The sequence below is a fragment of the Peromyscus eremicus genome, chromosome 15 (assembly GCF_949786415.1).
Source record: "Peromyscus eremicus chromosome 15, PerEre_H2_v1, whole genome shotgun sequence".
Classification (NCBI taxonomy): domain Eukaryota; kingdom Metazoa; phylum Chordata; class Mammalia; order Rodentia; family Cricetidae; genus Peromyscus; species Peromyscus eremicus.
Window position 1 is genome coordinate 11,561,541 of NC_081431.1, and position 144,179 is coordinate 11,705,719.

Genomic DNA, 144,179 nt, shown 5'->3' on the forward strand with positions numbered 1-144,179 from the left:
GAGGAAAAAAGAGAAGTAGCCAGAGAAGATGGAGAATTCCAGGGGCCAGCCACCCAGCTACACACACAGCAAGCTATGGCATAAGAGTAAGATTTACAGAAGTAAGAGAATGGGAAAAGCCAGATGCAAAAGGTAGATGGGATAGTTTAAGTTATTTAAAGCTGGCTTGAAACTGAGTCAAGCTAAGGCCAGGCATTCATAATTAAGAGTAAGCCTCTGTGTGTGAATTTATTTGGGAGCTGGGTGGCACCCCCTCCCGCAAAAAAGTAAAAAACAAAATACAACAATTCTTTCCAGACAAGAGACTGGCCTGAGCACAGATTCTCCCTAGAGTTTCCTTCTCTCAAGAAGAAAATTAGAGCATGATGTGAAAGGAGGTCAGTTTGGTGGGACTTTGTGTGCCTCCAGTGCAAGAATGTGCCTCTCATTGCTGTCCTCATCATCACTTGAGGCATGAGGACCCTGGGCAGCAGAAGGACGGAACAAAGTAGAAAGCAACAGATCCGAACTCAGGTCTTTCTCCAAACTCACCTGTATATACCCTCTGCTGCTCTTCTGCTGAAACTGGAAGAGCGGGCACGGGCCACACATTCCAGGAACGGGTGAAGTTTGGGCTGTGCTTCTAGGAATAGCACATAACTCACCTCTCAAGGCATTTCTCTGGGCAGGCAATTCTTTACCTATTCGATTCAGAGGACATTGGGAAATTTGATGAGACGTGTAGACATCCTCGTTGTAATGAACACATGTGCAGATTTGCACATGGTTTCTGGGGCTTCAATGAAACCCTGAAGCTGGATTGTAACCTCTGGGATTCAAAAACTTTAGGGGAACAGCCCCCATGGTTGCAGCTTCCCATGCTGCTGTGTTTCTCTTGACGATTGTGAACATCCTGTCTCTGGTGAGGGGGTGATCCTCACCCTCTGTCTGCCATCTTACTAGGTGTCTTTTAGCTTCTCTTGTTATTGGTATAACAAGAGATTTGTCTTTTATTGGTGTCCCCGGGCCATGTCATTTAAAATACCTCTTCCAAGGGTGTTGGACTAGATGAAGAGCTGGTGATTTCCATTAGCCTGAGCCCTGACAATTTTGTCCCCTGCGGTCTCTAGCCACCACGTGATACTCCATTAACACCTATTTTTAGTGCTCCCCTTGAAGACCCGTGCCCTTGGACACCCTTTGTTAAAAATGTGTCATTAAAATATCCCCGAGTCTTTCGGCAGCTCAATTTCCAATAAAACCACTTTACATGGACTAAATTATACTCATGAGTAAATTTCTTTTTTTTTTCTAATGTACTAAATTTGATGAGTAAAATTCCAATGTAGTTGCTCTTCTTTCTTCACAATTCAATTTAAAGGAGATATTTGTAAAAGTGTTACTAACCCTTTGAAAATAAAGAGCCATTAAAACATAGAGCTTACAATTCCGACTATAATTATTTTGCTTCAGTTCTAGTACTGTGCCCCATCTCACTTCCAACCCTTCCTTCTAGAATAAGGAAGAATAGGTTTAAGTTAAAGATGAAGTTCTATCTGCTCCCACAGCCTCATAAGTTTTATGATCTCTCCTCTATTCGGCCACACACAAATACATCGGCCCATGAAAGCTCATAGAGCTCCTGAGAGTTAATAGTTAAAATAGTCTGGAATTTTGTGAGCCATCAACTGTTTCAGATGAGAGACACTAATGGGGAAAAGATGCTCTCATCAGCCAGTAATAAAATAATGAGCAATATGGCCATCAAGGAACAGTACTGGAGGTGATGAGCAGACCATGTCCTGTGGAATCGTGCAGTCTAATACACTGTTTGGGATTCTGTGGGCTCCTCTCAAGGGTGTAGCCTGGCTATGCATTGGGCCACAGCTCCATAAAATGAAGTAAGTATTTGTTGAATAGATAAATGCTAAGGCAAATCACCTTAAAAAAATCACCCCAGGAAAATTCCAGTCACTCACATCCAGATTAAGAAAAATTATGCATTTCAGAAGATTTTCATATATATATATATATATATATATATATATATATATATATATATATATACACACACACACACACACACACACACACACACACACATACATATGTATATATTGAACTTCTGTTAACTTATGGATGGAGCCTAATGTTCTTTCCTCTGAGCCTTCACCTTGTCTCTATTTAGATGACTGGCCACTTGAACTTCCGCCCAGTGGCCCACCCATGAGTCAGAAGTATCTGTGAGGGTTGATGATTGTCTCACTAAGTTTCATCTTGGAGAAGTGACATTTGTCCGACTCCTCGTTCTGCATTAGTCACTTGCTACACACTTTGCTCATATGAGCTCATTAGCTCACTTCATCCTCCAAAAATGTGATGTAGGCAAATAAGACTCAGAGGAGCGAAATGACTTGGCAAATGATACATAGCATTCATGACTTGAGTTTCTATTATTCAAGAGGAACTCATAAGAAAAAAAAAGTATGATATTGAATCTTCCAGGATACTTCAGAGGGCACTTACCCAGAGGCAATACCCTGCCTATCATAGGATGAGTGTAATAATGAAGAAAAGATCATTGTCTCGAGTTTTCATGCCTCACTTTGAACTTCAGATTTATCTACTCTTGAGTCAGGAGGAAATAATTATAATTTAATCATTCTCTGAAGTAATCATCATTCTAATATGTATGCCCATGGAGTGCTCAGCAGCCTCATGATCAAAATTTCATTTTTAGTTTAGTACCAAACCTAAGTGGCTTCTGAGGAATTCTTTCTAAGCACATCTCCCCTTTTAGTAACAACAAACACACATCTAAGTTGCTGAAAGCACACTGACCAGGTGACGGGTACAGATGCGGGATGAGCTAGAAACTGAAGAATCCGAGGGCCTAGGGTATGGATGTAGGAAGCCAATCATCAGGCACTAGAGACTTTTTGGAAGTAGATTGGGCTTCAGAAAGTTTAACTCTTTCAATAATAATAATAAATCAAGAGGGAAAAAAATGAAAGGAAAAAGAATTCAGAGTGCTGTTAGTAAGAAATAATGTCCATGAGTTGAACAAGAGGGGAGATGAGCAGACATGATGAGTCACCTACACAATGCAGGAACGCCTCCCTTTAACCTTTGCTGAATTTTCACTGGGACTGTGAAGGGTGGAGGGTTTTGGTGAACTCTACCAGCTGCAAGTCCTGTGCAGCCCATAGGATCGTGTTCAGTCCATTTTTGTATCACTTAGCATTTCTGAGACAATGAAGTGTGTTTTCTAAGTGGTAGAATCTGATTCCCTGAGGACATTCTCTGGCCATTGCGCCTTCCCTCTAATAAGAGTGGAAGTATAGGGGATTGACATGCCCTCACCTACTCAAGGAAACTTGATCTCATGACTAATGAGAGTTGATGAACAAATGCGCTAGCTCCCGTCCCTACTAGGACAATTCTTTCATGTTCTACATTGGAAACAAGATCTTGTTTTTTAATTTGTTTATCCATTCATTTCCCTAAATCTTGGCCTTAGTCCTCCTCTCCATTGCCAGTTTTATTGGATCATTTTGTCCACTGCTTCTTTTAAAATCTCTGCCTTGATTTCTGCTTCAGAAAAAGAAAGACAGACAGAAAGAAAGAAAAAAAGAAAAGAAAGAAAAATTGAAGTTTACTTTGACCGTCACAGAGTGGGCTAATAAGGAATGAGCCACCCTGTAGAAGATGTTATTTAAACGTTCCTGCTGTGAGGCACATGGGACAACCATCCCCCGATGACGGCAAGGGACCAGTTCAAATGACAACGGCAGACCTACATTTTGGTCCCCACATCTTCAGGCATGACATAATGTATAGAGATCGGACAGATTCATAGAATGATCTTTGGTTTTTGTCTTCAGGTGCATTCAGGCTTCTGTTTGAAATACAGCAAGCCAAAGGGAGAAAAGATGCCCAGATGCTTGGCCATGAGTTATGGAGCATCAAATGCCTCTCAGATCAGTAACTTTACATCTAGTACATTGTTGAAGTATGATTTAGGTGAGCCAAGAGAGTGGGTGGTGTGGTCCTGAGAGCTGGCACCCCATCAGAAGCAGGAGGGCAGCAATCATCAGCAGATGCAACTCTCCCCTTGTGACCTTTACCCTTATCCTCGGGGCGTGGTTTGGGGCAAAAAGAGTAGTTCAACTTTAGCCTTGAATTACAACACTATTTGAAGCAATATTTGGAGGAAGCTGATGTCATTGCCTGACTTGCTGTCATTCCAACAGCCCTGTCTCCTGTAAACGATTTTCTACACACTGGTTTGGTTGTGCAAAAAGAGCTAGAGTAGATTAAAAATGTTTGCAAGTTTCTGGCTGTTCTTGCTGTGGAGAGGCGGAACCCAATTGCCCTCCCCTGGAATTTGTGCTTGAGTTTGTGATTTCTTTAATGACAGAACTTTGAAGAAGTGATCTGAGACATCTGTGTGTATGTGATTTTAGAAGCCTTGCCACTTGCATCTCCATTACTTGGAAAGTAACTACCGTGTCTTGAGAAAGCCCCAGCACCTTTGAGGAGAGGAGCCAAGGTATTCAGTGGACAACTCTGGCTGAATTTCCAGTCAGTTAAAGCAGCACTTGCAAGACCTTGATAATATATCCTCCAGCACCCCTAAAGCTGCCTTAGTTCTCATCCTGATGAGTTTACGGCCTGTAAGGACCTGTCTGTTGTACATGCTTGAAACAAATGCATGAACAAACCCAACAATTTGAATTCTTTTAAGTCACTAGGTTTTGACATGGTTTGTTATGAAGCCACCAGTAGCAAAGGTGGTAAACACAAGAGCAATACTGAACTCCTGAAGGATTGTAGGGATTAGGGACAGCAACAGAAACTGAAACAAAATGCAAAGATTTGATGCCTTCCATGTTTCCCTTTTATTTCAGCCATTTGTCCTATGCAGAAAAGAGATGAATTTTGAAGGAAAGTGGGACTTTTAAAATTTCTTTCAGTTATTGGCTCCTGTTACAGATGCTACAGCAGATGTGTTTTGATTAATGGAGCCACTCCACATGGCTCTTGTAACCTGTGAGTACCTGTTGATATGGCAAATGCTTATTTTTCTATAGTTGTTATAAATCTCTTAAGAAATAATAGGAATTAGCAAATTATAGCACACAGACCAAATCCAGATGGCTGTATTGTTAAAATAAAGTTCTTTTAGACTAATTAGTCCGTTCTTCTATGTATTATGTCTCTCGAGTATTTTGATAGCCACCCTATAGCCTTCAAATCCTAAATTGCTTATTATCTCATTACACAAAAAATTTTTGGAGGACTAGTTAAGGCCATCAGAAGCATTGTACTTTCACAGTATTATAATTACCATTACTGTCCTACCTTAGGGCTATTTCAACTTGATAGCCCTATGTCAAAATCCAGTGCATAGGGACCTTAGTTGTATATCCATCCCCTTAGACACCACACAGGGGGTAACAGTAGTGACTGCATCTGGTGAGAAGGATGAAATAACGGATATAGATTGTCACAGACCATGGGTACCTGAGTCACCTCTTATTCTATGAGCTTAGCTTGCTTCTCTCCTATTTATCTTCTATATGATAATGAAAAGGTTGGGAAATACACCCTAAAACATTTATGGGCCTCCAAGCAGAGAACTTCAGAAGTCTAGTGAGTTTAAGAACAAAGCAACATGTTTCTACCATTTATACCTCCTACCACAGAGAAGGGGACATAAGTGGCCTTTTTAGATTTAGGAGAGAGCATCCACTTACTGAGATGAAAGGTCATTAGTTCTGAGTAAAATCCAGAAAATGGAGTCTCTACTATGGCTCAAGGTTACCATGTTAGATGTTTTACACTCTGATCCTGCAGAACTGATGACACTAAAAATCTCTATATGAGATAGCAATCCTATATGGAGCCTTTCCCCGTTAAGTAAATCACAGAATAGATACCAGAATAGATATTCAGAATTCAGGAGCAACACCATGTGGATTGTTTCGGAAAATCTATCCTTCCTTTAGATAGCAGTTTGAAACTGGAGGCTTGATCAGGTACCCTAAAGTTACAAGGCAACCTAAATTTCCCATTATGAACTAAGCATGGTTGAGCCCTGCATGTATCTACATAAAGCATGAATAATAGCATTTCATCATCAATGGGCATGGAATACATACTCTCAAGCATAAGCAAATGAATAAGCACTGACCCACAGAGCCATGGTTCTGCTCCAGTAAATCTTGGAACCTATGTCTATAGAGTCATGGAAAGTTCTTGGTAAGGAGTCCTTAAAAAACAAGCTGACCTTGTTTAAAGAAAGCTTTGTATAATAGCTTGTCATCAGAGTGAAGGGGCTACATCATTGTGTCTCTACTCTACGGTGATCCAGAATGATAGATAAAGGAAAAATACCCCAGTATGTATAATTTCCATCAGTGAATCTCACTGTTGATTTTTTTGTTTTTCTAAAAGGAGAGAGAAGCAAAGGTATGAAGTTACATTGCTTCATGGGCAGTAGTTGACAGTTTTAGTAGCTTATTAGAGACTCTGAAGAAACATGGTGAGGTAAACAAAATTGAAAAAGGGACATGTAGATGAATTGCTAAATGGCCTTATTAAATAAAAAAATGTGGAAATTGGGGTTAAAGCCTGAGAAATCAGAGGAACAGGAAAAGCCACAGCTGTCCTCACCTCACCAACTCTGTAACTTCCAAAGAGAGCTACTTCCTGTCTACCCACGCCTATATGCCTTTCTGTTCTACTATCTCATTTGCTCTCTCTGCATCGCTTCCTGTTCCTGCCTAGCTCTGTCACTTCCTGTCTGTCTGCCCAGACCTCCAAACCTTTATGGTTAACTAGTGTTGGAATTTAAGGTGTGTACTACCATGCCTGGCTCTGTTCCCAGTGTGGCCTTGAACTCACAGAGATCCAGAGAGATCCCTGCCTCCTGAATGATAGGACTAAAGGCGTGTGCTACCACTGCCTGACTTCTGTGTTTACTATAGTGGCTGGCTTTTTCCTCTGATCCTCAGATAAGCTTTATTGGGATGCACAAATAAAATATCACCATAGGGACAAGTTAAAGGGATCAACTTTTCCTAGTGGGGGCAGGTTGTCCCCTACCCACAAAGACTAAATGTTAGGACAGAGTATCTTAAGACTGATCAAGTTTACCAATTCTGAGGATTCTGAGTATCTCTGTTCAGTCTGCCTTCTCTATCAATGAGCTCCTGGTCAAAGTCGCCATGGTGGTCAACATGGAGTGCGAATTTGCAATCAGGCACATGATCATCTACTCACCCAAATCTAGTCTGACTATAGCAACTAATACGTGTCCAACCAACTCCAAACAAAGCCAACACTGATTTCCTGAACCAGCAAACCACCCTCGGGGGAATTACTCAGCTATCTGATGACCAAACCATGTTTATCCTGGAAGGCAATAGTATCTTTCTACTCCATAGAAACGTACTTTTTATATGGATTTGACTTTCCTACTTACAATAGCTTGCCAAATACAGCAACTGGACACTTAGAGAATTATTCTTACCCATCACCATGATATTTCATGCTTTGCGTCTGACTGAGGAACTTACTTAGTGGTGAATTGTGCATGGAAACAGGTTCCTGCTCACAGAATTCATGAGTCCCACCGTGTTGTCTAGCACTCTGAAGCAGCAGAAAGAAGAGCGGTTCTTCTCATAAATCTGTTGCTATGCTAATGAGTGGAAATATTTTACAGGACTAGAGTAATGTCCAGTAAGATGCAGTCAAGTCTGAGTTATCAACCAGTATATGTTGTTTCTCCTTTATCCAAGATTCCTAAATCCAGGAATCAAAGGATAGAAATAGGACAAGCTTCTCTAGCTGCTGTCATTGAAGAACAAAACTTGTTCTTTCTAGCCTTAAATTTATAAGTTTTCCTTCCTATGGTAGAAACACTTCTACTGGAAGATGCAATATGGATCCATTATGCTAGAAGTTGACATTGATGGCTACCTTGGGTACCTTATATTTGGAATCAAAAGTAGGGCTGGACAAGCACTGGACTGAGCTCCAGGAGTCTTGCTGAAGAAAGGGAGGAGGGATTGGATGAGCCAGGGGAGTCATGATGGGGGAACCCACAGAGACAGCCAACCTAAGCTGGTGGGAGCTCATGGTCTCTGGACCAACAGTTAGGGAGCCTCCATGGAACTGACCTAGGCCCTCTGCATGCATGTGACAATTATGTAGCTTGGTCTTTTTGTAAGGCTTCTAGCAGTGAGATCTGGACCTGTCTCTGGCATTTAGCTGGCTTTTGGGAACCTGTTCCCCATGCTGAATTACCTCACCCAGTCTTGATGCAAGGGGAGGAGCTCCATCCTGCCTCAACTTGATGTGCCATGCTTTGTTCAAGTCAATGGGAGGCCTGCCCCTTTCTGAATGGAGATGGAGGAGGAGTGGGAGGGTGAGTTAGGTCAGCATGTAAAATAAATGGAAAAAAAAGGTATTTAAATAAAATAAATTTTAAAAAATGATTTTTTGATAGATGTAGAAACAATAAGCAAGCAAACAAACAAGACAGAAAAAACAAAGGTAGGGCTGGAGAGATTGCTCATCTGTTAAAAGCACATGCTGATCTTACAGAGGTCCTAAGTTCAAGTACCAACACCCATGTTGAGCAGCTCATACCTGCCTGTAACTCGAGCTCCACGGAATCCAATACACAATTCTAACCTCAGAAGATACCTGCACTTACATGCACATACTCAACACACACACACACACACACACACACACACACACACCACAATTAAAAAGGAAATACGCATTTTTTAAAAGAATCAAAAATAAAGTAGATTTGCTCTCCTGGCTGACATGATTGTGACTGTCGCAATAACTCGGGCTGGAACTGGACTATAAGGCTAAGTAGAAGTACATCTGGAATGCTGGAGTGTCTCTTGGACTGCTATGCCTTGTAATTAATTGCTTTTGTTGCTCTAACACAATAAATGGAAAATCATCTCAGTTGGCAAGGTCTTGGCCCTTCGGAAGGAAGGATGCTCTTGCTGAGGACAAGGGATGCTATGAGCAATGAAAGAGGGAGTTTTATAAATACTATGACAACAAGATCAGCCCCGACAGGAACTACCTTTCCTGGAATCCCCTTGCCAGTGTCTGCCAGGGTAACAGTGCGTCAAGAAGTCTTAGAAGAAACATGCATCGAGTTGGGAAAGAATCGAAGATAAGTAGTCACCACACTGCAGAGGGGGCACCTGGGAGAATCTCAGTGAGCATGCATTTGCCTTGACCCTGTGACTTCCCTGGACTTAGCAGAAGCCATAATTTCAGCTCCTATGCTCTCTCCAGGTCCCCTCCTTTACCATCTTCAAGTCATATGCTAAGTGTACACATTGAGCAAAGGGTGCTAGGTCCTTCAAGCGTCCCACATCAAGGTGGACAGAGTGCTGATGTGGATCCTAGCTTGCTTTTGTAATTTCATCTTTGCACCCCTCTATTTCAAGTCCAGTTTTTCTCTCTCATGGCATTACTGACAGAGACTTCAGGTCACATCGCAGAGAAGCAATACTCTGTCATGAGTCTTCCAATGTTTCTGCTTTTGATCAAATCCTGATTATTTCACACCATTGATGAAAGTAACCAGAGACAGAAATCAGGAGCCAAGGACACTATTGCTGTCATACCACCTTCAAAGGGCAGCTCTTCTACAGGTGGGTAAAGCTATGGCTCCTAAGTATTTTATTACTCATCCTTTTGATACTTCTACATTTTCTACTGTGCCCTGTCCCAGTATCCACCTACAACAAATGATGGGTCAGAGGGTAGAACATCTGAGACTTAAGATTAAAAATATGATCACGTATGTCTATATAGTTCAGGCCCAAGTTCCAGTTCACAAATCAGATGAAGGTTAAGACTGCTTAATCTGCCATTTGACTTACCAGGCTTGCCCCTCAGAAGACCCAGAGAAATTAGAACTCTTTCAACTTTTGGAATATGATTTAGATCCTAATTTCACATTAGTGCTCTACCTTCCCATTTTCCCCTGTTTCTGGTCTCTTTAGCTTTTCAGGGGTCATCTCTCACTTGCTGCCAGTATGTGATCACTGAGTCCTACAAACTTTTTTTTCTCTATGCCGTTTTGCAAACACCTTCTTGTCAGCTTCCTTCCTCACTCTCCATCCCGCCTACCTCAGCCCAAAGTTAGCTAGCAGGAGCACTCTGGGAACTGAGCTGTCTATCCTGATTGGTACTTGCTGACTGGAAAAGCACCTGTCAGCAACTGAAATCCATGTGGGGGATCTGGAGCTGCTCTGTTCATAGCAAAATAACGAGGCCTACTCAACCTTTCTACGTCATTAGGTATATTACAGATTCATTCTATTAAATCATCATATTCTTTCAGCATGGACCATGGACCCTGAGAATGACACATGAAGAGGATGGAGACCGCTTTCTCAGAAGACACAATCATTTCCCAACTCCATCCTGAAAGTCCCAGGCAGCTAGTGAGACCTGGAATGCTGGGGAAGCTGCTCTCCAGAGCAAGGGCAGGGCTGCTCCAGTGAAGCGATTAACATTCCTCATGAAGAAATGGAGGCTAAGTGACTCAGAGCAGATTAGGAGAAAAGACCTGAGTCCTTCTCAGAATTCTTGGTATGCTGGTTGGCAGGATTCCTGTCTGCCTGGAGGAGGCAGACCGCCTCTTAAGCCCCTAAACTTCCAAACACACAAATCATGTCCACGTGGCTATTGATTCTTTCCCTTCCTTTGCAGAAGAAATGATTTTTTAAAAAGGCAAAGAGAAAGAAGAGAAAGAGAGACAGACAGACAGACAGACAGACAGACAGACAGACAGACAGACAGGGAAATTTTTCTACCCTATCACAACTTGAACATTTAAACCTTGGGAATGAGCCTGCCACACTACTGTTTCTAAGTCACTGTGGATCAGAAGCAGACTCTTCCAGTATGCTCTGGTTGACAGTAAAAAACAAAAATAAATCAACAACAACAACAAAAAACTGTTGACAGTACAGAAACACTAAATAGAAATTTACTTTTTGCCCACTTCATACTTTATATTAGACCAAAATAATTCCCACTAGCTCTCAGTTAATTCCAGTTATGTTCAATTTCCACTTTTCTAATGACAGAAAAATTTAAATGACTCTTGGCAGACAAGCTATTTGAAAACAGAAATCAATGTCAAAATATTTCTGGTGTAACATTTGTAAGCAAATGTTCACAAAAATATTTATGTCAAATGTAGTCACATAGAGCCAGCCAGCCACGCTGGAATTCTTAGTGCTTACTCACACCAAGCAGACGTTGGAGTACTGCAGATCTTCCTGGGGGCTGAGTCCCTCTAGACATGCACTCTAACAAAATGTGGAAAACACTGGGGTTATACTTCTCTCCCATCGCGCTTCGAACTGTCTGTGGGTCAAATACCCAGCACTGTCACCACCAAGGTGTACATCAAGAGCCGAGTTCTATGGACTGGGGAAAAACTGGGAAAAGCACATTTTGCAACTTGTACTATAGGGTGAATGTCCCTAAAATTGTTAGGTGAGCTAGTGTCAATAGTGGGACTGGGAAAACCATAAATAACAGATTGTCCCTGATACTTACATATAGCTACCAGGGAGATGACTGGATTCTAAATCCTTAGTTTGGCAATGATTTTGCTTTCATGTCTGATGGCAGCCCCTCAAAATCCCAAGTCCATTGTCCCGTGGAAGAGGATGGGAGGGAGAGGAAAGGGATGTGGTTCTGGGATGCTCAGCCTCCCTGAGCATCCTCCCGGCCTTACACCCTCATCCCCATCTCCCCAGATAAAAACCCATGCTTTATTTCTAACTATGTTGTGTGTACAATACCAGAGGCAAGAGAAGCCTGATTCTAACCAGATGAAAGAGGAGTGTGTGCAAAGAACGACACATCCCCAAACGAGCTTCATTTATATAATGAAAATAAGTCTTCACACCACCATCAAAAACACACCAAGAATTTTTTTTTTTGCGAAAAATATTTTTAAATAAAGTTTTGTCTTTTGTTTTTTTACATTCTGATATACATATATAACAAGGTTTATGGCACTGTAACCAGACTCAAATCAAAAAAGAGTAACAAAAAAAGAAAGAGGAAAGAAAGAAAGAGAGAGAGAGGAGAGAGAGAGAGAGAGAGAAAGAAAGAAAGAAAGAAAGAAAGAAAGAAAGAAAGAAAGAAAGAAAGAAAGAAAGAAGAAAAAAAAAAAACAGAGGGAGAGCAGGGGGAGGGGAAGCCACTGGTATTGTTGAATTCCTATCTCCAAGCTGGTTCTATCTGTCACTCCAGTGCCAGCTCTAACTCACCCGCACACACCAAACACCATTTTTATTGCACACGTGCCAGCGAAGGCACATGGAATAACGGCCAGTTTCTATTAAAAAGAAAAAAGAAGAAGAAGAAAAGAAAATTCTTGCAAACCCACAGAAAGGGGGAAACTATCCAGAGCATGAAACACAAAAAAATCAACGATACCCTCTGTCTCTCCAGAGCACATGAGGTCATCTATGACCACTGAGGCTGCCCGCCCTTCTCTTCACACCTGTGAGCACAACAGGGCCTGGTTTGGTGGGGTTTGTTTGCTACGCGGTTGGCCAGGTAGGTTCCAGGTCTTCGAAAGGCGATGTCTTTTCCACCTCCTCTGGCTTCCTTGTCACTGAAGTGTGGTATCTTCGGTCTATGAGCCCGCACAGACAACTTAGTCAGAAACTTTACAACAGCTAACAAGGAAAACTGGGGAGAAGCAAGTTTCATAATCTTTTTATTTGTTGGCTTAAAAAAAAAAATGACCTCTTTAACCTCTTTGCAATACCAGATAAAGAGAAGTGGTTCTCAGTGGCATCAGAAGTTATAGTCTCCTCACACTTATTAAAAATAGAGTCTCTAGACAAGTTTGTTTCCTTTCACAAACATTTCCCCAACTTTAAAAAAAAAAAAAACTGAAAAAAGAAAATCAGAAACAAAAACAAAACCAGAACCCTCTTCACGCTTGTTCATCTCCTGACGGAGCCATGGCCCTTCCATCCTGCCTGCCATCACACAACCGTCTCCATGCCCATCAACTTTGGTGTAAGGATCCGTGGTGTCACACCATTGTTCAGGTCTTCCTCAAATTCCAGCAACTGCCCCATGAAGTTGAGGTTCGGGGAGATAATTGGTCGTTTGCCTTTGACGAATTTGTAAGCATCAGTCATGGTCATCCGCGTGTGCTTCATCAGGTAGGCGATGACGATGGTGGCGGAGCGGGAGACGCCAGCCTGGCAGTGGATGAGAAGGCCCTTTCCACACTGATGAGCTTCCTCTGTGGGACAGAGAGACAGGTGGTCAGGGGGCAGGGGAGAAGATGGGGAGTGGGAATGGGGGGGGCAGAGGGAGGTGAGCGCGTGCTTGGTGCGGCAGGGTTTCCTTCTGCACAGGAAGAATAGACTCAGGTGGCTTTGAAGCAGAATGCACCAGTGGATTCTACATGTTCAAGTCACAAGCTACAGAGTTGGCTACAAGCTACAGAAATTGGCTACAAGCAGGAGCTGCTAGTCTGCATCCTATTAAATTATTAAAAAAAAAATTGGGGGGAGATACACATGCCACAGTGTGCATGGGGAGGTCAAAGGACAACTTGGAGGAGTCCGTTCTCTCTTTCCACAACGTGAGTTTGTGGGGATTGAACTCAGGTTGTCACTCTTGGCAGCAAGCACCTTTTACCCACTGAACCATCTTATTGACATTCATTTTTTTGAGGTGTGTGTGTGTGGGTGGGTGGGGGGGTACATGTTCCCATGTGTCTGTGGAAGACCATGGTTGATATCATGCGTCTTCCAGTTTACTCTCCATGTTATATGACACAGCATCACTTGGTGAACCCAGGGCTTGCTATCTCTGCTGGTCCAGATAGGCAGCTTGCTCTGGGGTGCCCCATCTCAGTCCCTTGTGCCATGGGATTCCAGGCAGGCTGCTGCAGCTGCATGGCCTTTGTGTGGGTTCTGGTGATCTGAGCCCCCATCCTCACGCTTGCGTGAGAAGTGCAATACCTGCTGAGCCATCTTCCCAGCCCCCTACAGTTCTACATTTAGAGACAAGACAGAGAAAGGGAGTCATCTGTGGGAACAGCACATGTCACTGGAGATGGGGGAAGACACACGGACACATTCATGACAAGCAAGCTACTAAGCTCGCCATAAATGTTACCGGACCTCTCTTTCTCAACTATATTGTTCTTTTTCTGTTTTCTCTAAAATCATACCAGTGACAGAAAGGAAAGGAAAAGTAAGAAAAGGACAACAGAGGAAATGGAAATTATATTACATACACAAATGTTCGTGTATGATACAATTCTTCTGATAACAATGTTAATTCTACTTTCTAGGTTATATGATTATATGACTGAAAAACTAGTGTTATTAGTAATGTATCTTCTACATGCAGACACACACACACACACCCCTACCTTTCTTTATCCTATAGAAAATTGTTCTCTATAAGAGCTAACATTTAATGCACAAGATTTACTAAATCTCCATGGCAGAGAAGGAATAAAGCTCACCTAGAAAGTTCCTACACTCAGCTTCTCACCAGAGACGCCAACTGTTGTCAAAGTTAGGCTTGTAGAGTACTGACCTACTGCATGGCCGGCCCTCTCCCGCGCACTGAACCCCTCACCCCCACAGACACTGTTCCTACATGGCAACCATTTGGAAGGCAGGAGTCCCAAGTAGCTTAGAACCAAGAGCGACAGAAACTGGCATGTTTAATATTAAAAGCGTTGGCTGCCTGTTTGCACTGGGCATTTTTTGACACTTCTAGATTAAAACCAAGGAAGGGTTGCTGGAGGAATGCAGGCCAGTGATAAGGTAGACAAGAACTGGGGAAAGAGATTTATTCCTTAGCTTAAATCTGCACCGGCTGCTCACCACTAGACTAAGTGACAAACAGGATGTAAATCTCTTTCTTACCAACCCATAGACAAACTTGTATCAAGAGACCCCAATCTCCCTTTGCCAGCTTCTCTTCGGCACACACTAAATGGCCTCCCAAACCAAGAACATCAAACACGGTAGTAAGAGAAAGATCAAGGTGCACCATGGCTTTGACCACCTGTTCCATTAACACACTAGCTGAGTGACCCCCAGGACCTCAGTCTTCCTGCCTGGATAATACAAAGGACACTAGCTCACCAGCCTCTGGAACTGTGGAAACAAAGTCATTTGATTCAGGGGTTAAACTGGCATTGTTACACCCTAAACCTGGCCATTGCGTAGTTTATATTAAACTCGGGTGAGTGTTATTATGCTGTGAACCCCCTGAAGCCATACTATAAAATTTCAGTGTGTCCAATCAGAGGGCAAGGAGAATGAAGTTGAGCCCAAACACGTGATCCTGAATTGCTCTGTGGGCTAAATGTTGCTTGTTATTAGTTTTGTTTTCTTCTAAAAGAACAGGTAAGCCTGAATAATCCAGAAGGAATGTGAGCACCATGGCTGTAATCTTAGAGCAAGCCCATCCCAGGCTGCTCGCTAAATGGAAAACAATTTCCCAACTTCCTCCACCTGGAATTAAGTCAGGTGGACTCTCCTTTATAACAGCCTCTATTGATCAGGAACTTCCTTGTCTATCTGGTGACAGGCATTTCTTATTCACGATTCAAGGCTTAGCTCTGATTTTATGAATAAAGGATCCAGGGTATCTTTACCCAGTGTTAGGAACTAATTAATGGGGCATGGTAAACATGGGCCCAGAGTGTTGGATACAGAGTCCTGGCTAGGAGTCTAGAACACTGGGATGCTAGGCCCTTTGTTTTTATTTTTTAATTCTCATTTTCTCCTCTCTCCCTCTCCCTCTCCCCCTCCTCCTCTCCCTCCCTCTCTCTCTCTTTGTGTGTGTGTGTGTGTGTGTGTGTGTGTGTGTGTGTGTGTGTGTATACAGGTATAGGCATACCACAGCACACAGGTGGAGGTCAATGTGGGTCCTTGCCTACCACCTTCGAGACAGGATTTCTTGTGCGCTGCAGACACCAAGCTAGCTCTCCTGTAAGTGTCTAGGGGTTGTCCACCTCTCATCGTGCTATAGGAGAGAAGGCATTACAGATGTGTATGCCTGCACCTGACTTGCCTTGGGTTCTGGGGGTTCAAACTCAGCTCTTCACTCTTATGCAGCCAACACTTTCCCCATTGTGCCTTTCCCTCAACCCCCAGTTCCCTCTTAACACTAGAATTCCTGACATGGAAAGGTCACCTTACTTCTGAGTTTAGAGAACACTCTGGCTATCCTTCCAGAGTGTCCATGGTAGGGCCCAGCATTGAAGGACAAACTGGAAAGGTAAACATACAAGCATGTGTTCAGAACTGCCAGCTTGCCAGGAAATCCATCACCCTGGTGGCTGCTAAACTTGAGACTATTTTTTTCTGTCAAAACAGCAACAATCATGAGTGTTCTTGAGACAGATACCAGTGGCAACCAGAGGCAATAATGTGAAGCACTGGGCTGCCTCTTTGTGCTGATGAAAGTTGGGATCCCTTGGAAACAATGTTGAGAATCTGTCATCTGCTTCTACTGTCCTAGTCACCCTCTGAGTCTCGACACAATGCTACAAGAGCTACAAAAGCTAAGGTCATCATCGATCTGGTGGTGGCTTCCTTCTGAGGGTAGAGCCTAGTGTTGCTAGAATTTTCCTTTGGGGTCCTACAGGGGCCTGATCTCTCTTGTTTCCCTGAGCCTGAGACAAAGCGTCAACGAGAACATGTACACTAACATGAGCACTAACATCAGTCTTCGTCACTCAGCGTTTATGACCTGAGATCACTCAGGTGGAAGAAAACCATTCTTCCTTCCCTTGTCTGCAAAGATGCAATGCGTGAAGGGACTCAGCACAGCATGGGCTGCTTTCTGAAGAAGTTTCTCCAGAACCAACCCTTTCACAAAGGCTGCCTCTGCCTCGGCCTCCAGTGAAGAGGCCACGCACACTGGAACTCATGGTGCTAAATGGAAATCACTTTCCCTGTGCTGGATGAAGAAAGCTGAGCGAGGTGGTCCGGAGGTTTAGGGACAGTTAGAGGTCATGTCACAGTCTCTACTTGGAGCCTCCTTCAGAGCGGGCGGGTTGGGGGGTGCTGCACAGACTAGGCAGCAGGACCAGCTCTGACCAGTTCCTCATGTTCCCCTTCATTCTTCTGGTCTTACAATATCTAACTGCTAACCCTCCACCATCCCTTCTTGGTAACCTGGAGGATAGATAGGAACTTCTGGTTGAATAGACGTTGGATAGAGAGTGATAATTTCTTTAGTCTGAATAGGAAATGGCTCCACAGACTTGTATCAAATGCTTGGTCTCCAGCAGGTGGTACCACTTCCAAAGGTCTTTAAAACTTTAGAAGGGGACCCTTGCCTTGGGAAGTAGGTCACCCATTGCGTATCACTGAAGGCAATATGTTGTCCTTGTCCCTCCCCTCCTAGTCACCATGAATTCAGCAGTCTTCATTATACATTCCCACTGCCATGCTCTGTCTCAGCACAGGCCCAGACTCAACAGAGCCAAGGACTGAAGCCTCTCAGATGATAAGCTAAGAGAATTCCCCCCTTCAGGACAGCCTCTCAGGTAGTTTAGCCAAGGAAATGGAAAGCTCACTAACTCAACTATTCTTTTATGTCCATCCAGATAGTTCCAGGACTTAAAGAAAGGGCTATGGTTTAGGTAGTTTATTTGTTTGTTTTCCTCTAACATAGGAATAAACCTTGGACCTTTTAGCAACCCCAGAGCTGGAGGGAAGGGAGAGCTCCCCCGACACCCTGGGAGATAATTACCAATGAATTCAAATGCCTCTTCAAAGTACTGCCGTAGATTCTGCTTGTTGCTGTCAGTGGCTGGCAGCCTCTTGTAGTTGAAGAGGCCTTTCTCATAGTGGTACAGGGGAAGGTGAGTGGTGACATTGATGACGTAGCCGATGTTGAGCCTCTGCATGGTGTCCAGGTCCTGAGCATCTTGCTCGTTGCCGAGGAACAGGAAGGGCAGGATGGGCGTCAGCTCTGCGTTCTCGATGTCAGGGGTGGTGGGGACAGACTGAGGTAGCATGCTCGAGGCCGCAGACGCGCCGCCCCCCACCTCCCGGCACTCTTGGAGCTGGAGGGAGTTGTCACAGAGGTTTTCATGGTTCTGTTTAAAACTACTGAGTCCCCCTGGAAGGAAAACGCAGAAAGGACGTGTAAATAGAATGACAGAGCCCACAGAAAATGTCAGCTTCCCCACAGAGATGGCTGTCATTGTGGCTATGTACATGTTTAACATTTCTAAAATAAAAACAAAAACCAGAAGTCTGTTTGGACACGCAGAGCCAGCTTCAGATGGCTTGTGCTCCTTATTGCACAAACTGGGCCAAGGTGCCTGGGAACAAGTTCCACACAACACCCAGTCATTTCATCAACTGCAAATTTGATTTGCTTCTAACAGACATATGGTCCCTGGCCTATATAGAGCCTTGTGCTTTGGGAGCTGAGAACAGCGGGGATGATACTGTCCTACAGAGAACTTCTGCGTGTATCCTGGCATTGTGCACATGTGTCTGCACCACTTATAACTCACCTCACAGAAAGCCAAGTTCCCTCCTTATGCAGCGGAACAGTTACAAGCAGGCGCTGTGGGAAAGCAGGCTATGCTGGCTGCGCCCTGCCTGCCAAGTCACACAGGCTCATTCCTCTGTGTGCCTCAGTAACCCCACAAGCATATACTGTGTCTCTCTGCATGTGAGTCTGAGATGGGGGATAAAAACAGGTCACGCGTCCAGTCTACCCTCCACCCCCAGGCTTGCATGGTCACTCTGCATGGACAAGCTATTTCTATTCCTGTTATTTCTTTTTTTTTTTTTTTTTTTTTTTTTTTTTTTTTTTTTTTTTTTTTTTTTGGTTTTTCGAGACAGGGTTTCTCTGTGTAGCTTTGCGCCTTTCCTGGAACTCACTTGGTAGTCCAGGCTGGCCTCGAACTCACAGAGATCCGCCTGGCTCTGCCTCCCGAGTGCTGGGATTAAAGGCGTGCGCCACCATTATTCCTGTTATTTCTATGGCTGTCCAAAGGTAGGAAGAGCAGAGGTAAGCTGGGACAAGGTAAGTTACCCCTGGGAGAATGACTCAGAATCTACAGGACTTTCCACACAGGTCCTTGACATCTGCAGATCTTGACTTCCAGGAGAGTGGCATCTGAGAGTGGCCCAATTTCCTGCACTTAGCTTTTCGAGGACTGTGAGTACGCTAACCCGCTAATGGTGACCTCTGACGGATCTTCTAATGCACACCCTGAGCTTGAGGCTCTGCTCTAACTCCAAGAGCCGAGTCTGAAACACTTCAGAGGTCTACCCTGCACCTGCTTCCCCACTTTCAGCATGCAAACATGGCCTCCTGTTAGTACAGAGTCACTTATGGAAATCACACAGCCACAGGGGTGTGATTAGACATACAACGATATTCACATAGCACCATCTGCTTAAGGGTGGGAGCAGAGACCTGGCTCCACAAATTCTCCTCTGACTTACACCTTACACACACACACACACACACACACACTAAGTTTAAAAAAGAAAAGGCTAAGTAAATACCAAAACAAAACTTAATAAGTATGTTCATCCATGGAATATTATGTAGCCATTAAAAGAATAACTCTGTAAAGAATATAAAAATCAAAGAAAATGTTTCCATTTAATGTTAAATGAGAAACAGCTCATTTAAAACATTTTGAAAAAAAGCCTAAAGCCTACACACAAAAAGAAGAATTAAGGAAATTTATGGATCACAGTTTGTCACTTAACTTTCCCTTTCTTATGTTACACGCAATTACACATGGACAAGCCTGAAGGATTAGGAAACTCAAATTCTACAAGGTGCATGAGACACATTAAGAGACATCCAGGTGGAGTCACCAGATGAGCATAAATCCCAGGAGAGCAGGATGGAACATTTGAGGCCTTCTGGGGAAGGGGGAGACACTTGGAAGTTCCTAGAAGTAATGTCTTGCCAGTCACATAGGTCTTGATAGTCCCCAGGCATGAGGCCAAAAGCACAAAACCTGAAGAAGATATATGACTGTGCTAACAGAAGGGCAGCACGTCTATTTGTCTACCAGCTTCTGAATGGACACCACATTCCTCCCCATCTCAGTTCTGACCACTAGAGCAGGGGACTGAGCAGAGCATGTCCCCAACCAATGGGCATAGCCAGCTGTAGAACAGAAGACAAGTCATAGTTTCCGTAGGAAATGGTAACGATCCACAGACAACTTAGGAGGGCCATCCTGTGCTCAGACTATGTCAAAAAGGAGAAAAGTAAAGAAAAAAACTGTTTTTAGGAGAGCACATAGGAGCTTTAAATTCATTTGGCTTCATTTCTGTGATTAAACTCTGCCCTTGTTGTTATCATCTGTTGTGAAATCATTATACCCGGGTGAGTAGCATAGAGGGAGCCTTCCAACTACAAAGAAAAATGCAAGACACTAGAAAAACATAACCAGTGAATGCGTAAAAACTGCCCACTGCCACTGTCCCCAAACTCCACAGAGGACACTGGAAGGAGCTGTGTGGAAATCTGCTGGGCTCCACAAAACCCTCAGTAAACAGCGCCATGCTGATCCTGCTAGGGGAACCTAATTCACTTTTTCCTTAAGAAAAAGACGCTTGCAGCATTTTTTCCATATAAGTTGAGAAGAAGAACTGGGCAACTAAACTCAAAAGAAGAGGCTAGAAGGTGGGAAAGGAGGATTCTCATTCTTCTTTAGTGTACTCAAGCTGTAATTTGTCTTAAAAGCAGCTAGTTAGAAAAGAGAATCAAAATAAAAGCATGCCAAGCCCCCTTCCACCCCCATACACAAAAAATAACCAGCATAGAGCTTTTTAAAATTCAGTCTCTGCCCCTCCTTTCCCAGTGACATCAGCCGGAGGCTCCCCACCTGCCCAGTTGCCATAGCAGTCACACAAAGACACACAATGACATCAGTTGGCATGATATCAGCTCTTTGAATGCAAACAATACAAGAAGAACTACTTTGTTTAAGGCCTCGGGTACAACTGTGTTCTGGGGAGCCAATGACGTAATGCTAACAGGTGGCAAGGGGCCTTCCATTTGCCTAATGGGGGAAAAAACATGGGGGAGGGGCAGGTCAGAAGGAGTCTGAGACTTCTACCACAGGGTGTTATGTGCCAGTGTGAAATGGTGTGTGTTGTATGTCTGAGACATGTGGGAAGGACGCTTGTGCACTATCTGCAGGCAGAGGAGAAGGGAAAGGCCACGTGACTCAAACATGGACAAGGAAGTTCTCACCCAGGGTCTGAAGAGAGCCTCCGGTTAAGTCTGCTCATGCCAAGCATCTGTCCTCACACACGGGTGGTGTGCAGTGACTCCCTGTCTTTCCTGGATGGCCTTTAAGGCATCGTGAAACAGTAGTATCTCACAGGAGGTTTCAGGGAACTCTGCATGGAGGTTGTTCATGCCTCTTAGGGGTGAGAAAGGGATGAGGTGGGGCTGGGATTGGTAGCAGCAGGGGAAGAGTAGAGCTATGGAGGTCATTTTTGGCCCTCTGACCCTATCAAAGGATTACTTAATGAGGGGCTTTTAATTATGTTTGGCATGACTACGTAAGAGCTACAAGGGGCTGGGAAGATGGCTGAGTCAGTAAAGGGCCTGCAGCAGAAGCATTACAATCTGTGTTTGGATCCCCAACACTCCTGTGAAGGCAAGAAACAACATGTCTGTAAACCCCCCTGTCCTGGGGAGGAGAAGACAGGGAGATCCCTTGTACTACACACACACACACACACACACACACACACACACACACACACACACGCACGCACGCACTCCACAAGAATCAAAGCATCACTAACAGACTGTCAGAGTGGAGGGAGTACAGTATGGTGGTTGAGGACACATGGGCCCAGCCTACAGTGAGGACTCAGTCTCCTAGGTACTTGCATGAATCCCTTTCCCTTAGGAAGGCTCAGTTTACTGTACATCAGGAATATGAGAGCCTATGCCTAGTGCTGGGGTAGAGGACACCTATGTGAAGGCTTATAGATACATCACATGGCATTCAATACATCGCATCTCATTATGCTCACATCATCACCATGGCCCTCACCTACACTCAATTTAGTAATGAGAAAAAGCTGCTGGAATCAGAGCCTGCCCTGCCAAACCCTTGCTATGAGATCCTAGGCAGGTTTCTCATCTGTCTCTTCCTCAGTTTCCCCCTACCAAAGACAGAGATAACAATAGTGCCTACCTCAATACTATCCTAAGAACAAAATAAGTTAACAAATATAGTTTGGCGAAATCATATTGGGTATGTGATGAACACTTTGTTCATTACTAGAAATAAAAGCCAATGTCATACAAAAACTCTGACAAGTGAACGTTCTAGAATTTTCACATTTTAATATTTATTCATTTGATATTTCTTTGTAGATCTGGCTAGCTTGGTACTGTGTCAACCAAGGTAGCCTCAAACTCATGTCATCCTCCTGCCTCAGGCTCTACCCTGAGTACTGCACCATCTTGCTCAGCTCAATTTTTATTTACAAAATAACTAGGAGCCAACTTATCTAAGAAGTTTCAAAATCTGAATAACATAATTCTATCTTAAAGTAAACCACATGCTCCGTCTCTCCTGAACAACGGATCTGACTTTCTTTCTTTACCCTGGATTAGCTTTCCCAATAAAAATTTGGGATTCCTGTTTTTGCCAGGAACTGGGCTTTTAAAAAATGAAATGGCTTTTATCCTTTTCCCCAGTCCCTGACTCCAAACTGGGTAGGCTTTGCACAAACAGCTTGTGGTTATCAATGCAAATATTTTTGGGATATACACAACAATGCGGAGAACAAGCATTTTCAAACCTTGTCTCAAAATCGCATTTCCTCGGCTTTGAGTCCATGAGTTTGAAAGGTGATTAGAAAATATCCAGCACCTCAAAAGAAAAACACATCTGTGCTACCTGCTATGACCAGGTGAGTTCAGGGGCAGCCCAGGATGGTGACACATTCTCACTGTGGTGAAAAACCCTCTTTTGTAGCCACACTTCTGCTCCTGTCCTTAGCTACTGCAGTGACTTCTGTGGCATGATTCCCTGACTACCGGGCGAAAGACCTGATGTTCACATGCAGAATCTATAAGCAGGAGACAGCCATGCTCTACAGAGGACAGCCAGAGTGAGGCTTAGCCAGAAATGTAAGAACACTGGCTGAAGTTCAACAAATAGAATTAGTGTCTACAGAAGGGTGCGGGCTGCTATTCGAAAACTGGACTCCTACTGTTTGAGGCAAGAATATTGTTTTCCTTACTGTGTTCCCAGTCAGGACACTGGTAGCAGTGAAGATCAGGGATTGGATGGAGCAAGTCTGAATTAAAACCCAACCCCAGCCCTAACCATCTGCATTGCCTCCAGTGGGTTTTTTAACGCACCTGCACCTCAGTCCCCACATCAGTCATTTGGACATATCCATCCCCCAGATCTCAACGCAGACACAATACTACACAATAGATCTTACATATGACAGGATTATTGGCATATAATAAATAGTATTTTATAGACCCCCAGTGGAAACAATAATACACCAGGTGTAGTCTCCTAAAGTTCTGTAGGCACAAAGAGAAGATGAAAGAATACAGCTCAAGTGTTTAGGGCGAAAATGTCCAGAGATGGGGTCGGAGCACTTCACACCCACCTTAATATGGGAACTACACGGAGTTCCAGCCACAGCCATCAAAAGGCTTTCTACCTTTCATTTTCTTTGAACTTATTCATATACCCCACAGACGTGATTGGCTATTTGACAGCACCAGTGATACTAAGTTCAATACCAGGAGGCATCCGTTAGGTTGTCTGAGGATCCTGTGGAAAGCTCTATGTCTTTCCCAAGGAGCGGGAAAGGAAGCCATACTGAAGAGAGAGGAGGGGAGCGAAGGTGCTGTCTCCTAGCACAGAAGGGATGAAACAAAGACAACGAGAAACAGGAAAGGAGAGACGAGAAGGGTGAGTCCAGCCGCTCTGTGGGTGAGTGCTGGGGAAAAACTCTTCTTACACATAGACCATTTGGTGGCTTCTTCAAACCAGCGTGGCTGCCTTCACTGTGAAATGCCCAGTGTATGAAAAGACATAATCAAGGAGGCATCTTTAAACTTTAAAACCAGTTTATAAGCCGAGTGGGGGCCGTGTCTTGTGGGTGGGGGTCCTCCCTGGAAACGTGTCTGCAGTTAGCCCTTTACATTTGAGTGTTTCAGAGGAACTGAGGAGGTGCAAAGCCAGCTGAGGTGAGCAAGCAGCAAAAACTGCATTTCTGAAAAACTTGAATATATGAAAAAAGCATATATTTGTAGAAATGATATGTAAGAATACGATACATGGTCTTAGAAATTATAGAAATGAAATTATGATGGGCTGGGGATATGGCTCAGTTGGTAGAGGGCTTACCTAGTATACACACAGCCCTGGGTTCAATACTCAACACCACATAAACTGGGTATAGTGGCATATACTTGTAATCCCAGCACTTGAAAGGCAGAAACAGGAAGATCAGAAGTTCAAAGTCATCCTTTGTTACAAAGTGAGTTCAAGGTCAGCCTGGGCCATGTGAAACCTTGTCACAAGCAAACATCTTGAATTATGAAACAAACACACACACACACACACACACACACACACACACACACACTTCTGCAAGCAACTCAATCCATTAAGGACATGGTAACCTAGAGAAAAGGTACACAAAACACACTATGTACATACACAAAATATTTATATAAAGGACATGCATACCTCTAGATCCTCAACAGTTGGGGTTCACAACTTTTCTCAGAGCTGTTCTCGTAAAGCTTCAGCAACCAGACGTATGTGTGCAAAATGATGCTAGAATATTCTATTTTTGTATTTGTCTCTTGTTTATGTTTCCAGATTAATTGCTTTGGTGGAAGCTAGCTTCTTGGGGAGAAGGCTTAATTCCCTTTGCACATAGGACCTATCCATCTCCTACAGGGGGACATGTATATTCCTGTGATGCTGGGTACAATGGGGCTATAGGAGAAGTAGGGAGGTATGGGTCTGATCTCATGAAAATCGTTTATGAACACTAAAACACAAAATAAATGTCTGTCCCTGGTGTCTACTTTAGTGACAAATCCTAGGTAGAGATCACTTCAAAAATACCACATGTGACCAGGCATGGTGATACACTTGTGGTCCTAGCACTAGGGAGAGGCTAGAGGTAGGAGGATCAAGAGTTCAAAGCCAGCCTCAGCTATATAGGAAGTTCAAGGCCAGCCTGGCTTACATGAAATCCTGTTTCAAAACCAAAACCCCTCACCAACTATCTTCTTACCTCAGTCTAAAGGTCATTTTAGTTCCTCGCATTAGTTACTCTAACTCAGCTGGATTTCACAACATTTTGAGAGAAGAAAGGGAGAAAAATTGGCAAATCTATACCAGAATTTGCTCGAATTTGGAATTCATTGAATTATTTCTTTGGATTTTGGCCTAGACCATTGATGCTTACAGGAAGTAGACACTGTTCCTCAGGCTTCTGAACCTGTTCATTTCTGCTTCCCTCCGAGCGTCTGCCACTCTTCTGCCTCAACTGTGTGCAGTGAAAAAAAAAACAAGAACAAAAACAAAAACAAAAACAAACAAAGAAAACTAGCCACTGGAGAGAAACTATACTGGACCATGACTGCACTGAGACTCCATATCCTTCCTGATGTCCGTGTGTGCTTAGCAAGAGGCGTGCTTCTGAATCTGTGGTCCTATAGACCCATCCATTGGCAGTTGGGGGGATGACTGCTTACATTTTGTTCATGATGTTTCATGTTTCTTTTGGTATCATCTTTACAAAAACCTCAACAGGAATATGCTTTTAAAAAGTCGTGCCCAGGGTGCTGAGTGGTAGCTCAGTCAGTAAAAAGTGCGTGCTTGGCAAGCAGGAGGACCTGAGTTTGGATTCCCAGAACCCACATAAGGAACATGGCTGGGTGGCATGAATCCCAGCCCCGGGAAGGCAGAGACAGGAGGGTCCCCAGAGTTCCCTGGACGCCAAGCGTAGCTGAGTTGGTGAAGCCTCAGGTTCGACAAGAGATGCTGTTTCAAATAACAAGGTGGAGAGTGAGGAAGACACAAAATGTCAACCTTTGACCTCCATATACATAAACACAAAGAGAGAGAGAGAGAGAGAGGGAGGGGGAGATAGAGGGAGAGAGAGAGAGAGAGAGAGAGAGAGAGAGAGAGAGAGAGAGAGAGAGAGAGAGAGAGAGCGCACGAGCGAGCTGCACATACACACAAACACCACCCTTCCCCCCACCCCCCCAAAAAAAACCTTTGCCTAAATTAAGTAGAACTGAGTCAGAAGGATCCTATGATTTATAAAAATTGAAAATCTAGGTTTTTTGGGGAGCCTTCCAAGACATGCTGACCCTGGAATGCTTTCAGAGTTTACATGATTCCTCTCTGCCCGCCACCTCCCGCTCCCAGCTCTGAAGCAGTTCAGGGCTCTTCCAAGGGCACTCCTTACAGAACTGCTGGGGATTAAGTCTGCTTGCAGAGGAGAACCAATCCTCACCAAAAAGGTGGTCTTCGATCAAAACCCCATGAAGGGAGGTGTCCTTCGGCTACCCTCCACAGCCCACAGCCCTCAGGCTTTAACAAGTAACCTGCATTCAGGAAGCTACACATTTCATGTGTGTGTTTGAATAACACAGGCGGATCAAGGCTGCTTCACAAGTATGTAAACACAGCCTGCTCCTTTAAACCTGTGACCTCATTTATTTACATTAGTACAGAAAGCACAGCCAGAAGCGACAGCTGATGACAGTCATGTAACTTTCCACAACGACAACAATTAAAACGCTCCAGGCCTGCTTTCACGCACATAGGACTTTTATGTGAACCGGTTTCAAACTGTAAGATCTCCGAGTCTCTGTGCCAAGAACCGACTCAGGCTTAGCACAAATCAGTGTGATTCAGAGGTGGAGCAGCCCTGGGCTCTTTCCATCCACCTGCAGCTGGCCTCTGCCTCCTGTTCCTCCCCTTTCCCCACTTCTGACCTCCATAGTACACTGTTAAATGTACACACCTGACACACACACACACACACACACACACACACTCACACACTCACACACTCACTCACACCACCACTATCACTACCAACAACAACAAATAGGTTGGGTGAAGGCTTGGGTATGAGAAAATAACCAAAGGACAGTCAAGTCCTGTTTTCTCCAATCTTGCATGTTTTACAATTCTGCCTCTTGAGCTAGGAAAGAACTATTTCCTGTTGCTTAAGTTACACAGCCCATGGGGTTTTGTTAGAGCAACCTGCTGTGGTCTGGATGTGCTTTGAGCAAGTACTCAAAGTCCAAACACTAGGAGCTTTGTCTGTAGGGTGATGTCCGCAGGAGGTAGAGCCTTTAACAGGCAGGGCACAATGGGAGGGATTAGGGTCAACAGGCCCTGGGCTTGGAAGGGATGAACATATTTCTCGTATGAACCAAGTTAGTACCAGTGAGAGCAGGCCTAGGCCCTGAGTGTCTCTAGCTTCCATTCTTGGCATATTATCTCTTTTGCACATATTTCCACAATGGAAATGTTATCCACAATGAAGTCCTCATTAAAGGCCCAACAGACAGAGCCACCTGATCTTGAACTCCCGGCTTCTAAAACCATGAAATCAATAAAAATGCTCTTTGTTAAGTATCCGGCACTGAGCATTTTGTTATTGCAACAGAAAATTGACTAATACATAACCCGAGCAGACTAATACAGTACCACTTTTCACTTTAGTTCCCAGTTGTACTGGCTGGTTTTGTGTGTCAACTTGACACAAGCTAGAGTTATCAGAGAGGAAGGAGCCTCAGTTGAGGAAATGCTTCCAGGAGATTCAGCTGTAAGGCGTTTTCTCAATTAGTGATCAATGGGGGAGGGTTTAGCCCATGATGGCTGGTGTCTTCCCTGGGTTGGTGGTCCTGGGTTCTATAAGAAAGCAGACTGAGCATGCCATGTAAAGCAAGCCAGTAAGCAGCCACCCACCCCACCCCGCAACAGCCTCTGTACCAGCTCCTGCCTCCAGGATCCTGCCCTGTTTGAGTTCCTGTTCTGACTTCCTTCAATGATAAACAGCAATGCTGAAGTGTAAGCCAAATAAACCCTTTCCTCCCCAACTTGCTTTTTGGTCATGGTGTTTAGTCGAAGCAATAGAAACCCTAAGACACCAGTATCTCTCTTCTCTCTCTCTCTCTCTCTCTCTCTCTCTCTCTCTCTCTCTCTCTCTCTCTCTCTCATTCATATATATATATATATAATAGTACCTACTTTTCAAGAGTCACACCAGAACTTGTGTGCTACCTAAGAACAAGGCTCCTGGGAGCCAATCCAAGTTGATACCATACCTTATAGTCAAGCCATAAATGCTTCAAGACCAGTATGGCGGGTAGCAGTGGGTGGGGTAGGGAGAAGAGGAAGGATATGCCTTAACCACCTGTCAAGCCCATAAGAAGCAAGCTCACAGAACCTTCTAGAACTTTAGTTCCACTTGCTGGCAGCAATCACAGAAGCCATCCTTTCTCAAAGACATTCCTTAACTTCTGGACCAGCCCTGGCTCAAGCCTGCCCTGAGACATCTTTCTGAGCCAAGAATAGGCCTCGATGGAGACTTTGTGTGTGTTTGGGAGAGAGTTCTGTACTGTGTCAAAACTCCACCTTCCCTGGTTAATCAAGAGGGAAAGGGGGCATGCCAGGGGCCGTGTGCAAGGCTGACGAAGAGGAATGTTGGTAAAGATGGTGCTGGAAAACAAAGCCATGTTTTTCTCAAGAGCTGAACACGCTGCTCATTTAATTCTCTGAAGAGGGGGTAAACATTCTTTGCTTTTCAGGGAAGAAGAAGCTTAAATAATAAAGCATTGCTAACTAAACAAACAGACAGAGCTACTCATTAAACCAGCCTTCGGCACAAAAGGAAAACTTGCTTCACCATCTATACAAACCCCACCCAGGACCACATTTATCTTAGACCCCAAATTAAACACATCACAACTTCACAGTGAAAATATGTTTCCCAACAGGATTAAAGTAAAGTCTAATTAAATAAATTCCTAGAAATGTCAAGAGCAAGCCTCAAGAGACTACATTCTTCTACCGTGAAATATTCCCGCTGGAAATTACATGCAGAGAAGGTCATCGAAAATCATGGTAGGAGGAGAAGCAGGACACAAGACAAGGTTTCTAAGTGAGTTCTAGATTGGGACCCAGGGCTATGGTGATGTACGGAATTGGCCAGTCAAATGCATAAGCCACTCAAACTTGTTTTGAAGGACATCCTACACTCAAACAATGGCTTTTACAAGCAAGGATTCTGGAATGCTCTCAAGGTCAAAGGGTTTTAGCTTGGAGAATTCAGAAGTGACCAGGGAGAGTCAAATGCTCCTATCACAATTTCGAGTGCTTTCTTGGGCCAGTGTTTTCAGTCCACAAAAAGTATAGCAACAGCTTCCTTAAGTCAGGGCTGAAGTCTATATTTGGCAAGGCTAGTTAGCAAGGGTAAGTATTAACCATCAACGACCAGAAGGCAAGGCAGAAGCTGTCTATGTGACCACATGCCACAGTCAGATCACCCCACGGTGGCTGAGCTTTGCAAGGCCAGAATGAAGCCAGGCACCTTCTCCTTCACGCCAAGAGATAGGAGGGAGGGTCTAGAAACCTCTGATGGTGGGCATTGTAGTGCCAGGCTGCAGTACCAGGTAAAAAGCTAGAATGTCTTCATAGGGTACACCACATTATGGCCCAACCATAAAAGCCTGCCTATGTCTGAGGAGCTGAGCTGGGATCATATATTATCAACATGGGCTCAAGGTTCCTGGAGGACCATAAAAGTAACAGTCATTACAGCCTGGGAGACAAGAGAACTGACCCTGTGTGCACTCCACATCGGGCACCATAGGACATCACAGGCACATCCCCTGGAGGCCACACCCAACACAGCACCGGGTGGAAGACTTCCTGAGGGCAAGGACTCAGAACAGTTCTGCTTTGCACACTGAAGGGATTATGGGTTCTATCTTACGGCATGTATTGCCAACCTCTGTGGAATCAAGCCCATAGGTAATCCTTAAGTTTCTTCCTTCTGAGCATCCTGTATGCAAAACAATGCCTTGCCACAACACAAACCAGGTAGAGGTGAGCCACAGCAAGAACACAGTTGGGGAGGTGTGAGGCCTGCATGATCTAACTGTTCCAGGGCCCTCTGTGTTCCTTGGTTGCTCTTCCAGGATTCCCTCAATGTTATACTGTGATACACACCTCAGCCCTGTCTAACTCCTGGTACCCAGCTTCTACAACCCTGCAATCTCCAAAGAAATAAGAGTAACTATTTATATGCTAATGGGGTGACTGGTGGTCTGGGAGCCCTTAACACCTCTGTATGGAACTGGTATCAGAAAGTACAAAGCCTGGTTAGAGGCTAGGGAATTTCAGCTCCAGCCCTCCATCTTGATCTAAAGATGAAGATGAAATTGAATTGCTCACCTATGGCCAAAAATTTAATCAATCGTTCCTTCTTAATGAGAACTCAATAAAAACTCCAAAGAACAAGGTTTGGAGAGCTTCCAGAAGGTTGGGCAGGCAGCGTGGAAGTGTGTGGAGAGATGGCTTGCCCACATAGGATACAAGAGCTGCAACATACGCTTTCCCTCACTTTGTCTTATACATCTCTGCTGTCTGCTTGTTCACGTGCATGATCTATCATATCCTTTATAACAAGCAAGGTCATAGAAATGTCTCCCCAATCATGTCAAACTAATCAAATCCAGAGAAGGAGTTGCAAGAACTTTGACTCACAGCTAGTTGGTCAGAAGTGCAAGCCACACCCTTGGGACTTGCAACTGGTACCAGGAGTTGGGGAGTTCTTGTGGTTTGGGGCCTTTGTCCTGTGAGATCTGACACTATCTCCTGGGACACAGTGTCAGAATTATGTTAAGTAACGTTGGGGCATCTTGCTGCTGTCGGATGAGGAACTATTTGGGGGGTAGAGGAAGCCTCTACAGAAGTATTCCAGATAGGGAGGGCAGAGAAGTCTGTTTTCTATTCCCATAACAAAATAACTGAGGCTGAGTATAAAGAAAGGGGCGTTGAGTTCCCAGTTTCAGAGACTAAAATTTTGAACAGTCCAACACTAACTCTGGTGAAGGTCACCTTGGCTGTGTCACGCTGTGACAGGTGGCATCACAGGTGGGCTAGTGACTAAGGGGGACAGAAAACCAGTCTAACAGAGGGGCTGGGCTTGCCACTTCCTCCTCCTCTTCCTCCTCCTCCTCTTCTGCTATTTTTATTTTATTTATTTTTTTATAAGTCCATAAAACCAATCTCATGTTCTTCCAAGAACAATGCCCCAAGCTGACTTCCTATGAGATGCCACAACTTTGCAACCTCAGCATGCTGGGGAAGCCGTTTCCAACACATGGACCTTTGAGGGCCACCCTCCACCATATCCTAACCTTAGCAGAGCAGACAGCATGAGGACACTGATTTCCTCTGTGACCACGCAGATGATGCAGGGCTCAGCAAATGTGGTCTTCTAGAAGGTTCTTCCCTGATATTTGATTTACAACTATTCCCTCAGCTCACTCCTTGACCACATCATGGCATTTTATTGTCTTCAGAACACCTGCCACTATCTGAAATTATTGATGTCACCCTTTACTTTTTATTATTACTAAGAAGTGGAGCCCAGGAAAGCCCAGGTGTTATTAGTCTCAGAGGAGGCAGGGCACGTCTGTCCAGTGTGCTGGTGGCAGGCTGCCCCACACCTCTTCAGTCCAGCCTTGGGAAGGTTGTTCAGCATCTTCACATCCTAGTTTCCTTCTGGGTAAAGTAGAGCATCAGCGGCAAACAGAGTTGACGCAATAATTAAATGAACTACTACTAAATGAGTTATTCAGAGAAATTGTGAGTATTCACTCTGTACCGTCTGCTCTGAATAGCAAGTGCTCATTAAATATTTTTAGATGAAATGAACATCGGAATGAGCCAGAAAGGGCCATTAATTATGTGTTGTTCCGCATTATGCTAGAGATCCAGGAGATTAAAAATAGTCCCCAAAGATAAATCTAATTGGAGAGAAAAGAAGGGATGAGAATGAGGGAACATTAGATGAAACTGTAGTGAAGTGGCAATGCCAGAATGTTCTGAGAACACCGAGGAGCCTGGCCTGGATGATGCCACGGGCCATGACTCATGCAAGCAGCTGTGGGACAGGTGAGTCTTGCTGATCCTAGGCTGAGAAAGAGGCAGAGAGCCAGTGTCAAGCCGTAGTGTGACAAACGGGCCCCCAGGAGGGGTTAGATCTACATGCTCCACACTTAGCGGTTTCCAACCCCTTCCTCCTCTCCCGTGCCTCTCATCTTCAGACATTCTTCATGAGCACTGGGTGACAGAGATGGAGGGAGAGAAGTTGTGAGGAAGAAGGCTTATGAGGGACACACAGGCTGAGAGAAGTCAGGAAACAGGCCAGGTGGCCCTGGGTTCAGTTCAGCATGCATTCATGAAGTGTTCCCTGGGGGCTTAGGGACACGGAGCTCTGCTGCAGGCATATGTCTAAGAAAGGTCTGGTTTCACCCTCAGACCTGGCACCTCTCCCACCTAAACAGGGTCAACAGTCACAGGTGCTTTGGACACTCTCCACTGACTCAGTGAGGTACCACAATACCACATCTGCCATTAGGCATTTTCCAGGGTCCCTCTCATTTGCCTTATTAACTCTAAACTTGTGGGCTGGTTATTTACGTTTGAGGTCACCTAAAATCACATTATCAAAGATACGGAGGGACGGCTCAGTGGGTAAAATGCTTACTGGGCAAGTATGAGGATGTGAGTTCAGATCCCAGCACCCACAGAAAAATCCAAGCATTGCTGGGAGGCAGTGACAGGAGAATCCCAGGGGCTCATTAGACACGTCCAGGCAAGGGTGCACTCTTGCACATGTGCATGCACATACACGTGCACATAAAGATAAATAATATACTAGGATTGTATCCTGAGCTTTTACTTTAATGATGAGATTTTCTCTCCCCTATCAGGGGTTCTCACAGCCCTAGTTATCTCTCAGGGCTGTAGCATATACTTGTGCCTTGAAAGGCGCACCATGAAGCCTGTGGCCCACAGGAAGCAAGCATTTGGAGGTGCCATGGGGAAGGGAACATTCAATCTTGGTGCCTTTAGTCAGTTCTGACTATCTGTTCTATGTCTTTTAGAAACTGAGTGACGCCCTCACCTTCACCAAAGGTGAGGGGAGAGATACTGACACCCTCACCTTTCCTGAGGGAGGGGGAGATGCTGACACCCTCACCTTCACTGAGGGAGGGGGAGATGCTGACACCCTCACCTTCACTGAGGGAGGGGGTCAGTCATTTGGCCGGACTTCAGCCACCGTTAAACCTCTAATGAGCAAGCCTGCATGGATGGTAGAGCGCAAAGTGCCCAGGGCCAGTGCAAGTGAAACAGATTCTAGGTCACTGTGGGTGTTTCAGGACACTTCACGACTCCGAGGCCTGTTTGTTGCATCCCTGTTACTTGCAGAAAGGAACCCTCCCTCCAATTAATGACAGAGTTTTTCTTTTCATTTCTAAGACAACCCACCTTCCAGGGTGGCCCCATCACATGCCCAGAGGGAGTTTGCAGGACAAGACTAGTCTGAGCATGGCTGAAAAGTAATGGCTAGCAGGACCACGAAGGCAGACCGTGTCTATTTTAAGTCAAGAAGGAGAAAGCAAAACAAAACAAAACAAAAAATAAAAACAAACATACAGGGTCATGGCTAAAATATCCGAACAGGGATGTCTAAAGAAAAGGCACTGTTGGATTTGACGCTGTATGTATGAAACATAGTAAGATATACCACACAACTATGAATCCTAACAGCGCAAATGATCAAACAATAAAAATCCCTTACTCAGGGTATTCCTGAACATCAGTTTCCTTAAAGGAACAAAATCTCAACATCAATATTCAAGAATTTCTGCTAACGAGGAGAGGCCAACATGTACAGATCACCCCATCCAGGTGGTGACACCTGGGAGTTGAAATAGAGGGGTCTCCAAAGGTTGCAGCCTGGAAGGTCCTGGGCCTGGAAGTATCCTAGGTCTCCTTGCTGTCAGGAAAGCCTTGTAGTCTGAAGCAGTTGTCCAAGACTGTGTCATTTCATAGGAGTAGAATTAAGCTGGCTGTGGTCACCAAGGAAATGAAGTTGGGGAGACAAGCAAGTTTTAGATACCTCACCAAATGCTATGGCGTTCTCTCAACACCAGGGCCTTCAAGCCGATGCCAAGAGGCAGTTTATTCTCAAAATACTGCAATGCAGCTCTGACAACAGATACTCCAAGGTTGACTCTGGTTGAAGGCCACAGTCCCCAGGACAATGGCCCTCACTTCCAAATAAACGCCAGTAGCAAGTACAGGGCTTCCCAGACCACTGACGCGAGTCACAAATTCTCTGCTTCCCTTAACACCTTGGGTTCAAGAATTCGCTAGAATGATTCACTGAGCACAGGAAAGCACTTAATGCTGTGCTTATGGTTCTATTACGAAGGATCCAAACCAGGACCAGCAAAATGAAGAAGCACGCAGTGTAGGTCTGAGACTATCCCAAACAGGGCACTTCTGTGTTCAGTGCCGTGAAATCAAGACGCTCCATCCTGCGGGTGTGTCCCTGTGTGCAAGGAGGGGACACAACCAAGCTCAAGAGGCCACAGTTTGTGTTAGTGTTTTCATTGGGTGCAATTGGAATGGATTCATCACTAGCCCGTGACTGAACTTAATCCTCAGTCCAGCTCGTCTCTTCTGCAGAGGTTGGATACGTTCCAAGCCTCAAGCCTCCAGGCACAAGGCTGGCCCTTCTGATAGATGACTAGCTCATCCCCTGAGTCATCTCATTAACATGAACTCAGGTGTGAGCCAAGGGACTCTGCAAGAGCAAGGAAGGCACCCTTATCTCTCGGAGGATTCCAGAGAGTGAGAGGTCATCTCCCAGAGATCAGGGGCAAAGGGCAGAAAAATAAACTTACAACAATTCCATAGTGATAAGTCTGTGGACCTGAGAGTCAGCCTAGGCTTCATGTGACTCTGAGTAACTCCTTTAACTGTTCTCAGCCGCTGAACAGTAGTGGTAACAGTTACACAAAGATCGCTCTCACTGGATAGACATGCAAGCAGGCTACTACATAGCAAGACTATTTTTTTAGTCACTGTACTATGAAAAATGTAAAAGGAAACAGGCCCAAATTAACGGTAATAATGTATTTTACCAAACTATTACCATTTCAACACCCAACTGAGTCTCTTACATTGCAACCCACAGAGGGTCTTTGAAATCCAATATGCATGACTTAGATCAGCTTCCACTAGCTCTGTTGACTACCCTGTCGACCAGCCCACTCTCAACAGTCCACAGTCAGGTAGGGCACAGCCACCAGGAGAGGACAGCTCAGGCAGAGGTGTCCCTATTAAATGAGTCCCTGCTGAGTGCCAAAGTCATTACTATCTGCCCTGGTTAACAGAAAGGAGCATGTGTATATGTGTACATGTGTTCACATGAGTTAATGACCAATAGAAAAACTCAATACTTCATGACCAATTGCAAAAATTAGAAGTTCTATAAGCTACATGGTACCAGAGAGTCAGCTGTCTCCCCCAAGGCATGAAATAGCCACTCTTTTCTCTGGAAAACAACACTCCAATCCATTATCTATAGTGTGTTCTGTTCCCAGGCCCTCATACCTCCTCAGCACATATTTTAACCCTTGCAAAATCAAGTAGCCAGGGAAAACAGCTTTTGATGGGCAAAGGCCCCTGGAAGACACCGTGTGGCCAGATGGGGAAGGTTCAAGAGCTCCAAATGGCTGAAGAGAAGGAATGAAGCAAAGATGTCGGAAGCACCTGGGGCTGACTGAGTCACAAAACGATGCTCATGGTCCTCTTGGGCTACTTTCAGAGCCACAGCCATTTACATCCAGCCGAGCACCCTACTCCACTGTGTGGAAAAGCTGTACACTGAGAATAAAAAAGACGGTCACTCCTAGAAGACGGATGCCAAGGTCATTATTTGGACAGCCTTGGAGCATCTGATTTTCAGGCTTTGAGTGGTTTTCAAAAATTTAGCTAAAAGTGTGAGCTGCAAGGGGACCTGAGCTTGCAGTCCTCAGCAACCATGTAAAAGCCAGGTACAATGGTACACATCTCAGGGTTGGGGGGGACAAAGAACTTAGAGGGGGTTCACTAGCCAAGCAATCTAGGCCAAGTGTGAGTCTCAGGTTCAGTGGGAGAGCAAGTCTCAAAAAATAAGGCAGAAATTAGGTGAGATGGCTCAGTAGGTAAAGAGCATGCTGCATACACCTGAGTGCCTGAGTTCGGTTCCCGGGCCCTGCTGTGAAGGGAGAGAACAGACCCCTGAAAGTTATCCTCTGACCATCACATGTATAGTGCACACCCAAGCGCGCACACACATACACTCACACACAGTCTCCATCAATCTGGAAGCCCAATGCCTGTTGATGGTAGTACTTCAGCCCCTATTTGTGGGGAGGCTGCTAGGCACCATCATCCCTGCATCCATCTAATTCCATTGACTCTCACCACAGAGGGCTGGGCTTTTAGCTATTCTTCAGGTAAAAATGAAGAGATCCACCACCTAGTAAGGGCAGGTAAGTGGACTTTTACATGCAAAATCAATTACAATAAGTTCAACCCGACTTGTACTTTGTCAAGGAAGACAAGCTAATTATCTGTTAGAGAATTAGCTCCTATTTAAAGGGTATTTTACCTATGCAAAAAAGAACTGATGGGATTTTTTCTCCATTCTGATTATGTCCATATTCTTGTGTTTCTGCATTTGCTTAAGGACTTCAGGGACTTTTGTGGTGTACCCAAAAATGGGGCATGGGGGAAATAAATGTATATACTTAGCATCTCACAGAGCCTAGTTCTTTCTGTTCTCACTGACATCTTAATGTGTTTTATCAAGGTCAATCTCAGAGGGTCAAGGTATTTGCTGCCAAGCTTGATAACCTGAGATCCTGGGACCCACATAGTGGGAAGGAAGAACAGACTCTCATAGGTTGTCTTCGGACCTCCACAGTTGTGCTGTGACATGTACACACACACACACACACACACACACACACAAAGTGCAATAATGTATTTTATCAACAGTGTAAAACTATGAGTGATTCAGATAGTGTTTGTGGCCCTGGCTGACCTTTTCTTTCCATAGAATATCTGGCTGCTTAGGGCATCCAAACTGCCTCACTGTGCCCCACCCAAAGGACAGACTCAGGAGCACAGCCCATGCATCAGAGGATATGTGCCATACACACACAATTGTGGCCCAAAGGGCAGTGGGTCAACGATGGGGACTTCCCTTAAAGCTGAGGACTTGGGCTGGAGGCTAGATCTTGCGTTATGAGGGGGAAAGCAGGAACTAAAAAGTGAAAGCGAGTTAGGACAACAGAAAAGACAACTCCCAGCAGGCTGAAGGCTGGCATGCATTCCTCTAAAAGGGTCTGGAGTAACATGGAGAAGCTTCTGAAGCAACAGATTCCCTCCAGAACTTCCTCCACCAGAAAACCTGGCTCCAAGTGTCACGTCCATCAAGAGGCAAACTGGTTAAGCAGAGTGTGGCCATAAGACAGATGCCGACCCTGGAGAAGACAGTCTATGATGACCATGCAGGAAGTAAGGCAGCCTGCAACAGAGTGAGAATCAACTGGGGTTTCTATATGAGAATCTGCAAAACATGTACATATATGGGTAAGGAATGAAGAGAATATGTAAAAATGAAACCAGGGTGGTCAGGGCAGGATTAGTATCTCTTTTTTTTTTTTCCATTCTAAAGTGTTCTTAATGTTCTAACAGTAAGTGTGTATCGAGGGCTTTTACTAGCACTGAATTTTCTGCAGTTTTCTTAAAGAGAAACTGCATGTACTTCTCCACCATAGCACCAATTCAGAAAAACAAAAGGACCTGTGTGGTCATCTGTCTATCTCACCAAAATACCGAGTTATCCCCCAAACATTGAAACAAGACGCCGTAAGCAGCCAAGTCTTTCCAGGTTGCTTTAGTAGTGATGCCAGATCGTTTTCTGGGACGATGCTACTTAATATTCCTCATTTTAAAAAAGAGTGCATGGCTTATTACTATAGATATTTTATACTATAATTACGGTGCAGTTTTAATCAATATCAACTTCTCCAGGCAGACATTGTTTACAGCACTTAAATAAACAACTACCTAAGTTGTCCTCCTGACCTCCATCCCATGAAAACAGCATCATTACCATCTCTATTTTCACAGACATGGTAACTGAGGAATAGAAAAGTTCACTTGTCCAAGTGTGAAATGACATGATCAGAATTCCAAGCCAGCAATCTGCTCCAGAATCTTGACTCCTAACCATAAACCTCCACTACTTCCCCTGAAGAAAATAAATACACTTATAATAGGGAGGTTGAATGTGTTTGTGAGGCAAGGCAGAATCACGGGTTCACTCAATAGCCCATGAATGAGGGCCGGGTATCAGGTATGGTGATGCATGATTGTAGCCTCATCAGTTGCGAGATAGACGCACCAGGATTAGGGGTTCAAGGTCATCCTCAGCAACACATAGCCTGGACTATGTGAAACCTTGTTAGAGAAAGAGAAGAAGTCCAAGAGTGGGGAAGTAGAGGTGGGGTGGGGAGGGTGGGGAGTTGAGGGAGGAAGGAGGAGGGGGAAAGGGGGGAGGGAGGGAGAAGGAGAAAGGACAGAGGAAAATAGAGCTAAGAAACAAAAAAGTAAAGAAATCACAGAGTGACCTGCCTAACAGGACTTGCCTAGTTAATATAACTTAGAAACACACAAGAGGATGATATGTTCAAAGGGGCTTTAAAAAAAACTCTGGACTATAAGCTTTCTGTGTCTTCTTGGGGAAATACTCAGTTTCCAGATCTATAAAGTGGCAGAGTTGGACCAAGATCTCAATAAGAACTTTCTAATTGTATCCTAACATGCTTCATGAAAATACCTTTTTTTTTTTTTTTCAACGTAGCTCACAGTGATCAAATGCTTGATGAGGCAGGATTGTAAGCAACATGCTCCTTAAAGATTTCACATGTTATACTGAGGCTGCAGGGTCCAGAAAGACATCACGTAGATGTGAAAACTTACCAACCCCACATCTATTGAAAACGTTAACGAAGTTGTGAGTTTTATTTTTCTGACCGAAGATGCTTTATAGTTTTAGATTTTCTTCCTTGTCCCACTATCCCCATGATGCCTTGCACATACCTCTCTCTACCCTACCTCTGCAGGACCTGAGGTGTTTGGGGTAAGATGATAACACAGTTAGCTTTTGAGTTTCCATGTTTCCAATATATGAAGCTGGGTGCCTGATCCAGAGACAGGAGCCTGCCTAAGAGCATGCTACTCTCAACACGGGTTCCTGGGGCCATTTATCTACCCGCTCCCTCCAACCCCTCACGGTATCTCAGCCTTGGACAGCAGAAGTGGGGAGAACAGAGGTGAGAAAGGACAAGAAAGGAGACATCAAAACCCAGCAACCAGGCAAGAGTTTGATGGTGTGTCTCTCGGGGCTTATCTCAGAGAATTCACAAACCTGATAAGATAGCCAGGCCTCATACACAGGATGGAAAACTTATAATTAATGCCCCAATCTCTGCTAACTAGAGAGCACAAGCCATAGATCTGGGCACTCAGGGATGACATCAGAGGGACCAACCAACCACATGCTCTGCTCACCCATTCTAGCTTTACACCTGCCTTTCTTTTCCTTTGTCTGGTGCCCACTAAGGAGAGTGGGATATATTCATATTTAGCATCCTTATAGATCTATATTATTAAAATTCTGAACATTTAAAAATTAGAAATCCTATCATAAAATGCTCAGTTTCCACCATGTACCAGGTCAAGGGCCTGAACCTCTGAGTCTCAGACACTGGTGTTTTCATGGCACAGGACACTGACAGTACAGAAATGCTTCATAAATACGAGAAATAACATCGCCATTTCAGTTTCTAACTGAGTTACTACTAAGAAACCAAATCAAAACAAACAAAAAAAGCAAAACCTTCTGACACATTACAAGTTAATGTTTCCAGAGTCTGGTGTATAACCTGGGTTAAGACCGCTTGCAAAGTTAGCTGTAAAGACAGAGCAGGCCATTTTCACCTGAGGATAGCTAAGGAAATGGGGGGAGGGGAGGGGCATTTAACTGAAGGCACCTCTGAGATAAAACAACAAAGAGACCCACAGGCCACTTTTAAATAGGAAGATGATAGGCCTGGAAGGTACTCAGACCTAAAATCCAAAGAACAGCTATGTCTTTGTCCATCTTCCAGTGCTGGGGATACCAAGGTCCTTCCCATGCTTGCCAAATGCTCTACCACCAAATGCATGTCCCACCCTGTTCTTTCTTGCTCACCCCCATCCCCCTGCCCTGGGGATTGAACTCAAAACCTGGTAAAAGCCAGTCAACAACTGGGATGGTACATTAAAATATCACGTTTAGAGAATCATATGACTCATTCTTTTCAAAATTTCACCATTTAAAAAAAATGTAATGTCCAAGAAAATAGTCCCCTTTTCTTCGTAATGATCCCCTAGGAAGTTTCGTCTAGTCTTATCATTTCAAGAGGGAAACAGTGGCAACTCAGTCTTGAACCCTGGGGCCCAGAACTCAAGCCTGGCAGCTGAGGTCTGTGGCTATCACCTCTCATCTTCAGGTTATGGCTTTTTCCCACCACTCCTCTTGCCCCGCCCCCTTTCCATCCGATTTCTTTTTCTTTTTCTCTCTTTCCAGTAGCAACATCTGGTACTATTTAGTGCAGCAGTAGTGGACCTCAGGGCCATGACTCAAAGGGTGTGAGATTATTCCTTCCATGGAATAAATAGAGGGTATGGAGCTGGGCAGCAATGTCCTGCTTCTTACTTCAGGCACAAGATAAAGTCGGCGAAGTGCCTACCGCAATCTGTGAGATACATTAAAGGTTCTCACAAGCAAAGGGGGCCTGACACTACCCCTGGACCAGGCATGTTTCTTCAGACTTGATATTAGAAGTGGGCAACAGATGCCCAATGGGGTCCTACTCATTTTGTAAGACAAGAAGGCAAAACCCTCCTGGAAATACAAAGAACAGTTGGACTTTGTTTTGCTTTCCATGAAATTCAGGCCTGGGGTGGGGCTGTGAGGAGGCTTTTCACATGAATAAAACATTAAAGAAGTGAGATAATGTGTTGAATCTACACCCATTCTCCTCTGTAAGACACCTCTACTTTGTCAGGGAAGAACACGGATTTATGGCTTGCTAGTGATGTATTGGATGCCAAGTTGACAAGGGACAGACTTGTGTCTCACCTGCGCTGTCAACTTGACTGGATTGAGAATCACCTTGGAGACACACCTCTGATGTGTCCCTAAGGATGGTTCAGAAAGATGTAACTACAGAGGGATGGCCTCATCTCGTAGTCTGGAGGTCTAGACCATGTGAAAGGGGATAAAGTCTAGAGAGCCCAGCAAGAGCAAATAGCTTCATGTTCCCGCCACCTGGCCTCCTCACCACGATGGCCTTTACCCACTCAAAATATAGGCCACAGGAGAGCCTGCCTCCCTTACACTGCTTTCTGTAGGGTGTTTCATCACAGCAGTGAGAAGTGTAACAGATATTTATGATGTAATTTCCTTTATCTCCTGTGAAAGCTCCAAGAGGGCACAGCTTATTTCCTATGCAAAGTAAATTCAATCTTCCCTTTCTGTAAGCCACATAGAATATGGGAGGGGATACTGATTTACTAACTTTTAGGTAATGATATCTGATACAGATATATTCTCAAAACGAAAATGATGCTAATATTTTGTTTTTAGGTTCTAGATGAAAACATCTAGAGAAAAGATATCATGATCAGAAAGCATTAGCAAGCTGAATGTAAAACATGCCTTTTATTTATTGTACAATAAAAGGGTTTTTTTGAGACGGGATTTCAACTACCTACAATAAAATTTGAGAATAAATGCAGGCCTGGAGAGATGGCTCAGAGGTTAAGAGCACTGGCTGTTCTTCCAGAGGACCTGGGTTCAATTCCCAGCACCCATATGGTAGCTTACAACTGCCTGTCACTCCATCTCCAGTGGATCTGATACTCACACAAACATACCTGCCAGCAAAATACAAATGCCCCTAAAATAAAAATAAATAAATCATTTCAAAAAGAAATGCAGACTCGTTGTTTGTTCTTTTCTTTAATTTTTCTGAATTAGTAAGATCAGAATCTAAGTCAGTAAGTAACACATATGGTATGTGGAAACGAAGCCAATGAAAATTTACCAAAGAGAGAGTATGACGGTTAATCTCAACCGCCACTTTGAAGGGACCTAGAGTCACCAAAAGGCAAGCCTCTGGGCATGCCTGTGGAGGGCCACTTGATTAGGTTAAATATACTGGGAAGACCCATTCTAACTGTGGATGTCAACACGCCTGTGGGGTGTGGTGGGGGTCCCGGACTGGAGAAAAAGGAGGAGGCAAGCTGCTTGCAAGCATTCGAGCTCTCTGCTTCTGGGCTGCAGCTGTGACATGACCAGCTGCCTCAGGCTCCTGCCACCATGCCTCCCCCACCATGATAAACAGTATGTACCTTCAAGCTGTGGGTTACAACGAACCTTTCCTGGCTTCAGGCTAGAGCACCTTCTCATGGCAACAGGAAAACTAACACAGGGACCTTCACCATTTAGGGGACCAAGGAAGGCTCAGGAGCCAAAGAGAACTGTGTTTGCATCCTGGCCTCCTACCTCAGAATGGCACTTGAAAACATAACACAGGCTAAAACCCTGACCCTGAAGCACTGTTTAGCTCGCCTGTTTACCTCGTGTGTCCTTTTCCTCCGAGAGGACACATGGTGAAATTAAACACAGGTCTTGTTCCTATCAGAAACACATCCCAAGCAGTGCGGCTCAAATGACAAAGTTCCACTCTGGTGCACAGAGGAGCCCTGTCTGCCCCGTACTGTGAAGGCACAAGGAGCATGCAATAGTTCCCTTTCCATTAAAACACAGCAAATTGTTTCTTTTTGGGCCACGGCCTTGGAAAGAAATTCTGTAGGCCCGTAGTGTACTCAGAGAAAGTTAGAATCATTCTGGAAAAAGAAAGCTGAGAAAAACACAAAGGTACTTAGCAGACCATTTCCTAAAGATAAACTACTCCCTAAACAAGCTGGGGGATAAAGAACACACACACACACACACACACACACACACACACACACACACACTCCCCAACTTCACATAGTACCTCACACAAGAAGGGACTGCTAGCATTATGAGACCTATAACCGAACATTTCTACTCACCAGGTTGTACCACCATAACGCCACCTGCCTAAGAGCTGTTAGCATCTGAGATGTTGGCTGTATTCTTGTTTGTTTGTTTGTTTTTGTTTTTTGCTTGAAACTCTGGGGATCAAACCCAGGGCCTTAGACCTGCTGAGCAAGTACTCTAAGCTTAGATATCCCTTTCCCAGCCCTTTACATGGATGCATCTTGACGTATTTCTTTTAATCTCTTCTTTAAACATTAAGTTCCTTAGAAAATGGGATTGGATCAATGCTAATAGCTGGCCCATATTTCCACGACCCAGGTAAAATCTGAACCATGAGGTACTGGTTTCCAAAATCCTTTGACTTAAGTCTTTTATTGTTGTTGTTGTTGTTCTGAATGAAAACTTGAAAACAAGAAAGGTTAGGTACTAGTATTCAAAACCACTAATTATTTTATTTCATGCCATGCCCTATACACTGGATGTTGCTACAATGTGATAATCATGTACACATATATATATCAGGACCTGGCAAGACCTATTTTAGCAGCAAAGACCAAGGCTGTGGAATTAATCATGCACGTGACCTTGGATTAGTCATAAACCTTTCCCGGCTTCATTTCCATAACTGCATAACAAGCTTGAACTAGATCGACAGTTTTCCAATTTCCCTATGCAATAGATTCATTTGGTGAGCTTTTCAAAATCTTGGCGTGTGCAGGCTGCACCCTAGACCAACTGAATCAAAATCTTCGGGAGGGGGCACCTGACAGACGGTCATGTGTCAGCATGAGCAGCCCTGGGGAGCAGCCACAGAATCAACGACCTTCCGATTAGATGACCATCCTAAGGATCAAAATTTCTATCCCTAAGCTGGATGTGTGGCACATGTCCATAATCCCAGCACTTGGGAGAGGAGTCAAGAAGATAAGGCTAGCCTGAGCTCCACTGTGACCCAGTCTCACAACAAAAACAAACAGAATACCTTTAGTGTGGAGTTAGCCTTTGGTATCAAAGTGGATGAGGTTGCCTAAGCATTGCCATATGGATCTTGGAGGATGGAGGTGACTGCTGACCACAGCAGCAGATCTAAGGAAACATGTTCGGCTACAAAAGCCTCCCTGGCCTCTGAGGGTCTCTGCCCGGGGACCTCTTCTGCCCTTGTGATCTTGTCAGACCTCCTGATGGGCTGTCCCAAATCGACTAAGCAAGGAAGCACACCTTTTCACCCTTTCCCTGCGCGTGCCTCCTAGGGAAACATGCTTCAGAGCTGGGTGGGCTGTTTTCCTGTCAGCTTCCTGCCCCTGTGCTCATGTTTGTAACCGGCACCCACCACTACCAAGAGTTTCCTGAACTCATCTTTAACAACCCAGGTGGCCGAACCCAGGTCAGTTCACAGATCTGAACTGGTGAAGACCCAGGGTCCTGGGTTGAGACCAACTTGCCCCTTCCCTCTGTTGGAGTTACAAGAACATCTCAAAGGCCATGGGGCCTGGCGTAGAGAGAACTGGATGGACCACTCTTTATATACCTCCTCTCCATTATCCTATACCATCAGGAGCTATCACCTAAGCCTCTGAGAGATCACCCTGGAGGGGTCACACAAGCTCTTTAGATAGATGCACTTTAGTCTCATGGGAAAAAAAAAAAAACCAACTATAAAGAGCGAAGGGAATAAGATAGGTGTGGGAGGGAGGAGCCTCGAGTCCATTTATCTTTCACTTGCATTGCAATGAGGCAGAGGAGGGCAGGCAAGTCTGGGGTCCTTCAGGGGGAGCATTCAGGACCCGCTCAGAAAATGAGCAACATCAACTCCTCTTCTCCTTCCCTCACACTCCAGCTCCTCTACGCCACTCAGGGCTGCGGCAGCCCACACCCCCTCCTTCCATCTACCCTTTTATAGTCAGACTACAATCCTCTTTCCAAAAATAAATCAAGGAGAGGCCAGAGAAAACAAAGTTGAAAAGTTTTATACTTTCACTATTCTATCCAGGACATGAGCTGGGCAGATTTACCCGTCTCATTTTCCTAAACTCCCTACAAATAAATAATTCTAGGGTATGCCCAAATTACTCAGCCTCTTGACCTAACATGTTTGTGCAATTACTTGGCACAACTGTATGCTACTTAAATTAGGTAACAGTCACCAGGTTATTTTTAGGCCCTAGCAACACATACACACACATACACACACACACACACACACACACACACACACACACACAGAGCTATACCTAGGTTGTTATACTCCCTGGAGAGAAGAGCACAAACTATCTTTTGATGGACACATTTCAATCCATGGAAATAATGTCGAGCTACATGTAGGGACACACACTGAGCTCTGCTGAACACTTTACAAGCCATAGCTTGTTGAGTTCCTAAGTGCTGTTGTGTGCCCCCCTTTTACAAATGAGGAAGCCAGGGAGCTAAAGGCTTAAGCAACCTGCCCAAGGACACTGAACGGAGGAACCAGGAAACCTCAGGCCTGCTGATTCGCTGTTCTCCCGACATTTGTCCACTTTTACCGATCTAGTGTGTGGCCTTTAATCAGGAATTCAGAAAAACAAGAACAAAATAAGTTTGAGATATAGATATGTCTTAAAAGAGCATTATCACATCCCGGACAAAGAAAGGGGGATATAGTTCTTCCCGAAAAGAGAGCAGAGTAAGAATATTTCACAGGTCTCTAATTAAAGCACAGCCATCCAGTGCCCTGCAACTCTGCACTGCTTTCTAACACGTATTTCAGAATCAGCTTTGACCAAGGGAAAATGTTAGGCCAACTTTGCTCTTTGTTCAGGAGTTAAGTGGAAGGTTTGGGGGCTTGTTTTTTTTTTTTTTTTTTTTTTTGGAGGGGGTGTATACGTAATATGAACTTACATATTTTTACATGACTAGGTTTTTATGTACATGCCATTTTTACATTGAAAAATAGTTCAACCATGTTTGTATATTTTAATAGAAAATATTTCTAATATGAAAATGCATAGTGGAGAGTAGGAGGAAGTTTTTCATATGGATCTAACTCCCTGTGTCTCCCCTCGTTCTACAACCATCTTTTAAGTGACTTCTCAGTCAGTCATCTGCAGTCACCACCACCCCACACCCCCCCTCAACCCCTCTGGTACAGAGCAGAGCCGTAAAAATCCACAGCAGACAGTCTACCGTTGCTTTGTAATGGCATGAAGCGTGTGCAGGCCTGGCCTCTGACATACCACGACACAGGCAGAGACAGAGGCCCTGAGGGGTCTCCCGGACTGGGAGGGAAGCTTTTCCTCAGACTCAAGAGCCAGTCATTAACAGTGGCATTCCACATTTGAAGAATACTCATGGGCAGGTATATGACTCTAAGTATTTAGCAGGCAAAATGTCTATACCACCCTGTAAAATACTCCCAGCTCCATTAAATGTATAATGCTAACTCTAAACATTAGACGACTGTCTATGATGTAGAATATTTCAAAACAAAGGAAGGGAAGGCGAACAGGGAAACGCATGTTTAATCTGGCTGGTAGGTATGGAGGTGTTTGTTGTATACTCGAATACTTCCCTAAATGTTTGAAATTTTTGATCATTAAATTGTAAAGGCCTAGATTGCTCTGAGGGAGGGGGTGGTAGGAGACTTGCCCTTCCCACATACATAAAGGACAAATTTTCCTGAACCCAGTGTTGTTGAAATGGAAGATAGCCTTACAAACACAACAGCAAAAACAGCCGCTCTCATTTTAGAAGGTCAAGGATTGTCAAGCCTTCGTTCTTAGGCCAGAAACCAAACTGCAGTTGATTAAAACAACCAACACTAGGTGGGAAAGGATGCAGCTCTTTCAAAGGCTGAATCCCTAAAGAGCTATTCATTTGGATCACTCAGATGAAGTCGATGAGAAGCAAGGGTCTGAGGCCCCCCTCAGTGGGTAAGAATGAGACATAGACTCGGACCTAGGTCACAGCAGGGCGGAGACTATAAATTAGAACAGTAACTTAATCCAGGGGCTTCTGTGCCTCCGATCAGTTTCACCCCAACCTGACACTGCTTGACTAAAATGGCAACCCAGCCGCCACTGGACTCACACAGGCAGCTCCAAAAACGGAGAAGAGGGCACTGGAACTGAGGGACATAAAAGTTGGACCCGGAGGGTAGCAACCAGTGTTTACAAACACGAATCAGAGTCTCAGAAGGATCAGGCATCTCTGAAAATAAATCAACAAGGCCTGGGGACTTCCGACCATATATTCTAACCATCTACTCCCACCCCACCAGCCACATGCTCCCTACAAAATTCACTCACTCCAAAATGGTACCATTCCCAAACTAGCTGAAATACAATCTTAGATCACCAACAAGGGGAGTCCTAAAATAAACCTCAGAAGACAAGCCAGACCAGGATGTTCTGCCTTATCCACTCAAGAACCTAGGAGAAGCTACACACCATGCTTGGTGAGAGAAGCTCACCTCATCCTTCACCTCCAGGACACTCCAAAATTAACCTCTGGTTTGACCAGACAAGAGGGTAACAGAGAAACTCAACAGACCATCTCCTTTTCCTCTTCCCTAACTTGGTCCTGAATTTAGACCATTCCTCCCAAAGGTACCAAACTAATAATGATACCAAAGAAGACAACGGACCCTAAACTACATATTTTCAATAAAATTCCAAGATATTTGAAGGAAAATCCCCCCCAAAACTACAAATAACCCAACCTCTACCACCAGAGCGTCTTCCAAGCTGGCCGCCACGGTGTCGCACCAATCCGAAATGATGAGCCCTCAGTGCGGCTGCCCAGGGCGCCTGGTGGTGAGGTCAGCAGCGTGTCCAGCCCCGCCCCACTGAGGCAGTCTTAACTCTGACACTGATGAGCAAGCCCAAGCTGCAGGGATCCTCAGATGTCTCTACAGGAAATGGGGAGAGGAACCCCTTCTTCCTCACTGGTCCCCAGAAGAGACATTTCTCAGCAACTGATGGGCCACCCCTTTACCCACCAAGCTCCATAGCAAGAGAGAGGATAGGCTCCACTACACCTCACAATCAGCCCCATGTGCGAGTTCAGAATCATCTTAAAGTGAGGTACTTGCTAACTCTTCTTAGATTACCTATACAAAAAGGGCTGATTTTTACCAAACCTATCCCAACTACAGGAGAGAAAAAGAAGCCTGGAAGCTGTTTGTCTTGGTTTAGCCAAGACAAACTGTTAAGAGTTGGGGAATTTGTAGATGCTGTTTTCTCATCTGCAAGAAAAGACAAGTCAAGATCATGCTGGGAGAAGACCAGTGGGGTTAAAGCCACTCGGGGATTCTAAAAGTCAACCAATCAAGAATTCCGAAGTAAAGACCAGAGCTACACCACAGAACCCTGACATACTTGTGACTCTAAGAAAACTTACTGCCACCATCGTAACAGTGCCCTAGAATGGAGAACCCACATGCCCCCAAGGAAAGCTGTGTCTTTGTGACAATTGTCTGCCAAGACAGCAAAGGAGCAGAGAGTGGAAAGGAACACCGCAAAGCAAAAGGTGACTAAACCATGCTTCTAAGAGCACTGCCCACCACGTCACTTGGGAGAAAAGAAGCATGGGTAGAGCTGTCCCACAAAGACAAATCCTAGCTTGCTTACCTAAGCAGCCTGTTCCAACTTCAACAGGAAAAGCGCTCAACGGAACCCAGCAACACTGATGATCAACACCACTTTAGGACATTGGCTGAAGATGTGACACGCCCCACTCCCCAATGGCTCAAAACACAAAGGTAGTTTCCATCATGAGCAGGTAGACATTATCAGAGGGTAATGCTTAGAGCCCAGAAGGACGGTGTTGGAAGACAAAGATGAGCAAGCGGGACGTGCACAAGGTCAGGGCAACACTGTGTGGAGGATCAGAGAAGAGTGGGTCGTTCAATCCTTTTGGGGGTTCCAATCATCACGTTAGGGGAAACTGATGCGTGACTCCTTCTTGGGAAGAACCAGAAGCCAACTGTTGCCAGGTAACACCAGAAAGAACAAAGGGTTGTAGGGCAGTTCATATCTCCATCCCCTCGGAGCTTTCCTCAAGGAATGGATGTATTTGGAGAAATCACAATTTCAATGTGGCTTTAAAACAAAATTTTCTGCCTTCATTGACGATAACTTTATAAACAATGTAAAAGTCAAGACAATCAGACAGGTGAGAAACAGTGAGAGTTTCTCACACAAACAACTGGCACCTGCAGATTTATTTGCTATGTGCCATAGATATACTGCCTCCTTTGGGCCATCAACATTAGTTAGTTCTTGAGAAACAAAGACTTTCCAACCACTCACAGACTGAAATAGAGCTCCCAGAGAAGCTCTGACTGAGATATACCACCTTGGCTGTACAAAGCATCTTTTGAAAACCCTATCAGGTGGAATGTCTTAGGCAACACAGAAGTCAGATCCAGGCTGGGAATTCAGCTCTGGATATCAACTCATTGCTACTTGGATTTTCTTACTATACTAAAATAAAAAGAAAAGGGTAGAAAAAAAGAAGACTGACTATTTTGGTTCATGGTGTCTGGGAGGGGGAAAGAGAAGGCTGCCACTTCTAAGAGAACCTCAGGAGGGAAGCTAACTGATCAGGATGGTATTTGGGAAAGGAGTTGGGGGGGGTCATTACCTTTCAACACCACGGGCTCTTTGCCTTCTCTCTTCAGGGACTCGAGGACTACGTGAAGTGGCTGGGACGGCATCACTCGGCTCGGCTCATTCGTATTCTCATCATAAACTATAATTTCTTTGGAAAAGATCCTCTTGAAAGAGTCTTTGCCTTCCCTACAGGAAATCAAGTCTAAGACAGTGATCTTGCCCTGCTGCAGCCTCCGCCGGCTGATCTTATCGGCACAGTTAATGTGGACAGCTCCTTGGATATGACTCTTGTTGTATTCCATGAAAGGCCTGCAGTCAATGATGACAGGACCCTGGCTGGACAGGTGACTCTTGCTGCATTTGGTCATCTTCTTCGCCAGGTCATTGGGGTAGATGATTTTGATGCTGGCTAGCTGCTTGGGAGTCCCTGACACAGGGCTGCCCACCCCACCCACTGGACTTAAAGAGCCTGTGTTATCACTGTTGTTGACCATCTGGTTCGCAGGGCAGGTGGTCGAGGTTCCTATGGCGGTGGTGGCTGTGCCTGCGGCAATGGCTTGAGTCTGGGTCTGGTGATCCTTGTCGTAGGTTGCCACAGTGCAGCAGCTAGTACTGCTGCATCCACAATTCAGGGAGCGGGCAGAGCCGCTGGATGAGGGCATATACGTCAGATTCGCAGCCTTGAGGGTCACAACGGCGGTGGCAATGGCAGGAGGGGGGCTAGGACTGCCTGGGGTGGCAGAGCCAAGGTAGCTAGAGTCTAAACAAAGGTTGAGATCCTGAGGTCGGACAGGCCTAGACAGTGTCACTACTACCCTGTCGTCTAAAGGAGATGGAGGCATGAGGAGGCTGAAAACTGGCAATTCAAGAAGAACTCAAGAGTCTGCAAAGAAGGGGAAGAAGGAAAGAAAGAATAAAGTCATGTGACACAAAAGGCAGTCTCATCCAATCCCTGGGAAAGACTTCTGCATATCTCTGAGCAAAGTCAATGTCCTCCTCTAGGTGCCCTTGGTCATGATACTATCAAAGCCTGAAGTTCACTTTGATGCATTCAGAAAGGATGCATCCTTGAGGGACCCCATCCATTCTGATGCTAAGTGGAAGGTTAAAATTGGAAGTGATGTTAGAAATGGTAATGGGCATCCTTTCATAGACCGAATCAAAGTTCAGCCTTAGCAAAGGTAAAGGCACAGGGAACTGGGGACAATGAAGACAGGCAGGGAGGCTCTTAGATTTATTCTGAGCCTCCTCTCCTGGGCAGAAGTATATTTCACCTGTGATGGATGCATTTGTCCTCCCTTGCATGCATTCTATTTCACTTCTTTACCCATTGCCAAGGCAAAGAGATAAGCAAGAGCCCTGTCAGAGCTCACAGAGATCCACAGAAATGAACGGCAGCTAAATTTACATGGGGCAGATGTCAACTTTCTGCGAATCAGGAATGTATCTTCTTAAGTCAATCTCCAGGGCTAGGAGCTAATCTTGCTTTCCGTTCCGATGGCTCCTTTGAAAAGCTCAACACAGTCCTATTCAAAGCTTCCATGTCTTCTGTGAGCCTCTTCCAAATCAAGCCGTATGTCCCCTTTTCACTATGAATAACTGTCCTAAAACCAAGTCTCCAAAGGAATCAGGTCTGGGACCCCAACCCAGGCTGACCCATAACCCATTCTTCCCTGGCCCCACTTACCCTTACCCCTACTTGAGCTGTGCCCCTAAGCAAAGAAGGGTTTGGATTTCATCCGGGTAGTACAGACTCTGCATCTCCATTGGAGTGGCAACTCTCAAAGATTTTTTTTTTCAGTCCTATACTGATATTCCTCTTGGAGACAGTATGGATTTCATGAGGGCAACTTCACTTGTCCCTTCACCACAGACAGGCTAATTAGGAAGCTGAGATGTGGTGCCCACAGGGGTTACTTCTGCCTCCCCTAGGGTGCCTGCAATGGGTCACTTCCCTCCTCTACCGAGGCACAAGGCCACCCTACAACACAGCTAGAAATCCTCTACTAGCCATGTACACAGCAAAGAAATCAAAGCCCAAGCAAGAGCCACTCACCTAAACGAACTTTAAGATTTGTCTGGAAAAACATCATAGATCATCGGTCTACTCATGACCGTCACCGTTCTCTGACACTGAGCCAAAGTGTCACCGGCGGAATCCACACAAGCACACACAGGAGCACGTACCCACCCGGGTCGGCATATCCCCGCTGACTCAGGTTTCTCTCACCCACCTTTGGATGGGAGCAAAGGATCCAACCTCCTGCCTTCCTCCCTCCCTCCCCATCTCACTCCCTGCCTCCCTTGCGTAGTATTTTTTTTTTTTTTCCAGAGCGAGTACTATTCCAGAAGCTTAACTGTGTCCCAGCTAGACCACGAATGCAGTCAAAGTCTTTGCTATTGTGTTACCTGGTAGGGGATGTCCGGGATCAGTAGCCCATTCCTTAGGAGCAGGACCCAAGAACGTGTTCCCAGAGACAGGCTGGGACCCGCACCTCCACACAGAGTGCGCGGCTCGCTCACAGACACAGAATGTGCACCGAGATCTGCATCCTTGCAGCAGATAGCTCCAGAGCCATCCAGCCTGGCCCCGGGGAAACCTCCCACAAAAATAGCGCTTTCCCTCTACCCTGTTCCTCACTAGGTTCCCTTCTACCACTAAACAGGGACTGGAGGGAAAAAACCAAGTGGTTAGAGAGTGCTCCTTCCCCACTCCTGGGGCACTTAGCATCCCCTTTCCTCGCCACCGCTGAGCATCAGCAAAGCCTTGGGCTTTGAAAACTGCCACAAAGCATCTTAACGGAACCCAAACTCATTTTCCCCCTTCATCCCAGGGGAAACAGACCCAAGAGCCTAAACCTTAGGACCTTCCTTACCTGATGTGGATCTCTCTCTGTCTCTGTCTCTGTCTCTGTCTCTGTCTCTCTCTGTCTCTCTCTGTCTCTCTCTCTCTCTCTCTCTCTCTCACACACACACACACACACACACACACACACACACACACACACACACACACAAACCACACGGGACCCTCCAGCCTCGGGCTCTGAGTGGCCGCGATGACTTCCACTTACTTCATCAATAAGCGCAGCCCTCCACCATCTGGCGCCCGCTCTAGCTATGCGCTCGCGCAGTGCGCCCCCATTCACTCAGCTTCATTGATCCCCAGCAGCAACACAGAGTTACTTTCTCTTTTGCTACAGCGTAAATGTAAGCTTCGGAGGGGGCGGGGCTGCCGCCGAGCGACGTCGCACTGCGCCAATGAGGATCCAGAGACCGCCGCCCGCTACCTCACAGTGGCCTGTGGCCAATGGGCGGTCGAGGGGGCGGAGAAAGAGGCGTGGCCTCACCGCGGGACGGAGGCCCGCTCAGTTGCGCTTGTGGGTTTGGTGTGTTAGAACGCGGGCGGTGATGTCATTGGCAACCAATCAAAAACTTAAAAGAGCCAGCCCGGGCCCGCGCGGAGCAGCAGCTCTCTATTTACATGTAAACCTAGGCGGCAGGACGGACGCGGTTAACCCTTCCCCGGACTGAAGTGTCAATGGCTTGCGCTGGCCGCTCCGGCTGAAACTGGTTCTTCCGGCGCCCCGGACCCTCCCACGCCACCTGGTGCGGACACAGGCCTCGCGGGGTCTCCATTCCACCTCGTGACTCCGGGTGGGGGCTCAGAAGTGTCCGGCCAACTTTCCCGAGGCCGGAGGCGACTCGAAGCCGGGTCCCTCCATGGCCGTGACTGCGCCGCGCGGGACGTGAGCGCGCACAGGGCTGGCCTCCCCGCAGCCCCGCTCGGCCCGGCCCGCAGATGTCGCTGCCTCTTCGGCTGCCCTACTGCTCTCCCGCGCGGCGGCTGCGCGCCGTGCTCCTGTTCCCCTACTTCCGTGCCCCGATCACTCCCCCGCCGTCCCCGGCCTGTGCGCAGGAGCCCGACTCGGAACCCGAAGGTGGCACCCAGGAGAGCTACGCGGAGGAGGAGGCTTGGCTCTACTCCGGCGGCCACTGGGGGCGCGTGCTGAGAGGCAGCGTGGGCGCCATCCCTCAAGGCTGGGCGTGGCCGGGCACGCCGAGCATCCAGCAAGCGCCACAGCCCCGGCACTTGCCCCCACCCCCGCCCACCGCGGCCCTGGCGCCTTCCCCTGACACCTCCCCGATCGCCGTGTCTTGGCGCTCGCAGTCCATCCGCCCCACGGTGCTGGGCCGTCGGCCCTCGCTAACGCAGGGTACTCGGCGAGCCAAGGAGCGCCAGCCCGGAACTGCAAGCGCGGGAGGGAAGGAGCCCGAGCCTAGGGTGAACAGCCAGAATGAGTGGCGTTTGAGGAACGTGGAGGAGCCGACACCTGCTCTCCCGGTTCCCCGAACTTTGGCCTTTAGAGGGGTCGCTGGTCGCAGCCTGTGTTCGGGGAAGAGAAGTGGGAAGCTGAGCAAGCCTGCCAGCACCTCGCCAGAAAAATATCAGGGAAGCTGCCGAAGAGTGACCCTGGAGTTCAAAGGAGTGGAAAAGCCTAGATGAACTATGACGAAAATGCATCAAAGAATCCTAAAGCAATAGAGCTTTTTATACCTCCCCACCCCCTCCTAGCTCAGAGAGGAAGACCATACTGTGAAATAATTGAAATGGAATAAAACATTATCTGCTCTGTGGAAGGTTCAGCTGTCCTTACTAATGGGAAGTGTTTGAAGGCATGCTTTAGACCCCAGGCATTCTCTGGCCATTGAATTAAGTGTCCATCTAGGAGCAGAAGGTTTCCAGCCATCACCTTCGCTGGCCCACTATCAATTGACAGTGATCTCCCTTGAGTTCTTTCACACAAGTGCACATTGGTGTTGCAAAAAGATTATTGTGTAGCCCTTTTCTAACCCAAATACACAAATACCATCCCCCCCCCACACACACACACAGAGTCCTGAATGCCAGCTCATCAGTGTCCAGAACACACCATTTGGTCCTTAGACTTTTGAGGACCAGCAAGGTCAGCCTATCAAGTTAAGCTGTATGTACTTTCCATAGAGACCAGAAAAGGTCCCAGACAAACTCAGTCGCCTTGTAGACGAAATGTCACAAACTATCCCATTACAGTTACTGGAGGGAAGGAGGGTCCCTATTTACGGTTTGAATCCTAGGTATTGAGTCTGACTTTTGTCTGTCCAACCAGATGCCCTGTGTTTATCTGTGTATCTATAAAACATAAATTCCCCCACCCAGGAAAAAAAAGGGGATGAAAAGATACTTGTGGGAGTGACCAGGGATGGTGAGGTAGGTTCTCTGTTGGTTAAAGAGATTAGAAGGGGGGTGTTTGCTTTATAAGGAAGGAGCCTCCGCATAAAGGTACTTATAACCTGTAAATTGTGATTCACAAAACCCCGAGGGGGTTAATGTGAGAAAGTAATTCATTTAATGAGATGATTATTTTATTATAGTTTCAAACTAATAAATGATTGCAATTTGGTTAACTAAAAATCTAAGTCATCCAGGCTGAAAAAAAAAATGGGAAAACTGACCAAGCTACTCATCATCAATCAAACCTGAAGCGTGGAATAATTACCAGATTACTAACATATGCAAAGACATGGAGTCTGTTTAAATTAGGCAGCACATTTGCATAGCTTATACTCAAGGAAGAAGTCAGAGTTCAGATTTTTGCACCCTCTGTTCTACAATGCTTTTATAAGAGAGGTGATTTTGTTCCTGATTTGGAGTCATAATGTGAAAACACTTTCTGAGATGTAGCCTTTAAGTTTAAATGCATGGAATCAGTCAGCCTAGTCCATGAACACAGCCTGTATCAAACACACAGCAAAGCCTTGCTGTTCGACGTTCTTCCCAGAGAAAGAGTGAAGAATCTTCATCACCGTTGGGATTTGTAACAAGCTTGTGTTGGTTTGTAGCTTTATTCCTACAAACTCTAAGGAGCATATGGTTTGTACCAGAGCTTTGTGCTGTGTGTTGGAGCGGAAGGATGAAGCTAACAGAAAACATGTCTTTTAGGCAGACATGGTCTACAGGTTAAGCCAGGTGTCTAAAGGCAGAATAATGAGGTCTACAAAATAATCCTGAAGGAAAAGGTAGATTCCTGGAGATTCTGAAATTAAGTTGGGGAGAGGCTTACAGGAAATTTGGCAAGATTGAATCTCAAACCAGGTGGTGGTGGTGCACGCCTTTAATCCCAGCACTCAGGAGGCAGAGACAGGCAGATCTCTGTGAGTTCAAGGCCATCCTGGGCTACAGAGTGAGTTCCAGGAAAGGCCCGAAGCTACACAGAGAAACCCTGTCTCAAAAACAACAACAAAAAAAGATTGAATCCCAAGATAAAGGTGATATTCAATCAGCAAGAAGTAGGGAATGTACTGAGGAACAGAAAATGAGGAGGTAGGAGGATAAGGTCATGGAAGTCAGCCTAGGGCAAGGCGAGGAGGAGCCCCTGGAGGAAATGGCACTGAAGATCTATTCACCTGTTGAGTTTAAATGCCTTAATGAGATAGTATCAAGGGGTAGACACCTTTCTGAACTGATGATGTAATGAGGGCACAGCTTTTGTGAATGATTGCGAATTCTTGCTTCTGTCCTTTCTGCCACGTGCACACATAGTGTTTATTTCCTCCCGATTACATAGTAACAAGCACCATCTTGGAAACAGGCCAGACCCTCACCAGAGGCTCTCTTAGTCTTGATTTCTCAGACTGGGGGACAGTGGGAAGTCCAGTTGTTTTTAACTGCAGAGGCAGGATTAGTCTGAGACCTTGTGCATTAGAGCAAGTTCTAGCCCCGGAGGCCCAAATATATGTCTTCACTACTGTGAGTAGCAAACATTTGTAACTCAGAAAAAGACCCTGTGTTTCATTGTGGTGGCCACTTACACATGACTTGGCACATTTGAAAAGTGGTCAGTTGGAACTGAGACACGTTGAGAAAGACACACTTTGGATTTTGAAAACTTGTGAAACATATAAAGGATGTCACAGTATGTGTGGATTGCTTACGTTTTGGATGTGCTGCGTTAAATAACATGTCATTAAAATAAATTCCACAGCTGGGTGGTGGTGGTGCACGCCTTTAATCCCAGCACTCCAGAGGCAGAGCCAGGCCGATCTCTGTGAGTTCAAGGCCAGCCTGGTCTACAGAGCAAGATCCAGGACAGAAAAACCCTGTCTTGAAAAACCAAAATAAACAAATAAATAAATAAATTTCACTCATCTTTTAGTTCAAATGTGACTAGTGGATCACTTAAAATGACTTACTTACTCTGCCTAGTTCTGCTGGATGACACCATTCTAGAACCTGCTTTAATCTGAAGCCATGTGGATGCCAAAGATCACTACACCAGGACTTCAGAGCCTCTCTGCGCCATCACTTAGGATGATCTAAGGGGGTGAGACCTGCTGTGGGTCTCTGTGACCTGACCTCACCCCATCCCACCCTTGACACAGGTGGATAGATCTACAGATCTGGAGGGGGACTGTTTTACTCAAGAGACCACAAAACAGTCTTTCTTTTAAAGACAGTCTGACATCTCTGTCTCTGTTGTTTTTGAACCTCTGAAATCAGGTTACCTGTAAGGTGATTAGAGACCCAAAGAATAGAGAAGACATAGCCCAAACCATGTTTGATATTGGAACTTGGCCCCAGACATCTTTTCAAAACTCAAGCCTGGCCTCCGCTGGCCACACAGAGGTGACTAGCTGGACAGGGGAGTCCTAAGCTCCCTGTCTTCACTTAGGCGGCAAGACCTCCTTCTCTAAAGCTGCCTTTGCTTCTGCTCCACAGACTGCCCCTGACTTGTGATGTCACAAATATCTCCTCTTCATCAGAAGAGTATTCTGACTAGGCCCAAGGGTCATGATCATATACCCAATGTACTAGCCATGGGCTGCTGGCAGTACCTCAGCTGTAACTGACGGCTTCTAATTATTATCATGTGTCGCCACACCAAAGCCTGTCCACATTTCCCCCATCACCAAACTGAGCAATTACGTTTCATCCTTGGAAATCACTGCCAGGACTAGTCTCAGTACTGAGTGTGACTTCACTGAGGACCGAGGGAGGACACTGGAAGGGAAACATGTGCTGTGGGCATTGCTAACCACCCTGGGACTCGATCCAGCTCTAACACAGGTTGAGCATTCTTAATCTGAAAATCCAAAATGCTCCCAAATTAAACACATTTTGATCACCAATATGATGTCACAAGTGCGAATTTCAAAATACAGGTGTGTTAAAAATGTTTATACTATCACCTCTGGGCCTGTGTATAAAGGTTTATATAAGACATAAATGACGGAACTGGAGAGATGACTCAGTAGCTAAAGAATACTTGCTGCTCCCACAGAGGACCTGAGTTCAGTCCCCAGCACTTATGACAGCATGTGACCAAATTGAACTCTAGTTCCAGAGGCTTGTCTGGCCTCCACAGACACCTTCACTCGTGTACACACACACACACACACACACACACACACACACACACACACACACACACATTTAAAAATAAAATCTTTCCGAACCATAAATGAGGGCCGGGAAAATGGCCCAGTGGGTAAAGTGCTTCACTGTGCAAGCATGAGTTCCGAGGCGCTTCTCCTAACCCTAGAGCTTCACAGTCAGGGCAGCTGATGCTTGGCTTGTAAAGACAACAGAGCACATTAGAGCACACTGGGACATCTAAAGAAAATGCTACACCTGCAGGCAAGCAAGAGTTGCTAAGATTAAGTTCGTAAACAGAGCAGGCTCAATATCCCAACCTCAAAGTGCTTGAGAACAGGGGTTGCAAGGTTTTCTTTTCGGCTTGTGAAATACTTATGTACACTGAGCTATTTCGGGGCTGGTTTAAATGAGACGTGTCCCTCACAGGCTCAAACATTTGGAGGCTTGGTCTCCAGTTGGTGGCTCTGCTTGGAGACTTTATGGGGAGGTGCAGCCTTGCCAGAGGAAGTGCATCACTAGGGTAGGCTTTGAGAGTTTTTAAAGCCTTGCTCCACTTCCTGTCTCCTCTGTTGTATATTTGTGGTTAAATATGTGAGCTCTCAACTTCCTGTTCCTGCCAAGCTTGCGGCTTGCTGTCGTGTCTCTGCCTGTCATGATGGACGTCTATCCCTTTGGAAGCGTGAACCCAAATAAACTCTCCTGTAAGTTACCTTAGTTATGGAGCCAAATCTAATACCACAAAATTTCTCTATTGTGTGTGCATGCCTGCTCATATAAGGGTGTGTTCATCTGAGGGCATGTGTGGAGGTCAGAAGTGAACATTTGGGTATTTTTTTTATTTTGTGTGTGTGGATATTTTGTCTGGATGTACATATATATGCATCATGTGCATGCCTGGAGCCCATGGAAGCCAGAGAAGGGCATTGGATTCCCTGGACTGGAGTTGTGACGGTTGTGAATTGGGCTGTGTAGGTGCTAGGAATGGAATCCAGGTTCTCTGGAAGAGCAGCAAGTGCTCTTACTGCTGAGCCATCCATCCCTCCAACCCCTGGGATATTTTCGTATCTCACTTCTCAACCTTGCTTTTGCAGGTTAGGATTTCTTAGTGACCCTGGAGGAGCTCAGGGCTTCAGACAGACAAGCTGGCCAGTGAGCCTCCAGGATCTGCCTGTCTCTGTCCGTCAGCATGGGTTACAGGCACAGGCTTCCCTGCCTGTCCTTTTACCCGATCTAAACTCAGTCCCCATGCCAAGGGACCACATTCATGGGGGTTGAGCAGCGTTGTGATTATTTACAAACATGGACTCCTTTAAATCTCCACGTTAGTGTCAGTGTTAAAGTGGCTTTCATTTGAAGATGAGGATGTGGCAAGAGCAAAGGCTAAGTGATTTACCCAGACTCATCCAGCCAGAAAGCGGCAGAACTAGCCTGTGAGACCAGAGATACAGGGCAGCTGTGTGCAAGCCCCCTGAGCTATTTAACCCGTCCTCTTCTTGCTTTTGTGGATGTCTTCCTTAACCCTTAGCCTCCAGACTGCCAGGGTACCTTGAGTCAACTCTTAAAAAGTTGTCTGTCTGTTTGTTTGTTTGTTTCTTTTCCACTGGTCTTCTGGAAGTCCTAAGAGCTTTGCTTAGGTGATTGGAACATGAAGGTTCTGACCTCTTATTCAGATTAACTCTCTTACTGGAGTAACTTGGAGGTAGTAGAGACTTTAGGGGGTGGAGCCCAGTTGTAGTGTATAGATTATTAGGAGTGGGCCACTAAAGGGTATATTTTGTGTCCATTCCTTTCGTCTTCTTGTCTTTGCCTCCTGGCCACTGTGCAGTGAGCAGCTTCCCTCCCCACTGTGATGTAATCTACCACAGGTCCAGAAACAATGTGTAGTCAAGTCAATTGACTATGATGCCCTGAAACCCCTGAGACCAGGGGCCAGACAGCCCCTCACCTTCAAACTGATTCTCACAGGAAGTTTGTCACAGCAGCAGAAGGCTGGCTCACACGGAGCTTTGATTGGAGGTTTTCATTTTCTTAACATCGGTGGTGGCGTTAGGAAGGGTATGCTTGAGAACAGAGAAGGCAAGGAGTGTGCAAGCAGAAGGAAATGGTGTCAACCCCAGAACCGCTGGTTTCCTAAGCCAAACTGACTAGAATGGGGTCTGGTGACAGGTCTGTTGAGTCCTTGGCAATTAAGCATTCTTGTTCCTGAAGCTCAGTGTGACCATTCTCAGCAGACAGTGGGACTCCGCTGTAGGGGAGGGAGGAGGGCTTTTTAGGGAGAGTGTCCTGATTCAGATGGCAGTCACCACTTTTAGACCCAGGACTTCTAGATGAAAGAGGCCAAAAATAGGCCTCTAGGAAAGTTGAGGGGGTTAATGCCGAGAGACATTCAAGGACATGCTCAGAGTCACTCTCCCCTAACCTAGAAGTCCAAAGATGAAACCCTGTGCCTAACCTTTGTAAGGATGCAGAGGTTTTCCCTCCACAAGTTCAAGCCAGTGCCAATTTCCCCTAGATCATTGGTTCTCAACCTGTGAGTCCCAACTGTTTTGGATCAATTTGTAACAATGAAAATACATCCTGCATATCAGATATTTACATTACGAATCGTAACAGTAGCAAAATTACATTTATGAAGTAGCAATGAGAACAATTTTATGGTTGGGGGTCAGCACACCATGAGGAACTGTATGAAAGGGTCACAGCATTAGGAAAGTTGAAAACCACTACTCTAGGTGTTTAAACACATGTGTTAACTTGACAGGCCCCCAGAGCCCAGATATGTGAGCAGATGTGACTCAGCTTGTTTCTGTGAGGATGTTTGGGGACAAGATTAACATTTGAATTGATGGACTTTGAGTAAAGAGAACATTCTCAAGAATGTGGGTGAGCCTTATCCAATAAGACCAGTGTCCGCCTGAGTCAAAAGACTGATCTCCCTCTGCAAGGGGGGTTCTGCCAGAAGGCATTTGAGTTCAATCCCAACCTTGACTTTCCTAGGCTGCGAGCCTGGTGGCTGACCTCCCTACCCTACGGATTCCTTTGAGTTTTGCCATCCTTCATATGGCAAAAGCCAATCCATGGAAGAGGAGAGAAAAGGAGGGAGGGAGAGAGGGAGAGAGGGAGAGAGAGAGAGAGAGAGAGAGAGAGAGAGAGAGAGAGAGGTCTATCATCTTTCTTTCTTTCTTTCTTTCTTCCTTTCTTTCTTTCTTTTCAAGCGTTCCACTGACTGTTTCATCCCAACTCCTCCTTTGTCCCCTTTGGCGGCACAATAAACCCTAAAATATAAACATTGTATTCTGTCCTTCATTCCTGCCCTGCCCTACTAAAGAGTACTTAACTGAGTTCCTTAACCATTTTTTATTTTCAGGAGTTTAAAACTACCCTGAAGGGATGATAAAGATACATTTACCAAACTTAGGACTGATACAGAAAACAAACACTTCTCTCTACCATTTGTTAAGGGAAAGTAGGAAATCCAGGGGAGCTTTCTGGCTGTGGGATTCTGAGGCAATCTGAAGAGCAGACAGATAAGTACAGATAGATTTCGCAGTCTCTGGTTTGTGCCTATTCTGCCTGAGGGAAGGAAGATAGAAATATTTTCCTTTCCCCAAGTGCACATCTGATCTGTACCTAAGCATTCTGAGTTTTGAACCTGTTAGGAGTTCCCACAGTTAAGTACAGATTGCTTTCCCAATTTTATAGCATGCATTAAGGAAAGCCACTTTAAGTCCTGGTATTACTATTGACATCTTATTGTTGCTAGTTCTCATTACTTCTGCTTCCCCAGGTTAATTGGCATGCTGTGGAGTCTTTGTAATTCTCAGCATAGGGGCCCACACACTGGATTACTCTGGCGGGGATCAGGGTTCAGGAAGGCAAACAGCCAAGCAGAACTCCCTCTATTTTCAAAGCCTCTTAATGTCCCTGTTTCCCCAGCTCTCTCGTGGGGGTGTGCAGTGTGTGTGGCTATGAATACAGTATTCGTCTACATCCTCCTTGGGTTCTGCTCCACTGGAAGCTACTGGTCCACTATCTGGGCCTGTGTCTCTCCAACCCTAAATGAACCTAGTGTTGGTTTTTGCACAGCTCTTACCCTGCAAGGAAAAGTCACAAAACACAACAGAATCCACTAAGAAGAGTTTTATTAAGATAAGGGAGGACAGATGTGCACAGGCCTGCGGAAAGACATGTGGGTGAAGTGGGACGGGGAATCATGGCGGCAAAGGCTGGGCCGCGCCTACGCACACAGGCCCATGTGACTATTCCACGCATGCGCGTAGATCACATGGTTGTACTGCATGCATTACGCAATCACGCAAAGCCACAGTGTCCTGGTCACACGAGATGTTTTGACTGGGAAGTGACTAGGTCCCACCGGGCATGTGCGACCATGCCCAACCATGAGGGTGTGTTGTGAATCCATATCACCTAGATCATCAGGGGACCCTATATAAGTCAGGAGTGACACCAGAGGTTCTACATTTTTCCATCTAATATTACAGTAATTAAAAAAAATTTTTTTTCAGTACTAGGAATCAAACCTAGGGCTTTGCACAAGATATGCAAACACCTCACCCCTGAGACACTTTCCAGACCTCTTGATGGTGACCTTGATGTTGCTGGTCCACATACTATATGGGTTTTATCTAAATCCACACTATTGGATAGGAAGCCAGTAGCCAGCTTAAGTGGTTAACCACTTAAACCGTAACTAGTCTTAATTAAGAAATAATAAAGTACAAAATATGTCTGCTAGATGGCTCAATATAAAACAGCCCATCATATTTATTTGCTTAAATATATACTGTACCGCTCTACAAAGTGTTGGCAGTAGCTGGTTGGGATACTGTCTGGTTGACCCCTGTTATAGTTCACGTCTCTTGAGTGCCTTTTCCATGCCTATTCTTAGCATGTACAAAGCGTGCAGTAAAGCTTTCTTTGAGAAGACTGAAATTACTTACAGGGAACATACTTGAAATAACAGTTCTGGAAAAAAATCACAGTGGTCATGGCTTCCAGGCACTTGTGGAAGGGGAGACCTTATGTATGGAAAATTGGGAAGAAGTCTTTAGAGACAATGGGGAGAGGACTCTATAAAGTGCTTGTCATGCAAGCATGAGGACCTGGATTCAAATCCTCAGAACCAGAGTAGCATAAGAGTGAGCTCCAAGTTCACTGAGAGACCCCCACACACACGCAATGCATTATGTATGTGCATGAAAACATATGGAACCCATTGTTTTGTATAGTTAATATGTGCTAATAATCCTTAAATCACAAAGTGGAGAAGTGATTTAAGGAGATACTGGTCATCAACCTTTGGTCTACACACACACACACACACACACACACACATACACACACACACACACACACACACACACACAGGAGGAGGGAGGCACTGGTGCACTTGGCTAAGGGCTGCTAAGAAGCATACGTGCAAGGGGAGGGATTCTCCAAGAGAACAGCTCTAGAGCGGCAGAGAAGTGAGGACATGAAGAGCAGCAAGGACTCTTCAAGAAACTCTAGTGAGACAGAGGAGGTCACTGAAGAGCTAGCTCCATGGAGGCAGAGGAGTCCCTGCAGGCCCTTTCCTCTGTCTTCTTTCGGAATGGAGGACTTGAGCACGCAGGAGGATGGGATGAGGAGTGTGTTGATGGAGAATGCATGAAATAGAAGTGAGGAGGAGGCCATTACCAGCATCAAGGACTACATGGAAGCAGAATGGGTGGATGGCAAAGCAGGCCTGGGGGTTCCTTAGCCTTTGAGAGGGAGGGGCCCTGTTTGATGAGAAGAAAAGGTGGGGAAAATGTAGCCAAATGTTAAGGGGAGAAAATGGCCATTGAGAAAATAAAGACTCTAACATCATTGGGCCAGTAAGAGAAGGATGCCATGTGCTGACGGCTCTCTTGACTCTTCACCTGGACCCTGGCTTCTTCAAGTCGAGACATCAGAGAAGGAGCTAGTGTCTGACTGCAAAGAAGCATCATGACTGTTACAGTTCATGTGCGACACACATCCCAGAGACACATGGGTTTGGAGATTTGGACTCTAGCTGGTGGTGTTGTTTGGAGGGTTTGGAAAAACTTGTGGTGTGTGGGGGGGATTACCTAGATGAAATGACTGGTCACTGTGGGGGGTTTAGGAGGGAAAGGGGTCCAGGCAGTGAAAATAGTCTGAACATGCTAGAGAACATCCCAGCCACAATGTATTCCATCACAAAACTGGGAGTTGATAAAAGTCTATCCTTCCCTAAGACGCTTCTTGTCAGATACACAGTCACAGTGATGACAGAGGAATGAATACAATCACTAAGCAGACCTATAGCTCAGCTGAGGTGGTTTCCTCCCTCTCAGACTCACAGCAGGTCACCTCACCTTCCGGCAGGGCTCTGTATTCTGTTAGAGTGTGCAGAACGGGCTCTTCAGAGGAACACCGATCCATACAATTGCCTACTACCACATGCACTGCAGTACCCAGGAGACATCATCAGCTGGAGTCCAGCCTCAGACTTGCTTCCCTTCTTCACTCTGATGTGGGTGGCTTTGCTGTCCCTTTCCACCAGGGCACGGAGGCAGAAATATGGAGGAGGGAAGTCTGTCCTCTTCTCTTTGACCTCCCTGACCAGCGGCTCAGCCAAGTTCATGTCCTCCTGTATCATCCACTTCTCTCCACCCTCGTTATCACCAATTCAGTTTCGTCACTTTAGGATTTTCTTTAGCTCTTACTGTCTGACACAGACACACGCTGTATTACAGTTATCCCCCAGAGGGCTGTCTACCCAAATCTGAGCACTCTATTCCCCTGAACACTCCCTCGGTGATTCCTAATATTCCATGTAAATATCTGGAGCAGCTCAGAAGCCACCTCCCACCCTCCAGGGAACCACTGGCCTTTACCCTTTCTTTGATCTCTGAGTTTTCATGGGTGTTGCTCCCTTCACAGGTGAGCCAGTGTTCTTGTCAATCACCTCAATTCCTTACGCCTTGGTTAAAAATTGTGGGACTGGAGGGTTAGCACAGCAGTTAAGAGCACTTGCTGTTCCTATAGAGGACCTAGGTTCAGTTCCCAGCACATATAGTCACCTGTAACTCCAGTTCCAAGGGACCTAAGCCCCTCTTCTGGCCTCTGAGAGCAACAGACAAGCATACCCACATACGTGCAGACATTCATTTATTCACATATGATAAAAATAAATACATTTTTTTAGAAAAAAAAAGGTAATTCTAACTCTAACACCAGGCCCAGAGATTTGAAAATAGCAGACACCCATTACATGTTTGTTGGATGAATAAACAATGACAAGACAGACAGAGTCAGTCTGGTTGACCTCATGTTGACCAGGGCCAATGGAAGGAGGGCCAGTAAAATACTGCCTGACTATAGTCAAGGTGGTCTTGCATCTTAAGGCTGTGCTGTGTGAATGGATGGAGGCAAGTTCCAGTAAAGAGGTGGGAGATCGTGGCAACTAGAAGACTGGCAGGCCTTTATTGAAATGGATTTACCATTCTTTAACCCAGTCTTGTGTGTTCATCAGTGTTCTCCTAGAGCACATTCAAAACAGTAGTGCTATCTTAGGGTTTCTGTTGCTGTGAGAGACACCAGGACCACGGCAAGTCTTACGTGGAAAAACATTTAACTGGGGTGTCTTGCTTACAGTTCAGAGGTTTAGCCCACTATCTCATGGTGGGAAGCAAGGCAGCACGCAGGCAGACATGTTGGTGAAGCTGATAACCCTTACATCTTGATCCAAAGGCAACAGGAAGTAAATTGTCTCACTGGGCGTGGCCCAAGCACATGAGAGACCTCAAAGCCCGCCTCCACAGTGACACACTTCCTCCAACAAGACCACACCTACTCCAACAAGACCACACCTCCTAAGAGTGCCCACTCCCTTTGTGGGCTAAGAACATCTTTCAAATTAAGAATCCTGCCACCATCTAAGCTCTCTGTCAGCTGTTCTTTGTGAAGTTTCCCTGGTTTCTCTCTCTTCCAGCTTCACCATTACCTTCCTCGTGGGGGCCCCGGCAAAGCCACTGCCATTTTGAGTTCTGCCCTTGACTTAACCCTGATTTATTTACCATTTCTTTGTTGTCTGAGTTCACCTCGGACATAATTTACAGACTCTGCCCACCCTAGAGGAGAAGACAGACCCACCTGCTACTTCACCGCTGTAGGGCAGAGAGAGGGGAGCAGGTGTGGAGAAAGTGGCACAACCGTTTGGAGCTAAAAAATGGATGATGGCTGGAAACTCCCGTCTTGATGTGGCCCAGGGGCCACAGGTATATTTGGCTGGCCCCTGACTGACATAATTATTATTGCCAGAAATTAATTTTAGAAAGAACTTGAAAGGAGGACATGGGTGATTAAAGTTCTAATAATAACATTTTGAGAAAGTCTGGGTTAATGAATCTGTAACTCAGGTAAGGGAAAAGAGGCTGCCTGTGTTCAGGGACTGGCACCTGGCACGGAGCTTGGACAAACAGAAAGGTACTTGACTAGGGAGTCAAGTAGGGCATGGCTGGACCACAGGGCCCTAAGAAAGCTTTGGGAAAAGAGGTAACAGCTTCTTGTACAATGGAATTGCCCCTGAAAATGTGTATGAAGTAAAGCTTCACAACTTAGAGAGTGTGAATGTGTGTGTGTGTGTGTGTGTGTGCCTGTGTATGTGCAACCAGAGAAAGAACTCAAGCATCAGTCCTTGCCTTCCACCTTGACACAGTGTCTCTTCGTTCTTTTTGTTTTTTTGTTTTTTGTTTTTTTGTCACTGAGAAGCACATGCCAGGCTACACAGCCGGGGAACTTCCGGGGATTCTCCTGTCTCTACCTCCCATCTCTCTACGGGAGAGTTTGAATTATAGATGCCCAGTCTTACATGGGTTCTTAGGATTCAAACTCAGGTCCTCACATTTGTCCTTTTCTCAGTCAGGCATCTCCCTAGTTCACTAAACAACGTTTTAAATCCACTCTCTGAGTATCTCCGCATGACAGACAGTCCACTAGTCCCTTTGGAAGAGTGCTGTGGGCATGAGCAGAGCTGCTGGGAGCATTTTGTCTCTTCATAGCTTTCGCTTTGATTAGGTCAAGGTGCAGTGTGATTGGTGGATGCCTCGGCAGTTGTTAAATATTGTATCCTCCGTGGGATAGAACTTCCTGCCTTGAGCTGGCTTGGGGTTTAGAAGATGGGAAGCTTACCGATAGCTCTGGCGGATGCTGTCACTGCTCTTTCTGTAAAATGCTTTCTACGCATTCTCTCTCTGGATCTTCACAACGATGTTTGTGTATATGCTTATTCTGCAGATCAGAAAGGAAGACGTTCAGGGAAAGGGTGAGCTTTCTCCTTCCCCAGAGCAAGAGCCCTTCCTGGTGTGTCTACATCTGATTTCTCCCTCAGAACGAACCCTCGGTTACCCACAGTCTCCCAGTTGGAAAGGAAAAGTGAGTTGCAGCTAGCCACTCCTCATTTTAAGAGTTCTTGACTTCTAAGTCCAGGTTTTCATATCTTAAAACTCTGTGAAGCTTCTCCTACAAAACTACCACTACAATAGGAAAGTTTAAAAAGATTCATCCTGAGACAGGAACTCCTGTTGCACAAATCCTAAATGGTCTTATAATAAAGACCCGGAGCCAGATATCAGGGTGAAAGCTGAAAGATCAGAGGGAACAAGCCACAGCCACTTCTCACCTCGCTAACTCCTCAGCCAAAAAGAGAAGCTCCTGCCTCCTCAAGCCCTCAGACTGAATGCCTCCCAGTCCTCAGCTGAAAGGGTCTCTAGTTCCTGTCTCCCCACTCCTTATATGCCGTTCTCTGCCCAGCCATTTCTGGTGCTGGGATTAATGGCATGTGTGCTTCTTTTTTTTTTTTTTTTTTTTTTTTTTTCCCCCAAGACAGGGTTTCTCTGTGTAGTTTTGCGCCTTTCCTGGAACTCACTTGGTAGTCCAGGCTGGCCTCAAACTCACAGAGATCCACCTGGCTCTGCCTCCCGAGTGCTGGGATTAAAGGCGTGCGCCGCCGCCGCCGCCGCCGCCGCCGCCGCCGCCGCCGCCACCACCGCCCGGCTGGCATGTGTGCTTCTTAAATACTGGGGTTAAAGGTGTGTGTCACCACTGCCTGGCTCTGTTTCTCTCGTAGACTGAGTCAATCTCATGTATCCCAGGGTGACCTTGAACTCACAGAGATTCAGATGGATCTCTGCCTCCCAAGCACTAGGATTAAAGGTGTGTGCCACTACTGCCTGACCTCTATGTTTAACTCTGTGGCTAGCTCTGTCCTCTGATCTTCAGGCAAGCTTTATTTCTTAGATTACGAATATCACCACAAATCCCCCAAAGCTAGGTAATATACACCCAAGTCATGGAGGCATCTTCCAGCCTTCTCCTAGGGAGTGATGTGTCAGATCATACAGAGAGAAAAAAAGCAAAAAGCATGGGCAACGAGAGAGCAGGTCACAGAGGGAAGAGTATGCACACGAGCAAGCAGAGGACAAATGGAAGCATCCGGTTATCCGGGGTCCTATCTGCATTTCAAAATAAGACACAGAAGGAGTGGGAAGAGTTGCCGACTCTAGTGAAAACCAGGTTCAATGCTGAAACACCGAAGGTTGCTGTAGATGTGAAACACGTCCAGGTTGCTGATGTAAATTTGAGTTGTACGTGTGGCTCCCAATGTACAACATGCTGAGAGGCCACCATGTCCGTCACGAGATCATGGGAACTGGACAAATGAGCTCTCAAGTGACTGGCCCGAGAGTCTGAGTACCCGGGCTCCACGAGAGACAAGAAACCAGAATACTTTAGCAGCTTTGCCTCTGCATGTGCCCTGCACGTAGCCACCTTCCGATCTCTGTTCCAACCTCTCCACGTAATTTCTTCATGGGACCTAACAGAATGAGGATGTCCCAAGGGAAAGGGAGCTTGGACATTGCCTTCGGCAGCCTGCTCTTTTCCCAAGAAAGGCAAAGGAAACTTAAGGAAACGAGACATACCACTCAAGAGGACAAGAGAGGCTAGTGACATGTCAATACCAGAGAGGCCCATTTCTGGCTCATGTCTCTTGCTTATACTGTGTGATTTCTGTGTTTGAAATAAACTCACTATCAAAATGCCTGTGGAAGCAGGCGATCCACTAAGTACTGTAATGTCAGTTACAGAATGAGGCCACTTTATTAGTACTGCTCACTCGAACATCCTGCTCTCTGTGAGACACTCGATTATTGAGATCCCAGGTTGCATGGGCTGGAGAGTCCCAGGTGTGTATTTGAATGGACTCTAGAACAAATACTTTGTACTGTGAGGCAGAGGCACATTCCAATTTGGCTTCCTGAGTAATTCTTAAGAAAACTCTGTGTTTACCCTCAGAGTGGCATCATCTGGCTTTTTTTTTTTGTTTTTTGGTTTTTTTTTGTTTTGCTTGCTCAGTGATTCTCTTTGCACAGATTAAACTTCCACAAGGGGAAGGTTATATGTTCAACCCTGACTGCCTGACGCAATACTTACAGGGGAGTCTGGAACCAAGGGGGTGCACAATGAGTATTTGATGGCTACAAAAATTAATTTTTGCCGTGCATCATGGTCCATGCTTTGAATCTCAGCACTCAGGAAGCAAAGGCAGGCAGATGTCTGTGAGTTTGAGGCCAGCCTGATAGACATGGTAAGTTCCAAGCTAGCCAGGGCTACATAGTGAGACCCTGTGTCAAAAAACTGTTTTCTGTTATTGTTTCTGGAGGGGAACTCCTGGCCCTGCCTCATCTCTGCCACAGTGTTCAGCTACAGAGATGCTTGCCTGTGGCTGTTCTCTTGAGGACTATGGATACATAGCTACCAACTATACCTTCCTGACTTGACTGGTAGAAGCAGCCACTGCCCCCCACCCCCAGGCAGCTGGGGTTTGCTAATCTCCTTCTGATGAACTCCAAGCGCTCAGCTCACAACCAGGAAGTTCCTCCCTACCAGGGCTCTGTGTCTTTTATGCATCATATAAGGCCATTTAGTCAATAAGGGACCACATACATCATGTTGGTCCCAAAGACTGACATTAGTTATTTTTCTCATGGCTATGATGAAATACCCAACAAAAGTAACTTCCTGAAAGAAGGGATTGGCTTGTATAATTTGAGGGTACAGTCCATCACAGCGGGGAAGTCACAGCAGTGTCAGCATGGGGCAGCTTGCTCGTCACACTAAGTCTGCAGGCAAGAAGAGGAGAGAGATGAATGTTGGTGCTCAGTTAACTTCCCTTTTTGTTCACCCAGGATCCTAGCCAATGATAAGATGCTGCCCACATCTAAGGAGGGTTAAAATAGTCTGGAAACTTCCTCACAGACACGCCCAGAGTTGTGTCTCCTAGGTGATCTTAGAGTCTGTTAGGTTTACATCATGAGATTATATTGCATGTGTGCGTGCGTGCACATGCGCGCACACACACATACACACACAATTGTTTTATTTATATATATATATATGTATATATACATATATATATATATATAAAACAATCATGAGATTATATCGCCTAATGTTCTAAGCACCTGTCTTTTGATGTTTACATGATAACACAATGGCCTAACAAGATGCATGTCTCAGAACCTGTCCCCACAACTAAGCCTCTCAGAACTGTAGTTTTCTCCTTCCCCTTAATGTTAAAAACACAACAGCAAAAAATAAATGAATGACTGAGCTGGGTGTACTGGCACACTTCAATCCCAGCACTTGGGAGGCAGAGGCAGGCTGATCTCTGAGTTCAAGGCCAGCCTGGTCTACAGAGTGAGTTCCAGGACAGCCAGAGCTTCAACGTGAGATGCCATCCTGAAAAACAAACAAACAACAATGAATATAAATGAGTGATGTTTATTCTTATTACTTCATTTAAAATTTAGACATTTATGTGTTCACTTAGTGTGACTGCTGTCTAGGTGATGGCTGGGAGCCCCTGACCTGCTTGACAAGTTTTAGTCTTTCTTTTGTACTCTAAAATGGTTCAAATCTCATCAGGAGCCCATGGGGCAGAAGAACGGCAGGATGGGCTCTTGCCTACTCCCACTCAGTTCCTTGATCATTGGCTACTCTGCTCTGTCCTGACGTCACAGTGTAATGCCATCCTGACTGTGCGGGGAGAGAAATGGCATGCTTGTGCACCTACCCCAGACTTCTGCGCTGTTCACAGGGTGGAGCTGGGTCTTACTCTCACCCTTTAGTCCTCTGCTTTCTTATAATTTCACATCAGCCTTGGCCCCTTACTTCGCAGCACCTGATGCTTTGGGAACCAAGAGTAGCCACAGCAATAAGAGCCCACAGTTTCCTGTCATCTTTGGTGGTCAGGCACGGTGTTAAACACTTTATTTGCATGGCCTCGTTCAGCCATCGTAATCCTGTGTCATATCGTAGGATTGCTGGTTGACAAGTCAGACACGGTGGCACACCCTTGTCACTCAGCACACAGGAGGCTGAGGTAGAGGATCCTGAGCTCAGGACCAGGCTGAGCTGCATAACGAGACCCTGTCTCAGATAAAACGAAGCCAACAAGAATAAAAACAAACAGAAAAGATTGTATAGAAATTAAAACCAGGGCAGGGGAATCGGGGTGGGGGTGAGGAGACTCGGGAGATCAAATCCAACCCAAGGCCACAGAGTCCAGTGGGTGGTCTTCTTGCTTTGTTTTATTTCACTCCAATCCAAGATTTTACACAATCTTTAAAAAGAGGGATTGGCCGTGCGGTGGTGGTGCACACCTTTAATCCCAGCACTCGGGAGGCAGAGCCAGGTGGATCTCTGTGAGTTCGAGGCCAGCCTGGACTACCAAGTGAGTTCCAGGAAAGGCGCAAAGCTACACAGAGAAACCCTGTCTCGAAAAACCAAAAAAAAAAAAAAAAAAAAAAGATAAAAAAAAAAAAAGAGGGATTGGTTACTCCCTTGCTTAAGATTCGTAACTGCTATCCCACTGTCTTTGATTAAAACTCAGTCTTTACTAGGAGGCCCTGAAGGGTCGGCCTCCTGTCCTCATGCTCAGTCTTGTCTGTAGCTCTTTTCTTTCCCTCGCTAAGTTTCAACCCACCCGTTTCTGGAGGAGATGACCTCCTTCTGGAGCTACCTCATTTGGGCTGCCTTGTGCACTCAGAGAATGAGGGCTCTTTGCTAGCTCATCGCCCAGCTGGCTCCTTGTCTCCTTTAACTATGAGCTTTAATGCCACCTTCCTAAGGGCCTTTTTAAAAACTTCTCACACTTATTTTATTTTCTTCGTAAAAAATACCATCTTGAAACCACTTGTTTGTAGAAAATCTGCATTTTTCTCTCTGTTAGAAAGGGCAGAGTTTGTCTCATTTTTCACTTAACATCTTTTTTCACGTTATTTACATGGTCAATGAATAGTTTCTGAATGAACAAAGGTGGGATCTGAATGATTCATGAACAGGTGCCCACAAAGCCAATAAATTAAACTTTGGGTCCAGTATGTGCTAAGAGTGCTAGCAATGTGTCTACATTGTCACAGAGTTTCAAAAACGAAACTCCTGAAATGTGAGATGTTTAAGCTATGGATGGTTAGAACTAATGAGATATTTGAAGTGGTTCTTATAGGTAGGTTGAAAGCCAGACAGGTTTTAAGAATACTGCCCCTCTCTGTTGTGTGGACCCACTTGTAGTTGTGACACAAAGGTTGAGGGCCACAGCACCAGACATGCATGGGCTCTGGAGAAGGGACAAGGTTTGGAATGCATGACACCAGATTCTACAGTTTCAAGTTCTTCGGATCCTACAGTTCACTTATAAAATCTCAGTAGAATTTGGCTTAAGAAATGTGTTTGGCATTATCAAGCTTTCTGTCTCTAGAATACAGCTAGGCTACTGTACTGGGTTTGGATATGTAATGCTGCCCACCCCAACAGACTCCTGGGTTTGAACCCTTTGCTCCCCACTGGTGGTACAGTTTGGGAAGACTGAGGAACACTTAAGAGGTGGAGCCTTACTGGAGGAAGTGGGTCACTAGGGACCAGAGCCTTGCAGTTTCATGACTGGGCGTCACTTCCTGTCGGCTCTCTGCTTCCTGGCTGCTGATGCAATGTGACAAGCTGGCTTCCAGCTTCCCTGCCATGGTGGACTATACCTCCCTGGAATGGTAAACTAAAATAATTCCTTACTCTCTTAAAATGTTTTGTATTTGAGTTTTTGTTATAGCAACAAAAAAAGTAACTGATAAGTACCACAGATATAAACCCTGCTTGTCTGGGAAGGAATTTCATAGTGTGTTTAGCAGCTTTATCCTGGAACCAAAGACAGAGTCCTAAAGAATTTGAAAGACTGAGACATGCACTCCCTCTTGGTCACCATTAGGAGGCATTGTCTTTAGTGATGCCAGACATCCCCTAAGCTGTGAAGCAGGCTTCTGAGGCAGCATTGAGGCAGTGACCCTGTGGTGTGCGAGGTTTGCTCCCACCAGCCCAGGCCTGCAGGGTTCAAAGCCCAGCAGTTCATGGAGTCCGTTTCCATACTTGACTACATTTTCCTGATGGTTTCATCCCTTTAATGAAGTTACTGTAATCATTTATATTATGGGTAAAGAAAACAAGACCCAGAAGGTCTAGAAATCAGTGAGTCCCACACATCTAGACCCAGGAAAGAACAGGAATTTGAACCTCAGGTTTTTTGTACAACACAGTGCTTTCCTAGGGTTCAGAGCTCAGTCACCTTCTCATCAAAATCTTGCCACCCAATGGCAGTAGACTGCTACATGGCTTTAACATCATCTCTGCCACATACCTTGTGTTCCTTCAGCAAGTCTGCACAAGTAGATTTTGCTTGTGTTTAGGACTGTGACCAAGAGGCAGTTCATCAGCAAAATCTGTAGAGAGGGGTTGGGGGAGGTGTCTCAGTGGGCAAAGTGTTTGCTGAACAAGCATGGGAAACTGAGTTTGGTCTCTGGCACCCCATGTGAAAGGTGTGCATCTATAACTCCAGTGATGGGGAGGTGGAGACAGGCAGATCTCTGGGCCTTGCTGGCTAGTAGTCTAGCCAAACCGTGAGCTCCAGCTTTAGTGGAAGATCATGTCTTTAAAAAAAATTTAAAAAAAAAAGAGCAATTAAGAAAGATATTTGATATTGACCTCTGGCCTCTAGACTGGTACACACATGTGCACATGTAACCCACACACATGCGTGAGCAAGCACATACAGAAATATGCATGCATACAAGCATGTACACACACATCACTGAAGAGGAGACAGAATCTAGACCTATCCAATACAGCCACCCTGAGTCTCTAATTGCCTTGTTTCTCTTTCCCTTTTATATTTTCTCACTGGGAGAAGATGTGGGTGCTTTACTCATTTTCAGATCTCTCCTTCTGAGGTAAAGGCAGAGCACCTAGCATGCTGCAGACATTTGCTACAAACTAATTAAAACAGACAGAAGACAAATCTAAACCAAAACAAAGCAAATCAAAAACCAAAAAGAGTCCTGTACATAGCTCTACCACAGCTCATTGATAAATTCCTAATCCTTTGGCTTTTTCTGTCCTTCTGAAGAGGCAGGGCTTCTAAAATGTCTCCACATGTCTCGAAGTGACAAGGTATATGACATTTGTAACAGAAACGAATCTCTTCCTTTTGAACACACAGGCATGACCAGGGATGCATAAATTCAGCTCCACTCAGGGTTTCCCCTGTGGTGCTGAAGCAAGTATCTGGCTCAGTTAAAGAGAAGACACCAAGATCTTAGATGCTTTCCACACAGGTTATTGGACATCAAAAGACTTCACCAAGTTAAGCAGCAACAATGGTTAAAAATCTACCACAAGCATCTAAAATTGACAAAGAGTAGGAAAAAGTATCCTTAAATATGCTTAAAAGTCCTACTGTGTGACTGGATTGGACTAGGTAGCCACAGAGAAGGCAAGGGCCTACACCAAAGTGCAAGTATTCTGACTAACCACTTCTGGGGTCTACACCCTGGCTGTCCAAGCTGCAGGTGGGAAGGCCACCGTATCCCTTGGGAATTAGTTAGAAATGCAGAGTCTTGGGGTGCGCGCCACATCCATTGAATCTGGAGCTGATGGTAAGATCTCCTGGAAATCCAAAGACACACTGATACCCAAGAGACACGGAACATGACGCCCAACTGCGTTTGAGAATGAACGGCTGTCTCACCCTGAGATGAAATCACAGTAGCCAGTGCTGGGAACTGTTCAGCTTTGGGCTTCTGGCGGGAGCCATGGTTGGCAGAGGTTCTAATAAAGGCTGAAAATCTATTTTTAACAAGAGGTTTGTCGAAATGTAATTTACTCGTCATGTTTCCCCCTGAAGTGAACAATTCTATGTGACATTGTATACCAATCAAGTTATACATCTATCATTTTTCAATTACTTTAAAGACACTGTCATAGCTCTAAAAGAATTAGGTACCAGCCTGGCAGTGGTGGCACACATCTTTAATCCCAGCACTCCAGAGGCAGAGGCAGGTAGATCTCTGAGTTTGAGATAGTGAGTTCCAGGACAGCCAGAGCTACATAGAGAGACTTCGTCTTAAAAAAAAAAAAAAGTTACCCATTAGTCTATAATTTATAATTCCTCTCTCCCCATGCCCTGATCTGTGAAACCTCTAGTCTACCTTTTCCCTGAAAGTCTGCCCATTGTGCCCACTGTGGGCTTTGTTATTGCCTCCTTCCATTTAGGAAAAAAGGATTCCAGATTAAGATCACCATCACAGCATGTATCAGTATTTTATTCCTATTCATGGCCTGATAATATTCCACTGCATAGATATACCACATTTTGTTTATCTCTTTATGGGTTCATTGGGCATTTGGGTTATTTTCTAGTTCTCAGCTATTATGATTAAAGTTTCTATGAATATCCTGGGTAAATATAATTCATATGCTATAGAATATATGAATACTCTATAGATTTTTATGTGGTTGCTAGTCCAGCAAGACAAAGACAAGTGAGAGGGAAAGAAGGCTAATCCTGGGGAAGAATGTCTGCTGCAGTCCAAGCTCTTTACCCACATCCTGTGCATATGCTGGCAGATCACTGTGCATCACACAGTCATATCTGCAAAGTGCACACAAATATTTACCATATGGATTTCCCAGCACCAAATGATGTGACTATAGGTCATTCCTGCTTCAAAATGCTGTGCAAAATCTCAATGGGATGATTGCCAGGAACATATATCAAGAACATACCACTGCTGTATGTTTGATCTTGAAATCAATATCTCCTGAGCTAGTATTAAGCCTAGGGAGGAGAATCACTCAGAGAGCCTCTCTCTAGAGTCTTCAATGACATTTGCTGGGACCCTTTGAAGCTATGCTGCAGAGGATGTCTTTCTGTATGCTGTGAGTGTGTTGTTCTGATTGATTGATAAATAAAACACTGATTGGCCAGTAGCCAGGCAGGAAGTATAGTATAGGCGGGATAAGCAGAGAGGAGAATTCTGGGAGGTGGAGGGCTGAGTCAGGAGATGCTGCCAGACGCTGCCACCATGAGAAGTAAGATGTAAAGTACTGGTAAGCCACAAGCCACATGGCAACTTATAGATTAATAGAAATGGGTTAATTTAAGATAGAAGAACTAGATAGCAAGAAGCCTGCCACAGCCATACAGTTTATAAGTAATATAAGTCTCTGTGTATTTATTTGGGTCTGAGTGGCTGTGGGCCTGGACAGGATTGGAGAAAACTCCAATTACACTATGCTTTTAAAAGAAACAGACAACTTTGGAGGGAAAGTTGTGCTCATCATGGTTTGCTATAGGGAATGAAAAGGAATGGAGGAGGAATCTTGCAGGCCACAAGAATATATTATATAGATTCAGCTGTGTATTAAAGCTATACTTTGACTGGCCAAGGGTCTGTCAAAAGGCAAGCCATTTATTATGAATATTTGGTGCTATCCAGCCTTTAAATTTTCAGCTGTCTTCTGCTATGAAATTCTTGCATGCCCAAATATTTCCAGACCATTTGGCTACAGTTCAGCTCCCCAGACATGCTGAACTTCTAAGTTACCTACTCCCCCACTGAGCCTAGGAGACAAGCTGGCTGGAGACACATAGCTTTGCTTCTTGTGCAAATGAAGCTCAGACCATTTTCTAGACTTGAAGCCTAGTGGCTCTCCAGAGCAACTGACTGAGAACAAAAGAGGTTTTTACATATCAAGGTGGAAGGTAGGGTGGAGGAACATTCCTGAGGAGGCAGAGAACCATGTAGCTAGGGAAAGAAAGGTCGAGGCATCTTCTGTAGAGTGGACAGAATGGCTTGGCCAGAGAGAAGAGAAGGAGAAAGAGGTTCCATAGAGGGTAAGCAGATCTCTGGTAGAGTTTTTTGAGTGCCAGGAGTAGAGAGTAGTGGAAATGGAGAATGAGGACACAGAGGACAAAGATGAGGCTGGAAGCATAGTAGTTCAGTTATTGGTAGGACTATGGCTAGGGAACTGGATATCCTCAATTCCTGACAGAGCTATAGCTCTTTTGATAGAATTTTGTCTTAGAGGAATGAAGGTAACAGACATAAGAGCATAGTGTACATAGATTTTTTTTTCCCCTCAGCTATCCCACACCAGACATAGCAAAATCCTCTGGATCCTAGTTACTCAATAGAGGAAGAATGTACAGATCTATTTAATAAAGAGAACTTTGTTTATTTTTCATTAGTTTTGATGTGCTCGGCAGTAGCTGCATGTTTGTAGAGTATGGTGGAATGTATAATGGAGTGTGAGGGGGTGCAAGGAAGTACTTGAGATTTAATGCCGAGTTTGGTGGAAACCAGTGTGGTTACCTTGGTTTCTTCTTAACTACCTTGGCTTTCTTCTTAACTACATTGGCTTTCTTCTTTCTAAAATAGTATCTATTATGTTCTCTCATGCAGAGACCTTGGAATATGCTAGCCTAAGCCCCAAAAGGGGTCTGGGGAAAACTACATTTTGAAATGAAGGAAAAACAATGTGGAAAGAAAGAATGGAAAGCCAGAAAGAGAAATCATGATTCCTTCCACCTTGGAGGAGGAGGTGGAAGTACCCTGAGTCTGAATATGTGGCCTAGGCATTCCCTGAGATGCCCAGTTTGGCCTCCAGAGGACAGGAAGGAAACTGTGGCCACAAAGCCCTGGAAGGGAGGTGGAAACAGGTTTGTGGGGAGGAGGGGATCTACCTGCTTCCTGTCCCAGCCGCTGGCTGTTCTGGTTAACACCATGCCCTGCCTTGCAGGATGTGTGTGTGGTAAATGTACCATTTGAATTAGAGCAACAGTTAGTCCTGGGGATAGCAGACTAAATGTAGCAGGACATTCACAAAGCTCTTAAATATGGGCACCCTGGGCCACCACGGGGAGACACAGAGTTTATGTAAGCAAATTATTAAATCAGGCTGAAGCCAGACACACAGACGTTTCTATGAGAGCTTTAAAAATCCACCTACACCACAAATGATTCTCAGACCACCCCCAAGGTGCTGCTACCCTAACTAAACATTGGGCCTTTGTGTTACATGACTGAGACCACCAGGACATCCACCTTTCTCCTGCCCTGAGCAGCTGGAGGAACCTGATGAGACCAAGTTTTCTTTCTAGAATATTCTATTGCTTCATGTATACAAAAGGAAAACTTTCATCTGAAGACTAAATATTCTCTTCAGAGTGACACCATGGTCAGGAGAAAATGTCCTTCAAAGTTTGTGTTCCAACCTCAGCTCCAGCAGTCTGGGGCAGTAAGGACTTAAGTGGGTGACTTTGCCCCTGGAGAACTTGCTATTTCGTTTGTATCCCATGATGAGTGTCTGCCCCACCCCACTGAGTATTTTTAAAAGGAGCACGTCCTTTTTTAGTAGTAGACTTCTCAGAAAGCTAGCTCTTCCCACATTCTCTTCATGAGATGATTTTTACAGGCAACTGAAACAGAAGAAGGTCCACTATGTATGAGTAGACAGGAAATGTGAGAGTTTTCCCTTTCCATCCCTTCCTAAATGGTGGATCCTAGTGAACAACACTGGATCTCCTGTCCACTCTCAAATTACATGGCTCACAAAGAATCAAGGAGTATACTACAGCTCTTCCGGGCCTATAGTAGTACATATATGCCTGGCGACCTGCCTGCTTCTTCAGAGCTCTAACTGGGGCACTTGGCTAAGGTCATGACCTGTCTTACTCAGGAACTTGAGCTGAAAAGGTAACAGACACCGAGGACCCCATTGATTCCTCGTCATGCATGTGTACCTGCTGGGTAAGTGAAGTGTAAATGCTAGGCAAATTGAGAGTCTAGTTGGGGGACTAGCCCAAGTTGGGTCTCACTCCTGTCCATGACCTGCTTCAACATCACAGCCTAACGTTGAGCCATACATGGCCTTTTTGCCTCAATGCACTTGCCCCAGTTCCTTATGGAGAAACAATGAAATGGAGCTGTGTGATGTCACCTGGCCACTGCCCAGCTGCAGACTGCCCTATCTATCACAGTTGCACAGTTTCAGAACACTGGCCCCAGGGATAGGAGGAGGAGGAGGAGGAGGAGGAGGAGGAGGAGGAGCAGGGGGCAAAAGTGAGCAAGACAGAGGCATCCAGACCAGCGCCTCAGAGAGTAGTGTCAACACAAGCTCCACCAGCAGCTGCCAAAATGGAGAAAATCAACACGATTAATCACCCCTACAGCCATCTGGCGAAAGAACTTCAGAAATGCTGTGTCATCTTCAATTCCCTGACCAGCCATCACACAGATTCACTGGGAAATGTCAACCTGAAAGGCAATCTCCATCCAAAGCCAAAACTTTGCAGAAAAAAATGGATTTCATACTAAGATAGTCTCTCTTCTAGGCTCCTTCTCTTCCCGTTGCCAAAATGTTCTCTTGAGCCGGCTCTAATCTATAGCTAAGTAACAGCTGAGCAAGAGCAATTGGTCGCAGTGATTGTCCCTGGGGGTGGGGTGGAGGGTGGGAAGAGGCAGAAATAGTAGGGACCACAGTCAGTGCTCATCTGCCTCTCTCACTTCTTCCACTTACCCTTTTGTGTCTCCTTTGAGTTTCAAAAAGAAACCTGGGGTGTCAAGTGTGCCCAGGGAACCTCAAAGACTGTCTATGAAGCACAGTCCCTCCCAGCTTCACATCTCTCCATGCAGATAGGAGAGGAAATGTTGAGAGTGGACACCAAGGAGGCTTCCATGCTCTGTCATGGCCCACATCCTGCTTCTCCATGGTGGGATCTCTGTATTTTCTATAGAGATGGAAAGTCTCTAAAATGTTTGGAATTAATAAGCAATGAATAAATGAATGACTCAATCTGGGATGAAAAGTAGACTCATGATAGATAATTCCTAGTCTTTTTCTAAGTTCTACCTGACTTTGCTGGTGGCATGGTTTGGATGTTTCTGGGATGGATCAGAGCCACCATCTGAGTCCACCAAACTCATTCTGCACAGAGCTAGTTAGTCTAAAGGGAGAGGGGTTCAGAAGAAGCCAAAGGATGAGTGAGTCGAGGAAGTTAGCTTTCCAGGATATCTGGAGGAACTGGTACCAACCAAGGAAAAGGAAACCACTCTAAATACCTTAAGCAGAGGCAATGTAATTAAAAAATAATTGGCCACACAGGTTTTTCAAGAAGAAAAGCAAAAGGAATATTCTGAAAGGAAAATGGTATTAACATTGAAATCTCAGAATTCCTTGGGGATTCATAGCCAGGAGGCCACAGACTTGACTTTCCCTTGGATGTAGGGTGATTTAAGCAAAAAAGAAACTTCCTTGTTGATGGGACAGGATTACATTGATCTCTAGCATAGTGGCTTCTCCCACCAGACAAGAGCCTGGATCAAATACAGAGCCACAAAATGCCCTTAACAAGTCCCCATGTCTGCTAGCAGGTAGTAATGGACACTGAGACAGTATTTGGAGATACACATCACTCAAATTAACTTCCTTGTAGGCTCTGCCAAAACTTAATCATGGCAAAAGGGCTTAGCTTGAAAACCAAATCCAAACCCTACAGTTGGCAACCTGCAAGCCAAATCATTAAGCAGAAATGAGTGGAGCTGTTGGATTAAATTGGCCAGAAAAAGTAGAAGCCAAACTCTCATTTGCAAGGGAGCTTTGGCAATCCATGAGCTTAGCATTCAGAAGTTCAAAATGCCACTATGCCTGTCCACAGTGTTAGCTTGAAAGTTACCAGTTCGGCTAGGTTGGCTGGCCACCCACAGAGCCCCAGGGATTCTCCTGTCTTTACCTCCCTGGAACTGGAAATATAAGTGTATGCCACAACACTCAACATACTTTTAACATGTGTCCTGGAGACCAGATTCAGGTTCTCATGTCATGTCCACAATGTAATCACATTACAGCAGAGCCATCTCTCTAGCTCCCATCATCTCTCTCTCTCTCTCTCTCTCTCTCTCTCTCTCTCTCTCTCTCTCTCTGTCCCTTCTTTCAACCTCACCTCCACTTGGTAACTTCTCTTGAGCAGTGAGCCTGTGGCAATACCCAGGAAGCTGGAGGTATCATCTAGACTCAAAGGGAAAGACATTTAAACACAAATACACACAGATACCTTTTTATGTTACAGAGTAGTGGATATAGATATGATGGGAAGAAAACACATTACAATCATGAGCATACACAATTCCAGAAACCAAACTGTGATTTAAGAAAGTCATTAAATACTGCCCCCCACCATGAACTTCTGATTGGCCATCAGCCAACACAACTTAGCAGAAGTCACCTAATTTATCCTAAAATCTCTAGAAATAGGCCAAATAGCTCTTGGTCATCAATCCCAAGGTTTTTTTTTTTTAATTAAAAATATTTATTTTTATGTGTATAGGTGTTTTGCCTGCATGCATGTATGCCTGTGCACTATGTGCAAGCCTGGTGCCTGAGGAGACCAGAAGAGGGCATCAGATACCCTGGTACTGGAGTTGCAGATGGTTGCAAACCACCACACCGGTGCAGGGAATCAAACCTGGATCCTCTGCAAGAGCACTGGGTCATCTTCCAGGCCAGTCTGTCCCAGATGAACAGCTGGGACTCTCTCTCTTCCTAGTGTCTCCTCAATAACCAGGCTCCATTTCTTTGCTCCGTGGTATGAAGGACAGCAGAATGGAGCCTTGATTTCTGAACATTTAGCTATGTGTCTGACTTCCCACGCCACCTGATTGTTAGCCGTTAGATTTACAAAAGGAATGGGGGCCGTGCTGACATTAGAAGATAGACTTTTACTCAGGTTGTCACTTTCTAATTTCCAGTGCTCTAGGAACAGCATCTGAGCTGGTGAGGCAACGGCATGTGTGGTAGTTTGAATGAGAATGGCTCTCAGGCTGATTGAATTCTTGGTCCCCAGTTGGTGGAACTGTTTAAGAAGGATTAGGAGGTGTGGTCTTGTTGGAGCAGATATGCCGCTAGGTGGAAGGGGTGGGTTTCAAAAGACTCCTGGGATTTGCCGTGTTCTCACAACCTCCGACTTGCAGATTGAGATGTGAGCTCTCTCTTTGCCCACCGCCATGCCTTTACCTTGCCATCATTGGCTCTAACCTCTTGGACTTGTAAGCCCAATCAATTGCTTTCTTTCACAAGTTTCTTTGCTCATGTTGTTTCATCACAGCAATAGAAAAGTAACTAAAGCAGCACGCTTAAACACCCTTAACTTCCTGAAATGATTTATTTTATTTTTTGAAATTATAATGATTATATCATCCTTCCCTTCCCTTTCCTCCCTCCAACCCCCTTCCCCCAAAATACCTTGTCTTGCTCTCTTTCAAATTCGTGGCTTCTTCTTTCAATAATTATTGCTATACACATATATGTATTTACATATATAATCCTAAATACAGAAACATGACCCACTCAGTTTGTATAATGTTGCCTGTACATGTGTTTTCAGGGCTGACTATTTGGTATTGGATTACCAAATGGTGTGCTCCTCCCTAAGGAGGACTCTCCCACTCCCACCATTCTATTGGTGAAATTATTAAGGCTACTCCACGTAGTTAAAAGGAGATTTATTTAATGGTGTAACTTACAAATGAAGGGATAGGTAGGTTGAGGGTTCTGGGAAAGACGCAGCAGTAGTCCGGCGATGTTCTCTGGAGAACTCTCCTCCATCCACCTCTAGCATCTGGACTCCCAGCAGCAAGAGAGCGCCGCACGTCCCGATCTCGAGTCTTCAGGCCCTCCCTTGGTCCCGCCTTGTGGGCGTGATAGTTACCAAAGCCTCAATGGGAGTTGGAACTTCCTGACCAAAGCTGGAATGGCTACCCACTACACCTTTCCTTAGTTGTCTGTAGTTCTTTGTAGGGTTGAGGGCTCTCGGGCTTTCCCTGTCTACTTTAGCATGTCTACTGTTGTCCTCATTCGGCGCATGGTTAGGTAGTTATGCTGGAGAGACTTTCTAGGTGTAGCTTCCGACAGTCCTAGGAGATACAACTCATAGCAAACCCTCTGGCCATCCGGCTCTCACAGTCTTCCTGTCCCCTCTCATGCAATGATCCCTGAGCCTTAAGTGGAGAAGTTGTCTTGTAGCTGCACCTGTTGGGACTGAGTTCCACAACCTACACTTTGGTTGTTGTGGTTTTCTGGAATGCCCCCCCCTTACCCCCCATCAGGGATAGAAGGTAAGTCATTGTTGAAGACACCATTCACTTCAGATGCAAGGCCTGGAGCTGCTTGGGACTGACCCGAAAGCCTCCTCCCTGAGGACTAACCTTCATAGTACTAGACGGTGCCATGCAAGCTTCCAAAGGAGGGAAGCAACCAACAGTCCTACAGAGCTATGACGCCTGTGAACCACAGCAGCCAGCATTGCATGATAACCCTAAGAGTGCAGTAGTACACATACCCTGGCAGCAACCAACAGCTCTCTAATTGGCCTTGAGACCTGCTCAACAAGAAGGAGGATATCATGCCTGGCACTGGAAATCTGGCCAGCCACCTAGGCTGGGAAAGTCATGGATCTTAGAGGAGAACCCACAACCACCACTTTACTAAACCAGTATAATTCCTAACTACCTTCTGAGTATTTGTCCTTATACCCACAGATAAGTGTAGTCCTCAGACCCCATAAACTTCTCTTTGCAATATTATTAATTTTTATTCTTCTCAGAGTGCAGGAAATGTTTAAGGAGACCCTTAGTCTGTCTACAAGAGCCAAACTGCATTAGAGGTTGGGACTCACTTGCTCCAAACCTTGGGGGCGTATTTGAGGAATTCTGTCACATAGCAGTATGATATTGAGTATCACTCTGGTGCTGCTTTCCCCGTTGGCAGACAAAGCTTTGGGATGTGATACCATCCAATTATCCTAAACAACAGGGAGCTGATTTTTTTATTCTGTTCGACAATGGAAATAAGTCAGTGTGATGACTCAGTGGTAAATGCACTTGGTGTGCCAGCCTGATGGCCTGAGTTCGATTCCTGGAACCTACGATGGGAGGAGAGAAATGACTTCTGAAAGTCTCCTCTGACCTTTATATGCATGTGACCCTGTACATAAACACACACTCTCTCTCTCTCTCTCTCTCTCTCTCTCTCTCTCTCTCTCTGTTTCTGTCTCTCTCTCTGTCTCACATCTCATTTGCAGATACTCTCAAACAGGAGGGATGTTGTATGCAGCTTTTTCAAGGTTGGAGATGTGGGTAGACGTGAACCATTGCCGCACTAGTCTCTTGGTTTCTCAGGCATCCGAGACAGTAGAGGAGCAGACTCTAAACGTGTGCATTGCATCTCATCTTGGGCCATGTTGTCCTCTCTGTTTCTGCTCCCTTTGAATCTGGGCTGACCTTTCAACTCGCTTGACAAATAAAATGTGACAGAAAGAGTTCAAATTTGGATGTTTTTGGAATCTGTCCTTCCTGTTCTTAGAAACCTCATCTAGCTGGGTATGGTGGCACAGGCCTTTAATCTCAGCACTCAGGAGGCAGAGGCAAGGAGCTCTGTGAATTCAAGGCAGCCTGGCCTACAAAGTAAGTTTCAGGACAGCCAGGAAACACAAAGAGACCCCACCCATCCCTCAAATAAAAAGAAAAGAAAAGAAAAGAAAGAAACTTAGTCTAGACGATTGGAAGAGGAAAGGCCATCTGTGGAGGACTTGAAGTTATCTCAGTTAACAGTTGGCATCATTCACCCATGGGTCCCCTGGGCACACCCTGTCACTGTGACACTGAAAACACTATGCTCTAAACACTTCAAGGTATGCCAGGCTCATTTCATACTCCCCGGTCTTGGTGTCAGTTGTTTACCCAAGAAGTTCTGGTTCCATTTATTGGCTTTTTAAACATGTTTAATTGTTCTTATTGCATTAAGGATTAACGGCAATGTCTCACATTTTCAAGGCAAGCATTCTGTCATTGAGCTACATTCCTAGGCCCCCCCCCCCGCCACGGTCCCCCTTTTTTATGTTTTGAAACATGACATGATAATGCTGTGTTACCAAGGCTGGTTTTGAATTCACTCTGTAGTCCAGGCTGGCTGTGGATTGGCTGCCATCTGCCTCTGCCTCTGGAGTTACCAGAATCGCAGCCCTGTGCGATGAGGCCTGATGGAGCACGGGTTTAGAAGCCCAGATCTGAGTGCTTGGCATGTTCACTGCCATTAGGGCATCACTGTTTCTAGGTGATCTCAGCTGAAAAAGACAAAGGATTATAGGTGTTCATATCAACCTCTGCCTATGTGTGTGCATAATCTTAGCTAACAAAAAAATTATACATGTATGCATTAGCCTGTATGTGTGTGTATATCTCTCTCTCTCTCACATACATGCAAGCTTAGCTGACAAACCAAACAATTATTGCTGTGTATATTAACTTTGGGGTGTGTGTGTGTGTGTGTGTGTGTGTGTGTGTGTGTGTGTGTGTGTGTAATCTTAGCTGGCAAACAAAACTAGACATATTCATTGGTGTATGTAAACATATACATATCACACACACACACACACACACATATATATTTAATCTCAGCTCAAAAAATGAAGAATTATGAGTGTGTATACTAACCTGTGTGTACGTATTTTTAACATGTAAATATAAATATGTACACCTAATATAAGTATATATATATTTCTATTTTCTTCTGACCATCTGTTTCCATTTAAGCTAAATGTAATTCATACTGATGTCTGCAAGTGTAATCTATTATCCCATGGAACATTCTCTCCTTTGCCCTTGCTTATTCATAACCTTGTCTAACAGTGCAGAGCCTGGCTTCCTCTGTTTACCTTCTGTTTGCTCGAATATGCTGTCCTATTACATATAGATAATGGTTTCGGAGCTGTTAACCCTTACCCTTGTGGAATGTAACACAGCTTGACCAGGTGTGGTGACGTGTTTACAGACCAGCTGGGGTGAGTGCTGGCAGACAAGCCGGGGCACAGCACTTACAGACTGGCCGGGATGCCTTGCGTATGCTCGGCAAATGCTCTGTTACTGAGCTAAACCTTTGGCCTGTGTTTCAATTCTCACCATGTGGAGTCTTGGCAGCAAGCGCCTTTATCTGCTGAGGCATCTTACTGGCTCACTGCAAGGTGTGGGGGGGGGGTGGATGTGGGTGGGAGGGGGGGAGAGAGAGAGAGAGAGAGAGAGAGAGGGAGAGAGAGAGAAGAGAGAGAGAAGAGAGAGAAACTTCATTTCTCAAAGTACACCCTGTCTTCAGGCAGGCCTGTAGTCAGGTAAGTTTGATAGTGTCCCTCCAACTCATGCCTTAGCAGGTTTGCGGAGCTACAGCATATTCCAGCACACCAGAGCCTCTGAGCTGGTCTAGAACAAGTGCCCCTTCTCAGCTTCACTCCAGACTTGTTTATCATTAGAGTTACTCCTCCATTACCTACCAGTGCCTCTCAAGCAAAAAGCAAAAAGTCCCTTCTATTTTGAGTGAATTGCCATATTAACATTTTAGAGCTTGTAAAGGATGTATCTTTAGGGACCATTTGGAGACATCCCTTTCTGTCCGATGTCCAGAGTCAGCCATCCTCATCTACCCACCTACAGAGGCTGTTCGGGTAAGAGCAGAAGATTCATAAAGAACATTGTAAACTCAACATCCTGGTCTGTGTGGACCACCCCACCCCCTTGTCTCTGTTAAGGAACTACATCTAGATAAATAACAGGCCACACTGGGATTATTTCCTCTGTTCTGCTGAGTACTCCTAAAGATAAGGAAGCATTCTTCCTGACATAATGAGCCATCAAAATACGTTTATAACAATTCCCAGGTAGAGCGGTTATCTGGGCTGCTGACAATGGGCCTCCTTCCCACCTGTCTCTTCCATTATGTTCCAATAGAGAGGCTCAGCCATTACTCTTGGCCTGACAAGAGATAGTGTTCTGGCCCTTGGAGCTCTGACAATTGCATTCAACCCATTTAATTACTTCCAGCACAAGAAAGGGCTTTATTAACAGAGCTCAGTTCAGCCAAGCCTTCCTTCAGGTCACTGGGAGCCATGGCTAATTGAGACTTACCTACAGGAAGCTGTGTACACACCAAGGGGACAGAAGCAATGAGCCCTTCTCTGTTGTCGTTAATGAATGAGGTCTAAAAACGAGAACCTCCTCTATGCAAGAGGTTTCAGAAAATTGAGAAGCCAAAAACTAACCAGTCGTGGTGAAATAAGCTATGTAAGCATTATTTATATGTTGAGAAAATGAAAAATCTCCCCAGGCCCAAAGTGTGCTTGACCTTTCACACCCACTCGTTACCCTTTCCAGCCCCTGCTGTCCAGCCCAGTTCACAGTGTTCTTCCCTAAAAGCCCAGCTCACAAAACCTTCTGACTTTCCTGTATCATCCCTGCTATGGAGCTGTTAGGGTTAGAGCCCAGACCCTGGCAGCCCAGACAAGTTAGATTTGGCCACCCATCCTCAATAGACCAATTAAAGAAACAAGTAATAGCAAAAAGCCGAAAAAGACTTACTCAGTGTGTCACATTGGGGCAGACAGTGATCCTGTGATACCCTCGCAAGTCCATCTTCGAAGTCCTAACATGAGGTACATGTTTAAACCGAGGACAGGAAGTATGCATAGCTAAGCAGTCCCGGTCACCTGCCCGTCATCACTATCTTGGTTCTGATCTCTCCTGCTGGGGGGTCTGACAGGTTGTCAGAACTGTGAGACATCCCTTTCCAGGAGACAAACTCCCTCTGACTGGTACTGGGGATTTTTAACTGTTTCATTCTTCCAGCACAGACTCCTGGGAAAATTCTAATTTCCTACAGCTCCTTGTTTCAATAGTCTGATAGCCTAAGCGAGGGATGCTAGTGTCTCTTTAGAATATCATAATTCTTTCCAGAAAGTTTATATTCCCACCTATCTGTTGGTGCAAAGCAGTATCTTTGGGCTCCATGGGTGATTCTTGACGAGCCTCTAGGAATTCAGATAGTCACATTCCAGGGGCCATGTAGAATTGCTTTGTATCTGTTCCATCCACAGACACACCTGTGCATAGGAAAATACCAGAACAGCTTAGAACCCCCGCAATGGCAGGAAGCCCTCTCTGCAAGCTCAGGGCATTTAGTTTAGGCATTTAGTGCTGCCAAGGTTTCTGAGTGCATTTTGTCACCAGGCATTTAGATCCATAAACCACCATCTCAGAGTCATGCTTTCAATGAAGTTAGGAAGCAGAAAATGGTAAAAGACAAAGGATTTATTTACAATTTGGCCAAACCAAGGACAGGCAGGCTCCTAGGTCTCTCTTCTCTTCCTGCTGCAGTGTTACAACCATATAGAAAAGACCAAACAAATACCAGGAAATATGGATATGCCAATTTAGCTATATGATAGGCTGTCAGAGACTTGTGCCACCTCTTCCTGCCAGACAAGTGCCTCTTCTGGTGACTCCAGGGCTGTAGCCTTTCTCCTCCCCAGAGTGAGATTCCTGGGGAAATTTTGATCTGTAGAGTCCGTTGGTTTAGGGCCCCCATTCTCCTCTGTGCATCTCATCTCTTTCGCTGTGAAGGGGGGCATCTTTAGTGTCTTCAGCCATCTTTTGGCATCTGAGCTGTCCAGGGTGTTCGATTAAAAATTGAACAGTGGCTGGAGGAAAAGCTAGAGTTAGCGGTGTTGGAGTCTGGAGTCAGGCATGATTTGCTTGTTACTCAGCCATAGTCAGCTCAGGAGATGACAACTATTGATTTCAAAACATGATTTTAGTTAAGATCCCTTTATGCACATCTTTGTTTCACAGTAAGTTGTCATAAGGGACAAGTAGTCCAGAGGCCTTCTAGATAAACAGGCAGAACAATCCGGTCCTCCTCCTCTGATGACCTAATTGAGACACTCGACTGGGGAGTATGTGGGGGGTCTCAGGAGAATAGAGAGACAGACACCCGTTGCCACAAACACTGTTTTATGCAGTGATAGCCATTCACCTACTTCATGCCAGGCCAAGGAACTAGGGCAAAAGGAATTTTGGCAATTCCAGAAAGCCTTTGTCCTAGAGAGGAGAGCAATGGGGAACCAAACTGTGCTGGCTTCCTGCACATCGTGCCCCCGTCTGGGGAAACAGAGGCAGGGGTTGAGGGTTATCCTGCAGGCTCCCTGTCTCCCTGCCTGTGGTCCTACTGAGGATCTACTAGCCATGACTCAGCATCCTGTGGACTCTTAAGGAAGCTGGGGAGCGGGCAAGCAGGGTCACAGCTGGGGGGGGGGGTCACAGGTGAGGGGTGGGGGAGTCACAGTTAGGGGGGTGTCACGTGTGGCAGAAGGAAGAGTCTGAGATAGAAGAGCTAGGGATCAGTTTCTCTCTCCCACAGCCGAGTCAGCTTCTCCTTGGGTGCTGGGGTTCTTTCTTTCCTCCTTTACCTCCAATTCCTTTCTCCTGGTCTCCTTTTCTCCTTCCCACCTCTGTCTTTGTTGCCTCATTTTTAACATAACTTGTCCAGTGTTAACTCACAAAAGATCTGGTGACTGGTAGAGTCTCAGAAGCCCCGAGCTGTTTCCTAGTGTGGATCCTTGTGGAAACTGCCAGAAAACACCAGCTCTACATGATCATGTACACATGTACACACACATGTACACACACACACGTACACACACACACACACACACACACACACACACACACGCCCCTACCTTACCCCTGGGGAAAGCAGTCAGTCTTTCTTTGGGGAAGACTTTTTATACTCTCATAAACACAGACAGCTACAGAAAGAACACACACCATATGCATCCCTGGACAGCCCACATTTTCGCTGTAAGCTCCTGGATCCAGGTGACAATGTCAAGATTCAGGCTGTTTAATGGAATCTACTCAATGAGAAGTTCCAGGCTATCCTAATCAAATCCAGAGAATTCTGACGCCATGCTGGTGGAGGGAAATAACCCCTATGCGGCCTAACCCAGTGACATCAAGTTTTTATTGCATGTAATTATGCTGAGCAGAGGGAAGATGACTGGACTGGAGGCCCCGTCAGTAATAACAGGCTAGGCGAGAAGGGACTTTTGCTGGAGAAGTTAATGGGTGCCCTTGCACGGTTGCTGTAAACGTATCCTCTACAAAGTGAATTGGTTGGCAAATTTTGTTGGTTCATCCTCAGTGATATTTCCTCTGCTTCCTTTGCATTTCACTGCTGGTGCCTCAATTCGGCTTCCATGACTTCAGCCTTGGACTGTTACCATAGGCTTCTGAGGACATCCCACCTCTCCTGGAGTACCCTTTCCAACCCCAGTTGCCTGCTTAGTGGAGGTTGGTTGTGCTAAGGAAAAACTCATCACACAGCCTCTCCGTGCACCTACAGTAAGAAGCTTATTCTCATGCTGCTGGCATCTATGGCTCTTGGCAGTCTTTACCCAGGTCGCTGTAGTCAGGAGTCCCGCGCTACTCTCCCAAGCAGATCTCATCTTCTGACTATGTCTGGCTTCAGCTGTTCATTGTCTACACTGTTCTGTTTTTGTTTGTTTTTTAAATTAAAGATATTTTTGTTTACTCTTTGAAAATTTTATACATTTAAAAATATATATTGGTCATGTCTGTCTTAGTTAGGATTTCTATTACTGTGATGAAACACCACAACCAAAGGCAACTTGGAGAGGAAAGGGTTTATTTCTGCTTACAACTCCCAGGTACCACTCAATCATTGAGGGAGTCAGGGCATGAACTCAAGGCAAAAACCTGGAGGCAGGAACTGAAGCAAAGGTCACAGAGGAGCACTGCTGACTGGCTTGCTCCTCCTGGGTTGCTCAGGTTGTTTTCCTATACACTCCGGCACCACCTGTCCGGGAGTGGTACTGCCCACAATGGGCTCCCGCATCAGTCATCAATCAAGAAAATGACTTGCAGGCTTGCCTAGAGCAGATCTTATACAGGCCTTTTCTCCACCACAGTTCCCTTCTCTCGGATGACTCCAGCTTACATCAAGTTGACACAAACAAACAAACAACAACAAACAACACACTAGCCATCACAATATACATGCAGCACTCCCTCCCTCCCTCCAGCTCCTCACAACACCTCCACCCTGTCACCATCCCATCTCCATGGCCTCCTTTCCTTGTTCCTAATAATCCCCATGATCCAATTAGTGCTACCCATATGCACATGGAGCCACTGGGGCAAGGACAACCTACCAGCAGCCATGTCCCCAAATCAGAATGACTGTCCCTTCCTCAACAACCACAGCTAATATTTCTCTGCCAAGGAGCCTTTGTGACCCCTGCCTCATTAATTCTTAAATTTTGACTGGCTTAACCTTGTGAAGGTAGCCATAGATGTTTACACAACTATCCTTCCTTTTAAAAAATGTTATTTACTTTATGCATACAAGTGTTTCTCTGCATGCATGTATGTGTACCATGCTGAGTGTCTGGTACCTGTGAAAGCCAGGAGAGGATGTCAGATGCCTTGAAACTAGAGGTAAAGCTGTTTATGAGCCGTCATGCTCTAGAAAACAAAGTTGGGTTCTCTGCAAGAGCAGCAAGTGCTTTTAACTGCTGAGTCATCTCGACAGCTCACAACTGTTCTTATGTTTTTGGTTGTGAGCCTAGCCTTTAACAACTGAGCCATCTCTCCAGCCCATCTATTCTTAATTGTCATTGTGACTTAAAAAAAAAAATAGTAATCCAATGGCAGTGCAAGATCTTCTTGCCTATTGAATCTTCCAGCCCCACGTACCTGTGACCTTACTCCTGAGACTTTTTCTGGTTAACACTTTAGAAAGGATGCCCCTGTACTCTGAATCCCTCATCACTTGCAAAGACTGTGTCCCCGCAGCGAAGTTATCCTTACTTCTCAACTAACGCTTACAGAAGACAGAGTTGATGTCTATTCTATTTAGGTCTTACTTCTCACAGTACCTCATGAAGAGTTAATCCTGAATCCATTTATGATTTTATAGATCACAGACAAGTAAACGGTAGCCTCTGGAGCTCAGGCACTTAACTGGATAATCAGGAACTACCACACTGGGACAGACACCTGTGCTCCCAGGCCTCACAGTCCATTCAAGGAGGACACTGCACTAGGAAGCTGTTAGAAGCTGAGGAGTGAAAGTGAGGGGATAAAGAGATGGCGGGTGGTATTAAGACCAAAGGGGGAGGAGCTGGGGACCTAGCTCAGTTGGCACTCAGTGTACATGAAACCCTAGGTTTGATCCCAGCATTACAAAGACACATGAGGTTGGGTGCCTATAATCCCAGCACTTGGGAGGTAGAGGCAGGAGGTTCAAGGTCATTCTAGGCCACATGATGACTCAAGATCAGCCTTGGCTAATGTAAGACCTTGTCTTAAAAACAAAGTAAAGCAAAGTAAACCATATGAAACAGGCGAACAAAACAAAACAATTCTAATTCAAACTAGTCTGAGCCTGTGGGAACTGGCTGAAATCTGTGTGTTGTCTTGCTACCTGTTTACTCATGGTCCATGTGGCCACAATGTAATACTGAACCTTGCTGAAGGTCATGTGGCGTGAAAGAGGCTGAATTGGGACCCACATGCAGGCCTCCAGATGCCCAGGCCCCTGTGCTGTCTACCACAGTCCACTCCTGTTGGCAATCTTCTATAAGGTGCCTATAGTATAGCAGTACTCTCCTGTTTATGAGAACTTAGAAGGCAAGCTACCTTCAAAACAAGTGACACACCATTCCATAGGTTTTTGTCCTTGAAATACACACAGCCACACAGCCACACAGCCATCACACACACACACACACACACACACACACACACACACACACACACACACCCCATTTCATCAAGTCATCTTCTGACTTCTTAATGTTTTATTAGAATACCCTAGACTCTCCTCCTTGTCACTGATCCCCTCCTTAACCCCCAATCCTGTACTCACAGGGCTTGCCAGAAACACACTCAGTTCCTCTGATGTAATGTCTTTAGTCTTACATATGTAGCTATTTGTGTCTGGTGTTTTAGTGGAGTGGGATGGGCTGGGTCTGATTTATATGTAATTCCTCAGTGCAGCACACTGTTCATGGGTCCTCTCAACCATTGCCTAAATCAGATGCCAGTCTTCTGTCTTCATCCTCTTTTTCAAACTCAAAGCAATTTCCAAAGCTAAAATCCGATAGTTAACCATTGTGGGACATCTTAAATGTCCTCTAAAGGCCCAGTTACTAAAGGCCTGGTATAACCTGCAGCGCCATGGCAAGGCAGTGAAACCTTTCAGAGGTAGGGACAGGGATGACAGGAAGGGAGCTAGATCACGATGTGATATGTCTCCCCACCTTCTCTCTGTGTGTTCCTCTTCATCCCCTATTTCTTCTTCCATGGTACAAGATGAGCAGACCTCCTCTACCACACACCCCTCCACAGTGTCCTGTGCTGCCATAGGCCCAAAGCAGCACAGCCAAAAGACCAGAGACTTAGAGCTTGCAGCCATAAAGCCAAGCGCCCGAAATGAACCTTTCTTCCCAGGAAACTGATCATCTCAGAGATTCAGTCACAGTGACAGGAAGCTAATACAGTGTCGCATCAAAATAAGCTACACAGAAAACATCAAAACATTTGCTTTACGTTGGTTATTTAAACAACACAGCAAAACAAAATTACAACTTGCCTGACTGAACTTATTTGAACAAGCATGGGACGCAACGGCACAGTACAAGCAACACTGCTCGGCAGGGTTTTCTGAACACTCCTTGCTCGCAGTGATTGACTGGAGATGCTGCCCGGAATATTTCTGCAAGACATGGGTGCTTAATGAGACAAAAAGGCCCAGCTTTCGAAATGTCCCATGCCTAATTGTCTGATATTCTCCGGGAGGCCACAAGGCAGGAATTTAATGAGTTGAAAACAGACAAGGAACACACCTAAGGAACTGAGGGCTGTGCGATCGAATCCCATGCTTGGACTTTCACTGTCTTGCTTGAATGTGAAACATTGTCCACGGGTCACGGGTTTGAACACTTGAACCCCAGCTGCTTTGGGAGGCTGTAGAAACTTTTGCTCTGAAATGATGAGCCAGGATAGACCTTTCTTCCTCCTGAGCTTATTTTCTCACACTGACAGAGAGCCAACAGTTGTTTATTTATTTGTTCATTCGGTTAGGTAGGCATTGGTGGACCTTTTTGGTATAGATGTTCATAATAACATATTTAAAAATATTAGATTCTGATGACTTATCCCAATCCATCTGACACCTTTTTGCCTGTTTCAACAATAAAATTAACATGTTTTTATTTATTATTTATTTGTCTTTGTGACCGAGTCTCGTTATGTACCCTGGGCTAATATAGAACTTGATATGTAGACCAGGCTAGCCTTGAACTCATAGAGACCTGCCTGTTTCTGCTTCACAGGCGCTGGAATTAAAGGTATATGGCATGGCACTCAACCATTTTGTGTTTAGATAACTAGTAAATTTTTTATTTAAAAACTCACTGCTGCTGCTTATTACACAAATAAAAATTACTTACACATGCTGCACACGATTCAAACAAAGCAGAAATATGAACAAACCATGAAAATATTTCATCCTTCTCCCAATTACCACTCCTTCCTTCAGTTAACTATAGCCAATTGTTGTTCATATTTTCAATTATCTTTTCTATCATCTCTCTGTCTGACCGTCTGCCTACCTGCCTACCTACCTACCTACTTACCTATCAAGATATATGTACATATTTTTAAACTATAATAATGGAACTATACTATACTGCTAATTTCTTAATTCTTAATTTATCAATCAATTTTGGATAAGTTTCCATATCACTGTACATGGTAGCACATGTATTATTTTTAATTATTCAACCTTGGATCTATTAAGATATTTTAGTTCTTCCTAATGATATTTAACAGTAAGTTATATATTGAAAATGTAACCCTTCAAAAAAGCTGACTTTTTCTGGACTATGACTCAAAGCCATGAGACTTTCTAGGGTAAAGAAACCAAAGAGAAAAAAAGTCAAGATTTGAGAAGCAGAAGAAAGATATATTTTGTGGTTTGCACAAACACCACTGTTATCATCAAGAAATGTGTTGTGTGCTGGCGTGATCTCACTGCTGTGCTGTGAAGGTGGTTCACCACAACCTAACCCACTGGGAACTGGGTGATTCTATTTATTCATCCTGTCATGAGTGCAGCCTCACCCTAGCAAAGATGCAATAGATATAACTATGATAACGGCAATAGCATCATAGTTACATGGCCTTCCTGGTGCATCACCTCATTTGCTGTGTGTGATGCGTGGGAACACCCATGCCATTTGTCTTCATGACTCCAATAAGCCATGTTATTTATGAATGCTCTGAGTTTGGTGCTGTGTGTGTGCCAACTTTCCAATGAAACCGACTCAGATTAATAAATTTCTTCTTAGTCACTGTATTATTCAGCTTCCCTTAATATAATAAATATCTGAGAGATAATTCATAATGGCTTACAGAGGAAGATTTATATTAGCTTACAGAGAAAGAGACCAGGTCCCTTTGAAGGCACACTGATGATTAGAAATCTGTCTCATTGGCCCACCTTTTCAAGTCTTCACCAGCTCCTAGTAGTTTATCTGGGGACCAATCATTTAATACATGAGCCTGCTGGAAGACATTTGAGATCCAAACTACAGCATCACTGTGACGACTTAGTCTCCTTCTCCCATGTTCCTAACCATGTTGTGTAGCATTGCTGCTTTGCTTAAATAAACCATAAAAATAATGTGCCTAGCACAGAGACCAAGTATTTTAAAGTTTGAAGCAACTGAAAGTTCTCTCTTTTTCTCCATCCAAATACCTGAAGAAAACCAACATTCTCCTTCTTTCCTAGTCGATTTAGGGACTCAGTTCTTTCAAGGAATTCTCGCAAGGTTGAGAGATCTATGCTTCTTTCCCCAGGTCCCACAGAGGGCAGGAGCCAAGGAAAGAGGGACATTGTTGACATGGGGGAAGCAAATGAGACCAATTTCCATTCATAATCTAATGTTCTTGAGTGGGAAGATGGCCCAGGGTCAAAATGGATGCAGCAGTTAATGAGCATAGATCCCCAATCATCCAGATCCATGTGCTTCAAGTTTTAATCATCTGTAATTAGGGTTTATGGTGACAGGTTCCAAAACAGCCTCGATCAGTAGCTGTTTGGCTACAAAATGGTTCTCAGGTTGTGGGGCCAGGTACTGGCAGGGCCTCTTCCTAGGAGGAGGAAGATTCAGAAGCCATGACTCACTAGGGTAATTTGTATTAATGGCCACAAGCTGCACAGGTATTTCAACAGCCCCCCCCCTCCACTCGGCTCAGTGCTCTCCACTTTCAAACATCATAGAGCCTGGCTTCGTAGAAGAGAAAAAGCACAGTAGACCTAGCATCTCAGTGATATCCAGTACTCAGTGTAGCAAGTGGGATCGAGATTGGCAGGGTCTGCTCATCTTGGGAACTGTGTGTCGAGGTGAGGTATTTTATAACAGGTTTATGAAAAGCTCAATTATGGTTTACATGAAAGTGAGTGAGTGAGAGAGAGAGACAGAGAGAGAGAGAGAGACAGAGACAGAGAAGAAACCATTTGGGATAGATTTATTGATCTCAAACTATATAGAACAGTGTGCACACAACAGGTTTTAATGGCCTACCAGTATATTAAAAAAGCATAGCAATGATTCCATTTAGTATTTTAGGTTCTAGGAAACAGGTCTGTAATATTGGCTCTGTTTTATTGTTTGTTAGACATGTAAGATATCATTAAGTGATCGATTTTCTACTGCTTGCTCTAGAAAAATTGTCATAATTGAATCGACTTTCTTTCAAACCAGAGTTTGTCTATCATTAGGCAATGTACAACTATGGGATATGTTAATAGGCCTCAGTCTGATGGACTTGGGTGTTTGCAGGGGAAATGACATGGATGAGAAGATCTCACTGAATAAGCCAGTCGGCAATCTGCCATTTACAGTCTTTAAACAAAACTGATTGCAAAAAGCATTACTGTCAGTAGACTGACTAGGAAGGAATGTTTAGTGTAGTCCTGATTGCTCCTTGTAATCTGTGTGTTAAACTGTTTGTTTTGTATTAAAATTATGTTACATAAATATATAGTTTGAAGTAGTTGTTGGATACTCCTTAGCTGAGGGGCATTCCATTTAGCCTAAGAGACTGACTTCTCTTGGCTAATTCACTTCCCTTTACACTTTTCTACATAATTAGGGTGGGGCGACATGAACATTTTTTTTTTTGTCTGAAAGGTTAAAATACAGTCATTTTCTACATTACCAGAGACTCATGAAAGCACGACAAAAATGGAGGGAATGGGAAAGTCCATGACGTTCTCCATTTATTTGTTTTGTCTTTACCTTGGAGAAGTGGGGGCATTGCTTTTGTTCTGACTGGTTAAGAACAAGGCTCATCAGGGGAGACTGGATGCATTAGAGGGAGAGAAAGTGCCCAAATGTTAGAAGGAGGAAGGGAGAGAAAAAGGGAAGGTATGATGTAGACTATGCCAAGGAATAAAGAACAATCCCCTGCATAGTTCTCAGACACAGGGCTTCACATTCTGGGGGTGGGGGGTGGGGGAGGGGGGAGGATGACTTCTGTCCACAGCAAGTTAAGTACTTATGCTAACTGAGGGCATGTCAAAAGGCACGTGTACTTCTTTTGCCTGAGTTCTTGGCAGGACTTTTCAACCTCGCATAATCTGGATATTTTTGTTCTTTAGTAATTTACTCCTGTCATTCTCTCAGTTCTCTTTCTGACACCCCCGTTTCCTAAGTTTTCTGCTTTTTCTCTCTCCTACTTTTTCTTCTTTTCTGCTTTCTAATGTAGTTTTATTAGCTGGCATGGGATTTTGAAACCTCAAAACCCACCCTCAGTGACACATTTCCTCCAACAAGGGCACACCTACCAATCCTTTTCAAATAGTGCCAGTCCCTGGTGACTAAGCATTCAAATATATGAGTCTGTGGTGGCTGTTCTTATTCAGACCACCAAAGGTGTCCTTCTCAAACACTTTTCCGTATTATGTTTGAGACAAGGTCTCTTATTGTACCTAGAATAAACAAATTGGATAGACCAGCTGGTCACTGAGTTACAGTGACTAAGGGGGTCCAGCCCCTCGATAGTCCCCTCCCAGGGTCTAGGAAGAATCTACAACCAGCTGATAATTAATCTTTGATGAAAAGAAATGAGTCTGTGTACACGAAACTCCTTAGTCCATATACTTTATTATTCTGTGTCAGTTACAAGCTTATATTCTGTTCTCATATTTAGCTCCTTTCTTGCCTGATTTCTCTCTACACTTATCTGCGGTCCCCTCTAGGTTCTATCTTAATTCCTTCATCTTAGTTCTGCCCCTTCTAGGTTCTCTATCATCCATCTAGTTCTTTCCCATATCATCTCCTCTTCCATCTCTCCTTCTCTCTCATCTGTTTCTTCCTCATCTTGTTCTTCCCCATCTGGCTCTTCCTCATCTTCCATATCGTTCCTCTAGTACTCTCTTCTAGCTCTTCAACCTAGTTCTTCCTCATCTCAGTTTGTTCCTCTCAAGTTCTTATCCATCTAGTTCTTCCATTCTCTTTTCTCTTCTCCGTTCTTCACATGCCCTGGAAGTCCTGGTATATATACACTTACAAGAATATTCCCTTAGCAGTGCAAAGCCAGGCTTCCAGGGTCAAACGGAGGGGTGATAAGAATCACATAGAGAGGCAATAATCGTTAATTATCATTTGCAACTCCAAAGGAAAGTGACCAATGGGGAAATGAATTAACAATAGACTAAATTTGGGTGATATCTAAGAAGAGGGATCTATGTGTTCAACTACAGTCTTAAACGTGATTAGTAGAAAATGTTAGGAATCTGTAAGTTGCTAGGTCAATCAGAAGAAATAAAACTGCCTTCTTTTTCCCTGTGGCTCCTATCTGTCCAAGCTATCTGCCATTTATCTGCAGGGTGAGGAAAAGTGTGCTCGGTAGCTAGGCAACCTGTGTACAGGTAGATGCCTCTGGTGATAGTTAAAGGGAGATCTGGAACCAGAGGTAAGGTTTGGGAAAGGAGGAAGTAAAGCTTAATTGGCACATCCACCAGGCCTTCTCAAACATGTAGCCTGGATACTTAAGTCTGTTCTTAGAGAGTACAGAGGTATCTCTGATAAGGTACTTTCTTCTATCTGGGGATGGACCTGGCCAGATGCTGCCAATGTTGATAATTACAGGGAGGCTTGAACTGGGGTTCTGGCTGAGCATAGCTGTCAGCGCAGAAGGTTATCTAAATATTCCTAGAAGTGGTTAGGTAAGGAGTTAGAGGTCTATAAAGTTAGTAAGGCTGTAAGAAAGGAGGGTCCAAGCTAAATTGTGTAAAGTTATTACTTAACGGCCACCTGACCTAGGCAGTGTCTCCTTGTGGAATTTACCTTAAATCAGGAGACTTGTTATTACTGTTAGTCCTTGATAGTGGCTAAGGGAGATATCTGACCCCAGAGAAAGCCTTTCCTGAGGCTGTTCTCCAAATACCTGGAATGTGTATGTCCAGACAGTGATCAGTCCACACTGTTAGCCCTTCTTAGGGAAAAATAAATTGGGAAAACTATGAAGGCAACATGATCTTCATAACAGAAGACAGCTGATATATAACAAGCCAAATAACAGCAAAAGCTCCTTGGAATTTGGCTTTCTCTGGAGGAATTCCTTGATCCCTCCAGGTAGTGACTTTGTCATAACCAGCTGAGTTCTTATGATATATTCTTGCGGCCCGCAGCAACTGAGTCCTGAGGACCCTTCTGTTTCTACCTCCCTGGCACTGGGATTTCAGGCACACACCACTGTGCCTGGATTTTTACATGGGTGCTGGGAATCCTAACTCAGGCATTCATACTTGTAAAGCAAGCACTTTACCAACTGAATCATTTTCCCAGCCACGTTGTATTATATATAATATATATATATATATATATATATATATATATACACACAGTATCTCTTTATAGACTGATAATTTCTTAACATAATATTTCTCTCCCTTATTTTCTTAGTTTTCCCCCAGTTCAGGATCCTATTATAACATACCATAGACTTGATAGCTTATAAATAACTGAAGTTTATTTTTCAGAGTTATGGAGGCTTGAAGTCTTATATCAACTGTCCTCACAGCCACTGTTTGATGGTGATACTCTTTGGGACTCTGAACTGCTCAACTTACTATATCCTTACCTGGCAGATAGAAGGCTGGAGAGTTCTCTAGAGTTTCTTTCTAGGAGTAGTCATCCCACTCAGGAAGACCCTGGACCCTGCTAATGACCTAATCACCCCAGAGGCCCCATCTTTTGAACCATTACCCTTTTGGTCTGGGATTTCATTATATGAACATTAGGAAGATACACAAATTTCAGCTTGTTCAACTTCTATTTTCTCCCTTTTTCTCTTTTTCTTTTGGTTTGTTTCATTTTGATATCTCTTCAACCCTGGATCATTTTTCAGTGTGTCTGATGACTCCTTCTTCTTTCCATATTTAAAAATAGAATACTAAAACTCAAATTCGAAATGGAAACAAGTTAAAGGGAAAAGTCTACAGCAGAGGAAGTATTTGCTACATGTAACCGGATAAGGGCCAATGTTTATATATCTAAAAGGCACAAATTGGTCAAGAAGATAAATATTATAATAAAAAAAATGTCAGATAACCAATTTACAAACAACATTCTGGAGGCTGAACTTGTAACCGAATATAAATGCATAAGACAATAAGATGCTGTATCTAATATCAAGCTAGGATGTTGCTGTTCTTCTTGCCTTTAGTAATAATTCCAAGCATTGGCAAGGACAGAGAAAGGCTTCTCTCATAGGTTACTGATAGAGACGACTATAAATTGGTGTTTATTTTCCAAAGAATAAATCACCTACAAGCATTAATACTTTGAAAAAGGCTGTACACTTTGAGTCAGCAATTTGAAGGAAATAGTCAAATTTTCTAAGGCCCGTCTTTGCTCTGGAGTTGTTTCTTCTCAGACAAATTGGCTTCAGTACAATGCCTACCAGTAAGTGCTAACAGAGGAAACCGTGGTTACACCCACATGAGGATTACTATCAACCATAAGAAATGGTGTCACTGCAGTTTAAACACTGGCGGGAAAGGTGTTCCCATCCACTGCTAAATCAAAACAGTAAACTAGAAGGATGTTTTTAAAATAGACATCCATTGAGAATAATAGCGATGATACACAGGGAAACAGGACAAGCCCAGAGGATGTATCTAAACCAAGGTAACTTACAGAAGATAGAAATACGATGAGTTAGTTCCTTTATCTTTCACATACTTTGTAGCAGTGAGCATAATTTTAAGAATATCAAAAAAGGGGGGTTAGTGGGAATGATTTAGGATCCCAGGACATGTACTGGGCATGGTTGTCCTGCTTGTCCCTCAGTAAGGTTTCCTGGAGCCTGATTCTGTCGTTCCACAAGAACCCACAGGGCACTGTTTATCAGCTTTCTTCACATGCAGGACAGTTTTCCAGTCTGGGTGGCTCTCCATGATGGAATATACCCTTGTTGGTCCTCTTTCAAGCTTGATCTTGTCTTCCCGCCCTCTGCTGTACCCAGGTAGTGACACGGGGGGTTGGCGGAGGGCGTCTCCTGGGGTAAAATTCCCCACAGAAAAGACTCCAGTCTCCTGACCAGGTAGAGAAGAGTTATTGGTGGTGATGAAGGGGTAAGTTAGAAATCTTACTGCTGCTTATGCTCCAAAACATAAAGATGTTTTTGGAGAGTAAGTGTCTCTGTGTGTGTATGTTCCTTTGTGTGAACACATGTGTGTGTGTATGTTCCTTTGCACATGGACCTGTGTATGAGTCTATATGTTCTTGTGTGTGTGCATGTTTTTGTGTCTCCATGTACATATGTTCCTTTCTATGTGTATGTGTATGTACACATGACCCCAAAGGTAGAGGTCAGATGTAGTCCTTATTCAGTGTCCCCTTGTTTTTTCATACAGGGTATCTCATTGAACTCAGGTGCCTATGATTGTGAAGTAAGCGATTTACTGACTGAGCAAAGTTTTAATTAATCCTTCCTTCCGTTAGCCTCGGAATATCTACTGACTCCAGTGCCTGAATCATCCCAGAGTTCTGCAGTTCCTGTTGACTTATTGCTTGTCGCTGTCTCCTCAACAGCCTCTCTGGGCTCTGATGAATTAATTCCCACTCATCCTTTCATTTCGGGATCCCAATCTTGTCCACATTTCTTGTTAGTGAAGTCATCATTCCCGTTCTCATCTCCTTATTGATTTCCATCTCCTTTCTACCCTCATTTTCAGAAAATTTCAGCAGGAAGGGACATAAATATTTACACTGAATGCAATACATTTAACAGGAAGTCCTGTGGCTATTTATACATCTTTCTCTACTCATAAGTATCACTGGGCACAGATGTCTCATTGAGGGGCTTTGAGGATTTGAAGAAGTTAACTTGGTGAAGAAGACGAGCATGATGTCGCTTGTGTTTACCTGACCTAGCCAGGAGCTGGGACACACGGCTGCTCGCTCTCCCCTGATTAGCCTCACGGTGCAGGAGGATGCGAAGAGAGCAAGCAGCAAGCACAATATGCCAATTTCTCGATAATAGAATGTTCTGCTTGCATAGGAAGGAAGCCGCAGCTGCTCAGTACAGATGGCAAATAGCTGACTGCATCCAGCAGGATTCAGTGAACTATCTCAAGTGACGAGGCACGTGCAAAGAGAGGAGATGTGTAAACTAGTTCCTGCTTCCATTCAGGAAAAAAAAATCCCTGGATAATTAACATTTATTTAGATGGTTTTTAAAATGAAAATGTCTCCTAAACCACTCCCCAAAAATCAATTCCCTAAATACTGTGTCCCCAAATGCACTAGGATTTGCCTCAGATGAATTAGATTTTTCAGGATTAGTTTTGAACCATCTGTTCCAACATCTTTCTTACCACAGAAAGCAATGAGGTCAGAGGTCTGCATGTGTACAGGGGTGTGTGTGTGTGTATGTGTGTGTGTGTGTGTGTGTATGTGTGTGTGTGTGTGTTGACACGTGTGGGCATGCTATTTACCATTTTATACATGTTCATTTTACCTCCAGATCTTCAAAATTAGAAGTTTAATAGTGGGGACAATGATACTGTTTTAATGAATTCCTGTATTTTTGAGGTACCTACCTATCCCCCTTCTAAATGCATAGTAGAGAAGTAATACTTACTAGCTTACTGGTGAACTAACTTATCAAAAGGGGATGTGTTGTGGGGTGTCTCCCCCCAATAACACCAAGAACACCTCTGGACCTGTGTGACAAATACTGAAGAAACCCAGCTAAGAAGTTCCAAGCACAGGAAGACACAGACCATGATTCCACTTATCTGAGGAACTCAAAGCAATTGAACTCACAGGGGTGAAAGTAGAATGATGGTGGCCAGAACTGGAGCAGGGGGAGGGAACAGAGATCCCTTTCCTTTGTATTTAAGGGATTCTGAGTTTCAGTTTGGGAAGACAGAAAGTTCTGGAAACAGACCGTGGTAACTATTTAATGCTACAAAACTAGTCACCTGTAAATAAACCATGGGACAGAGGGACTGACTCAGCCAGCTGGCTGAGTCAATGGCTCAGGGAAAGGCTCAATCTTGCCTTGGAAGAAGAAGAACCTGACTTTGATTCTCAGACTCTATGTAAAAATGCCAGGCATGGTGATGTAAGCTTGTGTTCCCACTGCTGGGGAGGCAGAGGCAGGAGGACCCCTGGGGATCACTGGCCAGCCAGCCTAGCCTCCTTGGTGAGTTTGCTACAACATGTGAAAGACTGTGTCTCAAAGGAGGTGGGCAGCATTCCCAAGGACATCTGAAGTTGTCCTCATGCCTCTAAATCCTCACACATATCTGTGAACCTGTACATTCATGAACACACACAAACACATACACACAACTATGTATGCATAAACACAAAACAAATATAAATGTTATATTCAATTTTTTAAAAAATATTTTGGCTGTAATGTTTTTTAAAGGAATTCTCAGTTACTTCATCAGAATTGATGTTCTAGGAAGCTTCCGAATGCCAAGAATATCTGAAACCTTAAGACTGTTGCCTTATTTCCTAGGAAGAGTCAGTCACATATGCCTGGGTTACAGGCTCTGATGCACTCCAGGGTCTAGTGAAGCCAGATGTATTGAATGCAACAAAATAAAAACATACTTTGCGTGCATTTCCTAAAGCCTGCTGATGTCACACCATTACTTAAATACTGTGTAGGAGAAAACATTATATGACGTCAGGCTTTGAGAAGCTGCTTCATGCTTGGGTTTTCCAAGAGGTTCCCTCTGTGTTCCTGTGGACTTGGAAGCCGAGAAGAGACTATTGGGTAAAGGCTTCTAAACTTCAGCTATAGTGTTCTGCTGGTGGAGAAACTCTTGCTTCTGTGACCCTTTGTTCTCCAAGTCTCCAGAATATTTCTCACTTTCCATCACATTTAATCCATGGAAAATCTGGGAGCAGTGTGACCCACTTCTTAAGCTGAGGACATGCATTGTGTCATGACCTATAAGGTTCATAGTTTAAAAGAGTCAGCATAAGAGCCTACGGACTCTAGACCGACAGCTAGGGAGCCTACATGGGACCCGTCCAAGCCCTCTGCATGTGGGTGACAGTCGTGTACATTGATCTGTTTATGGGGCCCCTAGCAGTGGGACCAGGATCTGTCCCTGGTGCATGAGCTGGCTTTTTGGAACCTACTCCCTATGGTGGGAGGCCTTGCTCAGCCTTGATGCAAGGGGGAGGAGCTTGGTCTTGCCTCAACTAGATATGCAGTGCATTATTGAATCCCATGGGAGGCCTTACCCTTTCTGAGGAGTGGATGGGGGAGGGAGTAGGAAGGAAGTTGGGGGAAGGAATAGGAGGAAAGGAGGAAGGGGAAACTGTGGTTGGTATGTAAAATAATTTAAAAAAAAAAAAAAAAAGAGCCTGCATAGTGTCCGGAGGGACAGAAATTTCCCCAGCTTGGTTTTGAGGCATCACCCACAGAAGAGTGAGGCCACAGCAAGCTGCACACTGAGCAGCGCACTGCGTGGGTTGTGTGCCCAGCACAACCTAAAAGAAAACCCTTATCCTGGACCAGTAAAAGAGCAGGAACCTAACTTCATCAGAAGCTGCGAAACATGAAGCTCCCAGAGGCCCACAGCTGGTTTTGGTAGGGTGCCATGGTGACTGAAAGGGAAGACATGATTCCTTAAATTTCTGGTCAAGATCAAACAATAGGGAACAGAGTTCCAGAGGCGGTATCCACACAAACCATATGATCACAGAGGGTACTACACTGAGGGGAAGCACAGTTCTTCTGGTTGAGCAGCCGCCATCTCCACACAGCCCCACACCTCCACCCAAAGATGTTGCAGTTGTTAATTAAGCTTCCATTCTTCCTCCTGCTGTCCAGTGATGCAGAGAAATAGCCCGAGAGAGATAGTACGCTAGGAAAGAAAACGCCAGCACTTCTCATTTTCAGGATGACACAAGCCTACCATTCTCTTCCTGGGTCTCGTTTCTGACCACTCCTATTCAAGATTTAGGGAACTGAAAGCCACTTCTGGGTTTCACATTGTCAGACCTCTAACTGAACTTCCTGCAGGCACCTCTGTGCCCCTCACTCAGCTGAACTTGCCACAGCACCGTCTCCTTATGTTATAACATTATGCTGTTTTCTCTGCCCTCAGGACACCTCTCAGAGCTTTCTTTTCTTATTCTAGCTTTCTGACAACCTGGGCCCAGGCTTCTCCTTCCGTGGAGGTGGGGGAGATACAAAGCAAAGGTAATGTGGGGAGATAACGGAGGAGCTAGAAGTCAGTTCCATAATGTTTGCTTGGGGACCAAGAACTAGCAATTTCCTAAGTAAAGCTGGAAGGAGTCACAGATCCCATGCTTTCTAACCCTTTGTTTGAAGTCATTTTTGGAGCTAGAGAAAGGGGAAAAAATAGGAAGAATATCTAATTTTGTGAATCTCATTTTCAAATTCAAATCTCCAATGTTCCCTGAGGCAGTGGATTGCACAGACAACCCAGCAATGAAAACTTAATAAGAGGCCCAGGAAGATCATAGATCATACTGGCCCATCAATTGTCACAGGTAAGGGAACAATAATGACATTATTCTAATATTTGGGACATTTAGGGTTGTGTTTCATTCTCGGCAGTGACAGCTACCTCGGCTTCCGGCTTTATCATTGTCTCCCTGGAGCTCCTCTCCAGTTTCAGGTCATTTCCATCAAAGCCGTTCTTCCTTTTGACTCCGCTTGAAAATGTTTAACCAGTGTCTGATACAGTGGCGTCATTGTGTCACGGCTTCAGTCATTTCCCCTCTCAGGCACTCTCCTCTCCATTCACTCTGCTACCACTCATCTGTTCATAACACAAGTAGGACCATCCACATGCCACCCTTAAGACAGACTCTGGCTTCCTACTGCTGTGAGACCAAAGGTTAAAGCCTTTTAAATGGAAAACCAAGACTTTAAAATACAAACTTGAACTCACTCTGCAGCCTCGATTCCCGACATTGTGGCCCTACCCAACTCAGTGGCACAGTCCCTTCCACCACCACGGTCTCCGTGGATGTAATCCTAGACCCTAGGGACTCATTGCCCACACATGCTTTCCTGGAATACTTTCTGTGTTTCTGCTTGGACAAGGATTCTCCACAAATGTCTCTGGGAAGCCTTTCCTAAACTCCTACTGTGAGAATCTCTACTCTCTGGTGATACGGCCTCATGTTAGAACTGACCACACATGCAGGATCTACTTCTGTCCTGACATACTTAAGGCATCCCATTCTGGGAACCCTTGCTTGGGCATGTCCTTCCCCTTTCCAGTGCCTGACATCATGTGCTCAGCTCATGCTAACTGGAGGAGAAAGAGTCAAAAGCAATCCTTCAAGAGAAGTGGGTTTGCTGGCCACCATCTTCCCTGAGCAAAGGCTGCCTTGAGCTCATGACTGCACCCACATGTAGGGTCTATATCCCTTTGGCTCCCAGCTCCTGGTACAGCCCATTTGGGGAGACTGGCCTGTAGCTTTTGTCCTGGTTGACTTCTTATTTGAAGTCCAGTTCCTCATTGGCTCAGAGATGAAAAGTTGACCCACAAATGAAAGGAGGTATTGTCAACTGTACATCTACTGTGGTCTTTCTGTCCTCCAGCTGGGTGCAGTGACCTCCTCAAAGAGGCTGGACACCCCTTCACCTTGTCCCACAAGTGATCAACCAGAGATGTTGGGATCAGCAAGTGTAACCCAAGCCTCAACTCCACATTCTGAGAGAGAGAGAGACAGAGAACTAAAGCTCTGTCTTCTTCTGCTCTGTTGGGAGCGTTAATTAGTGCAATTCTCTGGAAAGCAATTTAGGAAACTGTATCTAAAGTCTTCCTACCATTTTCTCCTTAGATTCAGCATTTCACTTCAGTAAAGAAGGGGAAAATATATGTATATGAATATTATATGTATATGTGTGTGCACTCATTACAAGATGTTCATCTCAGAATTATTTAAAAATTTTTGAGTCAATTTCATTATGAAGCATGCTATCATTAAAAATTGGGTCTTAGAAAAATATTTGATGACATTTCCAAAATGGCCACATTATTTTGTTGATTAAAACCAAACAATGCCACCTACCAGGTTTTTCATCCTCACAAAATCAACTGGAGACTTTCCCTTCTTGACCCCTGGGGCAGTCTTAGTCCAAAGCAGGTAAGAGCAGTCCCAGTTCCGATTGGGGTTTAAAACTCAGTTATTCTCAGCTCCTCCCTCCCTTCCTTTTCGCTTTTCTGCCTCTGCATGGGACCCTGCGATTCCACAAGGGTGTTTGCTGGAGAAGTCACCCTTCTGCTGTCTCTGCATAGCATGCTGTCACCTACTGCTGCCACTAAGAGGTTCCTAAGAGACAGTCTTGGACTTGTTCCCACCCTGACTCAAGTCTGTCTCTCTGCTTTCAGGCACTGCCAGGCTATTGGCTCTCCAGACTCGAAACTGTACCTGACATACTCTTGCCCCTCTTTGCCTTTCAGAATCTGAAAGCCTTCATTCTCTACCTAGAACTACAAGGTACACATGACTCCCTACGTCTGCTTCTAAACCTGACCTCCAAAATGCTTCTCGGAAGCTAGAAGAAGCAGAGAATATGACAGAAGCCTAATAAATATAATCCTTAGCCCTGTCCAGGGAAATTCTACCCAGCATCCCAGGTACAGAACCTAGTGGCTCCTTCCCAAGTCTTTGGTGTCTGATCCTACCAGGTTCTTTCACGGAGGAGCTGCATGAGAAAAGAAGGGTGAATGCAACACAGGATTCTGAATATCCTAACTTTATCCATGTCCATGATTCCCTGTAGGAAAACACTGGAAGTTAATGATCAACTTGTCACCCAGCCAGGAAGGGATGTACTGTGAAATACAGATGCCCTGACACAGCTTGTTCTTTGAAGGAAAGAGTCAGGCTTGTTGGTGAAAATCAGTAATCCTAGAACTCAGGACAGGCAAGAAAGTAGCTAGTTCAAGGTTATCCAGGCTTTATAGTGAGACTCTGAGAAAAAGACAAGACAAAAATGGGCATTTAGTTTGGAATTCTTGAAGGAAATCAATGTTACATGACAAACTATGGCCTCTTTGTGTTTTTCAAAGCAGGCAGTTTTTAAATTGTACAGCCTTATGATCCAAGGCTAGCAACTGGCACCTCTATTTGCCTTTGGTTCAGCACTAGGGAGTTATTTTGGCCTTTTGTGTATCAGACACTGTAATAGCGTGTCCTCTACCATGGCCATATTAGGGACTTCCTCCCATGGAGAAAGCCTGCTTGACATATGCTTCTTTATCAGACTTAGCTGTCACTCTGTATCCACAGTCCTCCATGTGTCAGGAACCTTGTGGGCCATTTTCTTTGTTGCTAACATACCAGCTACTACTCCAATGGCCTACACAGGCAACATATTTGTGTCTTAAGATTAAGTCAAAGATTGCTTACACAGCAGCAATTCTTGTGATCCCAATGTGCCTTCCTTCTCATCGTGCCCTGAAGGTGAGTAATAGTTGCAATATACTCATGGCGCCGTCAGAGCCTCCCATCATGGATGACGTTAGGCATTGTCAGAGCTGTCCATCCAGGTACATCTTAAAAGGCCCTTACCAGCACCACTTCAGGGTAGAGACAGAGGCAAAGGGCCAAAAAATATTTGTAAAGAATATTCTGGACATTAGAAAAGAAAAAAATGTTCAGAGAAAAAGCTCACAGATGGTCAGATCCTGAAGCTGTATAAATACTGAGAAATGTACTCATGAGATGAGGCACCCAAGGGTGGCAGCAGGGAGAGGGTCATTAAATGTGGTTCTTATCATCCTAGAAGTGATCACCAACATCTGCGTCCACAGGTTATTAGAGTACAGTGATGCTTACAGGTCGAGGGTCTTCTCCAAGCAGAGTTATGATGATTCACTCTTGGGATCACTGCTTACTCAACAGTAGAGTTATAGGAATTGATTAGGGGGCTGAGGATGTGGCTCAGGTTATAAAGTCCTGGTCTAGCACATGTGGAACTCTGGGTTTAATCTCTAGCATTGCATAAGCAAGGTGTGGTAGTGCACACCTATAATTGTTATAGTGCTTGGGGGAGGGAAGTAGGTGGACCAGAAGTTCTAGGTCATCCTTGGCTACATTCTAAGTTCAAGACAAGCCTGGGCTACATGAAAATTAATCTGGTGACCTACCCTGGAGACAACTTTCAAAACTTAAGATAACTCTTTCCCACCCTACAAAACCAGCAGAATCTCTCTGATGTGGGTAAATCCACCTGTGAAATCACAGTGTGGGTTTAAATATTGTTTTTGCCACTTGCACTTTCTGATGTCCAATTCTGGGAATCCAGGCCACATGTGCATTTTGATCCTGCTGGCAGAGCCACTTTGTTGGAGGAAGTAACAGGGTTCCCTTTGAGTCTTCAGGTTGAAATGAATCATCTATAAGCCATGGGTTCTTCAAACTTCTACTTCAATTATTTCCATTTATAAACACTTAACTAAGCTCTCACTGTATGGTAAATGGTTCATTATGCAATTGCCATGAATTACAAGCTTCTCAGACTCAAGCAGCTTTGGAAGACACGTTAAAAACAATAAGCAACCTGACCCAAATCTATCTCACAGTTCTATGCACAGAAAAGTTGCAGAGAGTTTTAAAAACATTTGAGTCTCCTGTGGTATTATGGTGTGGTTAGTCTTTGTATTAATTACTTTTCTTATGATTGTTACAAAAGAACCTGACAGAAGCAACATGGGGAAGTAAGGATTTGGTTTTGCTTAGAGTTTCATGGTAAAGGAAGACATGGAGACATTCATGGTGGTGGCGGCAGCCTCCGTTCTACGGGGTCAGGAGTATGAGATAGTTTGTTCCATCTCAATGGATCAGGGGTAGGTAGCACTTGGATAGAATCAGGGCTGTGTATAACACATAACACCTCTCCATACCCTCCTATGTCTATGGAGGAGGTTCCATGCCCTAAAAAGGTTCCACAACTTCTCCAAACATCACCACCAGCTGAGGACCAACTCTCCTTTCTAATGAGTGTTTCAAAAATGGCTTTTCAGTTCTGTAGCCTAGAGGATTATGGGTAGGACCTTGCCTCAATGCACATTTCCTGTTTTCCTCTTACAAACTGTGATTTTCCAAATGGTGCTTTAAAAAAAAAATTAACAACACACACCAGCTATCCACTGTCCTCACTGCTTTGCCCCTTGTCCACATGTTTAAACACCTTCATACTCTGTTCACCAAATGGTGTATTTCCCACATGGCCACATATTTCTGATTTACTGTTGGGGGCACAAAGGTCCTTGTAGTCACAGATAAGAACTAGAGAAACCAGGAATGTTAATCACTCCAGGATGTTTCCTCAAAGGAGGAAGTAACTGTTTTCTGCCCAGAAAGCTGGGAGTGTATGTAGCTAGAGTTTTCCACAGTCAGGACAAATCTCTGTCACCCGCCAGTCCCACAGCCGCTCAGACCCAACCAAGTAAACACAGAGACTTATATTGCTTACAAACTGTATGGCCATGGCAGGCTTCTTGCTAACTGTTCTTATATCCCAAATTAATCCATATCTATAAATCTATACCTTGCCACATGGCTCGTGGCTTACCGTCATCTTTACATGCTGCTTGTCATGGTGGCAGCTGGCAATGTCTCCCTCAGCCTTCCGCTTCCCAGAATTCTCCTCTCTCCTTGTCCCGCCTACACTTCCTGCCTGGCCACTGGCCAATCAGTGTTTTATTTATACAGAAGGATATCCACAGCAAGTGTATGTTGTTAAAGACCGAGTGACCTTTTGCTATCTGTAGAGGCAGACCTCATCCAGTTCTCCCAGAATGTTTATCCCAGGCTCCCCCTCCCTAGATCTTTATCTTTTGCTCTCACCATCCTTAGGGGAGACAGCACATGTATTTTATGGCCTGCTGACCTCTATCTTATCTCAGTCAGAGACCACACTAGGCCCTAGGCCTTTAAGCTATAGAACCCATCTTCTTCATGATCACTTGTGCTTTACAAGGGAGTTTCTATGTAGTCACACCTCTCGTGCACCTGGAATTGGAATGATTGTTGCCTGGAAACTTTTTACCAAATTCTATTGTGTTGAAACGCGCTGGCAGTAAACCACCTGGCATCGGACACTCCAGGCGTTTGATCCAGCCTGAGCCAGGCTGAACCGAGCTTCCTCTCTCCCCTCTTTGTGGATCCTCTCCTTGTCTGTCATGGCACCTGCGGGGACCCTTTCACTTTACCTTCTGTTCTGTCCCACTGTAAACCTGGCTGAAGGGTGTAAATAACAACCATGCCGCAGCCAGAATGCTGTGCTGTTCTAAAACTTCCTCTGCCAAGGAAATTAGTCCATTACCTGTGAACTCAGACTCACTTAGATTTTTTAGGACATGGGCAGAACATAGACAAATATTTTGCCAGAGTATAACACAAGTGACCTGTAGTTTAATTCCAGATACAGTCCTTGTTCTCCAATGACACTCCAGGGTTCCAAAACTTGTCTACATTTTTCTTACAAATGAGCCAAAGTCTTTGATCTCCTTTGAGCTGATGCCTGTTATGATGAAATAGAGAAACTGGTTTCATTCTACTGTGGTTGGCCATCCAGCTTTCCTAGTACTGTTTATTGAAGAGATTGTCTTTTCTGCAGTGTTTGTTTCTGGTACTTTTCTGAGAAAATCGTCAGCAGTAAACATATGCTCAGGATCTGTATGTCAGTTGGCTGTGTGGGAAGCTCATCAGGGTGGAAGGCTGCTGGGTGGGTTACCGCAGGGTTTGCCTGGACTGGCTTTGTGTGTTGCAGGCTCTCAGTTTGAGGATGCATGGCTATTGCAAAGATGGCTTTAGGGCTGAGTTAACACATTCTCATCCATACAGGCAGGTGCTGTGGAGAGATGGCTGGCTAGATACAGGCACACACAGATCATCAGCTGTGTGTTTGTCTCCTTTGTGCAAGCCTGTCTGCTCTCTGAGGCATCTAGCATCATGTGGGTTTGCAAACCAGAGGTCTCAGCCTTTCTTAGGTCTCAGGGTTCAGAGAAGCTAAAGTCATTGTGTTGCAGCCACCATGGGAATGTGTTAGCGTGGCTGTGTACTCTTAAGAGTGGAGAGATCTGTGGCTGTCAGCCACCATAATGAACCACGTTCTGGAGATGAGCCCCATTCCATAAGGGTGCAGAGATGTAGCTGCTTGCAGTGTGTGTGTGTGTGTGTGTGTGTGTGTGTATGTGTGTGTGTGTGTAGCATGAACAACTACATTTTTGCCCTAGGACAGAAATGAGCCCCATTCAAAAGGGTACAGAGCTATAGCTACATAGTGTGTGTGTGTGTGTGTGTGTGTGTGTGTGTGTGTGTGTGTGTGTTGGGGGAGTGAAGCATGGACAACTGCATTTCTGCCCCATGTCAGTGCAGTCTCACAAACTCCAGGCATCTTTCCTAACTGTTCAGGGACTATGAGGGTTGCAGAAACCCCTTATGTAGTTGTATATAGTAGCAATGGGACCAGGAGGTGCCTACCCTCAGAGAAATCTGTCTTGGGTCTGAGCTACTGTAAATGGGGAGGAAGTCAGTCAACAGCAGAATGACTTACTCTTCCCTCTGGAGTACTCTGCTGAGTTTTTTAAGAAGGATAGAGCCTCCTTGATCCTACTCTCCAGGGCTTTCTTGGTATAACTAAATGGTCTTATTAATAAAAAAAAACCTGGAGCCACATATTGGGGTTAAAACCAAGAGATCAGAGGAACAGGAACAGCCACAGTCAACCTTACCTTACCAGCCCCCAGTATCCAGAGACCTACTTCCTGTATACTCACACCTATATGCCTTTCTGTTCTGCAATCTCACTTCCTCTCTCCACCCAGCTACATCACTTCCTGTCTATCTGTATAGACCTCCAGAACTTTATGGTTAGTGCTGGGATTAAAGGCGTGGGTCACCATGCCTGGCTCTGTTCCCCAGCATAACCTTGAACTCATAGAGATTGGATGGATCTCTGCCTCCTGGATGCTAGGATAAAAGGTGTGTGCTACCATTGCCTGACTTCTATGTTTAATATAGTGCCTGACTTTTCCCTCTGATCTTCAGATAAGCTTTATTGGAGTGCACAAATATCACCACACCATGGTCCTCTGGATGGAGCACACGTGTGTGTTCTTTCTTGTTTCTTTGGCCACCTTGCTGATGCTGGTCCATGAATGTGATATCTTACAGATGTCATGTTGGGAATATATACTCACATGCATGCAAAGGCACACAGAATGGGAAGAATGACTCTAAAGGATCCTAGTGAGTGTCAGGATATGAGATTATGGATATTTTATTTTTGTGTATGTGTGTTTTTCTGGTTTGTTCCATGCCTTAAAGTAGTGGCATTCACTTAATACCCATTATAAAGTTGCTAACTCTCCAATTGAGGGTATAACACATTGGTAAAGTCCTGCCCAAGCATGCAGGAGACCTGGGGTTTGATCCCCAGCCCCACCTTAAAAATAATCAGATGTGGGAGCTTCACACCTGCCATCTGAGCACTCAAGAGGTGGAGGTAAGAGGATCAGAAGTTCAATACCATCCTCAGCTTCATGGTGAAACTGAGGCCAGCCCAGGATACCCTCTCTTTGAGACCCTCTCTCAAAAAAAATTAATGTTTCATTCATGTATCAGTTTGACAGTTAATAATCTGTCACTTCCTATTTGCTCTCCATGTGTCAGGAAAATAAAGGTCTACTGAGCTGAACATTTTGGCGCTTCTTGAAAGTTATCTAAAACTCTTGCACCCAGAAGGAAATGGAATGAAGTTGAATGTGTTTAATATCACACAGACAAACCATCAGTAGAGCTGAAACCCAAAATCTATCTTCAACCACAAGAAGATTTACTTTTCTGGGTACAGGTGAGCTTTGAGAGGTTGGGAAGTCTGTGGAAACAACTGACCCTTGCAAGAGGTCAAATCCAAGGCTGGCTTAAATTCCACATTTGAGGTGGTGACTTAAAATTGAGTTTGTGTTTTCCATCTCCAGGGACTTTTTTCTCTCTCATGTAGTAAAGGTGCCTGGTAATGAGCTCACAGTTAAAAGCTATTTTGAAATGGAATTTTTATAGAGCCAATTTTTTGGTTGCTTAAAGTTAATTGCTTTGTACCTAATTTTAGTCCCACAGGGAGCAATTTTGATCTCCCCCAGCAAACTTTATCTTAAATGAGGCTGATCTATAATCTTATTACATGTGTCTGGGCATCTATCAGTAAATACCATAGGGTGTACCGTGTCTCTAAAGGTCACTGAGTGGTTTTTACATTCTCCGCAGTCTTTACTTTGGGCAAAGCAGTAAATTGTTTTCCTGACGCCAAGCCAGTCATTGTACCAAATGAAAGTTAGGAAAAGATGAGGAAGTCTGGATTACTTTTGCTCATTCATCACAGTTGCTAGGCAACTTGCAGGCGATACACTGTTCTAAGGATATGAATGAAACACTGCATTGAGAATAGAAGAGGAGCAGGGCTGCAATGATCAGAGAGAGGTTGCATATTTCCATTAGCTAGCCTATAGCAGTCATTCTCAAAGTTCAGTCCCTGTACCAGGAACATCAGATGGACCTGAAAATGTATAGAAATAAAGAATTTAATGCAACCAACCAACCAACCAACCAAATAAATGAACAAATAGATGCACACCAAAAGCTCAGATAATCAAATCAATAAATGGACAAATGTGGAGATGTAACCAACCTTCTTATTAAATAAGAAACACAGAACCAATGCAAAGAAGAAAGCCAAGAGGTCAGAGCTAAGAGCTAAAACCTTACCCTTCCTCCTGCAGTGGTCCTACCTCTCTGAACTAGAACTACCCCTGTGTTAAAGTCTTTATATAGTGTTCCTGTTCTGCCTTCTCATTGGTTGTAAACCCAACCACATGACCACCTCGTCACAGCCTGTCTGTATAGGCCTCCAGGTTTTCCATGCTTGGTATTGAGATTAAAGGCATGTGTGTCCAATAATGGCTGTATCCCTGAACACACAGAGACTTACCCAGCTCTGCCTACCAAGTGCTGGGATTACAAGTGTACGCCACCACTGCCCTGCTTTCCTATGGCTTGCTAATAGCTCTGACCCCCGGGCAATTTTATTTATTAACATACAAATAACATTTTAATACAAATAAAATATCGCCATACAAATGAACAGAAGATATATTCCTCAGAAGTAAGTACAAATAACTAATCAGAATGTGCACATGCATGCATGCATACATGCGTACGCGCGCACACACACACACTGAACATCTGTAATCTTCAGGGAACTGCATATCAAAACTACATTGAATTCTATTTCACCCTCTGAATGGCTGTCATCAAGGAAACAGAAACCAACAAATGCCAGCGAGGATACACGGGAAAAGGGTACTTTTAATTGCTGCTGGTGAGGGTGCAATTTATGTTCATCCACTGTAGAAATCAGTATGGAGATTGCTCCAAAACTAGAAATGAAAATGTCACATGGTTCAGCTATCCCATTCCCAGCTATGTTTACTAGGAGGGAACCAAGTTGGCGTGCAGTACAAATGCCTGCAGACTGTATTCACTGCAATGCTATTGGCAACCATCAAGCTGTGCAATCTGCCCACGTGCCCGAGAACTGATGAATGGGTAAAGAAGATGGAAGTGTTCAAGATGGAGCTCTATAATGAAGAGTAAAGCGGGCAATTGCAGGATGCCAATGGCGGTCATCATAGAAAGTAAACCACATCAGACTCTCAAAGACAAGCACTCATGTGTAGAATCTAGAAATACAAAGCATGAATGTAGAAAGGGGCACTGTTCTGGAACAGTGAGAGGAGGAGGAGGCACCGAAGGCAGAGGATGATGAAGATAATGGAGGGTGACTACATGTGTACACAAGAATATCAAAATGGAGCCCATCATTTTATGTTGGTACATGCAAATAATACAGTTCTAAAAACAGAATAGTAAAATATGGAGATATTATGACCCTTATTCTATCAGTACATGCTGTACATATGTGTTAGATAATGTACTGTATCTTCAAAGTTTGTACAATTACCACAAGATAATCAAAATTTGAAAAGAATACTTGCCTAAAAAAGGACAGCATACCAATCATCTTGTAAAATATCAAGGAAGTGAGGCAAAGGATATATTTACTAGTTCGATTTCATCACTATACATTTTATGCATTTATCAAAATACCACACTGAACTCAATAGATATAACACAATTGTGAGTTGTCAATTAAAATAATATCAATTCTCAGGCTGGTGAGATAGATCATAGCCTTTGCACTTCCCACCAAGCCTAAAGAACTGAGTTCAGTCCTTGGGGACCACACGTTGTCCTCTGATCTCCACACACATGCTATGGTACTCATACACCAACATACATTCTCTCTGTCTCTCTGTCTCTGTCTCTGTCTCTGTCTCTGTGTCTCTCTTTCAGACACACACATCAATCAATCAATATTTTTGAAAGAAGTGTAAATTTGGGGGCCCCACTCCATATCTTTCAGGTAGAAGCTCTGGGTAGCAATCTATGCAGTAACAGCTCTCTAAGTGATCAATTGAGCTTGGAACTTGGAGAAATATAACCAAGAGTAATGAGCTTATATTTTGCTGATGTGGAATTCTGATATAAATGTGGCGGGCTATCAGAGAACTTGTCTATTTGTTACTATTCTGTTGCTGTGATAAAACACTGTGACCAAAAGAAACTTACAGAAGAAAGAGTTTGTTTTGGTTTATGATTCTAGGAAGCCAGATGTCACAAATAGTAGAGGAAGCATGCCAGCAGGCAGTGGAGCGGGAAGCTAAGAGAATACATTTAAACTGCACACCCAGGAAGCAGAGACGTAAAACTGGCAGTGGAGTGAGGCTATAAGTTCTCAAAGCCTACTCCCCACTGACATGCTCCCTCCAGCCAGGCTGCACCTCTTGAAGGTTTCACAACCTCCTAAACAGTGTCACCGACTGGGGACCAAGTGTTCACATACCCGAGCCTATGGGGGACACTTCTCATTCAAACCCCCACAACTCCTAAGTGTCAGGCTTCGCCTGAGATGGGACACAGAGGTAAACAACAGGAAAGTGTCTATTCAAAGGTCACACAAAGCCTGGAATCACAGTGTCTCATCTCAAGTGGAAATCTAAGGCAAGCTGAGTCAGAAGCCAGAAGACACTGTCACCAGCGGTAGGAACATAGCTCCATACCACACTGGTAGGCAGCTGCTGAAGGGTTCTCTTCAGACACCTCTACCCAAGACAAACCAGGTGGTCATTTTTACAAATCAATTTTGGGGTGAGCCACCAGAAGCAAAGAGAGGTGGTGAGATGTCTCAGCAGGATCAAGATCTCTATCATATGCTCTGGTATTTGAACATTTGGTGCTCAATCTGTGGTGCTGTTGAATAGACAGAACCTTGTGGGAGGCAATATGCCGCTATGGGTAGGCTTTGAGGGTTTATCATCCCACCCACTTCCAGTTTACTCTCTGCTTGTGTGATGTCTCAGCTTCCTGTTCCTGGCACCATGCCTGCCTGCTGCCATGCCTCTTCTCCATGACCAGCTCCTTTCCCTCTGGAACTGTAAGCCAAAATAAACTCATCCATAAGTTGCTTTGGGGCATGGTGTTTCATCAAGGCAATGAAAAAGTCACTAATACAACGATATAGTTTACAACGGAGTTAAAAGTTCAGCAAGCAAAGCTGTAAGGTGGACCGAGGGGCATTCTTTAGATTCGGCGAAGAGAAACAAATGCAGGAAACTCAAGGTGACACTATTTGGATCTTAAATAAGCGCAAATTTATTTGCTGTCCTTGACAAGATGTCTCTTGAAAACATGCATCATTGTGCAGGCAATTTGGGTTTTCTCGGTGATGCCTGAGGATCTCGGACTCCTCAGCAGGGCAGGCAAGGAAAACTTCCTTTCTCCAGCTTTCTTTCATGTGTCCCCGTTGCTTTTCCTGCCTATCTCCCCGCCTCGGTGTGGTGTGAGGGAGGCAACAGACAAAAACCACAGCATCAGGAAGTGTACCACACTCTGCTGGACCTTACTGACATCTCTTGCTTTGAGACATACGAAAGTTCTTGGCGATCTCTAGCGTGGAAGACACAGCAGCTAACTCATTGAAGATGGAGGCGAAAGAGAACAGCCCTTTCATTCATCTAACCTCACTCAGATGACAATGCTCCCGGCTAATGGAACTGAGCTCACAGGGTATAAATAGGTGAGCTCTGGGTGACACATCGGGGACAAAGGGACCTTTCAGGAGAAGGTGATGACTGCCTTCGACACCATTTCAACATCAATGAGTAGCGTGCTAACAAAGCATTTGCTGTCTCGGTGGCTCTTACGATGGCGATGGCAGTGGGGAGCAGCTCGAGAAAGGAAGCCATGCCGAGGACGCCACATCACTTCACAGAAGCCAAAGTGCACAAAGATGGCAGAGTGTCGTGGCAGTGACTCAGGACATGTCCGTTTCCAGGGTACTTGGTTATCACTGGAAATTCCAATAACGAGTGGGATCCAAAAGTCACTTAAAAATTGTGTAATGATGAAACATTGAACTGAATTGGATCATGGTTTGGCCTCTGGCCCAGATTATCAGTCATAGGAGTTACTGGAGAGGATCAGATGCCCTAGAAAAAGTGGTTTTCCAATGGATCCAGGGTCTGAATCTTCCTAGAGCGCTTGTTTGCACAGATGGTTGAGGCGAGCACCTGTAGTTTCTAGTTCCTGGGATCTGGGTGGGCCTGAGACTGGCGTTACTGGAAGCTCAGAGGCAGAACTCATGTTGCTAGTCTTGGGAGCACAGCTGGAAAACCTCTGGAAAATAGAAGGCACTGGGAAACAGTGGCACGTTTTGGGGATTAAACTGAAGGAAGAAACCCTCCATGACACATACCCACAGTCCCCTGACTTCCCGGTGTCTGGCGAGTCATGTGACAACACTCATTTGTGCAGGTAGAGGACAGAAGGGACAATACAGCAGAGGCTTGTTCACCTCAGCCTCTCTCATGGGACTTTTTTTTTTCCGGCTACATTTTGCTAAATATGATTTGTGGGGAAGACAAAAGGCCATTAGTTCATAGCACAGGAGGTGAGACTGTTTCTATTGTTGCTGTGGCCTTTGCCCCAGCTAAATCATTTCCCTAGCTCATAGAGGAGGATGCTTAGACCAATACCTCCATCACTGTGGGAAAGAGCTCTGGTGGGGGTTCTCGGGCCGCATTTCATTGCAAATCATTTCCATCCCATGCAATGACTTCCATGATTGGGCCCACTGATGAAGGGCTCCACAAACATGGTCATATCTATTGGTCAGGGGTAAACTCAAGGTCACTCCCTACCCATGCATGCTCTTCCATCTCCTTGATTCTCTGAAACCAGCCTGTGTTTTTAGCAAAATGGGTTCCATGTGCACATCCCTGTGGTCCAACCCACTGCTGAGGCCATCCCAGACCTGGCTTCCTCTAGCTTCTTGACCTGGAGTGAGGTAGTTAAGTCATCCTTGTGGGTAAGACTTGACTGTCTGAATTCTCTAGCCTACCCACCACAGGAAATCGAGCAGAACTGATAACGATACAGTTAGAAATAAGTATGCTTTATCACACAAAATCCATAAGCAAGGTGTGTACAGCTTTTGCCTCCAGGTCTCCTCAGCCCCAACTCTGGGCAACTCTTGAACCAGCACCTTCCCCTGGAGCCAGGGCTTCTTAGGGGCTACAGAGGCTTGTTGTCAGGAGTACAATGTGCAGGAAAGAGACTGGTTTGGCAACGAATGTGTCTGCCAGGGTGGGGCCAGCTATTAGGGAAAGCACAAGAGTGAGAAGCTAAGCCTTCACACGCTCCTTCATATAAACACTTGGCACCAAGCTCTCCCAGCAGAAGCCATGCCAGAAGATGAGCAGGGTCCATGGGAATTAGAGGTAAGCAATTCTTAGAAGTCAGGGCAGGCAGCCAGCCCCTGTAGGTTTGCCCACAGGATTCCAGGCCCAGCACTGAGATCTTCTCCTGATACTACCTCCAAGAAGGAGACAGGTACACATAGAAGCAGGATAAGGATAAACATGAAAATGAGAAAATCAACATGCTGGTTCCCTGGGAAAAGGTTAAGAATAGGAGTTCTGCTTTTCAGTGGTCCATCACTAGACCAGAGACCTGTAGGTCAGCCGAGGAGGGGGCCCCCAGAGAGCTCTGGGGCTAGTAAAGGGGAAAGGTGATTTGGGTTTACTCTGGTCAGCAGCCCAGCATAACCCAGAGAGTGACTTGATACTGAGGTGCTCTGCTGGGAGGACACGGGAGGGGATGTTGGACTGGTTTCTGAATTCTGTATCTTAAAGTCATGCTGGTTTAGGCACTGAGCCCTGAGGTCACGGGGCAGGTGGTGGTGGTGAAATCATCAGCTCTTCTCTAAATATGGAGGATCTAAAGAAGGTGAGCTGAAACCTCTTCAGAACACACTTATTGTGAGGGACTGGGGAGCATCCAGTCTGAGCTGGGTACCCAGACAATCATCTTAATTTAAATCACTGTTTGGCCCAAACAAACACATGAGAGGGGCTCATCAAAACCTGTGGACAGTCACCCTGGCGGGGCACCAAGAGGCAGCAGCTGGTGTCATTGCAAAGGACACAGCCTCGTGTTCCCTCCAAGATGCAGCTGGAGCTTCTGATTTCATTCTAGGAAGTTCTGTTGGGCGAGCTAAACTGGAATCATCTTGCTTTCCTGGGAATCGGCTGTTACTTTTATTTGCCATTCCTCTGGGCAATCCTGCAGCCCTTCTTATTTTCTAATATAATGATTGTAGACAGTCAGACAGACAGAAGCATGCACGCATGCATGCGTGCACACACACACACACACACACACACACACACACACACGTTTCTCATCATGTTGGGGACTTGGGGTTTCACCTTCTTACTAAAATTGTTTTGGATTTTAACTATGTTTGTTGTTGTTTCTTGCCCTCTTTGCCTTCAGTTGGGTAGAACAATACACAATTTTTTTTGATGGAAGAAATAAGCAAAACCGTCAGCCCCTCTTAAGTTACTTGGTGAACTCTTTTCCCATCCTCTTCTGATCTGCCCCCACACCCGCTGCTAAAAGCATCATGTAGAATGAAAGAGGCCACGTGTCAGAAGCGAGCTTACTAAGTTTGTCAAATGCTGTCACCATTCCCTCACCTGACCATCTTGGGCAACACCAACAATGACCTTTATTATGATCTTGTTGGACACTCTAACTGGTAGGAAACAGACACCCCTGACCCCCAACTTGGAAGAAGTTTCATTTAACATTTTTTGACTTACGTTTTTAAATGTCCTATACTTCTGGTGACCCCTGGTCCCAGCTTCCACTCATCTTCTTTATAAATCCCTCAAAAGGAAGCAGGAAATCAAAAGACTGCCACCAAGGAAGAGGAAGCTGATAATCTTTGAATGTAGGAGATCCAAGGACACAAGCTCTTAGCCCATAAGGTAAAGATTCCAGGATTAACAACGGTTCCATGGACATGAGGCCCCAAATTCGAGCACCTTTTTGAAATAGTGTTGGTGATGGAATCTTGGCTTGAGAATACTTCCGTTTCTTTGTGTGTATCAGTCTTTCTGTATGGCCAATATTTGCAGCTATGCACAGCTGTTCTGTGAATGCTACTTGCTACTTCCTGAGCAGGTGCCCAGCTCTGACTTGCCCTCTGTGCCCTTCCTTAGTCACCAGGCTATTCTTTGTACCAACAGGACACAAGGTAGTACTATTCACAATTGTGCCACCATCTTTCTTTACAACTGAGCCTTTGCCCCTTCCTCTGAATGTGGCTACTGCTCAGCAAATACGCACTGATTTGATTTCTAACCTCATTCTCAAACTTTGGAAATTGTAATGGATGTTAACACATTAAAAGAAGTGACAGTTGTATTGATTTGTGGTTGATAGCATGATGTTTTAAATATGTATGCATACAGAGCTGAAGAGATGGCTCAGAGGTTAAAAGCATGTACTATTCTAGCAGGAGACACAAGTTTGATTCCCAACACCCATGTCAGATAACTCCCAATCACTAATAACTCCAGCTCTTGAAGGGCAATGGGGCAGATGCTTGTGTTCTCTGTAGTACCTGTACTTATTTGTACACATCCACAAACAGGTACAGTTTTAAAAATAAAGAGGAAAATGGATAAATGAAGCTAACTAACATACCTTACATACCTATTTTGTTTGTGTGTGTGTGTGTGTGACAGACAGGGGAGAATCCACATGGATGAACTACTGGCATATGTGGGTTCATCAAGTTTTAGAGGTGGTATTTATATACAGTTAGGGTTGGGAACCACAGGTCATATGCAGGCAACTCATTTTAGTATTCAGTCAGCTATGCCTACTGATGCTTCTCTGTCTTGTGGGTACATGTGCTGTCACTTCTGTGATTTCCTCAACTTCCCTGGTCAGTTTCTGCTGACTGTTGTGAGATTCCCCCATTTAATGATGTTATTACTACCTGTTGCTATTTGTTCTTTTACTTGGAAGCCTCAGCTGGGGGACACTCTGCTCTGCCTGGGACTCTCTATTGGGAACTCCAGCTGAGTGCCTTAAAGGGATGTTCACAGTTGATTTCTGATAGTTGTTTTGAGTACCTGATTTGATGAAGTTTTGCTATCTATTTATCATCTATCTATCTATCATCTATCTATTTACTATCATCTGTCTATCTATGATCTATCTATCTATTATCATCTGTCTATTTATCTATCATATCATCTATCTGTCTATCATCTACCTACCTACCTTTCTACTGTCATCTGCTATGTATTCCTTTACTTTGGCTTGCTATTGTTCAGTAAACTCACTTATTCACAACTGAGTGTAAGGTCATCACAGATCATTCTCTGGACCACACAGCACAATACCTAATCAGGGTTAGGTACAAGGCTGAGAAGGCTAGACAAATATTTTGATATACATCTCTGAAAGTAGTGAAATCAATGGTTTGGTTTTCAAATTTTTTGCGTTGTTTTTCAATGTTCCAGGCACTGGAGCTATGAAGATGAGACCAGCAGTAGCCAATGGGACTAGAATCATTGGTTGACAGGTTGACTTGGATAGAATCCCGTGTGGTTGTTGAGATGCATGTAAAGCTAGGGTAGAGTGGTGAGATGTGAGATATCCTTCACATATGTTTGAACACTTGGTTCCCAGCTGACGGTAATGTTTTGGGAGATTGTGGAAGCTTGGAAGATGGGGTCTACATGAAGAAAGTTAGACAACTGCAAGAGAGTGTTGAGTCTTGAAGTTTATATCCTAGAACAGTACATAGTTTCATAGTCTTCTCTTAGTCTCTCTCTCTCTCTCTCTCTCTCCTACTGATTCACTGAGATGTGAGCAAACAGCCTCATGCCTGTTCCATCATGCATTTCCTGACATAATGGATTGTACCCTCTGGCTGTGAGCCTATGTAAACTTTTCCTTCAGTTACTTCTTCTTAGGTATTTGGTCACACCAATGGTAAAAGGAAGTAATGGAGGTTTCCTATGGTTACTTAAAGAGGCTAGTGGGAAATGAAAGTGGGTTGTGATTTTGTAAAAGTAGGGGTCTCTGAAGATGAGGAAGTTCAAATACCCATGCTGTCAGACTCTGCAGGCCCCCTATGGTTCACAGGCAGCAGGGAGAAGCTGAAACATCTCCCTCCATTACAACTTGGAGGGGTTGCCTGTAGATTTCCTGCTGTAAGACTAGAGAAAGTATATGAGGCATATAAATGATAGTACATGTGTCTGATAGAGCATCGACATGGGAAATTTCATATGCTCATGGCTGTGTGTGTGCCTAATCCAGTCAGCATCTTCCTGTCCTCTGCTAGCAACTCTTTGGCCCATTCTTTTGCTCTCAGCACTGCCTGGGAACATTTGGAAAATCTCGGAAGATATCCCTCAGTTGCTTGCTGTGTCCTTCCCATAGTCTTCATCTTTCCTTGGGTATTTGATCCTTCTACCCCAAAGCTCTTGGAATCCCTTGAATCTTGTTTTTTTACCATTTAGCAGTGCCAACTGGTGAGAATCGGCTTTATAAATAAATCCATAGGATGGTGTACTTTTTCTGATAGTTTATTTATTTGATAAGCTACACATGCTCTAACATTTCCTGAGTTCCTAACACATTTCAGCCTCTGTGGTGGGGGGAATTATTACCCAATTAGATAAAGAAGATGACTGAAGGGACAGATCTCCTACACCCCAGCAGCTGTGACACACAGGGAGTGGCTTCCTCCTCCTTTCATACAGGGAGACCTATCTGTTGCTTCCTCATATGTAGCTAGAGTTTTCCTGCCTGGCCCACAGTCAGGACAAATCTCTATCACCTGCCAGTCCCACAGCCTCAGACCCGACCAAGTAAACACAGAAACTTATATTGGTTACAAACTGTATGGCTGTGGCAGGCTTCTTGCTAACTGTTCTTACAGCTTAAATTAATCCATTTCCATTAATCTATACCTTGGCACATGGCTCGTGGCTTACCGGCATCTTCATATGCTGTTTCTCATCATGGCGGCTGGCAGTGTCTCTCTGACTCAGCCTTCCACTTCCCAGCTTTATTCTCCTCCTTGTCCCGTCTACACTTCCTGCCTAGCCAATGGCCAATCAGTGTTTTATTTATTGACTAATTAGCAACACATTTGCCATACAGAACATCCCACAGCACTCACAGGCCACATGCTGGTCTCCATTTCCAAATGTCATTCTGAGCAAACCCCAGAACCTCACTGTAGATTTTTTTTCTTCTCATAAACATCCAGTTTCTTTGGTCCCATCTTCTCCTACTGGGTAACAGTAAGAGAGTTGTTCTCTAACAAGGCCTCTGACTAAAAGACTGAGGCATGGGAAAGACCAGTTTGTAGTGAGGCTTGCCTTGTTCACAAGTGGCCCCATTTAATCCCAAAGCACCTCCTATAAGCACTGGACATGATATTAACCCAGCCATATGTAATACCACATTCTACTCATTATATTGCTCTTCCATGTGTAATCTATTTGCCTGCAGGTATTCATAGATTCCTACCTAACCAAGTTATGTAAGGATTTGATGAGATAATACAGGCCTTGAACAGAGCTCAGCACATAGCAAGCACTCCACACAAGTCCTGTCTCTTGCCATCACATTCCCTTCAGAACAGGTATTTGATGACCCAGGGCTCTTCAGGCTACCTCCATTATTAGTTCCAGTCCACTCAGTTGCTACTATCCCACCCTCTGCCCCCAAGTGTTGTTTATTCCTTCTTTCACAGAGTTTCCATCAATGGAGGAATGGCAGCAATAAGAACAGGCACAGACCTATTTTAAGAATTTATAGTTATACAAATTCATTATTTCTCTTGCTTTCATAGCCATCACCAATTGTAATCACGTTCTCAGCATCTTTAAGCATGGAAGTTCTAATGACAATGGCATCTTAGGCACTGGGCCAGTGGGAGCCTCCAGTCTTCACCTTCCTTCCTGTCACTTAGGATTCTGTGAGATGGCATTGGACACCACAGGATCTTGTTAGGCCTGGTTTGTCTGAACTATGCTGTCATTGGAAATGTAATCACCTCCAGAAATCAGGGAGCACTGCCTCATTAATTCCAGCCCAGATGTGATGTCAGAAAGCCTGGCAACATTCAGGGGTGATGCTCTAAACAGCTACTTAGGATGCCTGTCTGCATCTAAGGAGAGAGGAGAGAAATGCAGTCGCTTGTCTTTGAGATCCTAAAAGTAATTTATCACAACATAATGAGAGTCAGAGGGAACTTGATTTTGTAACATAAAACAAAAGTGACATATAAGCCTTCAGAAAGGGTAGAAGAGGCACGTTAGAAGGATTGCTTTGGGAACATTTTTTCATAGACTGGATTTGGAATAAATGCACAATTACAGTTTAGAAGACAGTTTAGTCAGCAAAGTGCCTGCCATGCATGCATGAGGACTTGAGGTGCATCTTCAGAACCCACAATATTTTAAGTAGTGGTGTGCTTGTAATCCCAGTGTTTGGGATGTACTGGTAAAATTATTAAGGCCATTCCACGTAGTTAAAAGGGAGGTTTATTTGTGGGGTAACTTACAAGTGAAGGAATAGGTAGGTTGCAGGGTCTGGGAAAGGTGTGGCACAGTCCGGTGGTGTTCTCTAGAGGGTCGTCCAGGGTCCAGGCACCAAGAGAGCTGGCGCACCTGGGAGACATGTCAATCTCTTGGGCTCACTAGTCAGCCAATCTAGCCTACTTGCTGAGCTCCAGGTCAATGAGAAATCCCCTGTCTCAAAAAAAAGGTAGTTGGTGCCTGAAGAACCATACCTGAGGTTGATCACTGTCCTTTACACTCACACACATGCATATACATGAAAATATACACATGGGAGTGAGCACAGATACTCAAACACATAGAAATGTGTTATTATGGAAAAATAAATAATTTCTCAGGTACTTTTGTGTCTATATGTCTCTTACTATTTTTTTCTTTTCTCCTGTTTCTTCTTTTTGTTCTCTCTGGGGTGCATCCTCCTTAGTGTAGATAGTGGCATCCATCTTTATTTATTGAATGAGAAAACACAACAGACCTACAGAAAGACAAGCCAGATCTGTGGGAGGCCTGCTCTGACCTTTTAAAGGGTTCCTATGAAGAGGAGAGAGGAATAAGAAATTTGTAGATAGAAAGGTAGCAGAGACAAGACAGACAGAAACACAGGATAGCTTCAGGAGGACCTGGATCAAAATCCACTAGCCTCTTCTGTCTCTTCAAAAAGGCTTTTTATAACAATGCCAAGGGGCAGGGCAAAAGACCTCCCCCTTGCTAGATCAAAGCATACTGCATAGCCAAGTGCAGACCCTTCCACACACCTGGTAACCATGCACATGGTCAAGTCATCCCCTTATGCAGCCCTACTGGGTAAAGCAAGATCAGATCTTACTAGCTGTGAGAGCCCAGCTGGGAGACCAACTCTCACATTTCCCCTGGAACTCTTGAGGAAAGAAGGATAAGAGATATTAGATAGAAAGATAGAGGGGAAACAGAAACACAGGATAGCCTCAGGAAGGCCTGGATCATTATCTGCCTGCCCCTTCTGGCTCTTCTAAAGGGCTATTTATAGGAATGCCAAGGGGTGGAGCAAAGACCTCCCCCAAGCACAGCCAAATACAGACCCTTTCCAATCACCTGGTAACCACACATGGACAAGCAATTCTCTAATGCAGCCCTGCTGGGTAAAGCAAGCTCAGATCTCACTAGGAAACCTTTGTGGGCCTCCACAATTCCCCCTTCTTGATATAATGAAGGGTCTCCCAGGCCCCTTAGATAGACTGTGCCTGTCTTAGGTCATTTTTCTTGATTAATTTTACATACATATATTCAAGAAGCTATCAAGAATAAAGTGACCTGTCTTTGGCTACTAGCCTCTGGCAAGAGGGAGTACAGAGCCTAATTCAGCTCTGGCCCAGGTCCCTACTAAGAGCTTGCAAAGACCCACAGTGATCTCCATAGCTGCCACACTTCCCAGTAAAGGAGTAGAGGATAATAAAGATGGAATATCCTTTTTGGAATGGGTCTAAGGTGATTACAGCACTCTTAGCTGCATTAAACCCTTTTCCTGAATCAAAACTCTCTCCTAACAGATATTCAATAAAATTTTTAGGAAACTATTTTGATTCCCAGGAGAAAATAATCATGTTAAATCATTTCAAAGTATCCACTCAAGTAAACAAAAACCCATGCTAATTATAAAGACACTTTTACAAACTAAATCAATTGTGGGAGTCTTATCCATTTGAGGATGGCCTACTCCTTTCTAAACAGAAACAAAAAAGAGTGGAAACTTTTAGGAAAAGAAAAGATCCCCTAATTATGACACCTTCACTTAAGTTTTCCATGGGCTACTGAGACCATAAAATTATATTTTAAGCTATCATAAAAAGTATTCAAATATATCTGAATGTAAAAGAGTAATAAAAACTTCAAGATGCCTCTAATTTGATTGATTTGGTTTATCCTTTAAAAATTAATGTTACCTAACTTGTCCAGACTATACAGATATTGAATTTATACTTTTTTACAAACTTACATTCAACATTTATACTTTTTACATTCAACATTTACACTTTCTACATTCAATATTTACACTTTTTACATACTTATATTCAACAGAAAACTTTATAGAACTATTTTACAAACTTATATTCAAAAGGAAACTCTATAGAATTATTTTACAAACTTTAGCACATATCTAAAAGAATCTCTTAACAGAACTAACTTAAATTCAAAATCAAACTATTAGCAAATATCTAGAAGAGATTTCTTAATAGAACTATTAAAAAACAGGAAGTACATAAATAATTTCTAAAGTTCAGAGTTCATAGTCAGCTTCGATATCATTCTGAAAGTTTTCCTGACAGTTTGAAGTCAGAGCCTAATTCATCAGTGGCTTTAAGCTTGCCTGAGGGTTAAATTCTCTCTTCTTAATTTTTTTAAAGCTGCTTTTTAAGATTATCATAAATGTTTCAGTGATGCTAATGTTTCTCCCTTTCATTACAAGCACAAGCCAAGATTCTTATTTTTTTTTATTTGCTTGTAAGTTTTTGTCTTTTTTTTTTTCACACCCAAAGCAATTTCCCAGTGTATGGACCTCTTTCTCTAGTTTTCTAAAGAATTTCAAAGTGACTTGTTGACAAATAGTAATAACATTTTAATTGCCTCCTGACAGGCAAGTTGTTCACCTGTTTCTAGTTCTCGAGAAGCAAGCTAACAAAGGTTGTGGAAAAAAATAGCATTTTGAATGGAAAAACAGAGTTTTGGGGTAGTGCAGTACCAATATCTCTTTTACGGGCTTCATTTCCCAAACTGCCTTTCTCTATATCATCACACTGTTAGAAACCACATTAGAGACTACATTTTCTAAGTTGCCTTTCTCTATGTCATCACACTGTTATGAACGAACTATATTTCCCATGCTCCCTTTCTGGGTCCAGGTCCACTCACACGATCTGTAGTCAAGCTTTTGCTTTTACCATGGGTGGTTTTTGAGTCAAGATTTTGCTCTTCTACCATGGGAGATTTCTATTCTCCTTGAGCTGGCATTGATAGGTGTATTTCCTTCACCTGACACTTTTCCCAGAGTGGGACATACCCACCCACATGTGCTTATGGATCGGTGTTTGTTTCCCACTTTACCAGGTCAGTGAAAGGAAATGAAAATATTTGAAATAAAAGCCTTTTCAGAGAGGTTTTTTTTTCCCCAATAGATGCCCTTACAGAAAGAGAAAAAGTCTGAAGAGGAAAGACCTGAAGAGCTTCCAGGTTTTTAGAGAAAGATTACTTAAGTTTTTCCCAAGAAAGCTTTCAGTTTTTGAGAAAAAGATTACTAAATTTTTCCCAAGACTTCTGTTCCCTAAACTTGGCTTCATGGCCAAGAAAACTAATTCTGATGGTACTATGTTTTTATACAGTAACAATGTCAGTGGAGTGAAGAGTTTTACTTCACTTGCATCTGTCTCAGGGAAAATTCTTCCTCTGCCATTCAGGACTTAAATTTAAGCTGTTCACAGGCGAAAAGCTTCTGCAGGAATCTTTTTCTGCCTTTTTTCTCATAACATTTTTTTCATGACTCTAATTCTTCCCAGAAGTTTGCATTCATAGTTTCATAGTTGGAAAATCAAGGACAAAGTTCCTCTGACTTGTTGCTTATCTTATTCTACCTTACCTTAAGTTTCTCCTTACACTATATTTTAAGTCTACTCTTATTCTAAATTTCTTCTTACACTATATTCCTATATACTATCTTACATTTTTTTCTTATTTTTTATAGATAGAAATTAAGAGAGAGAGAGAGAGAGAGAGAGAGAGAGAGAGAGAGAGAGAGAGAGAGAAAGAAACCTAGATAAAGAGAAATATATGTTGCAGCCTCACTTTTCAACTTTGGCATTCAGGTGCCTTACTTTCACTCCTGGGAATAAAATACCATCACCTTTATTTTTAATTCCTTATAAGTCATGTCCACTTACACCTGCAATGCCCTCTCTTTTTTTGCTAACTCCCCAGTCCCTGCTTTTGGCACCATTTGTGGGAGCCCAACTGGGCGACCAGCTCCCACATTTTACGACAGAAAACTCTTGAGGAGAGAGGGATAAGAGATTTAGATAGAAGGATAGAGGGGAGAGAAACAGATAGAAACACAGGATAGCCTCAGGAGGGCCCAGATCATTATCTACCATCCCCTTCTGTCTCTTCTAAAGGGCTATTTATAGGAATGCCAAGGGGTGGAGCAAAAGACCTCCCCCTAGCACAGCCAAGTGCAGACCCTTTCCAATCACCTGGTAACCACACACAGTCAAGCAATCCTCTAATGCAGCCCTGCTGGGTAAAGCAAGCTCAGATCTCACTAGAAAACTTTTGTGGGCCTCCACAACTAGGAAATCTCTGTGGGCTCCCACTTTACCAGGTCAGTGAAAGGAAGTGAAAGTATTTGAAATAAAAGCCTTTTCAGAGAGCTTCTCTTTCCCCGATAGATGCCCTTACAGAAAGAGAAAAAATCTGAAAAGGAAAGACCTGAAGAGCTTCCAGGTTTTTAGAGAAAGGTTACTTAAGTTTTTCCCAAGAAAGCTTTCAGTTTTTGAGAAAAAGATCACTCTTTAACTAAGTATTTCACTTGCACAGGATCCAATCCTAGATTCATTCTGTGTGGTGTAGATATTAGGACCTGGTAGGCAGCATAGCCCATAGTCCTGGCTTTTTTTTAAAATATAACTTGTTGCAAGAAGCTTAAAAAGTATCTGAGGAAGTATGTTTTATCAACAACAACAAAACCCCAAAATCTGATGTACAATGAGGTGGTTGCTCAATTTTCAGAAGGTCATTTACCACACAACCCATGTCTTGGTAGGGAGGATGGAACACTGGTATGGAGGCTGAGAACTTGAGAAGTGAAGTTTCTGCCCTGACTATTACTGCCCTGGTGTCAGTATAACAGGAGTGTTCTGAGGCAGGTCTAGTTTCAGTGTTTGGAATGCCAACTGGTCAAGGCTGTGTGACCTGGTACCACAATATGGACAGAGGAATGCTTCCAGTGGCTCAGGATGATGGTATATTCCAAAAGTTATTGGTTATTTAGAGACATATGTAGGCACCAAGATCATGTGTTCAATCTCCAACTGATGACTTAATATTTCTTTCAAAAATCCAGGTCATCTATACTTACCCAGGAGGCACTATATGCAATGAGATCTTGATTTTTTTGTGTGTGTTATGATGGACAAATGGGTAGATAGATGTTAACATCAATATAGAAACCTTGCCAGTATAGTTAGAAGAAACAAATGATGCTGAATCATGAGGATTGACTGGGCCTAGAACTTTGCCAAATGGGAAGAACAACAATATGGAGCTTCATTTGCACTTTCAGATGAGTGGCAGGCATGGATAGTGTTGTTTATCAAGCAGTTGCCCCTCTATAATAGCTCTGTGCTTGGAAATATTAATATGATTAATAATTATATCCTCTACTTAATTTCCTTGTTTTTCCTGGTTCTGTTAATGAAGAATAAAAGAATCAGAACAACTTTAAAAAAAAGATTTTGGAACATAGCAATAAAATGACTCCTAATGATACATTCATATACCTATGTATCAAATTGTCAGCCCTCATAGAAGAGTCTTCCTGCAGTAGACAGTAATTGACAAAGAGATACACAACCAGACAGTGTGCAGAGAGTAAGAGACTTCGGAGCACTCAGCCCTGAATGGGATGTATTTATCAAACCTCTCCCCTCAAGACTCAGGGATCTATGTGTGAGAGGAGGTAGAAAGATTGTAAAAGCCAGAGGTGATGGATGACTCCAGGGAAACAGCGTCTTCTGAACACAACAGGACTGATGTAATGAACTCACAATGGCAGCACACACAAGACCTGTGTAGGTTCAAACAGACAAAACCCCAGTACTGAGGAGGAGAAGTAGACACAAATTTCCACTCCTAACCAGGAAGCTATTTGATATTGCTAGATACAGGGAAAGAGAAATCAGTTCTCTTTAATGGAGTGTCACTGGGTATATCAGCCACATTCCAGGACAGGGCCCATGCCCAGGAGAAGTTGGCACAACAAAACAGGCTCCATATTTTGTTTTGTTGTGGGCTTTTTGTTCTGGTGTGGATTTTTTGTTTGTTTTGTTTTTGTTTTTGTTTTGTCTTATTGATCTTTCAGTTTGTTTTGATATTTTACTTTTGTTTTTTTTTCTTTTTTGGTGTTGTTTTTTCTTTTTTTAAAGAGAAAGAACATAAAGCTGGGTAGGTAGAGAAGTGGGGAGGATCTAGAAAGAGTTGGGGAGAGGAAAGACTATAATCAAAATATATTATATGGAAAAATTAAATACAAAATCTAAAAAGAAAAAAAAGTAATTTGAAAATGTAGGGAAAAAAAGACCTAAACCTTTGTTGGGGCTGTTGATACAGCTAAGTTGGAAGAGCACTTTCCTGGCATGCTCAAAGCCCTGGGTTTGATTCCCAGCACTACATAAACTGAGTGTGGTCATCCAGATGTGTAATCCTAGCACTCAGTTCCAAGAAGCATACCCTGTTCCACTCACCTCTGCTATCTGCCCTGCAGCTTACACAGTGTCTACATATCTTACACGCTCACCTTCTAAGAATGTACCCCATATGTCAAAAGCAAGGTAGGTTTCTGAAAGGGTAATTTCTCACAGCCTTGGGATCCATGTGCAATTTGGATTCACTCTGCTTGTCTGCTTATCCCTTTGTGCTGATTTTCTGATACGAGTTTGTTAGTTTGCTGGTTTCTTCCTTGGCTGAATCTCTGGCTGACTAGAGGCTTTCTTGGTTGACTTGAATAGACCCCCGTTCTTTAATGTGGGGTTTGGACATCCACCATCTATTTCATCCCTCTTTCTTGTCATTGGTGGTGTTGCAATCAATACAAATAACATCCCAAGGCCTTTGGCTGTAGGCAAATGAAGCAGCATAAATCAATGAACTATTGCGTTCTATGCCACATACTCTGGATACTGTGTAATTCCATTTTCTGGCTCCCAGAGCTCTCTTAACAGACTCCAAGACTTAGTTTAGAAATCTCCTTGCCTTTCTTAACTTAGCTCATAATGATCTCATGCAGAAATTTGGACTTCTGGGAAAAGATAGTTGAGCAATGAGAGTTATGGGGTTGCCTCAGCCTTGACGAAATCTGGACTGTATGTGGTGTGACAGAATGGAGTCATATCTCTTCTAAAAGTCACTGATTCGATCTACCAGCATAAGAAGTATAGTTTGTGTCCCTTTGTACTAGATTTAGCATTCATTCCAAATTTCTGCAATCAGGGCTAAGAGACGGCTCAGTTAGTCAAGTGCTTGCTTTATAAGTATGAGGATCTGAATTTGATCCCACAGAATATATCTGGGTGTGATATTAATCCCAGCACTTGGGAGGCAGAAATGAATAGTTCCCTGAGGCTCCCTGGCCAGTCAGGCTAGCCTACTTGGTGAGCCACTGGCCAGGGTAAACAAGATGGACTGCACCTGAGAAATTATTTTCAAGGTTGACCTCTGACCTCAACACATGTGCACAAATACCTGCATATACAAGTACACACACACACACATATACACACATCACACAGACATACACACAGACACACATGTGTGTGCACATACATACATGCATGTACACATACACATACACACGTGGATTTCTGCAGTCAGTACCCAGGAATATAAATTTCAATTGTGCTTCTTAAAAATTTATTTTATTTTTAATTATATATGTATATGTTTCTGGGAAGGGGAGCATGTGTACCTGAGTGTCGATATCTGTAGGGCCAGGAGTATTGTACTCCTCTGGAGCTGGAGTTAGAGGTGGTTGTGAGCCAGACATGGGTGCTAAGAACTGAACTGGGGTCCTCTGTAAGAACAGTATGCTATCTTAACCCCTGAGCCCTCTCTCTGGCACCCAGGAATCTGAAGTGACATTAGGGGTGGCATGCCATTCACCACACTGCCAGCAGATATGGAACAGGGAAGAGCTTGCAGCCAGGGTGTGGGTGAATGAGTGGGAATCACAACCACAGCAAGGGGGCTCTGGCATTAGCAGGAGCTAAGGAGACCAAATGGGCTTAGAGAGTCTATGGGCCTGGAGGAGAAGACGGAAAGCAGAAGAACATCCACACATGAGATAGGGAGAGGGGCACCATCTCCACACAGTCAGTCATAATGCGGTTGAATTCCTATTCCCACCATTTCTAGAGACCATAACATTGTAAAAAAAAAAAAAAAAGTCAGTGCTTACACAGCATAAAAGACTGCGCGCTTCCCTTCAATATCAGAAAATATCACTGTCTATTTTTTCAGTTTTTTTTCAAATCGAAATGGATTTTTCATACTATATACTTTGATTATAATTTCTCTAAATCCACACCTTTTCTCTCTTGGTTCTTTCTGAACACAACACCATTAATCAGCACAGGTACTAAGATCAACAATGACTATATGGGATGCCATAAAACCGAAAATCAAGGAGTAGCTAGTTTTAGCCTATGGGATGGTTTCAGTTTAAAATATGAATCTGACCTGACCTCACTGAGGACAAGGCTTAAGACTGGACAGAGGAAGTAGGTGGAGACCAAGTATTCCAGGTGGAGAGTGAGTTAGACTGGTGGCCCTAAGGGGAACAGGTGCCTTGCCATTTGAGGGAGCAACAGTCAGGTCAAGAGCATGGTGCTGAGGACACACAGATCAACTGATCACCTCTCATGGTCAGTCACCAACCCACAAGCTCCTTTCTGTGGGTCCTGAAAGGATCCACTCACTATTAGCAGGGCCCTAAGTTCCGTCGTGCACTCACAAGACGGACCTTGCTGAGTTAGCCGTGAATTCAATGAAACACTACTATCTCAGCTTCAACAAGTCTGAGGTTTACCAAAGACCTTTAAACTAGTGAATTAGGTTCACACACTTGGAATGGCTTTGTCTCTAGGTCTTCTACTCCTGTGTGACTTGTGTGGAGGGGACCCTGGTGGATAGGCCTCTGTTGGTTACACTTCAACCTGTTGCCTGTTTTTCAGTTAAGCACTTCATAAAGGTAGCCATGTGCTCAGCCGGTGACCCTGGAATCTGCCTGCCACTCTAACCTCTCTGCTCTTTATCTCCATTTCTGCCTCTTATGTATCTCTTGCTACAAGTCAAGCTGGAAACCTACACTATCATATTCTAATACTGATTTAGAAGAAAATTGTTTTAAGTGCATAAATGTTTGTATATTATAATGGACTTGACAACAAAATCAAAATCTGCAGATAATTTTCCAATGGTCTTGAGGGAAACAATCCCTCTGGGAAACCCACATTTTTCTGGCTCCATGAGACAGCACACTTGCCATTCCCATATTCTACTCTCACCAGTGTCCAGTGGAGAACACTTTAGGCTGATCCAGACCTTGAGAGATGGAGGGGAGGAAGGGAAGGGAGCTGGGGTGTCCCTTTCCCAACCTTGTGGAAATCAGCAGGTCCCAGCCTTGATAGAAGCTTTGGAGACGGTGGTAGAGAAGACTGTCATTCCTCCCAAAAGGGGGTGGTCACATAGAGGACATCATAGAACCTGATACTATGCCATTTCTGGTCCTCTCTACCAGGCTGTCCCAGCCATTCTGTCTGTGCCCCCCTTCCAGTTAGCTTTTATGTTGGCCTCTGTGAAGAGGATAGAAATGGCATTATATAGAAATGTGCTGTGGGATGTCCTGTATGCTGTGAATATATGTTGCTATGATTGGTTGATAAATAAAACACTGATTGGCCAGTAGCCAGGCAGGAAGGATAGTGTAGGTGGGACAAGGAGAGAGGAGAAGGCTGGGTGGAAGAAGGCCGAGTCAGGAGACGCTGCCAGCCACCATGAGGAGAAGCATGATGTAAGATACCAATAAGAGCCATGTGGCAACTTATAGATTAATAAAAATGGGTTAATTTAAGATATAAGAACAGATAGCAAGAAGCCTGCCACGACCATGCAGTTTATAAGTAATATAAGTCTCTATGTGTTTACTTGGGGGATGTGAGTGGGAGAGATTTGTCTCGACTGCCAGCAGGCTGGGACACAGGAAAACTTTAGCTACAGAAATGTCTTCTGAATGGAAACATTTCCTCCAGGAAGGAGGGGTCAGGCTCATGAGACCCAGAGAGCAAATAGCCTTTTAGTCTGCTTTCTCCCATTTAGCAAAAATGCTTTGGAGATTCATGTACATTATTGCCCAAACCATTAATTCCATCCTTTGTATTGCTGAGTAATGTCCCCTATGCAGGTACAAGTTGTTGACCCATAAAACAACATATATGTTGTTTGAACAGTCTAGTTGCCTTCAGTTTATGGGTATTATTAATAAAGATGCTGTGAGCATGTAAGATTTTATGTGGTCACATATTTGTAATGAGATATGGTTATATTCATAAATTTTTATAAGTAGGCCTTTTTATTCTTCACATATTCTAGGAGTAGTTTGTGTATATATGTTATGTTTTGTATTAACTTTGCATCTTACTGTCATAGTGAACCTTTTAATGTTAGAGTTAATTTTATTATTAATTCCACAGGTTTTCAAGTTTACTACATTCTGTAGCTAGAGGTGATTTCACTGCCAGTGTTCATACTCATTTGCTTTGCTTTCTGTAGTCTGATGACATGAACTGGTACCTCATAATAATGTTAATCTGGGGAGAAGGAAGTGAGCCCTTGACTTTGCCTCTATGTTTAGGATTTCTCATTCATTAGCATGCTATCTTTAGATCTTTGGCCATCATTTATTTCAGTTTTTTTAAGATTTCCATTTAAATATTTTGATTATGTGTATTCATGTGTGTCTGTGTAGAGACATATTAAGTAAGGGAGTGCAGATGTCTGCAGAAGCTAGAAGTGGGCATTCAGTCCCCTGGTGATGGAGCTATAGTCACTTGTGAAACACCCCACATGGATGGTGGGAACAGAACCTGAGTCCTCTGGAATGGCAGTACATACTTGTAACCACTGAGTCATCCCTCCAGCCACTTACTTTATTTTTTAGTGCTAGGGATCACACCTAGAGCTTGCACATTCTAGGCATGAATTCTATCACTGGACCACTTCCCTGGCCCCCTTCATCCTCAGTATAGTGAAATGCTCATCTATTCATGTTTTCTCAAGATTTTAAATCAAGCATGACAATATTTGTTTAAGCTTTAAGTTGAACCTTACTAATATGGCATATGATATTTATAAAATTTTAGTTACTCTTTGAATCTCAAGCACAAAGCTCACTGAACGTAGTGCATCTTAGTGTTGCTTTAGAATATGTTTGCTCAAATTTATTTAAGAGTCTACGTCATAGTTTACATCACCTTGGTCTGTAAATTCTCTCTTACACACTCTCTCCAACTCTCTCTCTCTTGCTGATTTATCAATTTTTAGTTCCTCCAGGCTTTCAAAAAAGATTATTATTGTTTTTACAGATTTTCCTTCCCTTTTAATGCTTAGAAACAATGTCTATGAAAGAAAAGCTACATGGTTTTTTCAAAAATCTTTCCTTTTTTGAAAATTTAACATAGGTGAACATGAAATGTGTGATGGCATCTACCCTTGCTTCCTCCTCTGATTCCTCCAGTACCTGAGCCAGCTCCCCCTCCCAAGATCATGGTTAGTGCTGCCCATAGCGCATGGGTATGGGTCAAACACCAGAGCATGGGAAACCTACCATTGGCTACATCCTCCAACAAAAAAATAAAAGGATTTACTTTAAAAGATTTTATGTCATTGTTTATGTCATCTTGGTCTGTAAATTCTCAATCTCTCACATACTCTCTGTCCTCTCTTGCTGATTTTAGTTTTAGGTCCTCCAGGCCTTCAAAAAAATCTTACAGATTTCCCTTCCATTTTAATATATAGAAACAATGTCAAGAATATATGACAAGAATATACATACATTCTTGACTAATTTGGGTTGTTCTAAACCAGATAAGATTGGTTTGAGTTGAGTTTTCACTGTGGATCCTCCCCGCTGCCCCCATTGCTCTGCCCCCAAAGGATTTCCTTTTCCATGTATTAACCAAAGCATCAATGTGGCTCAACCATGCCAACCTTTCTTTCTCTCTTTTAAAAAATAATGTATTTTTATTTTATGTGTATTTGTGTTTTGGCTGCATGTATGTCTGTGTGATGGTGTCAGACCTTGAAGTTTTAGACAGTTGTGAGCTGCCATGTGGGTACTGGGAACTGAATGTGGGTGTTCTAGGAGAACAGGCAGTTCTCTTAACCACTGAGCCATCTCTCCAGCCTCAAATCTTTCATTTTTAAGATAAGCTTTGGATGCTAGAAGTAGAGGTGTCATTCAAAAGAGAAAATCCTCATTTCTTTCTTCCCACATAATCAGACATATAACCATATTTGCCTTAATGCACCTGTCTCTGGTCGATCATCAATATTGTCAATATTGCTACTCTACTTGGGGAGCTACTTCATCTTGGGTCCTTCCTTATTCCCTGGGCTTTTCCTCCATGGAATGGACAAAATGCCATTTTGGAAGAAAACTGTGAACTAGAAAAACACACAAAATCCTTTCATGTAACGGTATGTATTCTATTATATAGGGCTGTCTATTACACACTTTGCATGCAGCCTGAGTTGGACTAATTACATTGTATTGATATTTGTACATTCATACAGTGATTATTAAAACTCGAGCTGACGAAGGGATTATTCGATATGATGTAACATTTCCCGTCTCACCCCTTCGGAAGTAGTGACAGCGGGGTTGTCTCAGGATCTGACAGGAGCCCAGCACGGGTGCTGACGGGGCAAACACTCCATAAGTCCCTGACTGCCATGACTGCTGCTGCTACTGCAGGTCCCCCTTTCCTGAGGACTCCCCAGGAAACTGCCCCCCAGTGCAGGCTGCATTGCCTTAGGACCAGCAGAAGCCTGGGGACAGCAGCCCTAGAGAACAAGGAGATCATCCAGTGTCCTGTATTGGGATCTATTTCTGGTTCTCTGTTTCACCTCCTAGGGGCCAGCTCTGAAGCCATGAAGCCCTGAACCCTGAGCAGGTAACAAGAAGAAAAGAGATGCCTAAGCACAATGACTCTTCTGGACCGAGGTTGTAATGACAGACTTCCTTCCATGCTTGGAAAAGGACACAGAGCCCCTAGCTATTCCTTCCCTTGAGCCCATACTGATTGGCAAGCTCAGCCTGCCCTTATTTGAACACACACACACACACACACACACACACACACACACACACACTCCTCACAAGGCAATGGGCCTCTATCCTTATTCTTTTACCACCCACAGACTGTGAAGACTCTGGGCAGGTTCTGGGCTTTAAGGCACCCCGGGGAATCTAGACCCATACTTCCAGGAGACACTTAGAGCCTGTGTGCTGGGATACCAAGGACACAGAAAGCAAAGGAGTGGGAAAAAGGAAGGGGCCAGGTTGTTTTCAAATTCATTCTTACTCCTAGAGGAGGAAGAGGCAGTGCTGAGGCTCAGGAGAAAGCTACTCCAGACCAGAATATGAATATACATCTTCTCTTAGTTACCATTTTTGGTTCTGGTTGCTAGATTTGCTACTGATGGGTAAGATAAGTCCCACACATGGAAATGGTCCTTTCATGGTAAACCACATAGGTTGTTGGTGTATAGGTCAGCAGAAGAGGTACATGCTTGGGAAATACGAAGTCCCAGTTTTAACCCCTATCCCCACCAAAAAAAGCACAAAAATCAGATAAGTATCACAACAATAAAAACAAACTGATAACACAGCATAGAGGAAAGGCACTATTTCAGTGTCAAACCATTGCCTGGGGAAGCAACGCTTTATTTGAAAAGCTATTTTGAGTATGATTTGTTAGTGACACTTGATTTATTATACTTTATTTTACTGCGAATCAGTCTCAGCTAGCCTTATCAGAGCCAGCATTTCCAGGGGGCCCTAAACATCTAACCATGTCTGCACGGAAAATTTCTATATGCATGCACACATACATTCACACATACGTCTGCACATATGTAGACACATGCACATAAATGTATGTGCACCCTGTGTGCAGGTATACACACATACTCACATGTAAGCATGCATGCATGCACACAGGTACACTTAGACACTCTTTACAATCCGGCACCTACCCTCCCACAGCCTCCTCTAAGGCTCTCTGGCTCTCAGCATTCAGGATCAGGAGAACCAGTCCCTGAAATTCAGCTGCTTCTGAGTCTTTAAGCCCCTGCAGGCAAAATTCCCTTGAAGCCTTTGTCTCACCTCCGGCTCACTTGTTGACCACACTCCCTGTGGGTACACAGGCTGAGAACCTGGTGTGTCATCAGATAGCCCTGCCATTTGACACACAGCACCGGGGACTTGGCCACTGAACTCTCCCCCTAGAAGAACTTTCACGCTGAGATCTTTAACTTTCCTCTTTTTAAAACCATTTGCAGCACCAACCAGACAACCTCTTCCTTCCCACTTTCAAGGAGAATGCCAAAGAAAACTCAACATTTCATACCAGCTCACACTCTGCCCACCTCCACTCACAGTGTGATAACTCGGCAAATACGGCTTCTCTCTCATCATTACCACTCAGAGAAGATGGGATAGGATTCATCTTTCCCCATCCAGCCTGGCTATCCCTGTGACTACTACCCAAATCTAACCCCTGTGGGTACACATGAAGAGCTCAGCTCAGTCCCCAAACACCAACCAGACCTCCTTCCCTTTTTTCTCCCCTTCCTTCCTTCCTTCCTTCCTTCCTTCCTTCCTTCCTTCCTTCCTTCCTTCCTTCCTTCCATCTGTCCATCTTTCTTTCCTTCTCTTCCTTCTTCCTTGTCTCCATTTTTCTTCCCTCTTCTTTTCCTCCCTCCTTCCTTCCTTCTTTCTTTATTTATTTTGAGATGGAGATCTTACTATGACCACCCCCCACCCCCACACCCACCCCGCACAAGCCGATTTTTGAATCTGTGAGCATCAATGTAACCCTCCTGCCTCAGTTGCTCTGACATGGGGAGTACATGCATGTGCACGGTCCAGCCTTAGTCTTTTCTTTCAAAGATGCCCTCCCCCCTGCTCTCTGTCTCTGCCTATTTTGCCTGCCAGCAGCAGTCACTGCTGCCCCCATTTGGCATCCACCTCTGTGAGGTCATCTTCTCACCACTGGCTGTTTTCTCGGCATGTAAACTCTCTGGCAGTGACTCAATGTTTACGACCATACTAACCTATGAGGATCACGATGTGGAAGAACGAAGCCCTTGCCGGCGCCAAGCTAAGTGTAGACACGTTCTTGGGAGGGGGACAGGGAGAGGGAGCCAACAGTACGATGACGGGATACCTGTGTTGGGGAGAGACCTCTCTCCAGTCTTGGCATGACAGCTAGTCCAGACAGGAAGAAAATGACAGGCGTGTTCAGTCTAGCTAGGGCTATTGCTTGGAGGAGGAAATGGAGCCGACTTGTCCATAAGCCAGGACAAACACGTTCCCCAAAGCCAGTGCAAAGTGTAAGGTATGTACAAGGACAGCTCTGCAAAAGAAACATCTAATATTGCTCCCCAGGGGCTGAATGAAGCATGCACACTAAAAACCCATCTTTCTCCTAGACCTAGAGAGAGCAAAATGAAGTCCCTTTTGATATGGGGGCTGTGGTGGTTAATACTGTCAACTTGGCAGCATCTGGAATCTCCTAAATGAAGCTGTGAGCATGTCTGTGAGCGGGTTTTCCTGAATGTGGATGGTACCATTCCATGGGCTGTGGGGCCAGACTGGATAAAAAGAAGAAAGCCAGTAGAGCATCATCATTCATCTTCCTCTGCTCCCCGGTGCACATGCAGTGTCTACTGCTGCCTCACACCTCCATTACCACGCTTTCTCCACCATGACGGACCGTATTCTCAAATGGTGACCTGAGAAAACTCTTCCTTTCTTAAATTGCTTTGGTCAGGTATTCTGTTACAGCAGCAAGAAAATGAAATAACGCAGAGGGGAGGGTGCTAAGGATAGGAAGGAGCAGACGGGTGGAGTGAATCAGTGAGATGTTGTAACCATCTCTAAGACCAGTGAGATCACATGTTTTGTCTGCACCACAGCTCACGTGTGCACGAGCATGAGACACAACTCATCATTTTGTCTAGAACTATCATAGTTTCTTCCTTGGGGGGAGAGGGGTCTTCTGACTGGCTGAAGGGAGTGATCACTTGGAATCTCATTGATTTCAATTCTAATTGAGTCTGGTCACTTAAACAGCCCCTTCAGTTGAAAAATTGTGGATCCTGACGTCACTGTATCCCTCTCTGGGAGTTGTGAGATGTTCTCAGTGAATGGTGTTTCTGGTGACAGTAGGTCATGCCATGGTCCCTCAGCTCCTCTGGTTCCTAGAGAAACTGGTAGCTACTCACTTTGCCATCTGTGTCCATGTATCAGTCTGGAGTCACTGAGCCATCTCTGAGTGGATTGATTTGTGTGCCTGGCAATGCCACCTGAGAATCAAAAGTAACACTAGAAAATAAACTCTAAATCATGTTTTATTTCATTCACTTGTTTGCAGGGTGGGTGGGTGGATGGCTATGGGCCTACATGCCAGGGCATATGTTTGGAGGTCACAGGACAACTTGCAAGAACTGGTTCTCTTTCCACCATGTGGGATCGGGGATAGAACTCAGGTCATCAGGCTTGGGAGCAAGCACCTTTGCTTGGTGAACCATCTCATAGGCCAGAGCGTGGTCTTACAACTCCTCTTCCTGAGCCATGTAGTGTGGGCTGTGAGGTTTCCCTGAAGCCAGGAGAAATCTGCCTTCCCATGGGGTACTTAGAGAGAGGAGAAACATTCTGCAGAACAAGTTTCACTCTAAAGAAAGTAAAAATGTACCTAGTCCCATGGTATTCCGACACTTTTAGCAGACCTAGCTCATATAACT

At 44.5% G+C, this 144,179-nt stretch overlaps 2 protein-coding genes across 2 annotated transcripts; one reads left to right on the plus strand and one right to left on the minus strand.

Moving 5' to 3' along the window:
• Nucleotides 1-12,551: 12,551 nt before the first annotated feature.
• Nucleotides 12,552-53,313, minus strand: Dusp10 (dual specificity phosphatase 10). The gene is made up of 4 exons (XM_059280490.1): nucleotides 53,038-53,313; nucleotides 49,995-50,846; nucleotides 17,812-18,183; nucleotides 12,552-13,318 (listed from the first exon to the last, which is right to left on the minus strand). Exons 2-4 carry the CDS (start codon nucleotides 50,803-50,805, stop codon nucleotides 13,053-13,055), a joined length of 1,449 nt encoding a protein of 482 aa, XP_059136473.1. The 5' UTR covers nucleotides 50,806-50,846; nucleotides 53,038-53,313; the 3' UTR covers nucleotides 12,552-13,052.
• On the plus strand, nucleotides 53,272-54,604 carry LOC131925203 (uncharacterized). The gene has a single exon (XM_059280491.1). The coding sequence runs from the start codon at nucleotides 53,766-53,768 to the stop codon at nucleotides 54,468-54,470; it is 705 nt and encodes a 234-aa protein (XP_059136474.1). The 5' UTR covers nucleotides 53,272-53,765; the 3' UTR covers nucleotides 54,471-54,604.
• The last annotated feature ends 89,575 nt before the right edge of the window (nucleotides 54,605-144,179 follow it).

Coding starts and splice junctions, on each gene's coding strand:
- Dusp10 (XM_059280490.1), bottom strand. CDS start 50,805: ATGCCTCCATCTCCTTTAGACGACAGGGTAGTAGTGACACTGTCTAGG. Junction 18,184..49,994: donor AGAGCCCGTGGTGTTGAAAG/GTAATGACCCCC, acceptor TTTTCCTTCCAG/GGGGACTCAGTAGTTTTAAA. Junction 13,319..17,811: donor AGAGGCATTTGAATTCATTG/GTAATTATCTCC, acceptor TCTGTCCCACAG/AGGAAGCTCATCAGTGTGGA.
- LOC131925203 (XM_059280491.1), top strand. CDS start 53,766: ATGTCGCTGCCTCTTCGGCTGCCCTACTGCTCTCCCGCGCGGCGGCTG.